Source organism: Syngnathus floridae, chromosome 8 (assembly GCF_059516105.1).
Source record: "Syngnathus floridae isolate MCC-2025c chromosome 8, RoL_Sflo_1.0, whole genome shotgun sequence".
Lineage (NCBI taxonomy): Eukaryota > Metazoa > Chordata > Actinopteri > Syngnathiformes > Syngnathidae > Syngnathus > Syngnathus floridae.
The window spans coordinates 16,320,394-16,460,491 of NC_142420.1; the positions used below are offsets into that span (position 1 = coordinate 16,320,394).

General features: G+C 46.9%; 6 protein-coding genes and 5 long non-coding RNA genes across 13 annotated transcripts; all 11 read right to left on the reverse strand.

Moving 5' to 3' along the window:
• Positions 1–11,246: 11,246 nt before the first annotated feature.
• On the reverse strand, positions 11,247–14,052 carry LOC148394708 (uncharacterized). The gene is made up of 4 exons (XR_015860076.1): positions 13,769–14,052; positions 13,531–13,644; positions 12,021–13,299; positions 11,247–11,884 (listed from the first exon to the last, which is right to left on the reverse strand). It is a non-coding gene; the product is annotated as an uncharacterized LOC148394708 (long non-coding RNA).
• Positions 14,053–27,270: 13,218 nt separating this feature from the next.
• LOC148394709 (janus kinase and microtubule-interacting protein 3-like) lies at positions 27,271–29,073 on the reverse strand. The gene is made up of 7 exons (XM_088383332.1): positions 28,906–29,073; positions 28,720–28,785; positions 28,590–28,658; positions 28,436–28,513; positions 28,146–28,379; positions 27,941–28,066; positions 27,271–27,571 (listed from the first exon to the last, which is right to left on the reverse strand). Exons 1-6 carry the CDS (start codon positions 28,936–28,938, stop codon positions 27,950–27,952), a joined length of 597 nt encoding a protein of 198 aa, XP_088239458.1. The 5' UTR covers positions 28,939–29,073; the 3' UTR covers positions 27,271–27,571; positions 27,941–27,949.
• Positions 29,074–29,196: 123 nt separating this feature from the next.
• LOC148394710 (janus kinase and microtubule-interacting protein 3-like) lies at positions 29,197–33,383 on the reverse strand. 3 transcript variants are annotated; one of them, XR_015860092.1, is made up of 7 exons: positions 32,583–33,383; positions 32,131–32,324; positions 31,893–32,006; positions 30,545–31,661; positions 30,390–30,460; positions 29,693–30,253; positions 29,197–29,472 (listed from the first exon to the last, which is right to left on the reverse strand). XR_015860092.1 is itself a non-coding variant. In XM_088383814.1 (7 exons), exons 5-7 carry the CDS (start codon positions 29,759–29,761, stop codon positions 29,198–29,200), a joined length of 258 nt encoding a protein of 85 aa, XP_088239940.1. In that variant the 5' UTR covers positions 29,762–30,253; positions 30,390–31,661; positions 31,893–32,006; positions 32,131–32,324; positions 32,583–33,383; the 3' UTR covers position 29,197. The 3 variants fall into 3 exon arrangements, 1 of the variants encoding a protein (XP_088239940.1); XR_015860093.1 differs by having other exon boundaries at positions 29,693–30,004; positions 30,149–30,253; positions 30,390–31,661; XM_088383814.1 differs by having other exon boundaries at positions 29,197–29,323; positions 29,410–29,472; positions 30,390–31,661.
• A 10,518-nt stretch (positions 33,384–43,901) lies between these two features.
• On the reverse strand, positions 43,902–47,122 carry LOC148394711 (janus kinase and microtubule-interacting protein 3-like). Its single transcript, XM_088383203.1, has 7 exons — positions 46,955–47,122; positions 46,769–46,834; positions 46,639–46,707; positions 46,485–46,562; positions 46,195–46,428; positions 45,990–46,115; positions 43,902–45,620 (listed from the first exon to the last, which is right to left on the reverse strand). The coding sequence occupies exons 1-6, from the start codon at positions 46,985–46,987 to the stop codon at positions 45,999–46,001; spliced, it is 597 nt and encodes a 198-aa protein (XP_088239329.1). The 5' UTR covers positions 46,988–47,122; the 3' UTR covers positions 43,902–45,620; positions 45,990–45,998.
• Positions 47,123–47,245: 123 nt separating this feature from the next.
• On the reverse strand, positions 47,246–51,102 carry LOC148394712 (janus kinase and microtubule-interacting protein 3-like). Its single transcript, XM_088383813.1, has 7 exons — positions 50,631–51,102; positions 50,179–50,372; positions 49,941–50,054; positions 48,438–49,709; positions 47,741–48,301; positions 47,459–47,521; positions 47,246–47,372 (listed from the first exon to the last, which is right to left on the reverse strand). The coding sequence occupies exons 5-7, from the start codon at positions 47,807–47,809 to the stop codon at positions 47,247–47,249; spliced, it is 258 nt and encodes an 85-aa protein (XP_088239939.1). The 5' UTR covers positions 47,810–48,301; positions 48,438–49,709; positions 49,941–50,054; positions 50,179–50,372; positions 50,631–51,102; the 3' UTR covers position 47,246.
• A 12,576-nt stretch (positions 51,103–63,678) lies between these two features.
• Positions 63,679–65,481, reverse strand: LOC148394713 (janus kinase and microtubule-interacting protein 3-like). The gene is made up of 7 exons (XM_088383373.1): positions 65,314–65,481; positions 65,128–65,193; positions 64,998–65,066; positions 64,844–64,921; positions 64,554–64,787; positions 64,349–64,474; positions 63,679–63,979 (listed from the first exon to the last, which is right to left on the reverse strand). Exons 1-6 carry the CDS (start codon positions 65,344–65,346, stop codon positions 64,358–64,360), a joined length of 597 nt encoding a protein of 198 aa, XP_088239499.1. The 5' UTR covers positions 65,347–65,481; the 3' UTR covers positions 63,679–63,979; positions 64,349–64,357.
• A 12,419-nt stretch (positions 65,482–77,900) lies between these two features.
• Positions 77,901–80,178, reverse strand: LOC148394714 (uncharacterized). Its single transcript, XR_015860053.1, has 4 exons — positions 80,024–80,178; positions 79,823–79,900; positions 78,088–78,258; positions 77,901–77,980 (listed from the first exon to the last, which is right to left on the reverse strand). It is a non-coding gene; the product is annotated as an uncharacterized LOC148394714 (long non-coding RNA).
• Positions 80,179–84,346: 4,168 nt separating this feature from the next.
• On the reverse strand, positions 84,347–85,177 carry LOC148394715 (uncharacterized). The gene is made up of 3 exons (XR_015859989.1): positions 85,112–85,177; positions 84,538–85,050; positions 84,347–84,458 (listed from the first exon to the last, which is right to left on the reverse strand). It is a non-coding gene; the product is annotated as an uncharacterized LOC148394715 (long non-coding RNA).
• Positions 85,178–86,005: 828 nt separating this feature from the next.
• Positions 86,006–88,811, reverse strand: LOC148394716 (uncharacterized). The gene is made up of 4 exons (XR_015860089.1): positions 88,528–88,811; positions 88,290–88,403; positions 86,780–88,058; positions 86,006–86,643 (listed from the first exon to the last, which is right to left on the reverse strand). It is a non-coding gene; the product is annotated as an uncharacterized LOC148394716 (long non-coding RNA).
• A 14,805-nt stretch (positions 88,812–103,616) lies between these two features.
• LOC148394717 (janus kinase and microtubule-interacting protein 3-like) lies at positions 103,617–105,419 on the reverse strand. The gene is made up of 7 exons (XM_088383401.1): positions 105,252–105,419; positions 105,066–105,131; positions 104,936–105,004; positions 104,782–104,859; positions 104,492–104,725; positions 104,287–104,412; positions 103,617–103,917 (listed from the first exon to the last, which is right to left on the reverse strand). Exons 1-6 carry the CDS (start codon positions 105,282–105,284, stop codon positions 104,296–104,298), a joined length of 597 nt encoding a protein of 198 aa, XP_088239527.1. The 5' UTR covers positions 105,285–105,419; the 3' UTR covers positions 103,617–103,917; positions 104,287–104,295.
• A 25,527-nt stretch (positions 105,420–130,946) lies between these two features.
• On the reverse strand, positions 130,947–133,844 carry LOC148394718 (uncharacterized). Its single transcript, XR_015860091.1, has 4 exons — positions 133,672–133,844; positions 133,220–133,413; positions 131,479–133,095; positions 130,947–131,342 (listed from the first exon to the last, which is right to left on the reverse strand). It is a non-coding gene; the product is annotated as an uncharacterized LOC148394718 (long non-coding RNA).
• Positions 133,845–140,098: the final 6,254 nt, after the last annotated feature.

Genomic DNA, 140,098 nt, shown 5'->3' on the forward strand with positions numbered 1-140,098 from the left:
GGATGGTGTTGTTCAGTGCTGCATGGTGTTGTTCAATGCGGCATGGTGTTGTTCAGTGCGGGATGGTGTTGTTCAGTGCGGCATGGTGTTGTTCAGTGCGGCATAATGTTGTTCAGTGCGGCATGGTGTTGTTCAGTGCGGCATGGTGTTGTTCAGTGCGGCATGGTGTTGTTCAGTGCGGCATGGTGTTGTTCAGTGCGGAATGGTGTTGTTCAGTGCGGCATGGTGTTGTTCAGTGCGGGATGGTGTTGTTCAATGCGGGATCGTGTTGTTCAGTGCGGGGTGGTGTTGTTCAGTGCAGGATGGTGTTGTTCAGTGCAGGATGGTGTTGTTCAATGCGGCATGGTGTTGTTCAGTGCGGGATGGTGTTGTTCAGTGCGGCATGGTGTTTTTCAGTGCGGCATAATGTTGTTCAGTGCGGCATGGTGTTGTTCAGTGCGGCATGGTGTTGTTCAGTGCGACATAATGTTGTTCAGTGCGGCATAATGTTGTTCAGTGCGGCATGGTGTTGTTCAGTGCGGCATGGTGTTGTTCAGTGCGGCATGGTGTTGTTCAGTGCGGCATGGTGTTGTTCAGTGCAGGATGGTGTTGTTCAGTGCAGGATGGTGTTCTTCAATGCGGCATGGTGTTGTTCAGTGCGGGATGGTGTTGTTCAGTGCAGGATGGTGTTGTTCAGTGCGGCATGGTGTTGTTCAGTGCGGAATGGTGTTGTTCAGTGCGGCATGGTGTTGTTCAGTGCGGCATGGTGTTGTTCAGTGCAGGATGGTGTTGTTCAATGCGGGATGGTGTTGTTCAGTGCGGAATGGTGTTGTTCAGTGCGGCATGGTGTTGTTCAGTGCGGCATGGTGTTGTTCAGTGCAGGATGGTGTTGTTCAATGCGGGATGGTGTTGTTCAGTGCGGGATGGTGTTGTTCAGTGCGGCATGGTGTTGTTCAATGCGGCATGGTGTTGTTCAGTGCGGGATGGTGTTGTTCAGTGCGGCATGGTGTTGTTCAATGCGGCATGGTGTTGTTCAATGCGGCATGGTGTTGTTCAGTGCGGCATGGTGTTGTTCAGTGCGGCATGGTGTTGTTCAGTGCAGCGTAATGTTGTTCAGTGCGGCATGGTGTTGTTCAGTGCGGAATGGTGTTGTTCAGTGCGGCATGGTGTTGTTCAGTGCGGCATAATGTTGTTCAGTGCGGCATAATGTTGTTCAGTGCGACATAATGTTGTTCAGTGCGGCATAATGTTGTTCAGTGCGGCATGGTGTTGTTCAGTGCGGCATAATGTTGTTCAGTGCGCCATAATGTTGTTCAGTGCGGCATAATGTTGTTCAGTGCGGCATGGTGTTGTTCAGTGCGGCATGGTGTTGTTCAGTGCGGCATGGTGTTGTTCAGTGCGGAATGGTGTTGTTCAGTGTGGCATGGTGTTGTTCAGTGCGGCATGGTGTTGTTCAGTGCAGGATGGTGTTGTTCAATGCGGGATCGTGTTGTTCAGTGCGGCATAATGTTGTCCAGTGCGCCATAATGTTGTTCAGTGCGGCATGGTGTTGTTCAGTGCAGCGTAATGTTGTTCAGTGCGGCATGGTGTTGTTCAGTGCGGAATGGTGTTGTTCAGTATGGCATGGTGTTGTTCAGTGCGGGATGGTGTTGTTCAGTGCGGCATGGTGTTGTTCAGTGCAGGATGGTGTTGTTCAGTGCGGGATGGTGTTGTTCATTGCGGCATGGTGTTGTTCAGTGCGGCATGGTGTTGTTCAGTGCGGCATGGTGTTGTTCAGTGCGGCATAATGTTGTTCAGTGCGCCATAATGTTGTTCAGTGCGGCATGGTGTTGTTCAGTGCGGGATGGTGTTGTTCAGTGCAGGATGGTGTTGTTCAGTGCGGCATGGTGTTGTTCAATGCGGGATCGTGTTGTTCAGTGCGGCATGGTGTTGTTCGGTGCGGCATGGTGTTGTTCAGTGCGGCATGGTGTTGTTCAGTGCGGCATGGTGTTGTTCAGTGCGGCATAATGTTGTTCAGTGCGGCATAATGTTGTTCAGTGCGGCATAATGTTGTTCAGTGCGGCATAATGTTGTTCAGTGCGGCATAATGTTGTTCAGTGCGGGATGGTGTTGTTCATTGCGGCATGGTGTTGTTCAGTGCGGCATGGTGTTGTTCAGTGCGGCATGGTGTTGTTCAGTGCGGGATGGTGTTGTTCAGTGCAGGATGGTGTTGTTCAGTGCGGCATGGTGTTGTTCAGTGCGGCATGGTGTTGTTCATTTCGGCATAATGTTGTTCAGTGCGGCATAATGTTGTTTAGTGCGGCATGGTGTTGTTCAGTGCGGGATGGTGTTGTTCAGTGCGTTATAATGTTGTTCAGTGCGGCATGGTGTTGTTCAGTGCGGCATGGTGTTTTTCAGTGCGGCATGGTGTTGTTCAGTGCGGCATAATGTTGTTCAGTGCGGCATAATGTTGTTCAGTGCGGCATGGTGTTGTTCAGTGCGGGATGGTGTTGTTCAGTGCGGGATGGTGTTGTTCAGTGCGGCATGGTGTTCAATGCGGAATGGTGTTGTTCAGTGCAGGATGGTGTTGTTCAGTGCGGCATGGTGTTGTTCAGTGCGGCATAATGTTGTTCAGTGCGGCATGGTGTTGTTCAGTGCGGCATGGTGTTGTTCAGTGCGGCATGGTGTTGTTCAGTGCGGCATAATGTTGTTCAGTGCGGCATGGTGTTGTTCAGTGCGGCATAATGTTCAGTGCGGCATAATGTTGTTCAGTGCGGCATGGTGTTCAGTGCGGGATGGTGTCTTTCAGTGCGGCATGGTGTCGTTCAGTGCGGCATGGTGTCTTTCAGTGCGGCATGGTGTCGTTCAGTGAGGCATGGTGTTGTTCAGTGCGGCATGGTGTTGTTTAGTGCGGCATGGTGTTGTTCAGTGCGGGATGGTGTTGTTCAGTGTGGCATGGTGTTCAGTGCGGCATGGTGTTGTTCAGTGCGGTATCGTGTTGTTCAGTCCGGTATCGTGTTGTTCAGTCCGGTATCGTGTTTCTCAGTGCGGTATCGTGTTGTTCAGTGCAGTATCGTTGTGTTGTTCGTATTGTGTTTAACACTTAGCCTCTAACACTTAGCCTCTAACACTTAGCCTCTAGCATCTAGAAGGTAAATAAATAGGAAGGAAGGACTCACCGGTGACGTCTTCGCCCACGTCCAAGCGTTGTACTTTGTATTTTCATCCTTCTGACAGTGGAAAACATAGCCAACAAACACCGTGGAACCTAAACGAATGAAAGAAAACTATCATTTGGCCACAACCAACATTCACAGATACAACACAATGTGACGTGCGGGGTTGAGGTTAAAGGTTGAGTGAAGGGCCCTCGTTTTAAACTACTTTTTTGAAAAGGATTGGGAACAAGTAAGACGTATTTAATTTATTTAATGGGAAGTAGTAAGAGCTATTGAATTTAATCTATGTATTATATTCTATTGTATTGTATTCTGTTGTATTCTTTTGGATTGTATTCACACTAACCCCACTAAAACTTCAGCCCACAAAAACTCGCCTCTGGCGCCTAGCCTCTGGCACTTAGCCTCTAACACTTAGCCTTTAACACTTAGCCTTTAACACTTAGCCTTTAACACTTAGCCTAGAAGGTGAATAAATAGGGTTAAAGGTTGAGTGAAGGGACCTCGTTTTAAACTACTTTTTTGAAAAGGAGTGGGAACAAGTAAGACGTATTTAATTTATTTAATGGGAAGTAGTAAGACTTATTAAATTTATTTAATCTACTTTTCTTCCCAGGCAAAATTTGATGTGCTGGAATTCCAAATTTCCAAAGTGAATGAAGGAATGAAGTCCTTTAAATTATGATTTTGTATAAATACTAGGCATTAACACAAAATCGACGGCACAAAATGGGCAGACTTTACTTGTTTGAAAAGGACTGGTTACAAGACAGACTTTTTTAATTTATTTAATGGGAAGAAGACTTATTTAGTTTAATTGATCTATTTTTGTTCCCTGGCAAAACTCGATTTGCTGCAATTCCAAATTTCCAAAGTGAATGAAGGAAAGAAGTCGTTTAAATTATGATTTTGTTTAAATACTAGGCATAGACACAAAATCTACGGCACAAAATGGGCAGACTTTACTTGTTTGAAGAGGACTGGTTACAAGACAGACTTTTCTGATTTATTTAATGGGAAGAAGACTTATTTAGTTTATTTAATCTATTTTTGTTCCCTGGCAAAATTGGATTTGCTGAAATTGTATTTTGCCAAATCTTGCCTTGAGACCTGATAGGAAGTATTAAACGCTTAGTTAAATCAATACAAGTTGGTAATAAGAGCGAGTAATGTTGGTTGAACCGATGAATGAAGGTTGAAAGCAATTTAAATTATGACTTTGTATAAATACTAGATATTAACAGAACATCTACTGCGCGAAATGGGCAGAGTTTACTTGTTTGAGAAGGAGTGGCTTATTCAAAACTAAGATTTATTTAATCTGTTTGTTCCCAGGCAAAATTGGATGTGATGCAATTCCAAATTTCACCACATGATGGTGCCCAATTTTGACTTCATAGGACATATTAAACACTTAGCTTGTTATTATGTTCAAGGTAATCAGATTTGTTTATTATTCTAATGGCCTCTTCAAAACTATTCTGGATTACTACTTTGGATCTATTCTACATTACTTGGCAACAACATACTCTGTAACAGATTAGGCAGTATAATCACATATGTTAACTTGAGAGTGCCCACACTCAATCTACTTATCGTGATGTGTTAAATCAATTACTGTTAGACATTATTTGTCTGATAATCTACCAAATCTTTGAATTGAAGAATTTGTGATTTAATTAATAGCTTGTTCAGGGTAATCAGACTTGTATATAATTCTAATGGCCTTCTTTTGAAAACTATTCTGAATTACAACTTTGGATCTTATATTACTTTGCAACAATCTACTCCGTGACAGATTAGGCAGTATAATCACATATGTTAACTTCAGTGCCCACACTGTATTTATTTATGGTTATTTGTTAAATCAAGTACTGTTAGACATGAAATAGGAAGTGTTTAACATAAATGTTATGGCTACTCACCATTGTAGCTCGCTCCTGGTCAATGATACGAGCCTCTTCTTGCAGTGGAAAACTTGCAGCCAACAAACACCGTGGAACCTAAAGGAATGAAATTAAACATTAACATTTCGCCTCGACCAATTTTCACACGTACAACGCAACGCGGCTACACTTCTGCTATTACAAACGTAAATCTCCTTAAACACAATGAGTGTTACTTACCGTGTACGCTCTAGACGGTCCAGTTGCAAGCAGAAAATAAAGATATTTCTGTTGATAATCGTCGCTGCTCAGTGGCTCACGGCCATCGCGCCAACAGATTTGAATCGGAGGTTCGGGCAATTACGTCATATCCGCGGCACATGACTGCGACGTAATACCCGCTTATCTGAAACGGCAGTTAAAAGTAGAGTTACATCAAGTTTTCTTGGAACCTAAACGAATGAAAGAAAACTATCATTTGGCCACAACCAACATTCACAGATACAACACAACGTGCGGGGTTGAGGTTAAAGATTGAGTGAAGGGCCCTCGTTTTAAACTACTGTTTTGAAAAGGAGTGGGAACAAGTAAGACGTATTTAATTTATTTAATGGGAAGTAGTAAGACTTATTAAATTTATTTAATCTACTTTTCTTCCCAGGCAAAATTTGATGTGCTGCAATTCCAAATTTCCAAAGTGAATGAAGGAATGAAGTCCTTTAAATTATGATTTGAAGTCCCAATGATTGTCACACACACAACTGGGTGCGGTGAAATTTGTCTCTGCATTTAACCCATCCCCGAAGGGAGCAGTGGGCAGCAGCGGTGCCGCGCCCGGGAATCATTTGGTGATCTAACCCCCCAATTCCAACCCTTAATGCTGAGTGCCAAGCAGGGAGGCAATGGGTCCCATTTTTATAGTCTTTGGTATGACCCGGCCAGGGTTTGAACCCACAACCTTCCAGTCTCAGGGCGGACACTCTACCACTAGGCCACTGAGCTGGTATAAATTTTGTATAAATACTAGGCATTAACACAAAATCGACGGCACAAAATGGGCAGACTTTACTTGTTTGAAAAGGACTGGTTACAAGACAGACTTTTTTAATTTATTTAATGGGAAGAAGACTTATTTAGTTTAATTGATCTATTTTTGTTCCCTGCCAAAATTCGATTTGCTGCAATTCCAAATTTCCAAAGTGAATGAAGGAAAGAAGTCGTTTAAATTATGATTTTGTTTAAATACTAGGCATAGACACAAAATCTACGGCACAAAATGGGCAGACTTTACTTGTTTGAAGAGGACTGGTTACAAGACAGACTTTTCTGATTTATTTAATGGGAAGAGGACTTATTTAGTTTATTTAATCTATTTTTGTTCCCTGGCAAAATTGGATTTGCTGAAATTGTATTTTGCCAAATCTCGATTTGAGACCTGATAGGAAGTATTAAACGCTTAGTTAAATCAATACAAGTTGGTAATAAGAGCGAGTAATGTTGGTTGAACCGATGAATGAAGGTTGAAAGCAATTTAAATTATGACTTTGTATAAATACTAGATATTAACAGAACATCTACTGCGCAAAATGGGCAGAGTTTACTTGTTTGAGAAGGAGTGGCTTATTCAAAACTAAGATTTATGTAATCTGTTTGTTCCCAGGCAAAATTGGATGTGATGCAATTCCAAATTTCACCACATGATGGTGCCCAATTTTGACTTCATAGGACATATTAAACACTTAGCTTGTTATTATGTTCAAGGTAATCAGATTTGTTTATCATTCTAATGGCCTCTTCAAAACTATTCTGGATTACTACTTTGGATCTATTCTACATTACTTGGCAACAACATACTCTGTAACAGATTAGGCAGTATAATCACATATGTTAACTTGAGAGTGCCCACACTCAATCTACTTATCGTGATGTGTTAAATCAATTACTGTTAGACATTATTTGTCTGATAATCTACCAAATCTTTGAATTGAAGAATTTGTGATTTAATTAATAGCTTGTTCAGGGTAATCAGACTTGTATATAATTCTAATGGCCTTCTTTTGAAAACTATTCTGAATTACAACTTTGGATCTTATATTACTTTGCAACAATCTACTCGGTGACAGATTAGGCAGTATAATCACATATGTTAACTTCAGTGCCCACACTGTATTTATTTATGGTTATTTGTTAAATCAAGTACTGTTAGACATGAAATAGGAAGTGTTTAACATAAATGTTATGGCTACTCACCATTGTAGCTCGCTCCTGGTCAATGATATGAGCCTCTTCTTGCAGTGGAAAACTTGCAGCCAACAAACACCGTGGAACCTAAAGGAATGAAATTAAACATTAACATTTCGCCCGGACCAACATTCACACGTACAACGCAACGCGGCTACACTTCTGCTATTACAAACGTAAATCTCCTTAAACACAACGAGTGTTACTTACCGTGTACGCTCTAGGCAAAATTGGATGTGATGCAATTCCAAATCTATCTGAAACGGCAGTTAAAAGTAGAGTTACATCAAGTTTTCTTTTTTAATCAACACAATCATTTACAACCGTTGACCAGAAAGAATCGTCGAAATTCGACGTCCCCCACAAACGCCACGCTCACTCGCTTTTCAGGGCAACAAAAGTACTTCTTTTTAAAAACGATGAGTTGTACTTACCGTGTACGCTCTGGACGGTCCAGTTGCAAGCAGAAAATAAAAATATTTCTCTTGTTAGTCGTATGTTACCATCCGCTGTGTCTTTGTCAACATCGCCGCCATTTTCCTACTTCCTGCTGCGAGCCACGCCCACGGATTTAAATTTGGGCGGAAGCTCTTTCCATTGGCGTCGTTTTCGCGTATAGCAAATCCGATTGGTTGGGAAGGGGGCACGGTTATGCAGCCGAGGGGTCCTGTGATCGGTGGGATGTAAAGTAGGCGTCGACGTCACGTCCGCGTCACGTGACCACGACGTGGCAGACGTCATATAGCAACCGCTGTTTTGTTTAGTAGACTTACAGTTGTTATGCATTGACATAATGGCGCACACACCAAATAGATTTAAATAAATTAAATAATTCTTCTGCCCACTCTCTTTTAAACAAGTTAACTCTCCCCGCGGATTTGAATTCCGGCGAAAGTTACGCCCATCGACGTCACGTATGTCACGTGACCACGACGTGGCAGATGTCATATAGCAACCGCTGTTTTGTTTAGTAGATTTACAGTTGTTATGCATTGGCATAATGGTGTGCACTCAAAATAGATTTAAATAAATTAAATATTTCTTCTGCCTACTCCCTTTTAAACAAGTTAACTCTGCCCACGTCCATTGACGTCTTGTCTGCGTCACGTGACCACGACGTAGCGACGTCATATAGTAACCGCTGTTTTGACCAGTAGACTTAGTTATTATGCGTTGACATAATGGCGCACTGGTTAGCATGGCCACCTCTTAAGCATGATGATGCGGGTTCGACGCCTGATCAATGTTAGCATGGAGTGAGCTGAAGTGCATGGCGCTGAAGATTTGAATCTTTGAAATGCGCTGAGGTCTGACATATCAGGCAGAATGGTTTGCCATCACGTTCAACAAAAAATAGAAACTTTCCCACTCTGATTAAAACGTCCTGTGTTCATCTACGTATTTTCGTTTTGCTGTGCATCTTTTCCCTGCCATTTCGAGAGCCGAATTGACACTCATAGTTTAAAGAAATGTGTTTGCCCATCCTACTTTGTGGAATTTCACCACATGCGCTTTTGACCAAAATACCAAATTGAACTCAAGTGAAGCCAACACGCACAACCCCCCCCCCCCCCCCCCCCCCCCACACACACACACACACACAAATGTTGATATGAACATAAAAGAGCCGCATGCGGTTCGGGAGTTGCGGCTTGGCCAAACCTGTACTATACAACTTTATTTGTATAAAATTTTCACAACAGCTGTCACACAAACAAAGCGGGAAAAACCGAAGACGTGCGTGTTCCGCCCACGCTGGATTTATTTGCACCTTTGAAAAGACACCGTATTGCCGCAGATGTGGCAAAGAGTACTTTTGGGCATCTGAGACGGAAGGATGTCCAAAGCATCACGTCACCTGCTCTGGTAGGCATGGTGGTGGGACGTTGAGGTCAACCGCTTTGGGGTTGGCTGAATCTTTGATCGCAGGATGCCACACACTTGAAGACAGAAGCAGAAAAGCAGAGCTAAATGCAAAATGTACTCACCGGTGACTCCAATTTTTTTCGCCCCTGAAGAAACAGCTGGACGGGTGGCCCCGGCTGGCCAGTGGGACTCTTGTTATTCTGACCCTTTTTAGTGCGCGTTTGGGGCAACAACCGTTTTTTGTGGCGCTCTCTTCTGGTTCAAAAGTGCCCTGCATGTGAATTTGCTTTTCCTGCCTTCTGATTGGATGAGCGCCGGTGTGACGCGGTGCCTCTGTCACCGTGGCGGGGGGTATACGTTGGCATCGGAGCGTCTGCCAACGTCTGAGACCGGCTGGCAGTGTATCGGAGGTGTCGAGTGCGGTGCCGCTGGAGCTCACTCACCAGCTGGTGTTGGGGCCACAGAATGAAGGCCAAGGAGAAGAATAGAAAGAGAAACAGAAACTTCTCCTCCAATTGTTTGATTTGTCTCTTCTGAGCTTCGATGAATTCTTTCAGCTCTTTGTTCCTCTAGGACGGACAAATGGAAAGTGGCATTCAAAAGCCAGTAAGCGTGCAAGTAAGTGCCGGGCTGGCTTTGGGCCCTTACCTGTTGCGCGCTGTGCAGCAGATCCATTCTCTCTTGGAGGATGCAAGCGTCGCGCTCCCTCAACTCGCACATCAGGGCTCGCTTCCATTGGTCCACGGCGCTCCTAAGCTCTTCTCTCTGATCCGCCGTCAGCATGTCATTCACGCCAGCGTGGCTGGCTTTTTCGCCGTCCGTGGCGGGGCAGTCCCGCTGCGGTAGCGCCTCGTACAACATGGCCTCCAGCTCCAGGATCCTCTGGGCCGCAATCCTCGTCCATCAGTGGTCCGGCGGGAGATTTGAGGGCGGCTTACCTTATGAGCCTGGTCCATGGAACACTTCCTGAAGTCCAACTCTTCATCCAGGTAGCCCTTCTGCTTGCAGAACATATCCTAGCACAGCTCAAGGTCAGAATTGTTGGGGCACATTGCCGGAGTTCCCCTTGGCTGATGTCGCGTGTCTGTCTACCTTCTCACTTTCAATGTCCAACATCTTCTGTTGAAGTGCTGACTTGGTCACTTTGATGTATTCTAACCACTGAGGAAAGGCTGCTGTCACATAAGCAGAATGCGAGAGCGTGCGTGGACGTGCGCGTTACCTTCTCGGCTAGGGTGAGAAGGGTCCTGGCGTGAATCACGACCACCTGCTCCTCGTTGGTGAGATTCTGCAAGAGCCCAAAGGCACAGCGTCAACAAGCTTCTTTCAGCGCAAAGCCTTCCAAAAGTCACATTTGAGCCGCCGAGTCTCGTGGAGTGCGAACATAAGGAGTTCGACATACACTTACGGCGTTATAGCCCAGGATGTCCAGCTTCTTCATCAGATCACTGATGACGATGTCCGGGGGAAAGGCGCAAGGAGCAATGTAAGGTGTTCTGGGACCTCGGGTTAAGGTTAGGGTTGCGAGGGACGCCTTACCTACGCTCACGCCCTCGGCCTCGCAGTAGATCTGCAAAGGGCTGAGGCCGTCTGGGAAACGGACTTGCAGAAACTTCAAGACGGGGGAGCGCCACTCCCTCTCCTGAAAGGCAGAGGCATGCATCCGTCCGTCCGTCCGTCCGTCCGTCACATCTCTGGCCTCAACACGCTTGTGCGAGTCTTCCCACCTCCAGCTCCAGGATGCGGAACTCAAGCAGTTCGTTTTGGTCTCGGATATCCTGGATGTGCTCTTTCAGACGCGCTTCTTCCGCCTCCATCCGCCTGACCTGAAAAGACAGTCAGACCTCATCTGCGGGGCTTCCCGACAGGTGTGACGCCAAGCGACTCCGCCCAGCGCCTTTCTTTCCGTCACCTTTTCAGCCAACTGCTGATTGCTCTGACGCAGCAGCTGCTTCTCCTCCACCCACTTGACATTCTAGAAGAGACAAACGCGTGGACAGCTTTGGAATGTTGTGTCATTTTCATCCACAAATTCTTTGGTTGACTGGAAAATGACATTTGCTTTTCTCCGCATTTTCCCAGCCACGTTCGGGGGGGGGGGGGGGGGGTTGGTCCAGTAATGCCAGACGGATGAGTGACTGAAGAATGTAGCTATTTTGTCTGAGAAAAAGGTGTGCTCATTGATGAGCTTACCTGTCCTTGTTGCTTCAGCGCTGACTCCAGATCTGCTACTCTGCTTTGATAGTGACCCATTTCTACCATCAGCTTTTCTCTGGTCTGAAAGGAGGAGGAGGGAGGCTCCTCCTCCTCCTTTCAGACCAGAGAACACCCGAGGCTGGGTGAGAACGGGGAGGCTGCGACCCGGCCGGGGGTTGCGGGAAGGGGCGCCACCTTGATCTCCTTCTCGGCGTCGTAGTCCCCTTTCGCTGGTCTGGGCTAGCAGAGCGTAGGCTCGTTGCAGCGCTTGATATTCTTGCGTCAGCTGGCGGTAGCGAAGCTCCGCCTCTTCATGCACACACCAATGCAACACAGCACTAGTACCAGAATCAGTCAGACCGGCGACAAAGCACCCGCGACGCAAAGACGAGTCCGATTCCAGGCTGAAGAGGAATGTTTGGTGCCAATACGCTGGCAGAAATGGCGGGCTACCTCTTCGGGTTCCGTGTCGGGGGTTCTGTCGGTGTGAAAAGACAAGGACGATCCGTCCGAGTCCACCAACACGTCTTCGTCGTAGCCGTAAAATGTTTCGATGACCTGCGGGCGCGGAAGCAAACATCTCTCTGAACAAACTGAAGCGACACCTCACGATGAATCGACGAGAGGAACGATAGCGAGAAAAAGGCCATTTCATCTTGCGCAACACCAAGCAGCCGCAAACAAACAGACTCACCTTGCAGGACCTCACGCTTTGTTCCTCCTCAGAGATTCTCGACGTCGGTATCGTAGCAGCAAATCTCTCTCCTGTCGACACAAATAATCCGCCTTTGAGATTCTTTGGATGCAAAGGGAACGAACGGCTCCGGCGCAGAAACAAACGCGACTCACAATGACATTTCTGACATGAGCTCCTGTCTCCAGAGCCTGAAAAACACGTCACCGGCGATGATTGGAGGGACGCTCGTCTTTTCCAAAAGTGACAACTACAGGGTGTGTCAGGGTTTTCCAGATTATCTTTATCGTATCATTGTGTTGCTTTGACTTTGACTGCGACCTGTAATAAATAATATTATTTATCCCTTATTTATCCCTATCGCTTATCGCTTATCCCTTCCTACACAAAGTCGTAAAACACCCCTTGCTATGTTTTGACTAGAGGTCAAGGGCTTCCTCTATTCAATCCACTCTTACACCCACCCTGTTTCTCTTAATTAAAATGCTCGTGCAGGAGCCGAGAGTCAGACTTCATTCGTACAACGGATGGACTCTCCACCTGCAGGTGTCCAAAAGAACTTACTTGTCTCCCGTGTGGTTCTTGCAAAATAAGTTGGAGCGAGCGCAACTCTAACAGGGTGCATTTTGCCACTAGCTGCCTACGGACAATGACGTCGCGCTCGCGGCTCATGGTTGACGGGCTGAGCAGCCGGGCAAGTCCGTCGTTTTCAGCGCACAGCGAGTGGCAAAGGCGCTGACAAAACGGGAGCTTTGAGCTGCTGAAAACGGCAAAACAAGTCTAAAGCGTGTTCAAACGCGTGCGCACAATGCTCCTGCTTGAAAGGTCGGAATTTAAGGGGCCAATTTTTTGGATGGCGGCCGCCGGCCAAGCTTTGGACGGAAAAGGTTTCCTGGCGACAGCGAGCGAGCGCGGCGCTGCCGTACGTGCACCGAGTCGCCTGCCTGAAGACCTTGGACAAGTCGTCGATGATGTGCCGCTGCTCCACAACTTGAAGGAACTCCATTTCACCGTCCTGCTGGCCGCAACCGCGGTCCAGGTCATTGAGCGAACTAGGCCTTCTCTGTGGAACACAAATGCAGTGGACTCTGTTGGCACGCCGCCGTTGTCCGCGTCGACTTACCAAGCTTGCCATCTCCTCGTTCTCCTGGGTGACAAAGCGCACTTTGTTTTCAAGGCGACACAGCACCAGCGAGAGTTCTTCATTCTTCCTGCTCAGGCGTTTGTTTTTGTACAGGAGTGGCAGAAACTGGCTTTCTGTTTCTCTCAGTCGCTTTAGCTGCAAGCATGAAGTGCGGGATGTGAAAGACGCACAACACGCGGGCCAGAACGTATCCATTCCTTTTGCATCGGTTTGAACGGAATCGTGGCTTTGGCTCCCAATAAAAGACATCTACCAGGCAACCGACTCGCCGCGCCGCTCAACTAATAAGCAAGCGCAATGGGTGCCTCGCTGGATGGCGCGCATCAAACGTAGCGCAAACCTTCAAGCGTGCCGTCAATAAATTACCAGTTCATTGCGCTCTTCAGAAAGCAGGGCGTTTCGATCCTCCAGTTTCCTGATGACTGCGCTGAGCTCAGCGATTTTCAGATGAAACCGTCGCGTGTCCCGATCCTCCTGAGACTGAAAACGCCCCGCAACACACACACACAAGCACTCGTTCAAAGTTCAAAACTGTTTTTGTGCTACCTTCCTCCAGCAACGAACTAAGTCATGCGTACTGCAAGTGTGTGATGAGGTGGCTTACGCAATGAAGAGGATTGCTAGTAGCGGCGTTGACCCCACTTCCAGGGTAGTTTAGGCCCGCCCTTTGGGAATCCCTCAGGGCAGCGATCTGCTGCTCGGCAGCCTGAGTCTGCAGCTGAAGGCGGTGGACGTGGCCGGCCCCAGGGCTTCATCCAAAACACTAACCGCTCTGTCTTTCAGCTTGATCTCATCCGTCTGGATGTACAAACGGGGAGCGCTCAGGCAGGCGGGCAAACTCATTTGCCAGAATTGTGACAAAAACAAAGAGAGCAACCGGCCAATTTTTTTCTTGAATCGACTAGAACACCTTTGCTGTGACAAAAGCGAAGCGAGCAACCGGACATTTTCTTCTTGTGAAATAGAATAGAATAGAATGCCTTAGGTGTCATTGCACTGCAGGTATACAACGAAATTGGGAACATAGCCACGCACCGCGCATCTGATCAGTCCTACCAGTCGGCGGATCTCCCTCTCGCAGTCTCTCTTGGTTCGGCTCAGCTCCTCCCGATGCTGGTGATGAGCCGATCGGAGCTCGGCCGCTCGGGACTGCCAGGCCTGCTGGGCCGCTGCCAGGGCTTCTTCCGCGCTCCTGGTGGAGGCGACACCGCTCGGTCTCCCGACACCGCCGCGTCTCCTCCACCTCCGCCAGCAAAGCGCCCCCCCTCCTCACCTGAGCAGACATTGCGCCACACCGGGCCGTTGAGACCGCAACGGAGCGCCGCGACGCTTACTGGGGACAAGCTACACAATACGGTAGCGGCCGCATCGAAGCCCGACGTGGCGTGCGGATAGTCAGACACGGATAGAGCGGATCACCTTGTCCATGGAGCCGTCCCTCAGGCTGAGGACCAAGGCATTCAGTCGCTGGATCTCTCCATCTTTGATTTTGATCACTCTCATCAGCTCCATTTCATGCTGCCGCAGTAATGTCTCCCTGGTAATGGCTAACTCTTTCTGCTTCTCCTCATGGAGTTTGCTTTTGAGTTCCGTCATGGCGGCGGTGGCACGGTGGTGCTCCGCCCGCAGGTCCTGACTTCTCTCTCTCTCCAGACAGCTGACCTGACATGACTTAGACTTAGACAAACTTTATTGTCATCTTGTCTGCACATGGTGCATACAAAACGAAATTCCGTTGCATACGTCTTACAACAAAGTAGTGATATTGCAGTTGAATAGAAGTAACATATCCTATGAAAATATATATATATACATATATACTATATATATATATATATATATATATATATTAAAAATAAGTATAAAGTGCAGCAGTGATAATTATGCAATAGTGCAAGTAGGCAAAACAGTATTCAAGAGTGTGCAGAGGAATGCTAAACCATGTATTAAACTTCTATTTAAAGGGTTTATACAAGTTCAGTAAAGTTGGTAGTGTGAGATAGTGCAAGATAGAGGTCCGTAGTGTCATAAAGTACAGTTCTGTGAATGTGTGATGCAGAGTTCAGTTTAGAGCTCAACAGTTCTAGTGTTCAACAGTCTGATGACAGCAGGGAAAAAGCTGTTGCAGAACCTGGTGGACCTGCAGCGGATGCTGCAAACCTCTTCCCAGATGGCAGCAGGGAGAACAGTCCATGGTGGGGGTGTGATGGGTCATTGATGATGTTACGGGCACGGGACATGCAGCGCTGAGATGAAATGTCCTGAATGGAGGGAAGAGGAGCCCCTATGATCCTCTCTGCTGTCCTCACCACTCTCCTCACGTTCTTCCAATCGGAGGCGGTGCAGCCTCCACACCACACAGAGAGACAGCTTGTCAGAATGCTCTCTATGGTGCTCCTGTAGAACGTCCTCATGATGGGTGGGGGCAGGTGGGCTCTCCTCATCCTCCGCAGGAAGTACAAGCGCTTCTGTGCCCTCTTGACCAGTGCCGTAGTGTTCATAGTCCAGGTGAGGTCTTCTGTGATGTGGACCCCCAGGAATTTGGTGGTGCTGACCACCTCCACAGCTGAGCTGTTGATGATCAGTGGAGCGTGGTGAGGCTGTTTTTTCCTGAAGTCGACGATGATCTCCTTCATCTTCTCCTCATTCAGGATCAGGCTGTTTTCTCTGCACCAGCCCACCAGCTGCTCCACCTCCTCTCTGTAGTCCAGGTCGTTGTTGTCTCTGATGAGCCCCACCACCGTTGTGTCGTCTGCTGACTTCACGATGTGATTGGTGGTGAACCTGAGGACGCAGTCGTGTGTCATCAGGGTGCACAGCAGGGGGCTCAGGACGCAGCCCTGAAGGGAGCCTGTGCTGAGGGTGATGACATCAGAGGTGTTCTGTCCGACCCGGACTGACTGAGGTCTGTTGGTGAGGAAGTCTAGCAGCCAGTTGCGAAGGGGGGTGTTGAAGCCCAGGTGTTCCAATTTTCCTACCAGATGCTGTGGGATGATGGTGTTAAACGCTGAGCTGAAGTCCAGGAACAGCCTCCGCACATGGGTGTTCTTCTCCTCCAGGTGAGCCAGGCTCAGGTGAAGAACGGAGGAGATGGCGTCCTGAGTGGAGCGGTTTTGCCGGTCGGCAAACTGGAACGGGTCAAATAATAGGGGGAGTCTGGAAACGAGTTGACCTTTAAGCAGCCTTTCGAAGCACTTCATCATAACCGGAGTCAGTGCAACAGGCCGGTAATCATTAAATGAGGTGATTTGAGGTTTCTTCGGCACCGGAATGATGGAGGCAGTCTTAAAGCACGCCGGCACTGTGGCTTGGCCCAGCGAGGTGTTAAAAATGTCTGTGATGACCCCAGCCAGATGACTTGCACATTCCCTGAACACACGCCCAGGAATGTTGTCGGGGCCAGGGGCCTTACAGGGGTTGACTCTCCTCAGGGTCTTCAACACATCGGCGGAGTCAAGGCAGAGTACCTCCTCTTCCTGATGGGGGACAGTTTTAACTGCTGGAGTGCCGTTTAGTGCCTCGAACCTCCCAAAGAAGTTATTTAGACCATTTAGAAAGTCAGCATCAACTACACCCACTGGGGGGGGGGAGGGTGAGTTGTAGTCTGTAATCGCCCGTATGCCTTGCCACATACTCCTGATGTTTTTGACGTCGTGGAAACGATCCTGAAATTTTCGACTGCGGTCTCGCTTCGCTATCCTGATGGCACGGTTCAAGTTGGCTCTCGCTGTCCTCAGTGTCTCCTTGTCGCCAGACTTGAAGGCAGAGTTCCGCGCTCGTAGCGTTTGACGTACCTCCTCAGTCATCCAGGGTCGTTGGTTGCCCCGGGTGATGATATTCTTAGTGGTGCTGACGTCCTCGGTGCATTTGTTGATGTAGGCTGACACAGTCATGGCACACGCATGTCTAATCTACATCGGGAAAACTGGGAGGGAGGGAGGGAGGGAGGCAGGCAGGGAGGCAGGCAGGGAGGCAGGCAGTGTCTGTCTGTTGAGGTTTTCACCTTGTTCTTCTCCTGCTGAAGTTCTAACTGGACGTCCATCAGTTTGGTTCTCAGCTCGTCATTGGCGGCCTGAAGGGCGTCCGTTCGCTCCGCCTTGGCCCGCCCTGCCGGAGCTCGTTTGGACATCTCTTACTCGAGTCTCGCCCGGTCGTCAGTCAGAGATCACAACATTTGTACCTGGAGAGCACAAACGCAGCGCTGTTTTCCACTGGCTTCGAACTCAACTTCAATCGGTACCGTAACTTACAACATCATAAACATAGAACTAGCTTGACTTATTCATTGAATAAATGCATTTGGTTCCTCAAAACTGCATCACGCAACATAGCGTGACCGAGACGGCCGTTATCCACCTGCGTGAAGTTATTTGGTGAAATGAATGAGATGTTTAAGACACCATCGTTCTGTCTCTATGTAGATGAAGGGAAATAATCGATTGCTGAAGGTCCAAAGGTGTTGTGATAAACAAATAAACATATTAGTGATTAGTGACATATTTGTGATAAACATATTAGGCAGGATAATCACATATGTTAACTTGACTGCCCACACTGTATTTATTTATGGTTATTTGTTAAATCGAGTACTGTTAGACATGAAATAGGAAGTGTTTAACATAAATGGAAGACGAAAGGGGTACTCACCATTGTAGCTCCTGCTGGTCAATGATACGAGCCTCTTCTTGCAGTGGAAAACATACAGCCAACAAACACCGTGGAACCTAAAGGAATGAAATTAAACATTAACATTTAGCCTCAACCAACATTCACAGATACAACGCAACGCAAACTACACAAACGTAAATCTTTTTAAACACAATGAGTTGTACTTACCGTGTACGCTCTAGACGGTCCACTGGCAAGCAGAAAATAAAGATATTTCTGTTGATAATCGTCGTGTTTGTATCCGGTGTCTCGCTCAAGGCCATTGCGCCCACAGATTTGAATTTTGGCGAGAGTTCAGCCTATTGACGTCATTTCCGCGGTGTAATACCCGCATATCTGAAACGGCAAAGTTAAGAGTAGAGTTAAATAAAGTTTTTAGTCAACGCAATAATTTACAACCGTTGACCAGTCGAAATAATCGTCGAAATTTGGCGTCTGTGGCTGGAAGCAGACGCCGAGTTCGACATTCCTCCCAAACGCCACACTCCCTCGCTTTTCAGGGCTAAAAAAAACCAGTTGTAATTACCTTGTACGCTCTAGACGGTCAAGTTGCAAGCTGAAAACAAAAATATTTGCCTTGTTAGTCATCGTGTTACTAACCGCTGTGTCTTGTTTGCCAGAATTGCCGCTTTCCTACTTCCTGTTGCAAGCCACGCCCACGGATTATAATTTTGCCGTGAGTTCCGCCTATTGACGTCATGTCCGCGTCACATGACTGCGACGTAATATTATCTAAAACTGTTTGTGCGGTATTGTGTTGTTCTGTGCGGTATTGTGTTATTCTGTGCGGCGTCGTGTTGTTCTGTGCGGCGTCGTGTTGTTCAGTGCGACGTCGTGTTGTTCAGTGCGGCATGGTGTTGTTCAGTGCGGCATGGTGTTGTTCAGTGCGGCATGGTGTTGTTCAGTGCGGCATAATGTTGTTCAGTGCGGCATAATGTTGTTCAGTGCGGCATGGTGTTGTTCAGTGCGGCATAATGTTGTTCAGTGCGGCATAATGTTGTTCAGTGCGGCATGGTGTTGTTCAGTGCGGCATGGTGTTGTTCAGTGCGGCATGGTGTTGTTCAATGCGGCATGGTGTTGTTCAGTGCAGGATGGTGTTGTTCAGTGCGGCATGGTGTTGTTCAGTGCGGGATGGTGTTGTTCAGTGCAGGATGGTGTTGTTCAGTGCGGCATGGTGTTGTTCAATGCGGCATGGTGTTGTTCAGTGCGGGATGGTGTTGTTCAGTGCGGCATGGTGTTGTTCAGTGCGGCATAATGTTGTTCAATGCGGCATGGTGTTGTTCAGTGCGGCATGGTGTTGTTCAGTGCGGCATGGTGTTGTTCAGTGCGGCATGGTGTTGTTCAGTGCGGCATGGTGTTGTTCAGTGCGGCATGGTGTTGTTCAGTCCGGGATGGTGTTGTTCAATGCGGGATCGTGTTGTTCAGTGCGGGGTGGTGTTGTTCAGTGCGGGATGGTGTTGTTCAGTGCGGCATGGTGTTGTTCAATGCGTCATGGTGTTGTTCAATGCAGGATCGTGTTGTTCAGTGCAGCATAATGTTGTTCAGTGCAGCATGGTGTTGTTCAGTGCGGCATGGTGTTGTTCAATGCGGCATGGTGTTGTTCAGTGCGGGATGGTGTTGTTCAATGCGGGATCGTGTTGTTCAGTGCGGCATAATGTTGTTCAGTGCAGCATGGTGTTGTTCAGTGCGGCATGGTGTTGTTCAGTGCGACATAATGTTGTTTAGTGCGGCATAATGTTGTTCAGTGCGGCATAATGTTGTTCAGTGCGGCATGGTGTTGTTCAGTGCGGCATGGTGTTGTTCAGTGCAGGATGGTGTTGTTCAGTGCGGCATGGTGTTGTTCAATGCGGCATGGTGTTGTTCAGTGCGGGATGGTGTTGTTCAGTGCAGGATGGTGTTGTTCAGTGCGGCATGGTGTTGTTCAGTGCGGAATGGTGTTCAGTGCGGCATGGTGTTGTTCAGTGCGGCATGGTGTTGTTCAGTGCAGGATGGTGTTGTTCAATGCGGGATCGTGTTGTTCAGTGCGGCATGGTGTTGTTCAGTGCGGCATGGTGTTGTTCAGTGCGGCATAATGTTGTTCAGTGCGGCATGGTGTTGTTCAGTGCGGCATGGTGTTGTTCAGTGCGGCATGGTGTTGTTCAGTGCGGCATGGTGTTGTTCAGTGCGGCATAATGTTGTCCAGTGCGCCATAATGTTGTTCAGTGCGGCATGGTGTTGTTTAGTGCGGGATGGTGTTGTTCAGTGCAGGATGGTGTTGTTCAGTGCGGCATGGTGTTGTTCAATGCGGCATGGTGTTGTTCAGTGCGGCATGGTGTTGTTCAGTGCGGCATGGTGTTGTTCAGTGCGGCATGGTGTTGTTCAGTGCGGCATGGTGTTGTTCAGTGCGGCATGGTGTTGTTCAGTGCGGCATGGTGTTGTTCAGTGCGGAATGGTGTTGTTCAGTGCGGCATGGTGTTGTTCAGTGCGGGATGGTGTTGTTCAATGCGGGATCGTGTTGTTCAGTGCGGCATGGTGTTGTTCAGTGCGGGATGGTGTTGTTCAGTGCAGGATGGTGTTGTTCAGTGCGGCATGGTGTTGTTCAATGCGGGATCGTGTTGTTCATTGCGGCATGGTGTTGTTCAGTGCGGCATGGTGTTGTTCAGTGCGGCATGGTGTTGTTCAGTGCGGCATGGTGTTGTTCAGTGCGGCATAATGTTGTTCAGTGCGGCATAATGTTGTTCAGTGCGGCATAATGTTGTTCAGTGCGGGATGGTGTTGTTCATTGCGGCATGGTGTTGTTCAGTGCGGCATGGTGTTGTTCAGTGCGGCATGGTGTTGTTCAGTGCGGCATGGTGTTGTTCAGTGCGGCATGGTGTTGTTCATTTCGGCATAATGTTGTTCAGTGCGGCATAATGTTGTTTAGTGCGGCATGGTGTTGTTCAGTGCGGGATGGTGTTGTTCAGTGCGTTATAATGTTGTTCAGTGCGGCATGGTGTTGTTCAGTGCGGCATGGTGTTGTTCAGTGCGGCATGGTGTTGTTCAGTGCGGCATAATGTTGTTCAGTGCGGCATAATGTTGTTCAATGCAGGATCGTGTTGTTCAGTGCAGCATAATGTTGTTCAGTGCAGCATCGTGTTGTTCAGTGCGGGGTGGTGTTGTTCAGTGCGGGATGGTGTTGTTCAGTGCGGCATGGTGTTGTTCAGTGCGGCATGGTGTTGTTCAGTGCGGCATGGTGTCGTTCAGTGAGGCATGGTGTTGTTCAGTGCGGCATGGTGTTGTTTAGTGCGGCATGGTGTTGTTCAGTGCGGGATGGTGTTGTTCAGTGTGGCATGGTGTTCAGTGGGGCATGGTGTTGTTCAGTGCGGTATCGTGTTGTTCAGTGCGGTATCGTGTTTCTCAGTGCGGTATCGTGTTGTTCAGTGCAGTATAGTTGTGTTGTTCGTATTGTGTTGTGTTGTTCGTAATGTGTTGTGTTGTTCGTATTGTGTTGTGTTGTTCGTATTGTGTTGTGTTGTTCGTATTGTGTTGTGTTGTTCATATTGTGTTGTTCATATTGTGTTGAGTTGTTCGTATTGTGTTGTGTTGTTCGTATTGTGTTGCCTTTAACACTTAGCCTCTAACACTTAGCCTCTAACACTTAGCCTCTAGCATCTAGAAGGTAAATAAATAGGAAGGAAGGACTCACCGGTGACGTCTTCGCCCACGTCCAAGCGTTGTACTTTGTATTTTCATCCTTCTGACAGTGGAAAACATAGCCAACAAACACCGTGGAACCTAAACGAATGAAAGAAAACTATCATTTGGCCACAACCAACATTCACAGATACAACACAATGTGACGTGCGGGGTTGAGGTTAAAGGTTGAGTGAAGGGCCCTCGTTTTAAACTACTTTTTTGAAAAGGATTGGGAACAAGTAAGACGTATTTAATTTATTTAATGGGAAGTAGTAAGAGCTATTGAATTTAATCTATGTATTATATTCTATTGTATTGTATTCTGTTGTATTCTTTTGGATTGTATTCACACTAACCCCACTAAAACTTCAGCCCACAAAAACTCGCCTCTGGCGCCTAGCCTCTGGCACTTAGCCTCTAACACTTAGCCTTTAACACTTAGCCTTTAACACTTAGCCTTTAACACTTAGCCTTTAACACTTAGCCTAGAAGGTGAATAAATAGGGTTAAAGGTTGAGTGAAGGGACCTCGTTTTAAACTACTTTTTTGAAAAGGAGTGGGAACAAGTAAGACGTATTTAATTTATTTAATGGGAAGTAGTAAGACTTATTAAATTTATTTAATCTACTTTTCTTCCCAGGCAAAATTTGATGTGCTGCAATTCCAAATTTCCAAAGTGAATGAAGGAATGAAGTCCTTTAAATTATGATTTTGTATAAATACTAGGCATTAACACAAAATCGACGGCACAAAATGGGCAGACTTTACTTGTTTGAAAAGGACTGGTTACAAGACAGACTTTTTTAATTTATTTAATGGGAAGAAGACTTATTTAGTTTAATTGATCTATTTTTGTTCCCTGGCAAAATTCGATTTGCTGCAATTCCAAATTTCCAAAGTGAATGAAGGAAAGAAGTCGTTTAAATTATGATTTTGTTTAAATACTAGGCAGACACAAAATCTACGGCACAAAATGGGCAGACTTTACTTGTTTGAAGAGGACTGGTTACAAGACAGACTTTTCTGATTTATTTAATGGGAAGAAGACTTATTTAGTTTATTTAATCTATTTTTGTTCCCTGGCAAAATTGGATTTGCTGAAATTGTATTTTGCCAAATCTTGCCTTGAGACCTGATAGGAAGTATTAAACGCTTAGTTAAATCAATACAAGTTGGTAATAAGAGCGAGTAATGTTGGTTGAACCGATGAATGAAGGTTGAAAGCAATTTAAATTATGACTTTGTATAAATACTAGATATTAACAGAACATCTACTGCGCGAAATGGGCAGAGTTTACTTGTTTGAGAAGGAGTGGCTTATTCAAAACTAAGATTTATTTAATCTGTTTGTTCCCAGGCAAAATTGGATGTGATGCAATTCCAAATTTCACCACATGATGGTGCCCAATTTTGACTTCATAGGACATATTAAACACTTAGCTTGTTATTATGTTCAAGGTAATCAGATTTGTTTATTATTCTAATGGCCTCTTCAAAACTATTCTGGATTACTACTTTGGATCTATTCTACATTACTTGGCAACAACATACTCTGTAACAGATTAGGCAGTATAATCATATATGTTAACTTGAGAGTGCCCACACTCAATCTACTTATCGTGATGTGTTAAATCAATTACTGTTAGACATTATTTGTCTGATAATCTACCAAACCTTTGAATTGAAGAATTTGTGATTTAATTAATAGCTTGTTCAGGGTAATCAGACTTGTATATAATTCTAATGGCCTTCTTTTGAAAACTATTCTGAATTACAACTTTGGATCTTATATTACTTTGCAACAATCTACTCGGTGACAGATTAGGCAGTATAATCCCATATGTTAACTTCAGTGCCCACACTGTATTTATTTATGGTTATTTGTTAAATCAAGTACTGTTAGACATGAAATAGGAAGTGTTTAACATAAATGTTATGGCTACTCACCATTGTAGCTCGCTCCTGGTCAATGATACGAGCCTCTTCTTGCAGTGGAAAACTTGCAGCCAACAAACACCGTGGAACCTAAAGGAATGAAATTAAACATTAACATTTCGCCTCGACCAATTTTCACACGTACAACGCAACGCGGCTACACTTCTGCTATTACAAACGTAAATCTCCTTAAACACAATGAGTGTTACTTACCGTGTACGCTCTAGACGGTCCAGTTGCAAGCAGAAAATAAAGATATTTCTGTTGATAATCGTCGCTGCTCAGTGGCTCACGGCCATCGCGCCAACAGATTTGAATCGGAGGTTCGGGCAATTACGTCATATCCGCGGCACATGACTGCGACGTAATACCCGCTTATCTGAAACGGCAGTTAAAAGTAGAGTTACATCAAGTTTTCTTGGAACCTAAACGAATGAAAGAAAACTATCATTTGGCCACAACCAACATTCACAGATACAACACAACGTGCGGGGTTGAGGTTAAAGATTGAGTGAAGGGCCCTCGTTTTAAACTACTGTTTTGAAAAGGAGTGGGAACAAGTAAGACGTATTTAATTTATTTAATGGGAAGTAGTAAGACTTATTAAATTTATTTAATCTACTTTTCTTCCCAGGCAAAATTTGATGTGCTGCAATTCCAAATTTCCAAAGTGAATGAAGGAATGAAGTCCTTTAAATTATGATTTGAAGTCCCAATGATTGTCACACACACAACTGGGTGCGGTGAAATTTGTCTCTGCATTTAACCCATCCCCGAAGGGAGCAGTGGGCAGCAGCGGTGCCGCGCCCGGGAATCATTTGGTGATCTAACCCCCCAATTCCAACCCTTAATGCTGAGTGCCAAGCAGGGAGGCAATGGGTCCCATTTTTATAGTCTTTGGTATGACCCGGCCAGGGTTTGAACCCACAACCTTCCAGTCTCAGGGCGGACACTCTACCACTAGGCCACTGAGCTGGTATAAATTTTGTATAAATACTAGGCATTAACACAAAATCGACGGCACAAAATGGGCAGACTTTACTTGTTTGAAAAGGACTGGTTACAAGACAGACTTTTTTAATTTATTTAATGGGAAGAAGACTTATTTAGTTTAATTGATCTATTTTTGTTCCCTGCCAAAATTCGATTTGCTGCAATTCCAAATTTCCAAAGTGAATGAAGGAAAGAAGTCGTTTAAATTATGATTTTGTTTAAATACTAGGCATAGACACAAAATCTACGGCACAAAATGGGCAGACTTTACTTGTTTGAAGAGGACTGGTTACAAGACAGACTTTTCTGATTTATTTAATGGGAAGAGGACTTATTTAGTTTATTTAATCTATTTTTGTTCCCTGGCAAAATTGGATTTGCTGAAATTGTATTTTGCCAAATCTCGATTTGAGACCTGATAGGAAGTATTAAACGCTTAGTTAAATCAATACAAGTTGGTAATAAGAGCGAGTAATGTTGGTTGAACCGATGAATGAAGGTTGAAAGCAATTTAAATTATGACTTTGTATAAATACTAGATATTAACAGAACATCTACTGCGCAAAATGGGCAGAGTTTACTTGTTTGAGAAGGAGTGGCTTATTCAAAACTAAGATTTATGTAATCTGTTTGTTCCCAGGCAAAATTGGATGTGATGCAATTCCAAATTTCACCACATGATGGTGCCCAATTTTGACTTCATAGGACATATTAAACACTTAGCTTGTTATTATGTTCAAGGTAATCAGATTTGTTTATCATTCTAATGGCCTCTTCAAAACTATTCTGGATTACTACTTTGGATCTATTCTACATTACTTGGCAACAACATACTCTGTAACAGATTAGGCAGTATAATCACATATGTTAACTTGAGAGTGCCCACACTCAATCTACTTATCGTGATGTGTTAAATCAATTACTGTTAGACATTATTTGTCTGATAATCTACCAAATCTTTGAATTGAAGAATTTGTGATTTAATTAATAGCTTGTTCAGGGTAATCAGACTTGTATATAATTCTAATGGCCTTCTTTTGAAAACTATTCTGAATTACAACTTTGGATCTTATATTACTTTGCAACAATCTACTCGGTGACAGATTAGGCAGTATAATCACATATGTTAACTTCAGTGCCCACACTGTATTTATTTATGGTTATTTGTTAAATCAAGTACTGTTAGACATGAAATAGGAAGTGTTTAACATAAATGTTATGGCTACTCACCATTGTAGCTCGCTCCTGGTCAATGATATGAGCCTCTTCTTGCAGTGGAAAACTTGCAGCCAACAAACACCGTGGAACCTAAAGGAATGAAATTAAACATTAACATTTCGCCCGGACCAACATTCACACGTACAACGCAACGCGGCTACACTTCTGCTATTACAAACGTAAATCTCCTTAAACACAACGAGTGTTACTTACCGTGTACGCTCTAGGCAAAATTGGATGTGATGCAATTCCAAATCTATCTGAAACGGCAGTTAAAAGTAGAGTTACATCAAGTTTTCTTTTTTAATCAACACAATCATTTACAACCGTTGACCAGAAAGAATCGTCGAAATTCGACGTCCCCCACAAACGCCACGCTCACTCGCTTTTCAGGGCAACAAAAGTACTTCTTTTTAAAAACGATGAGTTGTACTTACCGTGTACGCTCTGGACGGTCCAGTTGCAAGCAGAAAATAAAAATATTTCTCTTGTTAGTCGTATGTTACCATCCGCTGTGTCTTTGTCAACATCGCCGCCATTTTCCTACTTCCTGCTGCGAGCCACGCCCACGGATTTAAATTTGGGCGGAAGCTCTTTCCATTGGCGTCGTTTTCGCGTATAGCAAATCCGATTGGTTGGGAAGGGGGCACGGTTATGCAGCCGAGGGGTCCTGTGATCGGTGGGATGTAAAGTAGGCGTCGACGTCACGTCCGCGTCACGTGACCACGACGTGGCAGACGTCATATAGCAACCGCTGTTTTGTTTAGTAGACTTACAGTTGTTATGCATTGACATAATGGCGCACACACCAAATAGATTTAAATAAATTAAATAATTCTTCTGCCCACTCTCTTTTAAACAAGTTAACTCTCCCCGCGGATTTGAATTCCGGCGAAAGTTACGCCCATCGACGTCACGTATGTCACGTGACCACGACGTGGCAGATGTCATATAGCAACCGCTGTTTTGTTTAGTAGATTTACAGTTGTTATGCATTGGCATAATGGTGTGCACTCAAAATAGATTTAAATAAATTAAATATTTCTTCTGCCTACTCCCTTTTAAACAAGTTAACTCTGCCCACGTCCATTGACGTCTTGTCTGCGTCACGTGACCACGACGTAGCGACGTCATATAGTAACCGCTGTTTTGACCAGTAGACTTAGTTATTATGCGTTGACATAATGGCGCACTGGTTAGCATGGCCACCTCTTAAGCATGATGATGCGGGTTCGACGCCTGATCAATGTTAGCATGGAGTGAGCTGAAGTGCATGGCGCTGAAGATTTGAATCTTTGAAATGCGCTGAGGTCTGACATATCAGGCAGAATGGTTTGCCATCACGTTCAACAAAAAATAGAAACTTTCCCACTCTGATTAAAACGTCCTGTGTTCATCTACGTATTTTCGTTTTGCTGTGCATCTTTTCCCTGCCATTTCGAGAGCCGAATTGACACTCATAGTTTAAAGAAATGTGTTTGCCCATCCTACTTTGTGGAATTTCACCACATGCGCTTTTGACCAAAATACCAAATTGAACTCAAGTGAAGCCAACACGCACAACCCCCCCCCCCCCCCCCCCCACACACACACACACACACAAATGTTGATATGAACATAAAAGAGCCGCATGCGGTTCGGGAGTTGCGGCTTGGCCAAACCTGTACTATACAACTTTATTTGTATAAAATTTTCACAACAGCTGTCACACAAACAAAGCGGGAAAAACCGAAGACGTGCGTGTTCCGCCCACGCTGGATTTATTTGCACCTTTGAAAAGACACCGTATTGCCGCAGATGTGGCAAAGAGTACTTTTGGGCATCTGAGACGGAAGGATGTCCAAAGCATCACGTCACCTGCTCTGGTAGGCATGGTGGTGGGACGTTGAGGTCAACCGCTTTGGGGTTGGCTGAATCTTTGATCGCAGGATGCCACACACTTGAAGACAGAAGCAGAAAAGCAGAGCTAAATGCAAAATGTACTCACCGGTGACTCCAATTTTTTTCGCCCCTGAAGAAACAGCTGGACGGGTGGCCCCGGCTGGCCAGTGGGACTCTTGTTATTCTGACCCTTTTTAGTGCGCGTTTGGGGCAACAACCGTTTTTTGTGGCGCTCTCTTCTGGTTCAAAAGTGCCCTGCATGTGAATTTGCTTTTCCTGCCTTCTGATTGGATGAGCGCCGGTGTGACGCGGTGCCTCTGTCACCGTGGCGGGGGGTATACGTTGGCATCGGAGCGTCTGCCAACGTCTGAGACCGGCTGGCAGTGTATCGGAGGTGTCGAGTGCGGTGCCGCTGGAGCTCACTCACCAGCTGGTGTTAGGGCCACAGAATGAAGGCCAAGGAGAAGAATAGAAAGAGAAACAGAAACTTCTCCTCCAATTGTTTGATTTGTCTCTTCTGAGCTTCGATGAATTCTTTCAGCTCTTTGTTCCTCTAGGACGGACAAATGGAAAGTGGCATTCAAAAGCCAGTAAGCGTGCAAGTAAGTGCCGGGCTGGCTTTGGGCCCTTACCTGTTGCGCGCTGTGCAGCAGATCCATTCTCTCTTGGAGGATGCAAGCGTCGCGCTCCCTCAACTCGCACATCAGGGCTCGCTTCCATTGGTCCACGGCGCTCCTAAGCTCTTCTCTCTGATCCGCCGTCAGCACGTCATTCACGCCAGCGTGGCTGGCTTTTTCGCCGTCCGTGGCGGGGCAGTCCCGCTGCGGTAGCGCCTCGTACAACATGGCCTCCAGCTCCAGGATCCTCTGGGCCGCAATCCTCGTCCATCAGTGGTCCGGCGGGAGATTTGAGGGCGGCTTACCTTATGAGCCTGGTCCATGGAACACTTCCTGAAGTCCAACTCTTCATCCAGGTAGCCCTTCTGCTTGCAGAACATATCCTAGCACAGCTCAAGGTCAGAATTGTTGGGGCACATTGCCGGAGTTCCCCTTGGCTGATGTCGCGTGTCTGTCTACCTTCTCACTTTCAATGTCCAACATCTTCTGTTGAAGTGCTGACTTGGTCACTTTGATGTATTCTAACCACTGAGGAAAGGCTGCTGTCACATAAGCAGAATGCGAGAGCGTGCGTGGACGTGCGCGTTACCTTCTCGGCTAGGGTGAGAAGGGTCCTGGCGTGAATCACGACCACCTGCTCCTCGTTGGTGAGATTCTGCAAGAGCCCAAAGGCACAGCGTCAACAAGCTTCTTTCAGCGCAAAGCCTTCCAAAAGTCACATTTGAGCCGCCGAGTCTCGTGGAGTGCGAACATAAGGAGTTCGACATACACTTACGGCGTTATAGCCCAGGATGTCCAGCTTCTTCATCAGATCACTGATGACGATGTCCGGGGGAAAGGCGCAAGGAGCAATGTAAGGTGTTCTGGGACCTCGGGTTAAGGTTAGGGTTGCGAGGGACGCCTTACCTACGCTCACGCCCTCGGCCTCGCAGTAGATCTGCAAAGGGCTGAGGCCGTCTGGGAAACGGACTTGCAGAAACTTCAAGACGGGGGAGCGCCACTCCCTCTCCTGAAAGGCAGAGGCATGCATCCGTCCGTCCGTCCGTCCGTCCGTCACATCTCTGGCCTCAACACGCTTGTGCGAGTCTTCCCACCTCCAGCTCCAGGATGCGGAACTCAAGCAGTTCGTTTTGGTCTCGGATATCCTGGATGTGCTCTTTCAGACGCGCTTCTTCCGCCTCCATCCGCCTGACCTGAAAAGACAGTCAGACCTCATCTGCGGGGCTTCCCGACAGGTGTGACGCCAAGCGACTCCGCCCAGCGCCTTTCTTTCCGTCACCTTTTCGGCCAACTGCTGATTGCTCTGACGCAGCAGCTGCTTCTCCTCCACCCACTTGACATTCTAGAAGAGACAAACGCGTGGACAGCTTTGGAATGTTGTGTCATTTTCATCCACAAATTCTTTGGTTGACTGGAAAATGACATTTGCTTTTCTCCGCATTTTCCCAGCCACGTTCGGGGGGGGGGGGGGGGGGGGTTGGTCCAGTAATGCCAGACGGATGAGTGACTGAAGAATGTAGCTATTTTGTCTGAGAAAAAGGTGTGCTCATTGATGAGCTTACCTGTCCTTGTTGCTTCAGCGCTGACTCCAGATCTGCTACTCTGCTTTGATAGTGACCCATTTCTACCATCAGCTTTTCTCTGGTCTGAAAGGAGGAGGAGGGAGGCTCCTCCTCCTCCTTTCAGACCAGAGAACACCCGAGGCTGGGTGAGAACGGGGAGGCTGCGACCCGGCCGGGGGTTGCGGGAAGGGGCGCCACCTTGATCTCCTTCTCGGCGTCGTAGTCCCCTTTCGCTGGTCTGGGCTAGCAGAGCGTAGGCTCGTTGCAGCGCTTGATATTCTTGCGTCAGCTGGCGGTAGCGAAGCTCCGCCTCTTCATGCACACACCAATGCAACACAGCACTAGTACCAGAATCAGTCAGACCGGCGACAAAGCACCCGCGACGCAAAGACGAGTCCGATTCCAGGCTGAAGAGGAATGTTTGGTGCCAATACGCTGGCAGAAATGGCGGGCTACCTCTTCGGGTTCCGTGTCGGGGGTTCTGTCGGTGTGAAAAGACAAGGACGATCCGTCCGAGTCCACCAACACGTCTTCGTCGTAGCCGTAAAATGTTTCGATGACCTGCGGGCGCGGAAGCAAACATCTCTCTGAACAAACTGAAGCGACACCTCACGATGAATCGACGAGAGGAACGATAGCGAGAAAAAGGCCATTTCATCTTGCGCAACACCAAGCAGCCGCAAACAAACAGACTCACCTTGCAGGACCTCACGCTTTGTTCCTCCTCAGAGATTCTCGACGTCGGTATCGTAGCAGCAAATCTCTCTCCTGTCGACACAAATAATCCGCCTTTGAGATTCTTTGGATGCAAAGGGAACGAACGGCTCCGGCGCAGAAACAAACGCGACTCACAATGACATTTCTGACATGAGCTCCTGTCTCCAGAGCCTGAAAAACACGTCACCGGCGATGATTGGAGGGACGCTCGTCTTTTCCAAAAGTGACAACTACAGGGTGTGTCAGGGTTTTCCAGATTATCTTTATCGTATCATTGTGTTGCTTTGACTTTGACTGCGACCTGTAATAAATAATATTATTTATCCCTTATTTATCCCTATCGCTTATCCCTTCCTACACAAAGTCGTAAAACACCCCTTGCTATGTTTTGACTAGAGGTCAAGGGCTTCCTCTATTCAATCCACTCTTACACCCACCCTGTTTCTCTTAATTAAAATGCTCGTGCAGGAGCCGAGAGTCAGACTTCATTCGTACAACGGATGGACTCTCCACCTGCAGGTGTCCAAAAGAACTTACTTGTCTCCCGTGTGGTTCTTGCAAAATAAGTTGGAGCGAGCGCAACTCTAACAGGGTGCATTTTGCCACTAGCTGCCTACGGACAATGACGTCGCGCTCGCGGCTCATGGTTGACGGGCTGAGCAGCCGGGCAAGTCCGTCGTTTTCAGCGCACAGCGAGTGGCAAAGGCGCTGACAAAACGGGAGCTTTGAGCTGCTGAAAACGGCAAAACAAGTCTAAAGCGTGTTCAAACGCGTGCGCACAATGCTCCTGCTTGAAAGGTCGGAATTTAAGGGGCCAATTTTTTGGATGGCGGCCGCCGGCCAAGCTTTGGACGGAAAAGGTTTCCTGGCGACAGCGAGCGAGCGCGGCGCTGCCGTACGTGCACCGAGTCGCCTGCCTGAAGACCTTGGACAAGTCGTCGATGATGTGCCGCTGCTCCACAACTTGAAGGAACTCCATTTCACCGTCCTGCTGGCCGCAACCGCGGTCCAGGTCATTGAGCGAACTAGGCCTTCTCTGTGGAACACAAATGCAGTGGACTCTGTTGGCACGCCGCCGTTGTCCGCGTCGACTTACCAAGCTTGCCATCTCCTCGTTCTCCTGGGTGACAAAGCGCACTTTGTTTTCAAGGCGACACAGCACCAGCGAGAGTTCTTCATTCTTCCTGCTCAGGCGTTTGTTTTTGTACAGGAGTGGCAGAAACTGGCTTTCTGTTTCTCTCAGTCGCTTTAGCTGCAAGCATGAAGTGCGGGATGTGAAAGACGCACAACACGCGGGCCAGAACGTATCCATTCCTTTTGCATCGGTTTGAACGGAATCGTGGCTTTGGCTCCCAATAAAAGACATCTACCAGGCAACCGACTCGCCGCGCCGCTCAACTAATAAGCAAGCGCAATGGGTGCCTCGCTGGATGGCGCGCATCAAACGTAGCGCAAACCTTCAAGCGTGCCGTCAATAAATTACCAGTTCATTGCGCTCTTCAGAAAGCAGGGCGTTTCGATCCTCCAGTTTCCTGATGACTGCGCTGAGCTCAGCGATTTTCAGATGAAACCGTCGCGTGTCCCGATCCTCCTGAGACTGAAAACGCCCCGCAACACACACACACAAGCACTCGTTCAAAGTTCAAAACTGTTTTTGTGCTACCTTCCTCCAGCAACGAACTAAGTCATGCGTACTGCAAGTGTGTGATGAGGTGGCTTACGCAATGAAGAGGATTGCTAGTAGCGGCGTTGACCCCACTTCCAGGGTAGTTTAGGCCCGCCCTTTGGGAATCCCTCAGGGCAGCGATCTGCTGCTCGGCAGCCTGAGTCTGCAGCTGAAGGCGGTGGACGTGGCCGGCCCCAGGGCTTCATCCAAAACACTAACCGCTCTGTCTTTCAGCTTGATCTCATCCGTCTGGATGTACAAACGGGGAGCGCTCAGGCAGGCGGGCAAACTCATTTGCCAGAATTGTGACAAAAACAAAGAGAGCAACCGGCCAATTTTTTTCTTGAATCGACTACAACACCTTTGCTGTGACAAAAGCGAAGCGAGCAACCGGACATTTTCTTCTTGTGAAATAGAATAGAATAGAATGCCTTAGGTGTCATTGCACTGCAGGTATACAACGAAATTGGGAACATAGCCACGCACCGCGCATCTGATCAGTCCTACCAGTCGGCGGATCTCCCTCTCGCAGTCTCTCTTGGTTCGGCTCAGCTCCTCCCGATGCTGGTGATGAGCCGATCGGAGCTCGGCCGCTCGGGACTGCCAGGCCTGCTGGGCCGCTGCCAGGGCTTCTTCCGCGCTCCTGGTGGAGGCGACACCGCTCGGTCTCCCGACACCGCCGCGTCTCCTCCACCTCCGCCAGCAAAGCGCCCCCCCTCCTCACCTGAGCAGACATTGCGCCACACCGGGCCGTTGAGACCGCAACGGAGCGCCGCGACGCTTACTGGGGACAAGCTACACAATACGGTAGCGGCCGCATCGAAGCCCGACGTGGCGTGCGGATAGTCAGACACGGATAGAGCGGATCACCTTGTCCATGGAGCCGTCCCTCAGGCTGAGGACCAAGGCATTCAGTCGCTGGATCTCTCCATCTTTGATTTTGATCACTCTCATCAGCTCCATTTCATGCTGCCGCAGTAATGTCTCCCTGGTAATGGCTAACTCTTTCTGCTTCTCCTCATGGAGTTTGCTTTTGAGTTCCGTCATGGCGGCGGTGGCACGGTGGTGCTCCGCCCGCAGGTCCTGACTTCTCTCTCTCTCCAGACAGCTGACCTGACATGACTTAGACTTAGACAAACTTTATTGTCATCTTGTCTGCACATGGTGCATACAAAACGAAATTCCGTTGCATACGTCTTACAACAAAGTAGTGATATTGCAGTTGAATAGAAGTAACATATCCTATGAAAATATATATATATACATATATACTATATATATATATATATATATATATATATAAAAATAAGTATAAAGTGCAGCAGTGATAATTATGCAATAGTGCAAGTAGGCAAAACAGTATTCAAGAGTGTGCAGAGGAATGCTAAACCATGTATTAAACTTCTATTTAAAGGGTTTATACAAGTTCAGTAAAGTTGGTAGTGCGAGATAGTGCAAGATAGAGGTCCGTAGTGTCATAAAGTACAGTTCTGTGAATGTGTGATGCAGAGTTCAGTTTAGAGCTCAACAGTTCTAGTGTTCAACAGTCTGATGACAGCAGGGAAAAAGCTGTTGCAGAACCTGGTGGACCTGCAGCGGATGCTGCAAACCTCTTCCCAGAGGGCAGCAGGGAGAACAGTCCATGGTGGGGGTGTGATGGGTCATTGATGATGTTACGGGCACGGGACATGCAGCGCTGAGATGAAATGTCCTGAATGGAGGGAAGAGGAGCCCCTATGATCCTCTCTGCTGTCCTCACCACTCTCCTCACGTTCTTCCAATCGGAGGCGGTGCAGCCTCCACACCACACAGAGAGACAGCTTGTCAGAATGCTCTCTATGGTGCTCCTGTAGAACGTCCTCATGATGGGTGGGGGCAGGTGGGCTCTCCTCATCCTCCGCAGGAAGTACAAGCGCTTCTGTGCCCTCTTGACCAGTGCCGTAGTGTTCATAGTCCAGGTGAGGTCTTCTGTGATGTGGACCCCCAGGAATTTGGTGCTGCTGACCACCTCCACAGCTGAGCTGTTGATGATCAGTGGAGCGTGGTGAGGCTGTTTTCTCCTGAAGTCGACGATGATCTCCTTCATCTTCTCCTCATTCAGGATCAGGCTGTTTTCTCTGCACCAGCCCACCAGCTGCTCCACCTCCTCTCTGTAGTCCAGGTCGTTGTTGTCTCTGATGAGCCCCACCACCGTTGTGTCGTCTGCTGACTTCACGATGTGATTGGTGGTGAACCGGAGGACGCAGTCGTGTGTCATCAGGGTGAACAGCAGGGGGCTCAGGACGCAGCCCTGAGGGGAGCCTGTGCTGAGGGTGATGACATCAGAGGTGTTCTGTCCGACCCGGACTGACTGAGGTCTGTTGGTGAGGAAGTCTAGCAGCCAGTTGCGAAGGGGGGTGTTGAAGCCCAGGTGTTCCAATTTTCCTACCAGATGCTGTGGGATGATGGTGTTAAACGCTGAGCTGAAGTCCAGGAACAGCATCAGCACATGGGTGTTCTTCTCCTCCAGGTGAGCCAGGCTCAGGTGAAGAACGGAGGAGATGGCGTCCTGAGTGGAGCGGTTTTGCCGGTCGGCAAACTGGAACGGGTCAAATAATAGGGGGAGTCTGGAAACGATGTGACCTTTAAGCAGCCTTTCGAAGCACTTCATCATAACCGGAGTCAGTGCAACAGGCCGGTAATCATTAAATGAGGTGATTTGAGGTTTCTTCGGCACCGGAATGATGGAGGCAGTCTTAAAGCACGCCGGCACTGTGGCTTGGCCCAGCGAGGTGTTAAAAATGTCTGTGATGACCCCAGCCAGATGACTTGCACATTCCCTGAACACACGCCCAGGAATGTTGTCGGGGCCAGGGGCCTTACAGGGGTTGACTCTCCTCAGGGTCTTCAACACATCGGCGGAGTCAAGGCAGAGTACCTCCTCTTCCTGATGGGGGACAGTTTTAACTGCTGGAGTGCCGTTTAGTGCCTCGAACCTCCCAAAGAAGTTATTTAGACCATTTAGAAAGTCAGCATCAACTACACCCACTGGGGGGGGGGAGGGTGAGTTGTAGTCTGTAATCGCCCGTATGCCTTGCCACATACTCCTGATGTTTTTGACGTCGTGGAAACGATCCTGAAATTTTCGACTGCGGTCTCGCTTCGCTATCCTGATGGCACGGTTCAAGTTGGCTCTCGCTGTCCTCAGTGTCTCCTTGTCGCCAGACTTGAAGGCAGAGTTCCGCGCTCGTAGCGTTTGACGTACCTCCTCAGTCATCCAGGGTCGTTGGTTGCCCCGGGTGATGATATTCTTAGTGGTGCTGACGTCCTCGGTGCATTTGTTGATGTAGGCTGACACAGTCATGGCACACGCATGTCTAATCTACATCGGGAAAACTGGGAGGGAGGGAGGGAGGGAGGCAGGCAGGGAGGCAGGCAGGGAGGCAGGCAGTGTCTGTCTGTTGAGGTTTTCACCTTGTTCTTCTCCTGCTGAAGTTCTAACTGGACGTCCATCAGTTTGGTTCTCAGCTCGTCATTGGCGGCCTGAAGGGCGTCCGTTCGCTCCGCCTTGGCCCGCCCTGCCGGAGCTCGTTTGGACATCTCTTACTCGAGTCTCGCCCGGTCGTCAGTCAGAGATCACAACATTTGTACCTGGAGAGCACAAACGCAGCGCTGTTTTCCACTGGCTTCGAACTCAACTTCAATCGGTACCGTAACTTACAACATCATAAACATAGAACTAGCTTGACTTATTCATTGAATAAATGCATTTGGTTCCTCAAAACTGCATCACGCAACATAGCGTGACCGAGACGGCCGTTATCCACCTGCGTGAAGTTATTTGGTGAAATGAATGAGATGTTTAAGACACCATCGTTCTGTCTCTATGTAGATGAAGGGAAATAATCGATTGCTGAAGGTCCAAAGGTGTTGTGATAAACAAATAAACATATTAGTGATTAGTGACATATTTGTGATAAACATATTAGGCAGGATAATCACATATGTTAACTTGACTGCCCACACTGTATTTATTTATGGTTATTTGTTAAATCGAGTACTGTTAGACATGAAATAGGAAGTGTTTAACATAAATGGAAGACGAAAGGGGTACTCACCATTGTAGCTCCTGCTGGTCAATGATACGAGCCTCTTCTTGCAGTGGAAAACATACAGCCAACAAACACCGTGGAACCTAAAGGAATGAAATTAAACATTAACATTTAGCCTCAACCAACATTCACAGATACAACGCAACGCAAACTACACAAACGTAAATCTTTTTAAACACAATGAGTTGTACTTACCGTGTACGCTCTAGACGGTCCACTGGCAAGCAGAAAATAAAGATATTTCTGTTGATAATCGTCGTGTTTGTATCCGGTGTCTCGCTCAAGGCCATTGCGCCCACAGATTTGAATTTTGGCGAGAGTTCAGCCTATTGACGTCATTTCCGCGGTGTAATACCCGCATATCTGAAACGGCAAAGTTAAGAGTAGAGTTAAATAAAGTTTTTAGTCAACGCAATAATTTACAACCGTTGACCAGTCGAAATAATCGTCGAAATTTGGCGTCTGTGGCTGGAAGCAGACGCCGAGTTCGACATTCCTCCCAAACGCCACACTCCCTCGCTTTTCAGGGCTAAAAAAAACCAGTTGTAATTACCTTGTACGCTCTAGACGGTCAAGTTGCAAGCTGAAAACAAAAATATTTGCCTTGTTAGTCATCGTGTTACTAACCGCTGTGTCTTGTTTGCCAGAATTGCCGCTTTCCTACTTCCTGTTGCAAGCCACGCCCACGGATTATAATTTTGCCGTGAGTTCCGCCTATTGACGTCATGTCCGCGTCACATGACTGCGACGTAATATTATCTAAAACTGTTTGTGCGGTATTGTGTTGTTCTGTGCGGTATTGTGTTATTCTGTGCGGCGTCGTGTTGTTCTGTGCGGCGTCGTGTTGTTCAGTGCGACGTCGTGTTGTTCAGTGCGGCATGGTGTTGTTCAGTGCGGCATGGTGTTGTTCAGTGCGGCATGGTGTTGTTCAGTGCGGCATAATGTTGTTCAGTGCGGCATAATGTTGTTCAGTGCGGCATGGTGTTGTTCAGTGCGGCATAATGTTGTTCAGTGCGGCATAATGTTGTTCAGTGCGGCATGGTGTTGTTCAGTGCGGCATGGTGTTGTTCAGTGCGGCATGGTGTTGTTCAATGCGGCATGGTGTTGTTCAGTGCAGGATGGTGTTGTTCAGTGCGGCATGGTGTTGTTCAGTGCGGGATGGTGTTGTTCAGTGCAGGATGGTGTTGTTCAGTGCGGCATGGTGTTGTTCAATGCGGCATGGTGTTGTTCAGTGCGGGATGGTGTTGTTCAGTGCGGCATGGTGTTGTTCAGTGCGGCATAATGTTGTTCAATGCGGCATGGTGTTGTTCAGTGCGGCATGGTGTTGTTCAGTGCGGCATGGTGTTGTTCAGTGCGGCATCGTGTTGTTCAGTGCGGCATGGTGTTGTTCAGTGCGGCATGGTGTTGTTCAGTCCGGGATGGTGTTGTTCAATGCGGGATCGTGTTGTTCAGTGCGGGGTGGTGTTGTTCAGTGCGGGATGGTGTTGTTCAGTGCGGCATGGTGTTGTTCAATGCGTCATGGTGTTGTTCAATGCAGGATCGTGTTGTTCAGTGCAGCATAATGTTGTTCAGTGCAGCATGGTGTTGTTCAGTGCGGCATGGTGTTGTTCAATGCGGCATGGTGTTGTTCAGTGCGGGATGGTGTTGTTCAATGCGGGATCGTGTTGTTCAGTGCGGCATAATGTTGTTCAGTGCAGCATGGTGTTGTTCAGTGCGGCATGGTGTTGTTCAGTGCGACATAATGTTGTTTAGTGCGGCATAATGTTGTTCAGTGCGGCATAATGTTGTTCAGTGCGGCATGGTGTTGTTCAGTGCGGCATGGTGTTGTTCAGTGCAGGATGGTGTTGTTCAGTGCGGCATGGTGTTGTTCAATGCGGCATGGTGTTGTTCAGTGCGGGATGGTGTTGTTCAGTGCAGGATGGTGTTGTTCAGTGCGGCATGGTGTTGTTCAGTGCGGAATGGTGTTCAGTGCGGCATGGTGTTGTTCAGTGCGGCATGGTGTTGTTCAGTGCAGGATGGTGTTGTTCAATGCGGGATCGTGTTGTTCAGTGCGGCATGGTGTTGTTCAGTGCGGCATGGTGTTGTTCAGTGCGGCATAATGTTGTTCAGTGCGGCATGGTGTTGTTCAGTGCGGCATGGTGTTGTTCAGTGCGGCATGGTGTTGTTCAGTGCGGCATGGTGTTGTTCAGTGCGGCATAATGTTGTCCAGTGCGCCATAATGTTGTTCAGTGCGGCATGGTGTTGTTTAGTGCGGGATGGTGTTGTTCAGTGCAGGATGGTGTTGTTCAGTGCGGCATGGTGTTGTTCAATGCGGCATGGTGTTGTTCAGTGCGGCATGGTGTTGTTCAGTGCGGCATGGTGTTGTTCAGTGCGGCATGGTGTTGTTCAGTGCGGCATGGTGTTGTTCAGTGCGGCATGGTGTTGTTCAGTGCGGCATGGTGTTGTTCAGTGCGGAATGGTGTTGTTCAGTGCGGCATGGTGTTGTTCAGTGCGGGATGGTGTTGTTCAATGCGGGATCGTGTTGTTCAGTGCGGCATGGTGTTGTTCAGTGCGGGATGGTGTTGTTCAGTGCAGGATGGTGTTGTTCAGTGCGGCATGGTGTTGTTCAATGCGGGATCGTGTTGTTCATTGCGGCATGGTGTTGTTCAGTGCGGCATGGTGTTGTTCAGTGCGGCATGGTGTTGTTCAGTGCGGCATGGTGTTGTTCAGTGCGGCATAATGTTGTTCAGTGCGGCATAATGTTGTTCAGTGCGGCATAATGTTGTTCAGTGCGGGATGGTGTTGTTCATTGCGGCATGGTGTTGTTCAGTGCGGCATGGTGTTGTTCAGTGCGGCATGGTGTTGTTCAGTGCGGCATGGTGTTGTTCAGTGCGGCATGGTGTTGTTCATTTCGGCATAATGTTGTTCAGTGCGGCATAATGTTGTTTAGTGCGGCATGGTGTTGTTCAGTGCGGGATGGTGTTGTTCAGTGCGGCATAATGTTGTTCAGTGCGGCATAATGTTGTTCAATGCAGGATCGTGTTGTTCAGTGCAGCATAATGGTGTTCAGTGCGGCATGGTGTTGTTCAGTGCGGTATCGTGTTGTTCAGTGCGGTATCGTGTTTCTCAGTGCGGTATCGTGTTGTTCAGTGCAGTATAGTTGTGTTGTTCGTATTGTGTTGTGTTGTTCGTAATGTGTTGTGTTGTTCGTATTGTGTTGTGTTGTTCGTATTGTGTTGTGTTGTTCGTATTGTGTTGTGTTGTTCATATTGTGTTGTTCATATTGTGTTGAGTTGTTCGTATTGTGTTGTGTTGTTCGTATTGTGTTGCCTTTAACACTTAGCCTCTAACACTTAGCCTCTAACACTTAGCCTCTAGCATCTAGAAGGTAAATAAATAGGAAGGAAGGACTCACCGGTGACGTCTTCGCCCACGTCCAAGCGTTGTACTTTGTATTTTCATCCTTCTGACAGTGGAAAACATAGCCAACAAACACCGTGGAACCTAAACGAATGAAAGAAAACTATCATTTGGCCACAACCAACATTCACAGATACAACACAATGTGACGTGCGGGGTTGAGGTTAAAGGTTGAGTGAAGGGCCCTCGTTTTAAACTACTTTTTTGAAAAGGATTGGGAACAAGTAAGACGTATTTAATTTATTTAATGGGAAGTAGTAAGAGCTATTGAATTTAATCTATGTATTATATTCTATTGTATTGTATTCTGTTGTATTCTTTTGGATTGTATTCACACTAACCCCACTAAAACTTCAGCCCACAAAAACTCGCCTCTGGCGCCTAGCCTCTGGCACTTAGCCTCTAACACTTAGCCTTTAACACTTAGCCTTTAACACTTAGCCTTTAACACTTAGCCTAGAAGGTGAATAAATAGGGTTAAAGGTTGAGTGAAGGGACCTCGTTTTAAACTACTTTTTTGAAAAGGAGTGGGAACAAGTAAGACGTATTTAATTTATTTAATGGGAAGTAGTAAGACTTATTAAATTTATTTAATCTACTTTTCTTCCCAGGCAAAATTTGATGTGCTGGAATTCCAAATTTCCAAAGTGAATGAAGGAATGAAGTCCTTTAAATTATGATTTTGTATAAATACTAGGCATTAACACAAAATCGACGGCACAAAATGGGCAGACTTTACTTGTTTGAAAAGGACTGGTTACAAGACAGACTTTTTTAATTTATTTAATGGGAAGAAGACTTATTTAGTTTAATTGATCTATTTTTGTTCCCTGGCAAAACTCGATTTGCTGCAATTCCAAATTTCCAAAGTGAATGAAGGAAAGAAGTCGTTTAAATTATGATTTTGTTTAAATACTAGGCATAGACACAAAATCTACGGCACAAAATGGGCAGACTTTACTTGTTTGAAGAGGACTGGTTACAAGACAGACTTTTCTGATTTATTTAATGGGAAGAAGACTTATTTAGTTTATTTAATCTATTTTTGTTCCCTGGCAAAATTGGATTTGCTGAAATTGTATTTTGCCAAATCTTGCCTTGAGACCTGATAGGAAGTATTAAACGCTTAGTTAAATCAATACAAGTTGGTAATAAGAGCGAGTAATGTTGGTTGAACCGATGAATGAAGGTTGAAAGCAATTTAAATTATGACTTTGTATAAATACTAGATATTAACAGAACATCTACTGCGCGAAATGGGCAGAGTTTACTTGTTTGAGAAGGAGTGGCTTATTCAAAACTAAGATTTATTTAATCTGTTTGTTCCCAGGCAAAATTGGATGTGATGCAATTCCAAATTTCACCACATGATGGTGCCCAATTTTGACTTCATAGGACATATTAAACACTTAGCTTGTTATTATGTTCAAGGTAATCAGATTTGTTTATTATTCTAATGGCCTCTTCAAAACTATTCTGGATTACTACTTTGGATCTATTCTACATTACTTGGCAACAACATACTCTGTAACAGATTAGGCAGTATAATCACATATGTTAACTTGAGAGTGCCCACACTCAATCTACTTATCGTGATGTGTTAAATCAATTACTGTTAGACATTATTTGTCTGATAATCTACCAAATCTTTGAATTGAAGAATTTGTGATTTAATTAATAGCTTGTTCAGGGTAATCAGACTTGTATATAATTCTAATGGCCTTCTTTTGAAAACTATTCTGAATTACAACTTTGGATCTTATATTACTTTGCAACAATCTACTCCGTGACAGATTAGGCAGTATAATCACATATGTTAACTTCAGTGCCCACACTGTATTTATTTATGGTTATTTGTTAAATCAAGTACTGTTAGACATGAAATAGGAAGTGTTTAACATAAATGTTATGGCTACTCACCATTGTAGCTCGCTCCTGGTCAATGATACGAGCCTCTTCTTGCAGTGGAAAACTTGCAGCCAACAAACACCGTGGAACCTAAAGGAATGAAATTAAACATTAACATTTCGCCTCGACCAATTTTCACACGTACAACGCAACGCGGCTACACTTCTGCTATTACAAACGTAAATCTCCTTAAACACAATGAGTGTTACTTACCGTGTACGCTCTAGACGGTCCAGTTGCAAGCAGAAAATAAAGATATTTCTGTTGATAATCGTCGCTGCTCAGTGGCTCACGGCCATCGCGCCAACAGATTTGAATCGGAGGTTCGGGCAATTACGTCATATCCGCGGCACATGACTGCGACGTAATACCCGCTTATCTGAAACGGCAGTTAAAAGTAGAGTTACATCAAGTTTTCTTGGAACCTAAACGAATGAAAGAAAACTATCATTTGGCCACAACCAACATTCACAGATACAACACAACGTGCGGGGTTGAGGTTAAAGATTGAGTGAAGGGCCCTCGTTTTAAACTACTGTTTTGAAAAGGAGTGGGAACAAGTAAGACGTATTTAATTTATTTAATGGGAAGTAGTAAGACTTATTAAATTTATTTAATCTACTTTTCTTCCCAGGCAAAATTTGATGTGCTGCAATTCCAAATTTCCAAAGTGAATGAAGGAATGAAGTCCTTTAAATTATGATTTGAAGTCCCAATGATTGTCACACACACAACTGGGTGCGGTGAAATTTGTCTCTGCATTTAACCCATCCCCGAAGGGAGCAGTGGGCAGCAGCGGTGCCGCGCCCGGGAATCATTTGGTGATCTAACCCCCCAATTCCAACCCTTAATGCTGAGTGCCAAGCAGGGAGGCAATGGGTCCCATTTTTATAGTCTTTGGTATGACCCGGCCAGGGTTTGAACCCACAACCTTCCAGTCTCAGGGCGGACACTCTACCACTAGGCCACTGAGCTGGTATAAATTTTGTATAAATACTAGGCATTAACACAAAATCGACGGCACAAAATGGGCAGACTTTACTTGTTTGAAAAGGACTGGTTACAAGACAGACTTTTTTAATTTATTTAATGGGAAGAAGACTTATTTAGTTTAATTGATCTATTTTTGTTCCCTGCCAAAATTCGATTTGCTGCAATTCCAAATTTCCAAAGTGAATGAAGGAAAGAAGTCGTTTAAATTATGATTTTGTTTAAATACTAGGCATAGACACAAAATCTACGGCACAAAATGGGCAGACTTTACTTGTTTGAAGAGGACTGGTTACAAGACAGACTTTTCTGATTTATTTAATGGGAAGAGGACTTATTTAGTTTATTTAATCTATTTTTGTTCCCTGGCAAAATTGGATTTGCTGAAATTGTATTTTGCCAAATCTCGATTTGAGACCTGATAGGAAGTATTAAACGCTTAGTTAAATCAATACAAGTTGGTAATAAGAGCGAGTAATGTTGGTTGAACCGATGAATGAAGGTTGAAAGCAATTTAAATTATGACTTTGTATAAATACTAGATATTAACAGAACATCTACTGCGCAAAATGGGCAGAGTTTACTTGTTTGAGAAGGAGTGGCTTATTCAAAACTAAGATTTATGTAATCTGTTTGTTCCCAGGCAAAATTGGATGTGATGCAATTCCAAATTTCACCACATGATGGTGCCCAATTTTGACTTCATAGGACATATTAAACACTTAGCTTGTTATTATGTTCAAGGTAATCAGATTTGTTTATCATTCTAATGGCCTCTTCAAAACTATTCTGGATTACTACTTTGGATCTATTCTACATTACTTGGCAACAACATACTCTGTAACAGATTAGGCAGTATAATCACATATGTTAACTTGAGAGTGCCCACACTCAATCTACTTATCGTGATGTGTTAAATCAATTACTGTTAGACATTATTTGTCTGATAATCTACCAAATCTTTGAATTGAAGAATTTGTGATTTAATTAATAGCTTGTTCAGGGTAATCAGACTTGTATATAATTCTAATGGCCTTCTTTTGAAAACTATTCTGAATTACAACTTTGGATCTTATATTACTTTGCAACAATCTACTCGGTGACAGATTAGGCAGTATAATCACATATGTTAACTTCAGTGCCCACACTGTATTTATTTATGGTTATTTGTTAAATCAAGTACTGTTAGACATGAAATAGGAAGTGTTTAACATAAATGTTATGGCTACTCACCATTGTAGCTCGCTCCTGGTCAATGATATGAGCCTCTTCTTGCAGTGGAAAACTTGCAGCCAACAAACACCGTGGAACCTAAAGGAATGAAATTAAACATTAACATTTCGCCCGGACCAACATTCACACGTACAACGCAACGCGGCTACACTTCTGCTATTACAAACGTAAATCTCCTTAAACACAACGAGTGTTACTTACCGTGTACGCTCTAGGCAAAATTGGATGTGATGCAATTCCAAATCTATCTGAAACGGCAGTTAAAAGTAGAGTTACATCAAGTTTTCTTTTTTAATCAACACAATCATTTACAACCGTTGACCAGAAAGAATCGTCGAAATTCGACGTCCCCCACAAACGCCACGCTCACTCGCTTTTCAGGGCAACAAAAGTACTTCTTTTTAAAAACGATGAGTTGTACTTACCGTGTACGCTCTGGACGGTCCAGTTGCAAGCAGAAAATAAAAATATTTCTCTTGTTAGTCGTATGTTACCATCCGCTGTGTCTTTGTCAACATCGCCGCCATTTTCCTACTTCCTGCTGCGAGCCACGCCCACGGATTTAAATTTGGGCGGAAGCTCTTTCCATTGGCGTCGTTTTCGCGTATAGCAAATCCGATTGGTTGGGAAGGGGGCACGGTTATGCAGCCGAGGGGTCCTGTGATCGGTGGGATGTAAAGTAGGCGTCGACGTCACGTCCGCGTCACGTGACCACGACGTGGCAGACGTCATATAGCAACCGCTGTTTTGTTTAGTAGACTTACAGTTGTTATGCATTGACATAATGGCGCACACACCAAATAGATTTAAATAAATTAAATAATTCTTCTGCCCACTCTCTTTTAAACAAGTTAACTCTCCCCGCGGATTTGAATTCCGGCGAAAGTTACGCCCATCGACGTCACGTATGTCACGTGACCACGACGTGGCAGATGTCATATAGCAACCGCTGTTTTGTTTAGTAGATTTACAGTTGTTATGCATTGGCATAATGGTGTGCACTCAAAATAGATTTAAATAAATTAAATATTTCTTCTGCCTACTCCCTTTTAAACAAGTTAACTCTGCCCACGTCCATTGACGTCTTGTCTGCGTCACGTGACCACGACGTAGCGACGTCATATAGTAACCGCTGTTTTGACCAGTAGACTTAGTTATTATGCGTTGACATAATGGCGCACTGGTTAGCATGGCCACCTCTTAAGCATGATGATGCGGGTTCGACGCCTGATCAATGTTAGCATGGAGTGAGCTGAAGTGCATGGCGCTGAAGATTTGAATCTTTGAAATGCGCTGAGGTCTGACATATCAGGCAGAATGGTTTGCCATCACGTTCAACAAAAAATAGAAACTTTCCCACTCTGATTAAAACGTCCTGTGTTCATCTACGTATTTTCGTTTTGCTGTGCATCTTTTCCCTGCCATTTCGAGAGCCGAATTGACACTCATAGTTTAAAGAAATGTGTTTGCCCATCCTACTTTGTGGAATTTCACCACATGCGCTTTTGACCAAAATACCAAATTGAACTCAAGTGAAGCCAACACGCACAACCCCCCCCCCCCCCCCCACACACACACACACACACAAATGTTGATATGAACATAAAAGAGCCGCATGCGGTTCGGGAGTTGCGGCTTGGCCAAACCTGTACTATACAACTTTATTTGTATAAAATTTTCACAACAGCTGTCACACAAACAAAGCGGGAAAAACCGAAGACGTGCGTGTTCCGCCCACGCTGGATTTATTTGCACCTTTGAAAAGACACCGTATTGCCGCAGATGTGGCAAAGAGTACTTTTGGGCATCTGAGACGGAAGGATGTCCAAAGCATCACGTCACCTGCTCTGGTAGGCATGGTGGTGGGACGTTGAGGTCAACCGCTTTGGGGTTGGCTGAATCTTTGATCGCAGGATGCCACACACTTGAAGACAGAAGCAGAAAAGCAGAGCTAAATGCAAAATGTACTCACCGGTGACTCCAATTTTTTTCCCCCCTGAAGAAACAGCTGGACGGGTGGCCCCGGCTGGCCAGTGGGACTCTTGTTATTCTGACCCTTTTTAGTGCGCGTTTGGGGCAACAACCGTTTTTTGTGGCGCTCTCTTCTGGTTCAAAAGTGCCCTGCATGTGAATTTGCTTTTCCTGCCTTCTGATTGGATGAGCGCCGGTGTGACGCGGTGCCTCTGTCACCGTGGCGGGGGGTATACGTTGGCATCGGAGCGTCTGCCAACGTCTGAGACCGGCTGGCAGTGTATCGGAGGTGTCGAGTGCGGTGCCGCTGGAGCTCACTCACCAGCTGGTGTTAGGGCCACAGAATGAAGGCCAAGGAGAAGAATAGAAAGAGAAACAGAAACTTCTCCTCCAATTGTTTGATTTGTCTCTTCTGAGCTTCGATGAATTCTTTCAGCTCTTTGTTCCTCTAGGACGGACAAATGGAAAGTGGCATTCAAAAGCCAGTAAGCGTGCAAGTAAGTGCCGGGCTGGCTTTGGGCCCTTACCTGTTGCGCGCTGTGCAGCAGATCCATTCTCTCTTGGAGGATGCAAGCGTCGCGCTCCCTCAACTCGCACATCAGGGCTCGCTTCCATTGGTCCACGGCGCTCCTAAGCTCTTCTCTCTGATCCGCCGTCAGCACGTCATTCACGCCAGCGTGGCTGGCTTTTTCGCCGTCCGTGGCGGGGCAGTCCCGCTGCGGTAGCGCCTCGTACAACATGGCCTCCAGCTCCAGGATCCTCTGGGCCGCAATCCTCGTCCATCAGTGGTCCGGCGGGAGATTTGAGGGCGGCTTACCTTATGAGCCTGGTCCATGGAACACTTCCTGAAGTCCAACTCTTCATCCAGGTAGCCCTTCTGCTTGCAGAACATATCCTAGCACAGCTCAAGGTCAGAATTGTTGGGGCACATTGCCGGAGTTCCCCTTGGCTGATGTCGCGTGTCTGTCTACCTTCTCACTTTCAATGTCCAACATCTTCTGTTGAAGTGCTGACTTGGTCACTTTGATGTATTCTAACCACTGAGGAAAGGCTGCTGTCACATAAGCAGAATGCGAGAGCGTGCGTGGACGTGCGCGTTACCTTCTCGGCTAGGGTGAGAAGGGTCCTGGCGTGAATCACGACCACCTGCTCCTCGTTGGTGAGATTCTGCAAGAGCCCAAAGGCACAGCGTCAACAAGCTTCTTTCAGCGCAAAGCCTTCCAAAAGTCACATTTGAGCCGCCGAGTCTCGTGGAGTGCGAACATAAGGAGTTCGACATACACTTACGGCGTTATAGCCCAGGATGTCCAGCTTCTTCATCAGATCACTGATGACGATGTCCGGGGGAAAGGCGCAAGGAGCAATGTAAGGTGTTCTGGGACCTCGGGTTAAGGTTAGGGTTGCGAGGGACGCCTTACCTACGCTCACGCCCTCGGCCTCGCAGTAGATCTGCAAAGGGCTGAGGCCGTCTGGGAAACGGACTTGCAGAAACTTCAAGACGGGGGAGCGCCACTCCCTCTCCTGAAAGGCAGAGGCATGCATCCGTCCGTCCGTCCGTCCGTCCGTCACATCTCTGGCCTCAACACGCTTGTGCGAGTCTTCCCACCTCCAGCTCCAGGATGCGGAACTCAAGCAGTTCGTTTTGGTCTCGGATATCCTGGATGTGCTCTTTCAGACGCGCTTCTTCCGCCTCCATCCGCCTGACCTGAAAAGACAGTCAGACCTCATCTGCGGGGCTTCCCGACAGGTGTGACGCCAAGCGACTCCGCCCAGCGCCTTTCTTTCCGTCACCTTTTCGGCCAACTGCTGATTGCTCTGACGCAGCAGCTGCTTCTCCTCCACCCACTTGACATTCTAGAAGAGACAAACGCGTGGACAGCTTTGGAATGTTGTGTCATTTTCATCCACAAATTCTTTGGTTGACTGGAAAATGACATTTGCTTTTCTCCGCATTTTCCCAGCCACGTTCGGGGGGGGGGGGGGGGGGGTTGGTCCAGTAATGCCAGACGGATGAGTGACTGAAGAATGTAGCTATTTTGTCTGAGAAAAAGGTGTGCTCATTGATGAGCTTACCTGTCCTTGTTGCTTCAGCGCTGACTCCAGATCTGCTACTCTGCTTTGATAGTGACCCATTTCTACCATCAGCTTTTCTCTGGTCTGAAAGGAGGAGGAGGGAGGCTCCTCCTCCTCCTTTCAGACCAGAGAACACCCGAGGCTGGGTGAGAACGGGGAGGCTGCGACCCGGCCGGGGGTTGCGGGAAGGGGCGCCACCTTGATCTCCTTCTCGGCGTCGTAGTCCCCTTTCGCTGGTCTGGGCTAGCAGAGCGTAGGCTCGTTGCAGCGCTTGATATTCTTGCGTCAGCTGGCGGTAGCGAAGCTCCGCCTCTTCATGCACACACCAATGCAACACAGCACTAGTACCAGAATCAGTCAGACCGGCGACAAAGCACCCGCGACGCAAAGACGAGTCCGATTCCAGGCTGAAGAGGAATGTTTGGTGCCAATACGCTGGCAGAAATGGCGGGCTACCTCTTCGGGTTCCGTGTCGGGGGTTCTGTCGGTGTGAAAAGACAAGGACGATCCGTCCGAGTCCACCAACACGTCTTCGTCGTAGCCGTAAAATGTTTCGATGACCTGCGGGCGCGGAAGCAAACATCTCTCTGAACAAACTGAAGCGACACCTCACGATGAATCGACGAGAGGAACGATAGCGAGAAAAAGGCCATTTCATCTTGCGCAACACCAAGCAGCCGCAAACAAACAGACTCACCTTGCAGGACCTCACGCTTTGTTCCTCCTCAGAGATTCTCGACGTCGGTATCGTAGCAGCAAATCTCTCTCCTGTCGACACAAATAATCCGCCTTTGAGATTCTTTGGATGCAAAGGGAACGAACGGCTCCGGCGCAGAAACAAACGCGACTCACAATGACATTTCTGACATGAGCTCCTGTCTCCAGAGCCTGAAAAACACGTCACCGGCGATGATTGGAGGGACGCTCGTCTTTTCCAAAAGTGACAACTACAGGGTGTGTCAGGGTTTTCCAGATTATCTTTATCGTATCATTGTGTTGCTTTGACTTTGACTGCGACCTGTAATAAATAATATTATTTATCCCTTATTTATCCCTATCGCTTATCCCTTCCTACACAAAGTCGTAAAACACCCCTTGCTATGTTTTGACTAGAGGTCAAGGGCTTCCTCTATTCAATCCACTCTTACACCCACCCTGTTTCTCTTAATTAAAATGCTCGTGCAGGAGCCGAGAGTCAGACTTCATTCGTACAACGGATGGACTCTCCACCTGCAGGTGTCCAAAAGAACTTACTTGTCTCCCGTGTGGTTCTTGCAAAATAAGTTGGAGCGAGCGCAACTCTAACAGGGTGCATTTTGCCACTAGCTGCCTACGGACAATGACGTCGCGCTCGCGGCTCATGGTTGACGGGCTGAGCAGCCGGGCAAGTCCGTCGTTTTCAGCGCACAGCGAGTGGCAAAGGCGCTGACAAAACGGGAGCTTTGAGCTGCTGAAAACGGCAAAACAAGTCTAAAGCGTGTTCAAACGCGTGCGCACAATGCTCCTGCTTGAAAGGTCGGAATTTAAGGGGCCAATTTTTTGGATGGCGGCCGCCGGCCAAGCTTTGGACGGAAAAGGTTTCCTGGCGACAGCGAGCGAGCGCGGCGCTGCCGTACGTGCACCGAGTCGCCTGCCTGAAGACCTTGGACAAGTCGTCGATGATGTGCCGCTGCTCCACAACTTGAAGGAACTCCATTTCACCGTCCTGCTGGCCGCAACCGCGGTCCAGGTCATTGAGCGAACTAGGCCTTCTCTGTGGAACACAAATGCAGTGGACTCTGTTGGCACGCCGCCGTTGTCCGCGTCGACTTACCAAGCTTGCCATCTCCTCGTTCTCCTGGGTGACAAAGCGCACTTTGTTTTCAAGGCGACACAGCACCAGCGAGAGTTCTTCATTCTTCCTGCTCAGGCGTTTGTTTTTGTACAGGAGTGGCAGAAACTGGCTTTCTGTTTCTCTCAGTCGCTTTAGCTGCAAGCATGAAGTGCGGGATGTGAAAGACGCACAACACGCGGGCCAGAACGTATCCATTCCTTTTGCATCGGTTTGAACGGAATCGTGGCTTTGGCTCCCAATAAAAGACATCTACCAGGCAACCGACTCGCCGCGCCGCTCAACTAATAAGCAAGTGCAATGGGTGCCTCGCTGGATGGCGCGCATCAAACGTAGCGCAAACCTTCAAGCGTGCCGTCAATAAATTACCAGTTCATTGCGCTCTTCGGAAAGCAGGGCGTTTCGATCCTCCAGTTTCCTGATGACTGCGCTGAGCTCAGCGATTTTCAGATGAAACCGTCGCGTGTCCCGATCCTCCTGAGACTGAAAACGCCCCGCAACACACACACACAAGCACTCGTTCAAAGTTCAAAACTGTTTTTGTGCTACCTTCCTCCAGCAACGAACTAAGTCATGCGTACTGCAAGTGTGTGATGAGGTGGCTTACGCAATGAAGAGGATTGCTAGTAGCGGCGTTGACCCCACTTCCAGGGTAGTTTAGGCCCGCCCTTTGGGAATCCCTCAGGGCAGCGATCTGCTGCTCGGCAGCCTGAGTCTGCAGCTGAAGGCGGTGGACGTGGCCGGCCCCAGGGCTTCATCCAAAACACTAACCGCTCTGTCTTTCAGCTTGATCTCATCCGTCTGGATGTACAAACGGGGAGCGCTCAGGCAGGCGGGCAAACTCATTTGCCAGAATTGTGACAAAAACAAAGAGAGCAACCGGCCAATTTTTTTCTGGAATCGACTAGAACACCTTTGCTGTGACAAAAGCGAAGCGAGCAACCGGACATTTTCTTCTTGTGAAATAGAATAGAATAGAATGCCTTAGGTGTCATTGCACTGCAGGTATACAACGAAATTGGGAACATAGCCACGCACCGCGCATCTGATCAGTCCTACCAGTCGGCGGATCTCCCTCTCGCAGTCTCTCTTGGTTCGGCTCAGCTCCTCCCGATGCTGGTGATGAGCCGATCGGAGCTCGGCCGCTCGGGACTGCCAGGCCTGCTGGGCCGCTGCCAGGGCTTCTTCCGCGCTCCTGGTGGAGGCGACACCGCTCGGTCTCCCGACACCGCCGCGTCTCCTCCACCTCCGCCAGCAAAGCGCCCCCCCTCCTCACCTGAGCAGACATTGCGCCACACCGGGCCGTTGAGACCGCAACGGAGCGCCGCGACGCTTACTGGGGACAAGCTACACAATACGGTAGCGGCCGCATCGAAGCCCGACGTGGCGTGCGGATAGTCAGACACGGATAGAGCGGATCACCTTGTCCATGGAGCCGTCCCTCAGGCTGAGGACCAAGGCATTCAGTCGCTGGATCTCTCCATCTTTGATTTTGATCACTCTCATCAGCTCCATTTCATGCTGCCGCAGTAATGTCTCCCTGGTAATGGCTAACTCTTTCTGCTTCTCCTCATGGAGTTTGCTTTTGAGTTCCGTCATGGCGGCGGTGGCACGGTGGTGCTCCGCCCGCAGGTCCTGACTTCTCTCTCTCTCCAGACAGCTGACCTGACATGACTTAGACTTAGACAAACTTTATTGTCATCTTGTCTGCACATGGTGCATACAAAACGAAATTCCGTTGCATACGTCTTACAACAAAGTAGTGATATTGCAGTTGAATAGAAGTAACATATCCTATGAAAATATATATATATACATATATACTATATATATATATATATATATATATATTAAAAATAAGTATAAAGTGCAGCAGTGATAATTATGCAATAGTGCAAGTAGGCAAAACAGTATTCAAGAGTGTGCAGAGGAATGCTAAACCATGTATTAAACTTCTATTTAAAGGGTTTATACAAGTTCAGTAAAGTTGGTAGTGCGAGATAGTGCAAGATAGAGGTCCGTAGTGTCATAAAGTACAGTTCTGTGAATGTGTGATGCAGAGTTCAGTTTAGAGCTCAACAGTTCTAGTGTTCAACAGTCTGATGACAGCAGGGAAAAAGCTGTTGCAGAACCTGGTGGACCTGCAGCGGATGCTGCAAACCTCTTCCCAGAGGGCAGCAGGGAGAACAGTCCATGGTGGGGGTGTGATGGGTCATTGATGATGTTACGGGCACGGGACATGCAGCGCTGAGATGAAATGTCCTGAATGGAGGGAAGAGGAGCCCCTATGATCCTCTCTGCTGTCCTCACCACTCTCCTCACGTTCTTCCAATCGGAGGCGGTGCAGCCTCCACACCACACAGAGAGACAGCTTGTCAGAATGCTCTCTATGGTGCTCCTGTAGAACGTCCTCATGATGGGTGGGGGCAGGTGGGCTCTCCTCATCCTCCGCAGGAAGTACAAGCGCTTCTGTGCCCTCTTGACCAGTGCCGTAGTGTTCATAGTCCAGGTGAGGTCTTCTGTGATGTGGACCCCCAGGAATTTGGTGCTGCTGACCACCTCCACAGCTGAGCTGTTGATGATCAGTGGAGCGTGGTGAGGCTGTTTTCTCCTGAAGTCGACGATGATCTCCTTCATCTTCTCCTCATTCAGGATCAGGCTGTTTTCTCTGCACCAGCCCACCAGCTGCTCCACCTCCTCTCTGTAGTCCAGGTCGTTGTTGTCTCTGATGAGCCCCACCACCGTTGTGTCGTCTGCTGACTTCACGATGTGATTGGTGGTGAACCGGAGGACGCAGTCGTGTGTCATCAGGGTGAACAGCAGGGGGCTCAGGACGCAGCCCTGAGGGGAGCCTGTGCTGAGGGTGATGACATCAGAGGTGTTCTGTCCGACCCGGACTGACTGAGGTCTGTTGGTGAGGAAGTCTAGCAGCCAGTTGCGAAGGGGGGTGTTGAAGCCCAGGTGTTCCAATTTTCCTACCAGATGCTGTGGGATGATGGTGTTAAACGCTGAGCTGAAGTCCAGGAACAGCATCAGCACATGGGTGTTCTTCTCCTCCAGGTGAGCCAGGCTCAGGTGAAGAACGGAGGAGATGGCGTCCTGAGTGGAGCGGTTTTGCCGGTCGGCAAACTGGAACGGGTCAAATAATAGGGGGAGTCTGGAAACGATGTGACCTTTAAGCAGCCTTTCGAAGCACTTCATCATAACCGGAGTCAGTGCAACAGGCCGGTAATCATTAAATGAGGTGATTTGAGGTTTCTTCGGCACCGGAATGATGGAGGCAGTCTTAAAGCACGCCGGCACTGTGGCTTGGCCCAGCGAGGTGTTAAAAATGTCTGTGATGACCCCAGCCAGATGACTTGCACATTCCCTGAACACACGCCCAGGAATGTTGTCGGGGCCAGGGGCCTTACAGGGGTTGACTCTCCTCAGGGTCTTCAACACATCGGCGGAGTCAAGGCAGAGTACCTCCTCTTCCTGATGGGGGACAGTTTTAACTGCTGGAGTGCCGTTTAGTGCCTCGAACCTCCCAAAGAAGTTATTTAGACCATTTAGAAAGTCAGCATCAACTACACCCACTGGGGGGGGGGAGGGTGAGTTGTAGTCTGTAATCGCCCGTATGCCTTGCCACATACTCCTGATGTTTTTGACGTCGTGGAAACGATCCTGAAATTTTCGACTGCGGTCTCGCTTCGCTATCCTGATGGCACGGTTCAAGTTGGCTCTCGCTGTCCTCAGTGTCTCCTTGTCGCCAGACTTGAAGGCAGAGTTCCGCGCTCGTAGCGTTTGACGTACCTCCTCAGTCATCCAGGGTCGTTGGTTGCCCCGGGTGATGATATTCTTAGTGGTGCTGACGTCCTCGGTGCATTTGTTGATGTAGGCTGACACAGTCATGGCACACGCATGTCTAATCTACATCGGGAAAACTGGGAGGGAGGGAGGGAGGGAGGCAGGCAGGGAGGCAGGCAGGGAGGCAGGCAGTGTCTGTCTGTTGAGGTTTTCACCTTGTTCTTCTCCTGCTGAAGTTCTAACTGGACGTCCATCAGTTTGGTTCTCAGCTCGTCATTGGCGGCCTGAAGGGCGTCCGTTCGCTCCGCCTTGGCCCGCCCTGCCGGAGCTCGTTTGGACATCTCTTACTCGAGTCTCGCCCGGTCGTCAGTCAGAGATCACAACATTTGTACCTGGAGAGCACAAACGCAGCGCTGTTTTCCACTGGCTTCGAACTCAACTTCAATCGGTACCGTAACTTACAACATCATAAACATAGAACTAGCTTGACTTATTCATTGAATAAATGCATTTGGTTCCTCAAAACTGCATCACGCAACATAGCGTGACCGAGACGGCCGTTATCCACCTGCGTGAAGTTATTTGGTGAAATGAATGAGATGTTTAAGACACCATCGTTCTGTCTCTATGTAGATGAAGGGAAATAATCGATTGCTGAAGGTCCAAAGGTGTTGTGATAAACAAATAAACATATTAGTGATTAGTGACATATTTGTGATAAACATATTAGGCAGGATAATCACATATGTTAACTTGACTGCCCACACTGTATTTATTTATGGTTATTTGTTAAATCGAGTACTGTTAGACATGAAATAGGAAGTGTTTAACATAAATGGAAGACGAAAGGGGTACTCACCATTGTAGCTCCTGCTGGTCAATGATACGAGCCTCTTCTTGCAGTGGAAAACATACAGCCAACAAACACCGTGGAACCTAAAGGAATGAAATTAAACATTAACATTTAGCCTCAACCAACATTCACAGATACAACGCAACGCAAACTACACAAACGTAAATCTTTTTAAACACAATGAGTTGTACTTACCGTGTACGCTCTAGACGGTCCACTGGCAAGCAGAAAATAAAGATATTTCTGTTGATAATCGTCGTGTTTGTATCCGGTGTCTCGCTCAAGGCCATTGCGCCCACAGATTTGAATTTTGGCGAGAGTTCAGCCTATTGACGTCATTTCCGCGGTGTAATACCCGCATATCTGAAACGGCAAAGTTAAGAGTAGAGTTAAATAAAGTTTTTAGTCAACGCAATAATTTACAACCGTTGACCAGTCGAAATAATCGTCGAAATTTGGCGTCTGTGGCTGGAAGCAGACGCCGAGTTCGACATTCCTCCCAAACGCCACACTCCCTCGCTTTTCAGGGCTAAAAAAAACCAGTTGTAATTACCTTGTACGCTCTAGACGGTCAAGTTGCAAGCTGAAAACAAAAATATTTGCCTTGTTAGTCATCGTGTTACTAACCGCTGTGTCTTGTTTGCCAGAATTGCCGCTTTCCTACTTCCTGTTGCAAGCCACGCCCACGGATTATAATTTTGCCGTGAGTTCCGCCTATTGACGTCATGTCCGCGTCACATGACTGCGACGTAATATTATCTAAAACTGTTTGTGCGGTATTGTGTTGTTCTGTGCGGTATTGTGTTATTCTGTGCGGCGTCGTGTTGTTCTGTGCGGCGTCGTGTTGTTCAGTGCGACGTCGTGTTGTTCAGTGCGGCATGGTGTTGTTCAGTGCGGCATGGTGTTGTTCAGTGCGGCATGGTGTTGTTCAGTGCGGCATAATGTTGTTCAGTGCGGCATAATGTTGTTCAGTGCGGCATGGTGTTGTTCAGTGCGGCATAATGTTGTTCAGTGCGGCATAATGTTGTTCAGTGCGGCATGGTGTTGTTCAGTGCGGCATGGTGTTGTTCAGTGCGGCATGGTGTTGTTCAATGCGGCATGGTGTTGTTCAGTGCAGGATGGTGTTGTTCAGTGCGGCATGGTGTTGTTCAGTGCGGGATGGTGTTGTTCAGTGCAGGATGGTGTTGTTCAGTGCGGCATGGTGTTGTTCAATGCGGCATGGTGTTGTTCAGTGCGGGATGGTGTTGTTCAGTGCGGCATGGTGTTGTTCAGTGCGGCATAATGTTGTTCAATGCGGCATGGTGTTGTTCAGTGCGGCATGGTGTTGTTCAGTGCGGCATGGTGTTGTTCAGTGCGGCATGGTGTTGTTCAGTGCGGCATGGTGTTGTTCAGTGCGGCATGGTGTTGTTCAGTCCGGGATGGTGTTGTTCAATGCGGGATCGTGTTGTTCAGTGCGGGGTGGTGTTGTTCAGTGCGGGATGGTGTTGTTCAGTGCGGCATGGTGTTGTTCAATGCGTCATGGTGTTGTTCAATGCAGGATCGTGTTGTTCAGTGCAGCATAATGTTGTTCAGTGCAGCATGGTGTTGTTCAGTGCGGCATGGTGTTGTTCAATGCGGCATGGTGTTGTTCAGTGCGGGATGGTGTTGTTCAATGCGGGATCGTGTTGTTCAGTGCGGCATAATGTTGTTCAGTGCAGCATGGTGTTGTTCAGTGCGGCATGGTGTTGTTCAGTGCGACATAATGTTGTTTAGTGCGGCATAATGTTGTTCAGTGCGGCATAATGTTGTTCAGTGCGGCATGGTGTTGTTCAGTGCGGCATGGTGTTGTTCAGTGCAGGATGGTGTTGTTCAGTGCGGCATGGTGTTGTTCAATGCGGCATGGTGTTGTTCAGTGCGGGATGGTGTTGTTCAGTGCAGGATGGTGTTGTTCAGTGCGGCATGGTGTTGTTCAGTGCGGAATGGTGTTCAGTGCGGCATGGTGTTGTTCAGTGCGGCATGGTGTTGTTCAGTGCAGGATGGTGTTGTTCAATGCGGGATCGTGTTGTTCAGTGCGGCATGGTGTTGTTCAGTGCGGCATGGTGTTGTTCAGTGCGGCATAATGTTGTTCAGTGCGGCATGGTGTTGTTCAGTGCGGCATGGTGTTGTTCAGTGCGGCATGGTGTTGTTCAGTGCGGCATGGTGTTGTTCAGTGCGGCATAATGTTGTCCAGTGCGCCATAATGTTGTTCAGTGCGGCATGGTGTTGTTTAGTGCGGGATGGTGTTGTTCAGTGCAGGATGGTGTTGTTCAGTGCGGCATGGTGTTGTTCAATGCGGCATGGTGTTGTTCAGTGCGGCATGGTGTTGTTCAGTGCGGCATGGTGTTGTTCAGTGCGGCATGGTGTTGTTCAGTGCGGCATGGTGTTGTTCAGTGCGGCATGGTGTTGTTCAGTGCGGCATGGTGTTGTTCAGTGCGGAATGGTGTTGTTCAGTGCGGCATGGTGTTGTTCAGTGCGGGATGGTGTTGTTCAATGCGGGATCGTGTTGTTCAGTGCGGCATGGTGTTGTTCAGTGCGGGATGGTGTTGTTCAGTGCAGGATGGTGTTGTTCAGTGCGGCATGGTGTTGTTCAATGCGGGATCGTGTTGTTCATTGCGGCATGGTGTTGTTCAGTGCGGCATGGTGTTGTTCAGTGCGGCATGGTGTTGTTCAGTGCGGCATGGTGTTGTTCAGTGCGGCATAATGTTGTTCAGTGCGGCATAATGTTGTTCAGTGCGGCATAATGTTGTTCAGTGCGGGATGGTGTTGTTCATTGCGGCATGGTGTTGTTCAGTGCGGCATGGTGTTGTTCAGTGCGGCATGGTGTTGTTCAGTGCGGCATGGTGTTGTTCAGTGCGGCATGGTGTTGTTCATTTCGGCATAATGTTGTTCAGTGCGGCATAATGTTGTTTAGTGCGGCATGGTGTTGTTCAGTGCGGGATGGTGTTGTTCAGTGCGTTATAATGTTGTTCAGTGCGGCATGGTGTTGTTCAGTGCGGCATGGTGTTGTTCAGTGCGGCATGGTGTTGTTCAGTGCGGCATAATGTTGTTCAGTGCGGCATAATGTTGTTCAATGCAGGATCGTGTTGTTCAGTGCAGCATAATGTTGTTCAGTGCAGCATCGTGTTGTTCAGTGCGGGGTGGTGTTGTTCAGTGCGGGATGGTGTTGTTCAGTGCGGCATGGTGTTGTTCAGTGCGGCATGGTGTTGTTCAGTGCGGCATGGTGTCGTTCAGTGAGGCATGGTGTTGTTCAGTGCGGCATGGTGTTGTTTAGTGCGGCATGGTGTTGTTCAGTGCGGGATGGTGTTGTTCAGTGTGGCATGGTGTTCAGTGGGGCATGGTGTTGTTCAGTGCGGTATCGTGTTGTTCAGTGCGGTATCGTGTTTCTCAGTGCGGTATCGTGTTGTTCAGTGCAGTATAGTTGTGTTGTTCGTATTGTGTTGTGTTGTTCGTAATGTGTTGTGTTGTTCGTATTGTGTTGTGTTGTTCGTATTGTGTTGTGTTGTTCGTATTGTGTTGTGTTGTTCATATTGTGTTGTTCATATTGTGTTGAGTTGTTCGTATTGTGTTGTGTTGTTCGTATTGTGTTGCCTTTAACACTTAGCCTCTAACACTTAGCCTCTAACACTTAGCCTCTAGCATCTAGAAGGTAAATAAATAGGAAGGAAGGACTCACCGGTGACGTCTTCGCCCACGTCCAAGCGTTGTACTTTGTATTTTCATCCTTCTGACAGTGGAAAACATAGCCAACAAACACCGTGGAACCTAAACGAATGAAAGAAAACTATCATTTGGCCACAACCAACATTCACAGATACAACACAATGTGACGTGCGGGGTTGAGGTTAAAGGTTGAGTGAAGGGCCCTCGTTTTAAACTACTTTTTTGAAAAGGATTGGGAACAAGTAAGACGTATTTAATTTATTTAATGGGAAGTAGTAAGAGCTATTGAATTTAATCTATGTATTATATTCTATTGTATTGTATTCTGTTGTATTCTTTTGGATTGTATTCACACTAACCCCACTAAAACTTCAGCCCACAAAAACTCGCCTCTGGCGCCTAGCCTCTGGCACTTAGCCTCTAACACTTAGCCTTTAACACTTAGCCTTTAACACTTAGCCTTTAACACTTAGCCTTTAACACTTAGCCTAGAAGGTGAATAAATAGGGTTAAAGGTTGAGTGAAGGGACCTCGTTTTAAACTACTTTTTTGAAAAGGAGTGGGAACAAGTAAGACGTATTTAATTTATTTAATGGGAAGTAGTAAGACTTATTAAATTTATTTAATCTACTTTTCTTCCCAGGCAAAATTTGATGTGCTGCAATTCCAAATTTCCAAAGTGAATGAAGGAATGAAGTCCTTTAAATTATGATTTTGTATAAATACTAGGCATTAACACAAAATCGACGGCACAAAATGGGCAGACTTTACTTGTTTGAAAAGGACTGGTTACAAGACAGACTTTTTTAATTTATTTAATGGGAAGAAGACTTATTTAGTTTAATTGATCTATTTTTGTTCCCTGGCAAAATTCGATTTGCTGCAATTCCAAATTTCCAAAGTGAATGAAGGAAAGAAGTCGTTTAAATTATGATTTTGTTTAAATACTAGGCAGACACAAAATCTACGGCACAAAATGGGCAGACTTTACTTGTTTGAAGAGGACTGGTTACAAGACAGACTTTTCTGATTTATTTAATGGGAAGAAGACTTATTTAGTTTATTTAATCTATTTTTGTTCCCTGGCAAAATTGGATTTGCTGAAATTGTATTTTGCCAAATCTTGCCTTGAGACCTGATAGGAAGTATTAAACGCTTAGTTAAATCAATACAAGTTGGTAATAAGAGCGAGTAATGTTGGTTGAACCGATGAATGAAGGTTGAAAGCAATTTAAATTATGACTTTGTATAAATACTAGATATTAACAGAACATCTACTGCGCGAAATGGGCAGAGTTTACTTGTTTGAGAAGGAGTGGCTTATTCAAAACTAAGATTTATTTAATCTGTTTGTTCCCAGGCAAAATTGGATGTGATGCAATTCCAAATTTCACCACATGATGGTGCCCAATTTTGACTTCATAGGACATATTAAACACTTAGCTTGTTATTATGTTCAAGGTAATCAGATTTGTTTATTATTCTAATGGCCTCTTCAAAACTATTCTGGATTACTACTTTGGATCTATTCTACATTACTTGGCAACAACATACTCTGTAACAGATTAGGCAGTATAATCATATATGTTAACTTGAGAGTGCCCACACTCAATCTACTTATCGTGATGTGTTAAATCAATTACTGTTAGACATTATTTGTCTGATAATCTACCAAACCTTTGAATTGAAGAATTTGTGATTTAATTAATAGCTTGTTCAGGGTAATCAGACTTGTATATAATTCTAATGGCCTTCTTTTGAAAACTATTCTGAATTACAACTTTGGATCTTATATTACTTTGCAACAATCTACTCGGTGACAGATTAGGCAGTATAATCCCATATGTTAACTTCAGTGCCCACACTGTATTTATTTATGGTTATTTGTTAAATCAAGTACTGTTAGACATGAAATAGGAAGTGTTTAACATAAATGTTATGGCTACTCACCATTGTAGCTCGCTCCTGGTCAATGATACGAGCCTCTTCTTGCAGTGGAAAACTTGCAGCCAACAAACACCGTGGAACCTAAAGGAATGAAATTAAACATTAACATTTCGCCTCGACCAATTTTCACACGTACAACGCAACGCGGCTACACTTCTGCTATTACAAACGTAAATCTCCTTAAACACAATGAGTGTTACTTACCGTGTACGCTCTAGACGGTCCAGTTGCAAGCAGAAAATAAAGATATTTCTGTTGATAATCGTCGCTGCTCAGTGGCTCACGGCCATCGCGCCAACAGATTTGAATCGGAGGTTCGGGCAATTACGTCATATCCGCGGCACATGACTGCGACGTAATACCCGCTTATCTGAAACGGCAGTTAAAAGTAGAGTTACATCAAGTTTTCTTGGAACCTAAACGAATGAAAGAAAACTATCATTTGGCCACAACCAACATTCACAGATACAACACAACGTGCGGGGTTGAGGTTAAAGATTGAGTGAAGGGCCCTCGTTTTAAACTACTGTTTTGAAAAGGAGTGGGAACAAGTAAGACGTATTTAATTTATTTAATGGGAAGTAGTAAGACTTATTAAATTTATTTAATCTACTTTTCTTCCCAGGCAAAATTTGATGTGCTGCAATTCCAAATTTCCAAAGTGAATGAAGGAATGAAGTCCTTTAAATTATGATTTGAAGTCCCAATGATTGTCACACACACAACTGGGTGCGGTGAAATTTGTCTCTGCATTTAACCCATCCCCGAAGGGAGCAGTGGGCAGCAGCGGTGCCGCGCCCGGGAATCATTTGGTGATCTAACCCCCCAATTCCAACCCTTAATGCTGAGTGCCAAGCAGGGAGGCAATGGGTCCCATTTTTATAGTCTTTGGTATGACCCGGCCAGGGTTTGAACCCACAACCTTCCAGTCTCAGGGCGGACACTCTACCACTAGGCCACTGAGCTGGTATAAATTTTGTATAAATACTAGGCATTAACACAAAATCGACGGCACAAAATGGGCAGACTTTACTTGTTTGAAAAGGACTGGTTACAAGACAGACTTTTTTAATTTATTTAATGGGAAGAAGACTTATTTAGTTTAATTGATCTATTTTTGTTCCCTGCCAAAATTCGATTTGCTGCAATTCCAAATTTCCAAAGTGAATGAAGGAAAGAAGTCGTTTAAATTATGATTTTGTTTAAATACTAGGCATAGACACAAAATCTACGGCACAAAATGGGCAGACTTTACTTGTTTGAAGAGGACTGGTTACAAGACAGACTTTTCTGATTTATTTAATGGGAAGAGGACTTATTTAGTTTATTTAATCTATTTTTGTTCCCTGGCAAAATTGGATTTGCTGAAATTGTATTTTGCCAAATCTCGATTTGAGACCTGATAGGAAGTATTAAACGCTTAGTTAAATCAATACAAGTTGGTAATAAGAGCGAGTAATGTTGGTTGAACCGATGAATGAAGGTTGAAAGCAATTTAAATTATGACTTTGTATAAATACTAGATATTAACAGAACATCTACTGCGCAAAATGGGCAGAGTTTACTTGTTTGAGAAGGAGTGGCTTATTCAAAACTAAGATTTATGTAATCTGTTTGTTCCCAGGCAAAATTGGATGTGATGCAATTCCAAATTTCACCACATGATGGTGCCCAATTTTGACTTCATAGGACATATTAAACACTTAGCTTGTTATTATGTTCAAGGTAATCAGATTTGTTTATCATTCTAATGGCCTCTTCAAAACTATTCTGGATTACTACTTTGGATCTATTCTACATTACTTGGCAACAACATACTCTGTAACAGATTAGGCAGTATAATCACATATGTTAACTTGAGAGTGCCCACACTCAATCTACTTATCGTGATGTGTTAAATCAATTACTGTTAGACATTATTTGTCTGATAATCTACCAAATCTTTGAATTGAAGAATTTGTGATTTAATTAATAGCTTGTTCAGGGTAATCAGACTTGTATATAATTCTAATGGCCTTCTTTTGAAAACTATTCTGAATTACAACTTTGGATCTTATATTACTTTGCAACAATCTACTCGGTGACAGATTAGGCAGTATAATCACATATGTTAACTTCAGTGCCCACACTGTATTTATTTATGGTTATTTGTTAAATCAAGTACTGTTAGACATGAAATAGGAAGTGTTTAACATAAATGTTATGGCTACTCACCATTGTAGCTCGCTCCTGGTCAATGATATGAGCCTCTTCTTGCAGTGGAAAACTTGCAGCCAACAAACACCGTGGAACCTAAAGGAATGAAATTAAACATTAACATTTCGCCCGGACCAACATTCACACGTACAACGCAACGCGGCTACACTTCTGCTATTACAAACGTAAATCTCCTTAAACACAACGAGTGTTACTTACCGTGTACGCTCTAGGCAAAATTGGATGTGATGCAATTCCAAATCTATCTGAAACGGCAGTTAAAAGTAGAGTTACATCAAGTTTTCTTTTTTAATCAACACAATCATTTACAACCGTTGACCAGAAAGAATCGTCGAAATTCGACGTCCCCCACAAACGCCACGCTCACTCGCTTTTCAGGGCAACAAAAGTACTTCTTTTTAAAAACGATGAGTTGTACTTACCGTGTACGCTCTGGACGGTCCAGTTGCAAGCAGAAAATAAAAATATTTCTCTTGTTAGTCGTATGTTACCATCCGCTGTGTCTTTGTCAACATCGCCGCCATTTTCCTACTTCCTGCTGCGAGCCACGCCCACGGATTTAAATTTGGGCGGAAGCTCTTTCCATTGGCGTCGTTTTCGCGTATAGCAAATCCGATTGGTTGGGAAGGGGGCACGGTTATGCAGCCGAGGGGTCCTGTGATCGGTGGGATGTAAAGTAGGCGTCGACGTCACGTCCGCGTCACGTGACCACGACGTGGCAGACGTCATATAGCAACCGCTGTTTTGTTTAGTAGACTTACAGTTGTTATGCATTGACATAATGGCGCACACACCAAATAGATTTAAATAAATTAAATAATTCTTCTGCCCACTCTCTTTTAAACAAGTTAACTCTCCCCGCGGATTTGAATTCCGGCGAAAGTTACGCCCATCGACGTCACGTATGTCACGTGACCACGACGTGGCAGATGTCATATAGCAACCGCTGTTTTGTTTAGTAGATTTACAGTTGTTATGCATTGGCATAATGGTGTGCACTCAAAATAGATTTAAATAAATTAAATATTTCTTCTGCCTACTCCCTTTTAAACAAGTTAACTCTGCCCACGTCCATTGACGTCTTGTCTGCGTCACGTGACCACGACGTAGCGACGTCATATAGTAACCGCTGTTTTGACCAGTAGACTTAGTTATTATGCGTTGACATAATGGCGCACTGGTTAGCATGGCCACCTCTTAAGCATGATGATGCGGGTTCGACGCCTGATCAATGTTAGCATGGAGTGAGCTGAAGTGCATGGCGCTGAAGATTTGAATCTTTGAAATGCGCTGAGGTCTGACATATCAGGCAGAATGGTTTGCCATCACGTTCAACAAAAAATAGAAACTTTCCCACTCTGATTAAAACGTCCTGTGTTCATCTACGTATTTTCGTTTTGCTGTGCATCTTTTCCCTGCCATTTCGAGAGCCGAATTGACACTCATAGTTTAAAGAAATGTGTTTGCCCATCCTACTTTGTGGAATTTCACCACATGCGCTTTTGACCAAAATACCAAATTGAACTCAAGTGAAGCCAACACGCACAACCCCCCCCCCCCCCCCCCCCACACACACACACACACACAAATGTTGATATGAACATAAAAGAGCCGCATGCGGTTCGGGAGTTGCGGCTTGGCCAAACCTGTACTATACAACTTTATTTGTATAAAATTTTCACAACAGCTGTCACACAAACAAAGCGGGAAAAACCGAAGACGTGCGTGTTCCGCCCACGCTGGATTTATTTGCACCTTTGAAAAGACACCGTATTGCCGCAGATGTGGCAAAGAGTACTTTTGGGCATCTGAGACGGAAGGATGTCCAAAGCATCACGTCACCTGCTCTGGTAGGCATGGTGGTGGGACGTTGAGGTCAACCGCTTTGGGGTTGGCTGAATCTTTGATCGCAGGATGCCACACACTTGAAGACAGAAGCAGAAAAGCAGAGCTAAATGCAAAATGTACTCACCGGTGACTCCAATTTTTTTCGCCCCTGAAGAAACAGCTGGACGGGTGGCCCCGGCTGGCCAGTGGGACTCTTGTTATTCTGACCCTTTTTAGTGCGCGTTTGGGGCAACAACCGTTTTTTGTGGCGCTCTCTTCTGGTTCAAAAGTGCCCTGCATGTGAATTTGCTTTTCCTGCCTTCTGATTGGATGAGCGCCGGTGTGACGCGGTGCCTCTGTCACCGTGGCGGGGGGTATACGTTGGCATCGGAGCGTCTGCCAACGTCTGAGACCGGCTGGCAGTGTATCGGAGGTGTCGAGTGCGGTGCCGCTGGAGCTCACTCACCAGCTGGTGTTAGGGCCACAGAATGAAGGCCAAGGAGAAGAATAGAAAGAGAAACAGAAACTTCTCCTCCAATTGTTTGATTTGTCTCTTCTGAGCTTCGATGAATTCTTTCAGCTCTTTGTTCCTCTAGGACGGACAAATGGAAAGTGGCATTCAAAAGCCAGTAAGCGTGCAAGTAAGTGCCGGGCTGGCTTTGGGCCCTTACCTGTTGCGCGCTGTGCAGCAGATCCATTCTCTCTTGGAGGATGCAAGCGTCGCGCTCCCTCAACTCGCACATCAGGGCTCGCTTCCATTGGTCCACGGCGCTCCTAAGCTCTTCTCTCTGATCCGCCGTCAGCACGTCATTCACGCCAGCGTGGCTGGCTTTTTCGCCGTCCGTGGCGGGGCAGTCCCGCTGCGGTAGCGCCTCGTACAACATGGCCTCCAGCTCCAGGATCCTCTGGGCCGCAATCCTCGTCCATCAGTGGTCCGGCGGGAGATTTGAGGGCGGCTTACCTTATGAGCCTGGTCCATGGAACACTTCCTGAAGTCCAACTCTTCATCCAGGTAGCCCTTCTGCTTGCAGAACATATCCTAGCACAGCTCAAGGTCAGAATTGTTGGGGCACATTGCCGGAGTTCCCCTTGGCTGATGTCGCGTGTCTGTCTACCTTCTCACTTTCAATGTCCAACATCTTCTGTTGAAGTGCTGACTTGGTCACTTTGATGTATTCTAACCACTGAGGAAAGGCTGCTGTCACATAAGCAGAATGCGAGAGCGTGCGTGGACGTGCGCGTTACCTTCTCGGCTAGGGTGAGAAGGGTCCTGGCGTGAATCACGACCACCTGCTCCTCGTTGGTGAGATTCTGCAAGAGCCCAAAGGCACAGCGTCAACAAGCTTCTTTCAGCGCAAAGCCTTCCAAAAGTCACATTTGAGCCGCCGAGTCTCGTGGAGTGCGAACATAAGGAGTTCGACATACACTTACGGCGTTATAGCCCAGGATGTCCAGCTTCTTCATCAGATCACTGATGACGATGTCCGGGGGAAAGGCGCAAGGAGCAATGTAAGGTGTTCTGGGACCTCGGGTTAAGGTTAGGGTTGCGAGGGACGCCTTACCTACGCTCACGCCCTCGGCCTCGCAGTAGATCTGCAAAGGGCTGAGGCCGTCTGGGAAACGGACTTGCAGAAACTTCAAGACGGGGGAGCGCCACTCCCTCTCCTGAAAGGCAGAGGCATGCATCCGTCCGTCCGTCCGTCCGTCCGTCACATCTCTGGCCTCAACACGCTTGTGCGAGTCTTCCCACCTCCAGCTCCAGGATGCGGAACTCAAGCAGTTCGTTTTGGTCTCGGATATCCTGGATGTGCTCTTTCAGACGCGCTTCTTCCGCCTCCATCCGCCTGACCTGAAAAGACAGTCAGACCTCATCTGCGGGGCTTCCCGACAGGTGTGACGCCAAGCGACTCCGCCCAGCGCCTTTCTTTCCGTCACCTTTTCGGCCAACTGCTGATTGCTCTGACGCAGCAGCTGCTTCTCCTCCACCCACTTGACATTCTAGAAGAGACAAACGCGTGGACAGCTTTGGAATGTTGTGTCATTTTCATCCACAAATTCTTTGGTTGACTGGAAAATGACATTTGCTTTTCTCCGCATTTTCCCAGCCACGTTCGGGGGGGGGGGGGGGGGGGGTTGGTCCAGTAATGCCAGACGGATGAGTGACTGAAGAATGTAGCTATTTTGTCTGAGAAAAAGGTGTGCTCATTGATGAGCTTACCTGTCCTTGTTGCTTCAGCGCTGACTCCAGATCTGCTACTCTGCTTTGATAGTGACCCATTTCTACCATCAGCTTTTCTCTGGTCTGAAAGGAGGAGGAGGGAGGCTCCTCCTCCTCCTTTCAGACCAGAGAACACCCGAGGCTGGGTGAGAACGGGGAGGCTGCGACCCGGCCGGGGGTTGCGGGAAGGGGCGCCACCTTGATCTCCTTCTCGGCGTCGTAGTCCCCTTTCGCTGGTCTGGGCTAGCAGAGCGTAGGCTCGTTGCAGCGCTTGATATTCTTGCGTCAGCTGGCGGTAGCGAAGCTCCGCCTCTTCATGCACACACCAATGCAACACAGCACTAGTACCAGAATCAGTCAGACCGGCGACAAAGCACCCGCGACGCAAAGACGAGTCCGATTCCAGGCTGAAGAGGAATGTTTGGTGCCAATACGCTGGCAGAAATGGCGGGCTACCTCTTCGGGTTCCGTGTCGGGGGTTCTGTCGGTGTGAAAAGACAAGGACGATCCGTCCGAGTCCACCAACACGTCTTCGTCGTAGCCGTAAAATGTTTCGATGACCTGCGGGCGCGGAAGCAAACATCTCTCTGAACAAACTGAAGCGACACCTCACGATGAATCGACGAGAGGAACGATAGCGAGAAAAAGGCCATTTCATCTTGCGCAACACCAAGCAGCCGCAAACAAACAGACTCACCTTGCAGGACCTCACGCTTTGTTCCTCCTCAGAGATTCTCGACGTCGGTATCGTAGCAGCAAATCTCTCTCCTGTCGACACAAATAATCCGCCTTTGAGATTCTTTGGATGCAAAGGGAACGAACGGCTCCGGCGCAGAAACAAACGCGACTCACAATGACATTTCTGACATGAGCTCCTGTCTCCAGAGCCTGAAAAACACGTCACCGGCGATGATTGGAGGGACGCTCGTCTTTTCCAAAAGTGACAACTACAGGGTGTGTCAGGGTTTTCCAGATTATCTTTATCGTATCATTGTGTTGCTTTGACTTTGACTGCGACCTGTAATAAATAATATTATTTATCCCTTATTTATCCCTATCGCTTATCCCTTCCTACACAAAGTCGTAAAACACCCCTTGCTATGTTTTGACTAGAGGTCAAGGGCTTCCTCTATTCAATCCACTCTTACACCCACCCTGTTTCTCTTAATTAAAATGCTCGTGCAGGAGCCGAGAGTCAGACTTCATTCGTACAACGGATGGACTCTCCACCTGCAGGTGTCCAAAAGAACTTACTTGTCTCCCGTGTGGTTCTTGCAAAATAAGTTGGAGCGAGCGCAACTCTAACAGGGTGCATTTTGCCACTAGCTGCCTACGGACAATGACGTCGCGCTCGCGGCTCATGGTTGACGGGCTGAGCAGCCGGGCAAGTCCGTCGTTTTCAGCGCACAGCGAGTGGCAAAGGCGCTGACAAAACGGGAGCTTTGAGCTGCTGAAAACGGCAAAACAAGTCTAAAGCGTGTTCAAACGCGTGCGCACAATGCTCCTGCTTGAAAGGTCGGAATTTAAGGGGCCAATTTTTTGGATGGCGGCCGCCGGCCAAGCTTTGGACGGAAAAGGTTTCCTGGCGACAGCGAGCGAGCGCGGCGCTGCCGTACGTGCACCGAGTCGCCTGCCTGAAGACCTTGGACAAGTCGTCGATGATGTGCCGCTGCTCCACAACTTGAAGGAACTCCATTTCACCGTCCTGCTGGCCGCAACCGCGGTCCAGGTCATTGAGCGAACTAGGCCTTCTCTGTGGAACACAAATGCAGTGGACTCTGTTGGCACGCCGCCGTTGTCCGCGTCGACTTACCAAGCTTGCCATCTCCTCGTTCTCCTGGGTGACAAAGCGCACTTTGTTTTCAAGGCGACACAGCACCAGCGAGAGTTCTTCATTCTTCCTGCTCAGGCGTTTGTTTTTGTACAGGAGTGGCAGAAACTGGCTTTCTGTTTCTCTCAGTCGCTTTAGCTGCAAGCATGAAGTGCGGGATGTGAAAGACGCACAACACGCGGGCCAGAACGTATCCATTCCTTTTGCATCGGTTTGAACGGAATCGTGGCTTTGGCTCCCAATAAAAGACATCTACCAGGCAACCGACTCGCCGCGCCGCTCAACTAATAAGCAAGCGCAATGGGTGCCTCGCTGGATGGCGCGCATCAAACGTAGCGCAAACCTTCAAGCGTGCCGTCAATAAATTACCAGTTCATTGCGCTCTTCAGAAAGCAGGGCGTTTCGATCCTCCAGTTTCCTGATGACTGCGCTGAGCTCAGCGATTTTCAGATGAAACCGTCGCGTGTCCCGATCCTCCTGAGACTGAAAACGCCCCGCAACACACACACACAAGCACTCGTTCAAAGTTCAAAACTGTTTTTGTGCTACCTTCCTCCAGCAACGAACTAAGTCATGCGTACTGCAAGTGTGTGATGAGGTGGCTTACGCAATGAAGAGGATTGCTAGTAGCGGCGTTGACCCCACTTCCAGGGTAGTTTAGGCCCGCCCTTTGGGAATCCCTCAGGGCAGCGATCTGCTGCTCGGCAGCCTGAGTCTGCAGCTGAAGGCGGTGGACGTGGCCGGCCCCAGGGCTTCATCCAAAACACTAACCGCTCTGTCTTTCAGCTTGATCTCATCCGTCTGGATGTACAAACGGGGAGCGCTCAGGCAGGCGGGCAAACTCATTTGCCAGAATTGTGACAAAAACAAAGAGAGCAACCGGCCAATTTTTTTCTTGAATCGACTACAACACCTTTGCTGTGACAAAAGCGAAGCGAGCAACCGGACATTTTCTTCTTGTGAAATAGAATAGAATAGAATGCCTTAGGTGTCATTGCACTGCAGGTATACAACGAAATTGGGAACATAGCCACGCACCGCGCATCTGATCAGTCCTACCAGTCGGCGGATCTCCCTCTCGCAGTCTCTCTTGGTTCGGCTCAGCTCCTCCCGATGCTGGTGATGAGCCGATCGGAGCTCGGCCGCTCGGGACTGCCAGGCCTGCTGGGCCGCTGCCAGGGCTTCTTCCGCGCTCCTGGTGGAGGCGACACCGCTCGGTCTCCCGACACCGCCGCGTCTCCTCCACCTCCGCCAGCAAAGCGCCCCCCCTCCTCACCTGAGCAGACATTGCGCCACACCGGGCCGTTGAGACCGCAACGGAGCGCCGCGACGCTTACTGGGGACAAGCTACACAATACGGTAGCGGCCGCATCGAAGCCCGACGTGGCGTGCGGATAGTCAGACACGGATAGAGCGGATCACCTTGTCCATGGAGCCGTCCCTCAGGCTGAGGACCAAGGCATTCAGTCGCTGGATCTCTCCATCTTTGATTTTGATCACTCTCATCAGCTCCATTTCATGCTGCCGCAGTAATGTCTCCCTGGTAATGGCTAACTCTTTCTGCTTCTCCTCATGGAGTTTGCTTTTGAGTTCCGTCATGGCGGCGGTGGCACGGTGGTGCTCCGCCCGCAGGTCCTGACTTCTCTCTCTCTCCAGACAGCTGACCTGACATGACTTAGACTTAGACAAACTTTATTGTCATCTTGTCTGCACATGGTGCATACAAAACGAAATTCCGTTGCATACGTCTTACAACAAAGTAGTGATATTGCAGTTGAATAGAAGTAACATATCCTATGAAAATATATATATATACATATATACTATATATATATATATATATATATATTAAAAATAAGTATAAAGTGCAGCAGTGATAATTATGCAATAGTGCAAGTAGGCAAAACAGTATTCAAGAGTGTGCAGAGGAATGCTAAACCATGTATTAAACTTCTATTTAAAGGGTTTATACAAGTTCAGTAAAGTTGGTAGTGCGAGATAGTGCAAGATAGAGGTCCGTAGTGTCATAAAGTACAGTTCTGTGAATGTGTGATGCAGAGTTCAGTTTAGAGCTCAACAGTTCTAGTGTTCAACAGTCTGATGACAGCAGGGAAAAAGCTGTTGCAGAACCTGGTGGACCTGCAGCGGATGCTGCAAACCTCTTCCCAGAGGGCAGCAGGGAGAACAGTCCATGGTGGGGGTGTGATGGGTCATTGATGATGTTACGGGCACGGGACATGCAGCGCTGAGATGAAATGTCCTGAATGGAGGGAAGAGGAGCCCCTATGATCCTCTCTGCTGTCCTCACCACTCTCCTCACGTTCTTCCAATCGGAGGCGGTGCAGCCTCCACACCACACAGAGAGACAGCTTGTCAGAATGCTCTCTATGGTGCTCCTGTAGAACGTCCTCATGATGGGTGGGGGCAGGTGGGCTCTCCTCATCCTCCGCAGGAAGTACAAGCGCTTCTGTGCCCTCTTGACCAGTGCCGTAGTGTTCATAGTCCAGGTGAGGTCTTCTGTGATGTGGACCCCCAGGAATTTGGTGCTGCTGACCACCTCCACAGCTGAGCTGTTGATGATCAGTGGAGCGTGGTGAGGCTGTTTTCTCCTGAAGTCGACGATGATCTCCTTCATCTTCTCCTCATTCAGGATCAGGCTGTTTTCTCTGCACCAGCCCACCAGCTGCTCCACCTCCTCTCTGTAGTCCAGGTCGTTGTTGTCTCTGATGAGCCCCACCACCGTTGTGTCGTCTGCTGACTTCACGATGTGATTGGTGGTGAACCGGAGGACGCAGTCGTGTGTCATCAGGGTGAACAGCAGGGGGCTCAGGACGCAGCCCTGAGGGGAGCCTGTGCTGAGGGTGATGACATCAGAGGTGTTCTGTCCGACCCGGACTGACTGAGGTCTGTTGGTGAGGAAGTCTAGCAGCCAGTTGCGAAGGGGGGTGTTGAAGCCCAGGTGTTCCAATTTTCCTACCAGATGCTGTGGGATGATGGTGTTAAACGCTGAGCTGAAGTCCAGGAACAGCATCAGCACATGGGTGTTCTTCTCCTCCAGGTGAGCCAGGCTCAGGTGAAGAACGGAGGAGATGGCGTCCTGAGTGGAGCGGTTTTGCCGGTCGGCAAACTGGAACGGGTCAAATAATAGGGGGAGTCTGGAAACGATGTGACCTTTAAGCAGCCTTTCGAAGCACTTCATCATAACCGGAGTCAGTGCAACAGGCCGGTAATCATTAAATGAGGTGATTTGAGGTTTCTTCGGCACCGGAATGATGGAGGCAGTCTTAAAGCACGCCGGCACTGTGGCTTGGCCCAGCGAGGTGTTAAAAATGTCTGTGATGACCCCAGCCAGATGACTTGCACATTCCCTGAACACACGCCCAGGAATGTTGTCGGGGCCAGGGGCCTTACAGGGGTTGACTCTCCTCAGGGTCTTCAACACATCGGCGGAGTCAAGGCAGAGTACCTCCTCTTCCTGATGGGGGACAGTTTTAACTGCTGGAGTGCCGTTTAGTGCCTCGAACCTCCCAAAGAAGTTATTTAGACCATTTAGAAAGTCAGCATCAACTACACCCACTGGGGGGGGGGAGGGTGAGTTGTAGTCTGTAATCGCCCGTATGCCTTGCCACATACTCCTGATGTTTTTGACGTCGTGGAAACGATCCTGAAATTTTCGACTGCGGTCTCGCTTCGCTATCCTGATGGCACGGTTCAAGTTGGCTCTCGCTGTCCTCAGTGTCTCCTTGTCGCCAGACTTGAAGGCAGAGTTCCGCGCTCGTAGCGTTTGACGTACCTCCTCAGTCATCCAGGGTCGTTGGTTGCCCCGGGTGATGATATTCTTAGTGGTGCTGACGTCCTCGGTGCATTTGTTGATGTAGGCTGACACAGTCATGGCACACGCATGTCTAATCTACATCGGGAAAACTGGGAGGGAGGGAGGGAGGGAGGCAGGCAGGGAGGCAGGCAGGGAGGCAGGCAGTGTCTGTCTGTTGAGGTTTTCACCTTGTTCTTCTCCTGCTGAAGTTCTAACTGGACGTCCATCAGTTTGGTTCTCAGCTCGTCATTGGCGGCCTGAAGGGCGTCCGTTCGCTCCGCCTTGGCCCGCCCTGCCGGAGCTCGTTTGGACATCTCTTACTCGAGTCTCGCCCGGTCGTCAGTCAGAGATCACAACATTTGTACCTGGAGAGCACAAACGCAGCGCTGTTTTCCACTGGCTTCGAACTCAACTTCAATCGGTACCGTAACTTACAACATCATAAACATAGAACTAGCTTGACTTATTCATTGAATAAATGCATTTGGTTCCTCAAAACTGCATCACGCAACATAGCGTGACCGAGACGGCCGTTATCCACCTGCGTGAAGTTATTTGGTGAAATGAATGAGATGTTTAAGACACCATCGTTCTGTCTCTATGTAGATGAAGGGAAATAATCGATTGCTGAAGGTCCAAAGGTGTTGTGATAAACAAATAAACATATTAGTGATTAGTGACATATTTGTGATAAACATATTAGGCAGGATAATCACATATGTTAACTTGACTGCCCACACTGTATTTATTTATGGTTATTTGTTAAATCGAGTACTGTTAGACATGAAATAGGAAGTGTTTAACATAAATGGAAGACGAAAGGGGTACTCACCATTGTAGCTCCTGCTGGTCAATGATACGAGCCTCTTCTTGCAGTGGAAAACATACAGCCAACAAACACCGTGGAACCTAAAGGAATGAAATTAAACATTAACATTTAGCCTCAACCAACATTCACAGATACAACGCAACGCAAACTACACAAACGTAAATCTTTTTAAACACAATGAGTTGTACTTACCGTGTACGCTCTAGACGGTCCACTGGCAAGCAGAAAATAAAGATATTTCTGTTGATAATCGTCGTGTTTGTATCCGGTGTCTCGCTCAAGGCCATTGCGCCCACAGATTTGAATTTTGGCGAGAGTTCAGCCTATTGACGTCATTTCCGCGGTGTAATACCCGCATATCTGAAACGGCAAAGTTAAGAGTAGAGTTAAATAAAGTTTTTAGTCAACGCAATAATTTACAACCGTTGACCAGTCGAAATAATCGTCGAAATTTGGCGTCTGTGGCTGGAAGCAGACGCCGAGTTCGACATTCCTCCCAAACGCCACACTCCCTCGCTTTTCAGGGCTAAAAAAAACCAGTTGTAATTACCTTGTACGCTCTAGACGGTCAAGTTGCAAGCTGAAAACAAAAATATTTGCCTTGTTAGTCATCGTGTTACTAACCGCTGTGTCTTGTTTGCCAGAATTGCCGCTTTCCTACTTCCTGTTGCAAGCCACGCCCACGGATTATAATTTTGCCGTGAGTTCCGCCTATTGACGTCATGTCCGCGTCACATGACTGCGACGTAATATTATCTAAAACTGTTTGTGCGGTATTGTGTTGTTCTGTGCGGTATTGTGTTATTCTGTGCGGCGTCGTGTTGTTCTGTGCGGCGTCGTGTTGTTCAGTGCGACGTCGTGTTGTTCAGTGCGGCATGGTGTTGTTCAGTGCGGCATGGTGTTGTTCAGTGCGGCATGGTGTTGTTCAGTGCGGCATAATGTTGTTCAGTGCGGCATAATGTTGTTCAGTGCGGCATGGTGTTGTTCAGTGCGGCATAATGTTGTTCAGTGCGGCATAATGTTGTTCAGTGCGGCATGGTGTTGTTCAGTGCGGCATGGTGTTGTTCAGTGCGGCATGGTGTTGTTCAATGCGGCATGGTGTTGTTCAGTGCAGGATGGTGTTGTTCAGTGCGGCATGGTGTTGTTCAGTGCGGGATGGTGTTGTTCAGTGCAGGATGGTGTTGTTCAGTGCGGCATGGTGTTGTTCAATGCGGCATGGTGTTGTTCAGTGCGGGATGGTGTTGTTCAGTGCGGCATGGTGTTGTTCAGTGCGGCATAATGTTGTTCAATGCGGCATGGTGTTGTTCAGTGCGGCATGGTGTTGTTCAGTGCGGCATGGTGTTGTTCAGTGCGGCATCGTGTTGTTCAGTGCGGCATGGTGTTGTTCAGTGCGGCATGGTGTTGTTCAGTCCGGGATGGTGTTGTTCAATGCGGGATCGTGTTGTTCAGTGCGGGGTGGTGTTGTTCAGTGCGGGATGGTGTTGTTCAGTGCGGCATGGTGTTGTTCAATGCGTCATGGTGTTGTTCAATGCAGGATCGTGTTGTTCAGTGCAGCATAATGTTGTTCAGTGCAGCATGGTGTTGTTCAGTGCGGCATGGTGTTGTTCAATGCGGCATGGTGTTGTTCAGTGCGGGATGGTGTTGTTCAATGCGGGATCGTGTTGTTCAGTGCGGCATAATGTTGTTCAGTGCAGCATGGTGTTGTTCAGTGCGGCATGGTGTTGTTCAGTGCGACATAATGTTGTTTAGTGCGGCATAATGTTGTTCAGTGCGGCATAATGTTGTTCAGTGCGGCATGGTGTTGTTCAGTGCGGCATGGTGTTGTTCAGTGCAGGATGGTGTTGTTCAGTGCGGCATGGTGTTGTTCAATGCGGCATGGTGTTGTTCAGTGCGGGATGGTGTTGTTCAGTGCAGGATGGTGTTGTTCAGTGCGGCATGGTGTTGTTCAGTGCGGAATGGTGTTCAGTGCGGCATGGTGTTGTTCAGTGCGGCATGGTGTTGTTCAGTGCAGGATGGTGTTGTTCAATGCGGGATCGTGTTGTTCAGTGCGGCATGGTGTTGTTCAGTGCGGCATGGTGTTGTTCAGTGCGGCATAATGTTGTTCAGTGCGGCATGGTGTTGTTCAGTGCGGCATGGTGTTGTTCAGTGCGGCATGGTGTTGTTCAGTGCGGCATGGTGTTGTTCAGTGCGGCATAATGTTGTCCAGTGCGCCATAATGTTGTTCAGTGCGGCATGGTGTTGTTTAGTGCGGGATGGTGTTGTTCAGTGCAGGATGGTGTTGTTCAGTGCGGCATGGTGTTGTTCAATGCGGCATGGTGTTGTTCAGTGCGGCATGGTGTTGTTCAGTGCGGCATGGTGTTGTTCAGTGCGGCATGGTGTTGTTCAGTGCGGCATGGTGTTGTTCAGTGCGGCATGGTGTTGTTCAGTGCGGCATGGTGTTGTTCAGTGCGGAATGGTGTTGTTCAGTGCGGCATGGTGTTGTTCAGTGCGGGATGGTGTTGTTCAATGCGGGATCGTGTTGTTCAGTGCGGCATGGTGTTGTTCAGTGCGGGATGGTGTTGTTCAGTGCAGGATGGTGTTGTTCAGTGCGGCATGGTGTTGTTCAATGCGGGATCGTGTTGTTCATTGCGGCATGGTGTTGTTCAGTGCGGCATGGTGTTGTTCAGTGCGGCATGGTGTTGTTCAGTGCGGCATGGTGTTGTTCAGTGCGGCATAATGTTGTTCAGTGCGGCATAATGTTGTTCAGTGCGGCATAATGTTGTTCAGTGCGGGATGGTGTTGTTCATTGCGGCATGGTGTTGTTCAGTGCGGCATGGTGTTGTTCAGTGCGGCATGGTGTTGTTCAGTGCGGCATGGTGTTGTTCAGTGCGGCATGGTGTTGTTCATTTCGGCATAATGTTGTTCAGTGCGGCATAATGTTGTTTAGTGCGGCATGGTGTTGTTCAGTGCGGGATGGTGTTGTTCAGTGCGGCATAATGTTGTTCAGTGCGGCATAATGTTGTTCAATGCAGGATCGTGTTGTTCAGTGCAGCATAATGGTGTTCAGTGCGGCATGGTGTTGTTCAGTGCGGTATCGTGTTGTTCAGTGCGGTATCGTGTTTCTCAGTGCGGTATCGTGTTGTTCAGTGCAGTATAGTTGTGTTGTTCGTATTGTGTTGTGTTGTTCGTAATGTGTTGTGTTGTTCGTATTGTGTTGTGTTGTTCGTATTGTGTTGTGTTGTTCGTATTGTGTTGTGTTGTTCATATTGTGTTGTTCATATTGTGTTGAGTTGTTCGTATTGTGTTGTGTTGTTCGTATTGTGTTGCCTTTAACACTTAGCCTCTAACACTTAGCCTCTAACACTTAGCCTCTAGCATCTAGAAGGTAAATAAATAGGAAGGAAGGACTCACCGGTGACGTCTTCGCCCACGTCCAAGCGTTGTACTTTGTATTTTCATCCTTCTGACAGTGGAAAACATAGCCAACAAACACCGTGGAACCTAAACGAATGAAAGAAAACTATCATTTGGCCACAACCAACATTCACAGATACAACACAATGTGACGTGCGGGGTTGAGGTTAAAGGTTGAGTGAAGGGCCCTCGTTTTAAACTACTTTTTTGAAAAGGATTGGGAACAAGTAAGACGTATTTAATTTATTTAATGGGAAGTAGTAAGAGCTATTGAATTTAATCTATGTATTATATTCTATTGTATTGTATTCTGTTGTATTCTTTTGGATTGTATTCACACTAACCCCACTAAAACTTCAGCCCACAAAAACTCGCCTCTGGCGCCTAGCCTCTGGCACTTAGCCTCTAACACTTAGCCTTTAACACTTAGCCTTTAACACTTAGCCTTTAACACTTAGCCTTTAACACTTAGCCTAGAAGGTGAATAAATAGGGTTAAAGGTTGAGTGAAGGGACCTCGTTTTAAACTACTTTTTTGAAAAGGAGTGGGAACAAGTAAGACGTATTTAATTTATTTAATGGGAAGTAGTAAGACTTATTAAATTTATTTAATCTACTTTTCTTCCCAGGCAAAATTTGATGTGCTGCAATTCCAAATTTCCAAAGTGAATGAAGGAATGAAGTCCTTTAAATTATGATTTTGTATAAATACTAGGCATTAACACAAAATCGACGGCACAAAATGGGCAGACTTTACTTGTTTGAAAAGGACTGGTTACAAGACAGACTTTTTTAATTTATTTAATGGGAAGAAGACTTATTTAGTTTAATTGATCTATTTTTGTTCCCTGGCAAAATTCGATTTGCTGCAATTCCAAATTTCCAAAGTGAATGAAGGAAAGAAGTCGTTTAAATTATGATTTTGTTTAAATACTAGGCAGACACAAAATCTACGGCACAAAATGGGCAGACTTTACTTGTTTGAAGAGGACTGGTTACAAGACAGACTTTTCTGATTTATTTAATGGGAAGAAGACTTATTTAGTTTATTTAATCTATTTTTGTTCCCTGGCAAAATTGGATTTGCTGAAATTGTATTTTGCCAAATCTTGCCTTGAGACCTGATAGGAAGTATTAAACGCTTAGTTAAATCAATACAAGTTGGTAATAAGAGCGAGTAATGTTGGTTGAACCGATGAATGAAGGTTGAAAGCAATTTAAATTATGACTTTGTATAAATACTAGATATTAACAGAACATCTACTGCGCGAAATGGGCAGAGTTTACTTGTTTGAGAAGGAGTGGCTTATTCAAAACTAAGATTTATTTAATCTGTTTGTTCCCAGGCAAAATTGGATGTGATGCAATTCCAAATTTCACCACATGATGGTGCCCAATTTTGACTTCATAGGACATATTAAACACTTAGCTTGTTATTATGTTCAAGGTAATCAGATTTGTTTATTATTCTAATGGCCTCTTCAAAACTATTCTGGATTACTACTTTGGATCTATTCTACATTACTTGGCAACAACATACTCTGTAACAGATTAGGCAGTATAATCATATATGTTAACTTGAGAGTGCCCACACTCAATCTACTTATCGTGATGTGTTAAATCAATTACTGTTAGACATTATTTGTCTGATAATCTACCAAACCTTTGAATTGAAGAATTTGTGATTTAATTAATAGCTTGTTCAGGGTAATCAGACTTGTATATAATTCTAATGGCCTTCTTTTGAAAACTATTCTGAATTACAACTTTGGATCTTATATTACTTTGCAACAATCTACTCGGTGACAGATTAGGCAGTATAATCACATATGTTAACTTCAGTGCCCACACTGTATTTATTTATGGTTATTTGTTAAATCAAGTACTGTTAGACATGAAATAGGAAGTGTTTAACATAAATGTTATGGCTACTCACCATTGTAGCTCGCTCCTGGTCAATGATACGAGCCTCTTCTTGCAGTGGAAAACTTGCAGCCAACAAACACCGTGGAACCTAAAGGAATGAAATTAAACATTAACATTTCGCCTCGACCAATTTTCACACGTACACTTCTGCTATTACAAACGTAAATCTCCTTAAACACAATGAGTGTTACTTACCGTGTACGCTCTAGACGGTCCAGTTGCAAGCAGAAAATAAAGATATTTCCGTTGATAATCGTCGCTGCTCAGTGGCTCACGGCCATCGCGCCAACAGATTTGAATTTTGGCGGAGGTTCGGGCAATTACGTCATATCCGCGGCACATGACTGCGACGTAATACCCGCTTATCTGAAACGGCAGTTAAAAGTAGAGTTACATCAAGTTTTCTTGGAACCTAAACGAATGAAAGAAAACTATCATTTGGCCACAACCAACATTCACAGATACAACACAACGTGCGGGGTTGAGGTTAAAGATTGAGTGAAGGGCCCTCGTTTTAAACTACTGTTTTGAAAAGGAGTGGGAACAAGTAAGACGTATTTAATTTATTTAATGGGAAGTAGTAAGACTTATTAAATTTATTTAATCTACTTTTCTTCCCAGGCAAAATTTGATGTGCTGCAATTCCAAATTTCCAAAGTGAATGAAGGAATGAAGTCCTTTAAATTATGATTTTGTATAAATACTAGGCATTAACACAAAATCGACGGCACAAAATGGGCAGACTTTACTTGTTTGAAAAGGACTGGTTACAAGACAGACTTTTTTAATTTATTTAATGGGAAGAAGACTTATTTAGTTTAATTGATCTATTTTTGTTCCCTGGCAAAATTCGATTTGCTGCAATTCCAAATTTCCAAAGTGAATGAAGGAAAGAAGTCGTTTAAATTATGATTTTGTTTAAATACTAGGCATAGACACAAAATCTACGGCACAAAATGGGCAGACTTTACTTGTTTGAAGAGGACTGGTTACAAGACAGACTTTTCTGATTTATTTAATGGGAAGAAGACTTATTTAGTTTATTTAATCTATTTTTGTTCCCTGGCAAAATTGGATTTGCTGAAATTGTATTTTGCCAAATCTTGCCTTGAGACCTGATAGGAAGTATTAAACGCTTAGTTAAATCAATACAAGTTGGTAATAAGAGCGAGTAATGTTGGTTGAACCGATGAATGAAGGTTGAAAGCAATTTAAATTATGACTTTGTATAAATACTAGATATTAACAGAACATCTACTGCGCGAAATGGGCAGAGTTTACTTGTTTGAGAAGGAGTGGCTTATTCAAAACTAAGATTTATTTAATCTGTTTGTTCCCAGGCAAAATTGGATGTGATGCAATTCCAAATTTCACCACATGATGGTGCCCAATTTTGACTTCATAGGACATATTAAACACTTAGCTTGTTATTATGTTCAAGGTAATCAGATTTGTTTATTATTCTAATGGCCTCTTCAAAACTATTCTGGATTACTACTTTGGATCTATTCTACATTACTTGGCAACAACATACTCTGTAACAGATTAGGCAGTATAATCACATATGTTAACTTGAGAGTGCCCACACTCAATCTACTTATCGTGATGTGTTAAATCAATTACTGTTAGACATTATTTGTCTGATAATCTACCAAATCTTTGAATTGAAGAATTTGTGATTTAATTAATAGCTTGTTCAGGGTAATCAGACTTGTATATAATTCTAATGGCCTTCTTTTGAAAACTATTCTGAATTACAACTTTGGATCTTATATTACTTTGCAACAATCTACTCCGTGACAGATTAGGCAGTATAATCACATATGTTAACTTCAGTGCCCACACTGTATTTATTTATGGTTATTTGTTAAATCAAGTACTGTTAGACATGAAATAGGAAGTGTTTAACATAAATGTTATGGCTACTCACCATTGTAGCTCGCTCCTGGTCAATGATACGAGCCTCTTCTTGCAGTAGAAAACTTGCAGCCAACAAACACCGTGGAACCTAAAGGAATGAAATTAAACATTAACATTTCGCCTCGACCAATTTTCACACGTACAACGCAACGCGGCTACACTTCTGCTATTACAAACGTAAATCTCCTTAAACACAATGAGTGTTACTTACCGTGTACGCTCTAGACGGTCCAGTTGCAAGCAGAAAATAAAGATATTTCTGTTGATAATCGTCGCTGCTCAGTGGCTCACGGCCATCGCGCCAACAGATTTGAATCGGAGGTTCGGGCAATTACGTCATATCCGCGGCACATGACTGCGACGTAATACCCGCTTATCTGAAACGGCAGTTAAAAGTAGAGTTACATCAAGTTTTCTTGGAACCTAAACGAATGAAAGAAAACTATCATTTGGCCACAACCAACATTCACAGATACAACACAACGTGCGGGGTTGAGGTTAAAGATTGAGTGAAGGGCCCTCGTTTTAAACTACTGTTTTGAAAAGGAGTGGGAACAAGTAAGACGTATTTAATTTATTTAATGGGAAGTAGTAAGACTTATTAAATTTATTTAATCTACTTTTCTTCCCAGGCAAAATTTGATGTGCTGCAATTCCAAATTTCCAAAGTGAATGAAGGAATGAAGTCCTTTAAATTATGATTTGAAGTCCCAATGATTGTCACACACACAACTGGGTGCGGTGAAATTTGTCTCTGCATTTAACCCATCCCCGAAGGGAGCAGTGGGCAGCAGCGGTGCCGCGCCCGGGAATCATTTGGTGATCTAACCCCCCAATTCCAACCCTTAATGCTGAGTGCCAAGCAGGGAGGCAATGGGTCCCATTTTTATAGTCTTTGGTATGACCCGGCCAGGGTTTGAACCCACAACCTTCCAGTCTCAGGGCGGACACTCTACCACTAGGCCACTGAGCTGGTATAAATTTTGTATAAATACTAGGCATTAACACAAAATCGACGGCACAAAATGGGCAGACTTTACTTGTTTGAAAAGGACTGGTTACAAGACAGACTTTTTTAATTTATTTAATGGGAAGAAGACTTATTTAGTTTAATTGATCTATTTTTGTTCCCTGCCAAAATTCGATTTGCTGCAATTCCAAATTTCCAAAGTGAATGAAGGAAAGAAGTCGTTTAAATTATGATTTTGTTTAAATACTAGGCATAGACACAAAATCTACGGCACAAAATGGGCAGACTTTACTTGTTTGAAGAGGACTGGTTACAAGACAGACTTTTCTGATTTATTTAATGGGAAGAGGACTTATTTAGTTTATTTAATCTATTTTTGTTCCCTGGCAAAATTGGATTTGCTGAAATTGTATTTTGCCAAATCTCGATTTGAGACCTGATAGGAAGTATTAAACGCTTAGTTAAATCAATACAAGTTGGTAATAAGAGCGAGTAATGTTGGTTGAACCGATGAATGAAGGTTGAAAGCAATTTAAATTATGACTTTGTATAAATACTAGATATTAACAGAACATCTACTGCGCAAAATGGGCAGAGTTTACTTGTTTGAGAAGGAGTGGCTTATTCAAAACTAAGATTTATGTAATCTGTTTGTTCCCAGGCAAAATTGGATGTGATGCAATTCCAAATTTCACCACATGATGGTGCCCAATTTTGACTTCATAGGACATATTAAACACTTAGCTTGTTATTATGTTCAAGGTAATCAGATTTGTTTATCATTCTAATGGCCTCTTCAAAACTATTCTGGATTACTACTTTGGATCTATTCTACATTACTTGGCAACAACATACTCTGTAACAGATTAGGCAGTATAATCACATATGTTAACTTGAGAGTGCCCACACTCAATCTACTTATCGTGATGTGTTAAATCAATTACTGTTAGACATTATTTGTCTGATAATCTACCAAATCTTTGAATTGAAGAATTTGTGATTTAATTAATAGCTTGTTCAGGGTAATCAGACTTGTATATAATTCTAATGGCCTTCTTTTGAAAACTATTCTGAATTACAACTTTGGATCTTATATTACTTTGCAACAATCTACTCGGTGACAGATTAGGCAGTATAATCACATATGTTAACTTCAGTGCCCACACTGTATTTATTTATGGTTATTTGTTAAATCAAGTACTGTTAGACATGAAATAGGAAGTGTTTAACATAAATGTTATGGCTACTCACCATTGTAGCTCGCTCCTGGTCAATGATATGAGCCTCTTCTTGCAGTGGAAAACTTGCAGCCAACAAACACCGTGGAACCTAAAGGAATGAAATTAAACATTAACATTTCGCCCGGACCAACATTCACACGTACAACGCAACGCGGCTACACTTCTGCTATTACAAACGTAAATCTCCTTAAACACAACGAGTGTTACTTACCGTGTACGCTCTAGGCAAAATTGGATGTGATGCAATTCCAAATCTATCTGAAACGGCAGTTAAAAGTAGAGTTACATCAAGTTTTCTTTTTTAATCAACACAATCATTTACAACCGTTGACCAGAAAGAATCGTCGAAATTCGACGTCCCCCACAAACGCCACGCTCACTCGCTTTTCAGGGCAACAAAAGTACTTCTTTTTAAAAACGATGAGTTGTACTTACCGTGTACGCTCTGGACGGTCCAGTTGCAAGCAGAAAATAAAAATATTTCTCTTGTTAGTCGTATGTTACCATCCGCTGTGTCTTTGTCAACATCGCCGCCATTTTCCTACTTCCTGCTGCGAGCCACGCCCACGGATTTAAATTTGGGCGGAAGCTCTTTCCATTGGCGTCGTTTTCGCGTATAGCAAATCCGATTGGTTGGGAAGGGGGCACGGTTATGCAGCCGAGGGGTCCTGTGATCGGTGGGATGTAAAGTAGGCGTCGACGTCACGTCCGCGTCACGTGACCACGACGTGGCAGACGTCATATAGCAACCGCTGTTTTGTTTAGTAGACTTACAGTTGTTATGCATTGACATAATGGCGCACACACCAAATAGATTTAAATAAATTAAATAATTCTTCTGCCCACTCTCTTTTAAACAAGTTAACTCTCCCCGCGGATTTGAATTCCGGCGAAAGTTACGCCCATCGACGTCACGTATGTCACGTGACCACGACGTGGCAGATGTCATATAGCAACCGCTGTTTTGTTTAGTAGATTTACAGTTGTTATGCATTGGCATAATGGTGTGCACTCAAAATAGATTTAAATAAATTAAATATTTCTTCTGCCTACTCCCTTTTAAACAAGTTAACTCTGCCCACGTCCATTGACGTCTTGTCTGCGTCACGTGACCACGACGTAGCGACGTCATATAGTAACCGCTGTTTTGACCAGTAGACTTAGTTATTATGCGTTGACATAATGGCGCACTGGTTAGCATGGCCACCTCTTAAGCATGATGATGCGGGTTCGACGCCTGATCAATGTTAGCATGGAGTGAGCTGAAGTGCATGGCGCTGAAGATTTGAATCTTTGAAATGCGCTGAGGTCTGACATATCAGGCAGAATGGTTTGCCATCACGTTCAACAAAAAATAGAAACTTTCCCACTCTGATTAAAACGTCCTGTGTTCATCTACGTATTTTCGTTTTGCTGTGCATCTTTTCCCTGCCATTTCGAGAGCCGAATTGACACTCATAGTTTAAAGAAATGTGTTTGCCCATCCTACTTTGTGGAATTTCACCACATGCGCTTTTGACCAAAATACCAAATTGAACTCAAGTGAAGCCAACACGCACAACCCCCCCCCCCCCCCCCCCCCCCCCACACACACACACACACAAATGTTGATATGAACATAAAAGAGCCGCATGCGGTTCGGGAGTTGCGGCTTGGCCAAACCTGTACTATACAACTTTATTTGTATAAAATTTTCACAACAGCTGTCACACAAACAAAGCGGGAAAAACCGAAGACGTGCGTGTTCCGCCCACGCTGGATTTATTTGCACCTTTGAAAAGACACCGTATTGCCGCAGATGTGGCAAAGAGTACTTTTGGGCATCTGAGACGGAAGGATGTCCAAAGCATCACGTCACCTGCTCTGGTAGGCATGGTGGTGGGACGTTGAGGTCAACCGCTTTGGGGTTGGCTGAATCTTTGATCGCAGGATGCCACACACTTGAAGACAGAAGCAGAAAAGCAGAGCTAAATGCAAAATGTACTCACCGGTGACTCCAATTTTTTTCGCCCCTGAAGAAACAGCTGGACGGGTGGCCCCGGCTGGCCAGTGGGACTCTTGTTATTCTGACCCTTTTTAGTGCGCGTTTGGGGCAACAACCGTTTTTTGTGGCGCTCTCTTCTGGTTCAAAAGTGCCCTGCATGTGAATTTGCTTTTCCTGCCTTCTGATTGGATGAGCGCCGGTGTGACGCGGTGCCTCTGTCACCGTGGCGGGGGGTATACGTTGGCATCGGAGCGTCTGCCAACGTCTGAGACCGGCTGGCAGTGTATCGGAGGTGTCGAGTGCGGTGCCGCTGGAGCTCACTCACCAGCTGGTGTTGGGGCCACAGAATGAAGGCCAAGGAGAAGAATAGAAAGAGAAACAGAAACTTCTCCTCCAATTGTTTGATTTGTCTCTTCTGAGCTTCGATGAATTCTTTCAGCTCTTTGTTCCTCTAGGACGGACAAATGGAAAGTGGCATTCAAAAGCCAGTAAGCGTGCAAGTAAGTGCCGGGCTGGCTTTGGGCCCTTACCTGTTGCGCGCTGTGCAGCAGATCCATTCTCTCTTGGAGGATGCAAGCGTCGCGCTCCCTCAACTCGCACATCAGGGCTCGCTTCCATTGGTCCACGGCGCTCCTAAGCTCTTCTCTCTGATCCGCCGTCAGCATGTCATTCACGCCAGCGTGGCTGGCTTTTTCGCCGTCCGTGGCGGGGCAGTCCCGCTGCGGTAGCGCCTCGTACAACATGGCCTCCAGCTCCAGGATCCTCTGGGCCGCAATCCTCGTCCATCAGTGGTCCGGCGGGAGATTTGAGGGCGGCTTACCTTATGAGCCTGGTCCATGGAACACTTCCTGAAGTCCAACTCTTCATCCAGGTAGCCCTTCTGCTTGCAGAACATATCCTAGCACAGCTCAAGGTCAGAATTGTTGGGGCACATTGCCGGAGTTCCCCTTGGCTGATGTCGCGTGTCTGTCTACCTTCTCACTTTCAATGTCCAACATCTTCTGTTGAAGTGCTGACTTGGTCACTTTGATGTATTCTAACCACTGAGGAAAGGCTGCTGTCACATAAGCAGAATGCGAGAGCGTGCGTGGACGTGCGCGTTACCTTCTCGGCTAGGGTGAGAAGGGTCCTGGCGTGAATCACGACCACCTGCTCCTCGTTGGTGAGATTCTGCAAGAGCCCAAAGGCACAGCGTCAACAAGCTTCTTTCAGCGCAAAGCCTTCCAAAAGTCACATTTGAGCCGCCGAGTCTCGTGGAGTGCGAACATAAGGAGTTCGACATACACTTACGGCGTTATAGCCCAGGATGTCCAGCTTCTTCATCAGATCACTGATGACGATGTCCGGGGGAAAGGCGCAAGGAGCAATGTAAGGTGTTCTGGGACCTCGGGTTAAGGTTAGGGTTGCGAGGGACGCCTTACCTACGCTCACGCCCTCGGCCTCGCAGTAGATCTGCAAAGGGCTGAGGCCGTCTGGGAAACGGACTTGCAGAAACTTCAAGACGGGGGAGCGCCACTCCCTCTCCTGAAAGGCAGAGGCATGCATCCGTCCGTCCGTCCGTCCGTCCGTCACATCTCTGGCCTCAACACGCTTGTGCGAGTCTTCCCACCTCCAGCTCCAGGATGCGGAACTCAAGCAGTTCGTTTTGGTCTCGGATATCCTGGATGTGCTCTTTCAGACGCGCTTCTTCCGCCTCCATCCGCCTGACCTGAAAAGACAGTCAGACCTCATCTGCGGGGCTTCCCGACAGGTGTGACGCCAAGCGACTCCGCCCAGCGCCTTTCTTTCCGTCACCTTTTCGGCCAACTGCTGATTGCTCTGACGCAGCAGCTGCTTCTCCTCCACCCACTTGACATTCTAGAAGAGACAAACGCGTGGACAGCTTTGGAATGTTGTGTCATTTTCATCCACAAATTCTTTGGTTGACTGGAAAATGACATTTGCTTTTCTCCGCATTTTCCCAGCCACGTTCGGGGGGGGGGGGGGGGGGTTGGTCCAGTAATGCCAGACGGATGAGTGACTGAAGAATGTAGCTATTTTGTCTGAGAAAAAGGTGTGCTCATTGATGAGCTTACCTGTCCTTGTTGCTTCAGCGCTGACTCCAGATCTGCTACTCTGCTTTGATAGTGACCCATTTCTACCATCAGCTTTTCTCTGGTCTGAAAGGAGGAGGAGGGAGGCTCCTCCTCCTCCTTTCAGACCAGAGAACACCCGAGGCTGGGTGAGAACGGGGAGGCTGCGACCCGGCCGGGGGTTGCGGGAAGGGGCGCCACCTTGATCTCCTTCTCGGCGTCGTAGTCCCCTTTCGCTGGTCTGGGCTAGCAGAGCGTAGGCTCGTTGCAGCGCTTGATATTCTTGCGTCAGCTGGCGGTAGCGAAGCTCCGCCTCTTCATGCACACACCAATGCAACACAGCACTAGTACCAGAATCAGTCAGACCGGCGACAAAGCACCCGCGACGCAAAGACGAGTCCGATTCCAGGCTGAAGAGGAATGTTTGGTGCCAATACGCTGGCAGAAATGGCGGGCTACCTCTTCGGGTTCCGTGTCGGGGGTTCTGTCGGTGTGAAAAGACAAGGACGATCCGTCCGAGTCCACCAACACGTCTTCGTCGTAGCCGTAAAATGTTTCGATGACCTGCGGGCGCGGAAGCAAACATCTCTCTGAACAAACTGAAGCGACACCTCACGATGAATCGACGAGAGGAACGATAGCGAGAAAAAGGCCATTTCATCTTGCGCAACACCAAGCAGCCGCAAACAAACAGACTCACCTTGCAGGACCTCACGCTTTGTTCCTCCTCAGAGATTCTCGACGTCGGTATCGTAGCAGCAAATCTCTCTCCTGTCGACACAAATAATCCGCCTTTGAGATTCTTTGGATGCAAAGGGAACGAACGGCTCCGGCGCAGAAACAAACGCGACTCACAATGACATTTCTGACATGAGCTCCTGTCTCCAGAGCCTGAAAAACACGTCACCGGCGATGATTGGAGGGACGCTCGTCTTTTCCAAAAGTGACAACTACAGGGTGTGTCAGGGTTTTCCAGATTATCTTTATCGTATCATTGTGTTGCTTTGACTTTGACTGCGACCTGTAATAAATAATATTATTTATCCCTTATTTATCCCTATCGCTTATCGCTTATCCCTTCCTACACAAAGTCGTAAAACACCCCTTGCTATGTTTTGACTAGAGGTCAAGGGCTTCCTCTATTCAATCCACTCTTACACCCACCCTGTTTCTCTTAATTAAAATGCTCGTGCAGGAGCCGAGAGTCAGACTTCATTCGTACAACGGATGGACTCTCCACCTGCAGGTGTCCAAAAGAACTTACTTGTCTCCCGTGTGGTTCTTGCAAAATAAGTTGGAGCGAGCGCAACTCTAACAGGGTGCATTTTGCCACTAGCTGCCTACGGACAATGACGTCGCGCTCGCGGCTCATGGTTGACGGGCTGAGCAGCCGGGCAAGTCCGTCGTTTTCAGCGCACAGCGAGTGGCAAAGGCGCTGACAAAACGGGAGCTTTGAGCTGCTGAAAACGGCAAAACAAGTCTAAAGCGTGTTCAAACGCGTGCGCACAATGCTCCTGCTTGAAAGGTCGGAATTTAAGGGGCCAATTTTTTGGATGGCGGCCGCCGGCCAAGCTTTGGACGGAAAAGGTTTCCTGGCGACAGCGAGCGAGCGCGGCGCTGCCGTACGTGCACCGAGTCGCCTGCCTGAAGACCTTGGACAAGTCGTCGATGATGTGCCGCTGCTCCACAACTTGAAGGAACTCCATTTCACCGTCCTGCTGGCCGCAACCGCGGTCCAGGTCATTGAGCGAACTAGGCCTTCTCTGTGGAACACAAATGCAGTGGACTCTGTTGGCACGCCGCCGTTGTCCGCGTCGACTTACCAAGCTTGCCATCTCCTCGTTCTCCTGGGTGACAAAGCGCACTTTGTTTTCAAGGCGACACAGCACCAGCGAGAGTTCTTCATTCTTCCTGCTCAGGCGTTTGTTTTTGTACAGGAGTGGCAGAAACTGGCTTTCTGTTTCTCTCAGTCGCTTTAGCTGCAAGCATGAAGTGCGGGATGTGAAAGACGCACAACACGCGGGCCAGAACGTATCCATTCCTTTTGCATCGGTTTGAACGGAATCGTGGCTTTGGCTCCCAATAAAAGACATCTACCAGGCAACCGACTCGCCGCGCCGCTCAACTAATAAGCAAGCGCAATGGGTGCCTCGCTGGATGGCGCGCATCAAACGTAGCGCAAACCTTCAAGCGTGCCGTCAATAAATTACCAGTTCATTGCGCTCTTCAGAAAGCAGGGCGTTTCGATCCTCCAGTTTCCTGATGACTGCGCTGAGCTCAGCGATTTTCAGATGAAACCGTCGCGTGTCCCGATCCTCCTGAGACTGAAAACGCCCCGCAACACACACACACAAGCACTCGTTCAAAGTTCAAAACTGTTTTTGTGCTACCTTCCTCCAGCAACGAACTAAGTCATGCGTACTGCAAGTGTGTGATGAGGTGGCTTACGCAATGAAGAGGATTGCTAGTAGCGGCGTTGACCCCACTTCCAGGGTAGTTTAGGCCCGCCCTTTGGGAATCCCTCAGGGCAGCGATCTGCTGCTCGGCAGCCTGAGTCTGCAGCTGAAGGCGGTGGACGTGGCCGGCCCCAGGGCTTCATCCAAAACACTAACCGCTCTGTCTTTCAGCTTGATCTCATCCGTCTGGATGTACAAACGGGGAGCGCTCAGGCAGGCGGGCAAACTCATTTGCCAGAATTGTGACAAAAACAAAGAGAGCAACCGGCCAATTTTTTTCTTGAATCGACTAGAACACCTTTGCTGTGACAAAAGCGAAGCGAGCAACCGGACATTTTCTTCTTGTGAAATAGAATAGAATAGAATGCCTTAGGTGTCATTGCACTGCAGGTATACAACGAAATTGGGAACATAGCCACGCACCGCGCATCTGATCAGTCCTACCAGTCGGCGGATCTCCCTCTCGCAGTCTCTCTTGGTTCGGCTCAGCTCCTCCCGATGCTGGTGATGAGCCGATCGGAGCTCGGCCGCTCGGGACTGCCAGGCCTGCTGGGCCGCTGCCAGGGCTTCTTCCGCGCTCCTGGTGGAGGCGACACCGCTCGGTCTCCCGACACCGCCGCGTCTCCTCCACCTCCGCCAGCAAAGCGCCCCCCCTCCTCACCTGAGCAGACATTGCGCCACACCGGGCCGTTGAGACCGCAACGGAGCGCCGCGACGCTTACTGGGGACAAGCTACACAATACGGTAGCGGCCGCATCGAAGCCCGACGTGGCGTGCGGATAGTCAGACACGGATAGAGCGGATCACCTTGTCCATGGAGCCGTCCCTCAGGCTGAGGACCAAGGCATTCAGTCGCTGGATCTCTCCATCTTTGATTTTGATCACTCTCATCAGCTCCATTTCATGCTGCCGCAGTAATGTCTCCCTGGTAATGGCTAACTCTTTCTGCTTCTCCTCATGGAGTTTGCTTTTGAGTTCCGTCATGGCGGCGGTGGCACGGTGGTGCTCCGCCCGCAGGTCCTGACTTCTCTCTCTCTCCAGACAGCTGACCTGACATGACTTAGACTTAGACAAACTTTATTGTCATCTTGTCTGCACATGGTGCATACAAAACGAAATTCCGTTGCATACGTCTTACAACAAAGTAGTGATATTGCAGTTGAATAGAAGTAACATATCCTATGAAAATATATATATATACATATATACTATATATATATATATATATATATATATATTAAAAATAAGTATAAAGTGCAGCAGTGATAATTATGCAATAGTGCAAGTAGGCAAAACAGTATTCAAGAGTGTGCAGAGGAATGCTAAACCATGTATTAAACTTCTATTTAAAGGGTTTATACAAGTTCAGTAAAGTTGGTAGTGTGAGATAGTGCAAGATAGAGGTCCGTAGTGTCATAAAGTACAGTTCTGTGAATGTGTGATGCAGAGTTCAGTTTAGAGCTCAACAGTTCTAGTGTTCAACAGTCTGATGACAGCAGGGAAAAAGCTGTTGCAGAACCTGGTGGACCTGCAGCGGATGCTGCAAACCTCTTCCCAGATGGCAGCAGGGAGAACAGTCCATGGTGGGGGTGTGATGGGTCATTGATGATGTTACGGGCACGGGACATGCAGCGCTGAGATGAAATGTCCTGAATGGAGGGAAGAGGAGCCCCTATGATCCTCTCTGCTGTCCTCACCACTCTCCTCACGTTCTTCCAATCGGAGGCGGTGCAGCCTCCACACCACACAGAGAGACAGCTTGTCAGAATGCTCTCTATGGTGCTCCTGTAGAACGTCCTCATGATGGGTGGGGGCAGGTGGGCTCTCCTCATCCTCCGCAGGAAGTACAAGCGCTTCTGTGCCCTCTTGACCAGTGCCGTAGTGTTCATAGTCCAGGTGAGGTCTTCTGTGATGTGGACCCCCAGGAATTTGGTGGTGCTGACCACCTCCACAGCTGAGCTGTTGATGATCAGTGGAGCGTGGTGAGGCTGTTTTTTCCTGAAGTCGACGATGATCTCCTTCATCTTCTCCTCATTCAGGATCAGGCTGTTTTCTCTGCACCAGCCCACCAGCTGCTCCACCTCCTCTCTGTAGTCCAGGTCGTTGTTGTCTCTGATGAGCCCCACCACCGTTGTGTCGTCTGCTGACTTCACGATGTGATTGGTGGTGAACCTGAGGACGCAGTCGTGTGTCATCAGGGTGCACAGCAGGGGGCTCAGGACGCAGCCCTGAAGGGAGCCTGTGCTGAGGGTGATGACATCAGAGGTGTTCTGTCCGACCCGGACTGACTGAGGTCTGTTGGTGAGGAAGTCTAGCAGCCAGTTGCGAAGGGGGGTGTTGAAGCCCAGGTGTTCCAATTTTCCTACCAGATGCTGTGGGATGATGGTGTTAAACGCTGAGCTGAAGTCCAGGAACAGCCTCCGCACATGGGTGTTCTTCTCCTCCAGGTGAGCCAGGCTCAGGTGAAGAACGGAGGAGATGGCGTCCTGAGTGGAGCGGTTTTGCCGGTCGGCAAACTGGAACGGGTCAAATAATAGGGGGAGTCTGGAAACGAGTTGACCTTTAAGCAGCCTTTCGAAGCACTTCATCATAACCGGAGTCAGTGCAACAGGCCGGTAATCATTAAATGAGGTGATTTGAGGTTTCTTCGGCACCGGAATGATGGAGGCAGTCTTAAAGCACGCCGGCACTGTGGCTTGGCCCAGCGAGGTGTTAAAAATGTCTGTGATGACCCCAGCCAGATGACTTGCACATTCCCTGAACACACGCCCAGGAATGTTGTCGGGGCCAGGGGCCTTACAGGGGTTGACTCTCCTCAGGGTCTTCAACACATCGGCGGAGTCAAGGCAGAGTACCTCCTCTTCCTGATGGGGGACAGTTTTAACTGCTGGAGTGCCGTTTAGTGCCTCGAACCTCCCAAAGAAGTTATTTAGACCATTTAGAAAGTCAGCATCAACTACACCCACCGGGGGGGGGGAGGGTGAGTTGTAGTCTGTAATCGCCCGTATGCCTTGCCACATACTCCTGATGTTTTTGACGTCGTGGAAACGATCCTGAAATTTTCGACTGCGGTCTCGCTTCGCTATCCTGATGGCACGGTTCAAGTTGGCTCTCGCTGTCCTCAGTGTCTCCTTGTCGCCAGACTTGAAGGCAGAGTTCCGCGCTCGTAGCGTTTGACGTACCTCCTCAGTCATCCAGGGTCGTTGGTTGCCCCGGGTGATGATATTCTTAGTGGTGCTGACGTCCTCGGTGCATTTGTTGATGTAGGCTGACACAGTCATGGCACACGCATGTCTAATCTACATCGGGAAAACTGGGAGGGAGGGAGGCAGGCAGGGAGGCAGGCAGGGAGGCAGGCAGGGAGGCAGGCAGTGTCTGTCTGTTGAGGTTTTCACCTTGTTCTTCTCCTGCTGAAGTTCTAACTGGACGTCCATCAGTTTGGTTCTCAGCTCGTCATTGGCGGCCTGAAGGGCGTCCGTTCGCTCCGCCTTGGCCCGCCCTGCCGGAGCTCGTTTGGACATCTCTTACTCGAGTCTCGCCCGGTCGTCAGTCAGAGATCACAACATTTGTACCTGGAGAGCACAAACGCAGCGCTGTTTTCCACTGGCTTCGAACTCAACTTCAATCGCTACCGTAACTTACAACATCATAAACATAGAACTAGCTTGACTTATTCATTGAATAAATGCATTTGGTTCTTCAAAACTGCATCACGCAACATAGCGTGACCGAGACGGCCGTTATCCACCTGCGTGAAGTTATTTGGTGAAATGAATGAGATGTTTAAGACACCATCGTTCTGTCTCTATGTAGATGAAGGGAAATAATCGATTGCTGAAGGTCCAAAGGTGTTGTGATAAACAAATAAACATATTAGTGATTAGTGACATATTTGTGATAAACATATTAGGCAGGATAATCACATATGTTAACGTGACTGCCCACACTGTATTTATTTATGGTTATTTGTTAAATCGAGTACTGTTAGACATGAAATAGGAAGTGTTTAACATAAATGGAAGACGAAAGGGGTACTCACCATTGTAGCTCCTGCTGGTCAATGATACGAGCCTCTTCTTGCAGTGGAAAACATACAGCCAACAAACACCGTGGAACCTAAAGGAATGAAATTAAACATTAACATTTAGCCTCAACCAACATTCACAGATACAACGCAACGCAAACTACACAAACGTAAATCTTTTTAAACACAATGAGTTGTACTTACCGTGTACGCTCTAGACGGTCCACTTGCAAGCAGAAAATAAAGATATTTCTGTTGATAATCGTCGTGTTTGTATCCGGTGTCTCGCTCAAGGCCATTGCGCCCACAGATTTGAATTTTGGCGAGAGTTCAGCCTATTGACGTCATTTCCGCGGTGTAATACCCGCATATCTGAAACGGCAAAGTTAAGAGTAGAGTTAAATAAAGTTTTTAGTCAACGCAATAATTTACAACCGTTGACCAGTCGAAATAATCGTCGAAATTTGGCGTCTGTGGCTGGAAGCAGACGCCGAGTTCGACATTCCTCCCAAACGCCACACTCCCTCGCTTTTCAGGGCTAAAAAAAAACAGTTGTAATTACCTTGTACGCTCTAGACGGTCAAGTTGCAAGCTGAAAACAAAAATATTTGCCTTGTTAGTCATCGTGTTACTAACCGCTGTGTCTTGTTTGCCAGAACTGCCGCTTTCCTACTTCCTGTTGCAAGCCACGCCCACGGATTATAATTTTGCCGTGAGTTCCGCCTATTGACGTCATGTCCGCGTCACATGACTGCGACGTAATATTATCTAAAACTGTTTGTGCGGTATTGTGTTGTTCTGTGCGGTATTGTGTTATTCTGTGCGGCGTCGTGTTGTTCTGTGCGGCGTCGTGTTGTTCAGTGCGACGTCGTGTTGTTCAGTGCGGCATGGTGTTGTTCAGTGCGGCATGGTGTTGTTCAGTGCGGCATGGTGTTGTTCAGTGCGGCATAATGTTGTTCAGTGCGGCATAATGTTGTTCAGTGCGGCATGGTGTTGTTCAGTGCGGCATGGTGTTGTTCAGTGCGGCATGGTGTTGTTCAGTGCGGCATAATGTTGTTCAGTGCGCCATAATGTTGTTCAGTGCGGCATGGTGTTGTTCAGTGCGGGATGGTGTTGTTCAGTGCAGGATGGTGTTGTTCAGTGCGGCATGGTGTTGTTCAATGCGGCATGGTGTTGTTCAGTGCGGGATGGTGTTGTTCAGTGCGGCATGGTGTTGTTCAGTGCGGCATAATGTTGTTCAGTGCGGCATGGTGTTGTTCAGTGCGGCATGGTGTTGTTCAGTGCGGCATGGTGTTGTTCAGTGCGGCATGGTGTTGTTCAGTGCGGAATGGTGTTGTTCAGTGCGGCATGGTGTTGTTCAGTCCGGGATGGTGTTGTTCAATGCGGGATCGTGTTGTTCAGTGCGGGGTGGTGTTGTTCAGTGCGGGATGGTGTTGTTCAGTGCGGCATGGTGTTGTTCAATGCGGCATGGTGTTGTTCAGTGCGGGATGGTGTTGTTCATTGCGGCATGGTGTTGTTCAGTGCGGCATGGTGTTGTTCAGTGCGGCATGGTGTTGTTCAGTGCGGCATGGTGTTGTTCAGTGCGGCATAATGTTGTTCAGTGCGGGATGGTGTTGTTCAGTGTGGAAAGGTGTTGTTCAGTGCAGGATGGTGTTGTTCAGTGCGGCATGGTGTTGTTCAATGCAGGATCGTGTTGTTCAGTGCAGCATAATGTTGTTCAGTGCAGCATGGTGTTGTTCAGTGCGGCATGGTGTTGTTCAATGCGGCATGGTGTTGTTCACTGCGGGATGGTGTTGTTCAATGCGGGATCGTGTTGTTCAGTGCGGCATAATGTTGTTCAGTGCAGCATGGTGTTGTTCAGTGCGGCATGGTGTTGTTCAGTGCGACATAATGTTGTTTAGTGCGGCATAATGTTGTTCAGTGCGGCATAATGTTGTTCAGTGCGGCATGGTGTTGTTCAGTGCGGCATGGTGTTGTTCAGTGCGGCATGGTGTTGTTCAGTGCAGGATGGTGTTGTTCAGTGCGGCATGGTGTTGTTCAATGCGGCATGGTGTTCAGTGCGGGATGGTGTTGTTCAGTGCAGGATGGTGTTGTTCAGTGCGGCATGGTGTTGTTCAGTGCGGAATGGTGTTGTTCAGTGCGGCATGGTGTTGTTCAGTGCGGCATGGTGTTGTTCAGTGCAGGATGGTGTTGTTCAATGCGGGATCGTGTTGTTCAGTGCGGCATGGTGTTGTTCAGTGCGGCATGGTGTTGTTCAGTGCGGCATAATGTTGTTCAGTGCGGCATGGTGTTGTTCAGTGCGGCATGGTGTTGTTCAGTGCGGCATGGTGTTGTTCAGTGCGGCATGGTGTTGTTCAGTGCGGCATAATGTTGTCCAGTGCGCCATAATGTTGTTCAGTGCGGCATGGTGTTGTTTAGTGCGGGATGGTGTTGTTCAGTGCAGGATGGTGTTGTTCAGTGCTGCATGGTGTTGTTCAATGCGGCATGGTGTTGTTCAGTGCGGGATGGTGTTGTTCAGTGCGGCATGGTGTTGTTCAGTGCGGCATAATGTTGTTCAGTGCGGCATGGTGTTGTTCAGTGTGGCATGGTGTTGTTCAGTGCGGCATGGTGTTGTTCAGTGCGGCATGGTGTTGTTCAGTGCGGAATGGTGTTGTTCAGTGCGGCATGGTGTTGTTCAGTGCGGGATGGTGTTGTTCAATGCGGGATCGTGTTGTTCAGTGCGGGGTGGTGTTGTTCAGTGCAGGATGGTGTTGTTCAGTGCAGGATGGTGTTGTTCAATGCGGCATGGTGTTGTTCAGTGCGGGATGGTGTTGTTCAGTGCGGCATGGTGTTTTTCAGTGCGGCATAATGTTGTTCAGTGCGGCATGGTGTTGTTCAGTGCGGCATGGTGTTGTTCAGTGCGACATAATGTTGTTCAGTGCGGCATAATGTTGTTCAGTGCGGCATGGTGTTGTTCAGTGCGGCATGGTGTTGTTCAGTGCGGCATGGTGTTGTTCAGTGCGGCATGGTGTTGTTCAGTGCAGGATGGTGTTGTTCAGTGCAGGATGGTGTTCTTCAATGCGGCATGGTGTTGTTCAGTGCGGGATGGTGTTGTTCAGTGCAGGATGGTGTTGTTCAGTGCGGCATGGTGTTGTTCAGTGCGGAATGGTGTTGTTCAGTGCGGCATGGTGTTGTTCAGTGCGGCATGGTGTTGTTCAGTGCAGGATGGTGTTGTTCAATGCGGGATGGTGTTGTTCAGTGCGCAATGGTGTTGTTCAGTGCGGCATGGTGTTGTTCAGTGCGGCATGGTGTTGTTCAGTGCAGGATGGTGTTGTTCAATGCGGGATGGTGTTGTTCAGTGCGGGATGGTGTTGTTCAGTGCGGCATGGTGTTGTTCAATGCGGCATGGTGTTGTTCAGTGCAGGATGGTGTTGTTCAGTGCGGCATGGTGTTGTTCAATGCGGCATGGTGTTGTTCAATGCGGCATGGTGTTGTTCAGTGCGGCATGGTGTTGTTCAGTGCGGCATGGTGTTGTTCAGTGCAGCGTAATGTTGTTCAGTGCGGCATGGTGTTGTTCAGTGCGGAATGGTGTTGTTCAGTGCGGCATGGTGTTGTTCAGTGCGGCATAATGTTGTTCAGTGCGGCATAATGTTGTTCAGTGCGACATAATGTTGTTCAGTGCGGCATAATGTTGTTCAGTGCGGCATGATGTTGTTCAGTGCGGCATAATGTTGTTCAGTGCGCCATAATGTTGTTCAGTGCGGCATAATGTTGTTCAGTGCGGCATGGTGTTGTTCAGTGCGGCATGGTGTTGTTCAGTGCGGCATGGTGTTGTTCAGTGCGGAATGGTGTTGTTCAGTGTGGCATGGTGTTGTTCAGTGCGGCATGGTGTTGTTCAGTGCAGGATGGTGTTGTTCAATGCGGGATCGTGTTGTTCAGTGCGGCATAATGTTGTCCAGTGCGCCATAATGTTGTTCAGTGCGGCATGGTGTTGTTCAGTGCAGCGTAATGTTGTTCAGTGCGGCATGGTGTTGTTCAGTGCGGAATGGTGTTGTTCAGTATGGCATGGTGTTGTTCAGTGCGGGATGGTGTTGTTCAGTGCGGCATGGTGTTGTTCAGTGCAGGATGGTGTTGTTCAGTGCGGGATGGTGTTGTTCATTGCGGCATGGTGTTGTTCAGTGCGGCATGGTGTTGTTCAGTGCGGCATGGTGTTGTTCAGTGCGGCATAATGTTGTTCAGTGCGCCATAATGTTGTTCAGTGCGGCATGGTGTTGTTCAGTGCGGGATGGTGTTGTTCAGTGCAGGATGGTGTTGTTCAGTGCGGCATGGTGTTGTTCAATGCGGGATCGTGTTGTTCAGTGCGGCATGGTGTTGTTCGGTGCGGCATGGTGTTGTTCAGTGCGGCATGGTGTTGTTCAGTGCGGCATGGTGTTGTTCAGTGCGGCATAATGTTGTTCAGTGCGGCATAATGTTGTTCAGTGCGGCATAATGTTGTTCAGTGCGGCATAATGTTGTTCAGTGCGGCATAATGTTGTTCAGTGCGGGATGGTGTTGTTCATTGCGGCATGGTGTTGTTCAGTGCGGCATGGTGTTGTTCAGTGCGGCATGGTGTTGTTCAGTGCGGGATGGTGTTGTTCAGTGCAGGATGGTGTTGTTCAGTGCGGCATGGTGTTGTTCAGTGCGGCATGGTGTTGTTCATTTCGGCATAATGTTGTTCAGTGCGGCATAATGTTGTTTAGTGCGGCATGGTGTTGTTCAGTGCGGGATGGTGTTGTTCAGTGCGTTATAATGTTGTTCAGTGCGGCATGGTGTTGTTCAGTGCGGCATGGTGTTGTTCAGTGCGGCATGGTGTTGTTCAGTGCGGCATAATGTTGTTCAGTGCGGCATAATGTTGTTCAGTGCGGCATGGTGTTGTTCAGTGCGGGATGGTGTTGTTCAGTGCGGGATGGTGTTGTTCAGTGCGGCATGGTGTTCAATGCGGAATGGTGTTGTTCAGTGCAGGATGGTGTTGTTCAGTGCGGCATGGTGTTGTTCAGTGCGGCATAATGTTGTTCAGTGCGGCATGGTGTTGTTCAGTGCGGCATGGTGTTGTTCAGTGCGGCATGGTGTTGTTCAGTGCGGCATAATGTTGTTCAGTGCGGCATGGTGTTGTTCAGTGCGGCATAATGTTCAGTGCGGCATAATGTTGTTCAGTGCGGCATGGTGTTCAGTGCGGGATGGTGTCTTTCAGTGCGGCATGGTGTCGTTCAGTGCGGCATGGTGTCTTTCAGTGCGGCATGGTGTCGTTCAGTGAGGCATGGTGTTGTTCAGTGCGGCATGGTGTTGTTTAGTGCGGCATGGTGTTGTTCAGTGCGGGATGGTGTTGTTCAGTGTGGCATGGTGTTCAGTGCGGCATGGTGTTGTTCAGTGCGGTATCGTGTTGTTCAGTCCGGTATCGTGTTGTTCAGTCCGGTATCGTGTTTCTCAGTGCGGTATCGTGTTGTTCAGTGCAGTATCGTTGTGTTGTTCGTATTGTGTTTAACACTTAGCCTCTAACACTTAGCCTCTAACACTTAGCCTCTAGCATCTAGAAGGTAAATAAATAGGAAGGAAGGACTCACCGGTGACGTCTTCGCCCACGTCCAAGCGTTGTACTTTGTATTTTCATCCTTCTGACAGTGGAAAACATAGCCAACAAACACCGTGGAACCTAAACGAATGAAAGAAAACTATCATTTGGCCACAACCAACATTCACAGATACAACACAATGTGACGTGCGGGGTTGAGGTTAAAGGTTGAGTGAAGGGCCCTCGTTTTAAACTACTTTTTTGAAAAGGATTGGGAACAAGTAAGACGTATTTAATTTATTTAATGGGAAGTAGTAAGAGCTATTGAATTTAATCTATGTATTATATTCTATTGTATTGTATTCTGTTGTATTCTTTTGGATTGTATTCACACTAACCCCACTAAAACTTCAGCCCACAAAAACTCGCCTCTGGCGCCTAGCCTCTGGCACTTAGCCTCTAACACTTAGCCTTTAACACTTAGCCTTTAACACTTAGCCTTTAACACTTAGCCTAGAAGGTGAATAAATAGGGTTAAAGGTTGAGTGAAGGGACCTCGTTTTAAACTACTTTTTTGAAAAGGAGTGGGAACAAGTAAGACGTATTTAATTTATTTAATGGGAAGTAGTAAGACTTATTAAATTTATTTAATCTACTTTTCTTCCCAGGCAAAATTTGATGTGCTGCAATTCCAAATTTCCAAAGTGAATGAAGGAATGAAGTCCTTTAAATTATGATTTTGTATAAATACTAGGCATTAACACAAAATCGACGGCACAAAATGGGCAGACTTTACTTGTTTGAAAAGGACTGGTTACAAGACAGACTTTTTTAATTTATTTAATGGGAAGAAGACTTATTTAGTTTAATTGATCTATTTTTGTTCCCTGGCAAAATTCGATTTGCTGCAATTCCAAATTTCCAAAGTGAATGAAGGAAAGAAGTCGTTTAAATTATGATTTTGTTTAAATACTAGGCATAGACACAAAATCTACGGCACAAAATGGGCAGACTTTACTTGTTTGAAGAGGACTGGTTACAAGACAGACTTTTCTGATTTATTTAATGGGAAGAAGACTTATTTAGTTTATTTAATCTATTTTTGTTCCCTGGCAAAATTGGATTTGCTGAAATTGTATTTTGCCAAATCTTGCCTTGAGACCTGATAGGAAGTATTAAACGCTTAGTTAAATCAATACAAGTTGGTAATAAGAGCGAGTAATGTTGGTTGAACCGATGAATGAAGGTTGAAAGCAATTTAAATTATGACTTTGTATAAATACTAGATATTAACAGAACATCTACTGCGCGAAATGGGCAGAGTTTACTTGTTTGAGAAGGAGTGGCTTATTCAAAACTAAGATTTATTTAATCTGTTTGTTCCCAGGCAAAATTGGATGTGATGCAATTCCAAATTTCACCACATGATGGTGCCCAATTTTGACTTCATAGGACATATTAAACACTTAGCTTGTTATTATGTTCAAGGTAATCAGATTTGTTTATTATTCTAATGGCCTCTTCAAAACTATTCTGGATTACTACTTTGGATCTATTCTACATTACTTGGCAACAACATACTCTGTAACAGATTAGGCAGTATAATCACATATGTTAACTTGAGAGTGCCCACACTCAATCTACTTATCGTGATGTGTTAAATCAATTACTGTTAGACATTATTTGTCTGATAATCTACCAAATCTTTGAATTGAAGAATTTGTGATTTAATTAATAGCTTGTTCAGGGTAATCAGACTTGTATATAATTCTAATGGCCTTCTTTTGAAAACTATTCTGAATTACAACTTTGGATCTTATATTACTTTGCAACAATCTACTCCGTGACAGATTAGGCAGTATAATCACATATGTTAACTTCAGTGCCCACACTGTATTTATTTATGGTTATTTGTTAAATCAAGTACTGTTAGACATGAAATAGGAAGTGTTTAACATAAATGTTATGGCTACTCACCATTGTAGCTCGCTCCTGGTCAATGATACGAGCCTCTTCTTGCAGTGGAAAACTTGCAGCCAACAAACACCGTGGAACCTAAAGGAATGAAATTAAACATTAACATTTCGCCTCGACCAATTTTCACACGTACAACGCAACGCGGCTACACTTCTGCTATTACAAACGTAAATCTCCTTAAACACAATGAGTGTTACTTACCGTGTACGCTCTAGACGGTCCAGTTGCAAGCAGAAAATAAAGATATTTCTGTTGATAATCGTCGCTGCTCAGTGGCTCACGGCCATCGCGCCAACAGATTTGAATCGGAGGTTCGGGCAATTACGTCATATCCGCGGCACATGACTGCGACGTAATACCCGCTTATCTGAAACGGCAGTTAAAAGTAGAGTTACATCAAGTTTTCTTGGAACCTAAACGAATGAAAGAAAACTATCATTTGGCCACAACCAACATTCACAGAGACAACACAACGTGCGGGGTTGAGGTTAAAGATTGAGTGAAGGGCCCTCGTTTTAAACTACTGTTTTGAAAAGGAGTGGGAACAAGTAAGACGTATTTAATTTATTTAATGGGAAGTAGTAAGACTTATTAAATTTATTTAATCTACTTTTCTTCCCAGGCAAAATTTGATGTGCTGCAATTCCAAATTTCCAAAGTGAATGAAGGAATGAAGTCCTTTAAATTATGATTTTGTATAAATACTAGGCATTAACACAAAATCGACGGCACAAAATGGGCAGACTTTACTTGTTTGAAAAGGACTGGTTACAAGACAGACTTTTTTAATTTATTTAATGGGAAGAAGACTTATTTAGTTTAATTGATCTATTTTTGTTCCCTGGCAAAATTCGATTTGCTGCAATTCCAAATTTCCAAAGTGAATGAAGGAAAGAAGTCGTTTAAATTATGATTTTGTTTAAATACTAGGCATAGACACAAAATCTACGGCACAAAATGGGCAGACTTTACTTGTTTGAAGAGGACTGGTTACAAGACAGACTTTTCTGATTTATTTAATGGGAAGAGGACTTATTTAGTTTATTTAATCTATTTTTGTTCCCTGGCAAAATTGGATTTGCTGAAATTGTATTTTGCCAAATCTCGATTTGAGACCTGATAGGAAGTATTAAACGCTTAGTTAAATCAATACAAGTTGGTAATAAGAGCGAGTAATGTTGGTTGAACCGATGAATGAAGGTTGAAAGCAATTTAAATTATGACTTTGTATAAATACTAGATATTAACAGAACATCTACTGCGCAAAATGGGCAGAGTTTACTTGTTTGAGAAGGAGTGGCTTATTCAAAACTAAGATTTATGTAATCTGTTTGTTCCCAGGCAAAATTGGATGTGATGCAATTCCAAATTTCACCACATGATGGTGCCCAATTTTGACTTCATAGGACATATTAAACACTTAGCTTGTTATTATGTTCAAGGTAATCAGATTTGTTTATCATTCTAATGGCCTCTTCAAAACTATTCTGGATTACTACTTTGGATCTATTCTACATTACTTGGCAACAACATACTCTGTAACAGATTAGGCAGTATAATCACATATGTTAACTTGAGAGTGCCCACACTCAATCTACTTATCGTGATGTGTTAAATCAATTACTGTTAGACATTATTTGTCTGATAATCTACCAAATCTTTGAATTGAAGAATTTGTGATTTAATTAATAGCTTGTTCAGGGTAATCAGACTTGTATATAATTCTAATGGCCTTCTTTTGAAAACTATTCTGAATTACAACTTTGGATCTTATATTACTTTGCAACAATCTACTCGGTGACAGATTAGGCAGTATAATCACATATGTTAACTTCAGTGCCCACACTGTATTTATTTATGGTTATTTGTTAAATCAAGTACTGTTAGACATGAAATAGGAAGTGTTTAACATAAATGTTATGGCTACTCACCATTGTAGCTCGCTCCTGGTCAATGATATGAGCCTCTTCTTGCAGTGGAAAACTTGCAGCCAACAAACACCGTGGAACCTAAAGGAATGAAATTAAACATTAACATTTCGCCCGGACCAACATTCACACGTACAACGCAACGCGGCTACACTTCTGCTATTACAAACGTAAATCTCCTTAAACACAACGAGTGTTACTTACCGTGTACGCTCTAGGCAAAATTGGATGTGATGCAATTCCAAATCTATCTGAAACGGCAGTTAAAAGTAGAGTTACATCAAGTTTTCTTTTTTAATCAACACAATCATTTACAACCGTTGACCAGAAAGAATCGTCGAAATTCGACGTCCCCCACAAACGCCACGCTCACTCGCTTTTCAGGGCAACAAAAGTACTTCTTTTTAAAAACGATGAGTTGTACTTACCGTGTACGCTCTGGACGGTCCAGTTGCAAGCAGAAAATAAAAATATTTCTCTTGTTAGTCGTATGTTACCATCCGCTGTGTCTTTGTCAACATCGCCGCCATTTTCCTACTTCCTGCTGCGAGCCACGCCCACGGATTTAAATTTGGGCGGAAGCTCTTTCCATTGGCGTCGTTTTCGCGTATAGCAAATCCGATTGGTTGGGAAGGGGGCACGGTTATGCAGCCGAGGGGTCCTGTGATCGGTGGGATGTAAAGTAGGCGTCGACGTCACGTCCGCGTCACGTGACCACGACGTGGCAGACGTCATATAGCAACCGCTGTTTTGTTTAGTAGACTTACAGTTGTTATGCATTGACATAATGGCGCACACACCAAATAGATTTAAATAAATTAAATAATTCTTCTGCCCACTCTCTTTTAAACAAGTTAACTCTCCCCGCGGATTTGAATTCCGGCGAAAGTTACGCCCATCGACGTCACGTATGTCACGTGACCACGACGTGGCAGATGTCATATAGCAACCGCTGTTTTGTTTAGTAGATTTACAGTTGTTATGCATTGGCATAATGGTGTGCACTCAAAATAGATTTAAATAAATTAAATATTTCTTCTGCCTACTCCCTTTTAAACAAGTTAACTCTGCCCACGTCCATTGACGTCTTGTCTGCGTCACGTGACCACGACGTAGCGACGTCATATAGTAACCGCTGTTTTGACCAGTAGACTTAGTTATTATGCGTTGACATAATGGCGCACTGGTTAGCATGGCCACCTCTTAAGCATGATGATGCGGGTTCGACGCCTGATCAATGTTAGCATGGAGTGAGCTGAAGTGCATGGCGCTGAAGATTTGAATCTTTGAAATGCGCTGAGGTCTGACATATCAGGCAGAATGGTTTGCCATCACGTTCAACAAAAAATAGAAACTTTCCCACTCTGATTAAAACGTCCTGTGTTCATCTACGTATTTTCGTTTTGCTGTGCATCTTTTCCCTGCCATTTCGAGAGCCGAATTGACACTCATAGTTTAAAGAAATGTGTTTGCCCATCCTACTTTGTGGAATTTCACCACATGCGCTTTTGACCAAAATACCAAATTGAACTCAAGTGAAGCCAACACGCACAACCCCCCCCCCCCCCCCCCCCACACACACACACACAAATGTTGATATGAACATAAAAGAGCCGCATGCGGTTCGGGAGTTGCGGCTTGGCCAAACCTGTACTATACAACTTTATTTGTATAAAATTTTCACAACAGCTGTCACACAAACAAAGCGGGAAAAACCGAAGACGTGCGTGTTCCGCCCACGCTGGATTTATTTGCACCTTTGAAAAGACACCGTATTGCCGCAGATGTGGCAAAGAGTACTTTTGGGCATCTGAGACGGAAGGATGTCCAAAGCATCACGTCACCTGCTCTGGTAGGCATGGTGGTGGGACGTTGAGGTCAACCGCTTTGGGGTTGGCTGAATCTTTGATCGCAGGATGCCACACACTTGAAGACAGAAGCAGAAAAGCAGAGCTAAATGCAAAATGTACTCACCGGTGACTCCAATTTTTTTCCCCCCTGAAGAAACAGCTGGACGGGTGGCCCCGGCTGGCCAGTGGGACTCTTGTTATTCTGACCCTTTTTAGTGCGCGTTTGGGGCAACAACCGTTTTTTGTGGCGCTCTCTTCTGGTTCAAAAGTGCCCTGCATGTGAATTTGCTTTTCCTGCCTTCTGATTGGATGAGCGCCGGTGTGACGCGGTGCCTCTGTCACCGTGGCGGGGGGTATACGTTGGCATCGGAGCGTCTGCCAACGTCTGAGACCGGCTGGCAGTGTATCGGAGGTGTCGAGTGCGGTGCCGCTGGAGCTCACTCACCAGCTGGTGTTAGGGCCACAGAATGAAGGCCAAGGAGAAGAATAGAAAGAGAAACAGAAACTTCTCCTCCAATTGTTTGATTTGTCTCTTCTGAGCTTCGATGAATTCTTTCAGCTCTTTGTTCCTCTAGGACGGACAAATGGAAAGTGGCATTCAAAAGCCAGTAAGCGTGCAAGTAAGTGCCGGGCTGGCTTTGGGCCCTTACCTGTTGCGCGCTGTGCAGCAGATCCATTCTCTCTTGGAGGATGCAAGCGTCGCGCTCCCTCAACTCGCACATCAGGGCTCGCTTCCATTGGTCCACGGCGCTCCTAAGCTCTTCTCTCTGATCCGCCGTCAGCACGTCATTCACGCCAGCGTGGCTGGCTTTTTCGCCGTCCGTGGCGGGGCAGTCCCGCTGCGGTAGCGCCTCGTACAACATGGCCTCCAGCTCCAGGATCCTCTGGGCCGCAATCCTCGTCCATCAGTGGTCCGGCGGGAGATTTGAGGGCGGCTTACCTTATGAGCCTGGTCCATGGAACACTTCCTGAAGTCCAACTCTTCATCCAGGTAGCCCTTCTGCTTGCAGAACATATCCTAGCACAGCTCAAGGTCAGAATTGTTGGGGCACATTGCCGGAGTTCCCCTTGGCTGATGTCGCGTGTCTGTCTACCTTCTCACTTTCAATGTCCAACATCTTCTGTTGAAGTGCTGACTTGGTCACTTTGATGTATTCTAACCACTGAGGAAAGGCTGCTGTCACATAAGCAGAATGCGAGAGCGTGCGTGGACGTGCGCGTTACCTTCTCGGCTAGGGTGAGAAGGGTCCTGGCGTGAATCACGACCACCTGCTCCTCGTTGGTGAGATTCTGCAAGAGCCCAAAGGCACAGCGTCAACAAGCTTCTTTCAGCGCAAAGCCTTCCAAAAGTCACATTTGAGCCGCCGAGTCTCGTGGAGTGCGAACATAAGGAGTTCGACATACACTTACGGCGTTATAGCCCAGGATGTCCAGCTTCTTCATCAGATCACTGATGACGATGTCCGGGGGAAAGGCGCAAGGAGCAATGTAAGGTGTTCTGGGACCTCGGGTTAAGGTTAGGGTTGCGAGGGACGCCTTACCTACGCTCACGCCCTCGGCCTCGCAGTAGATCTGCAAAGGGCTGAGGCCGTCTGGGAAACGGACTTGCAGAAACTTCAAGACGGGGGAGCGCCACTCCCTCTCCTGAAAGGCAGAGGCATGCATCCGTCCGTCCGTCCGTCCGTCCGTCACATCTCTGGCCTCAACACGCTTGTGCGAGTCTTCCCACCTCCAGCTCCAGGATGCGGAACTCAAGCAGTTCGTTTTGGTCTCGGATATCCTGGATGTGCTCTTTCAGACGCGCTTCTTCCGCCTCCATCCGCCTGACCTGAAAAGACAGTCAGACCTCATCTGCGGGGCTTCCCGACAGGTGTGACGCCAAGCGACTCCGCCCAGCGCCTTTCTTTCCGTCACCTTTTCGGCCAACTGCTGATTGCTCTGACGCAGCAGCTGCTTCTCCTCCACCCACTTGACATTCTAGAAGAGACAAACGCGTGGACAGCTTTGGAATGTTGTGTCATTTTCATCCACAAATTCTTTGGTTGACTGGAAAATGACATTTGCTTTTCTCCGCATTTTCCCAGCCACGTTGGGGGGTTGGTCCAGTAATGCCAGACGGATGAGTGACTGAAGAATGTAGCTATTTTGTCTGAGAAAAAGGTGTGCTCATTGATGAGCTTACCTGTCCTTGTTGCTTCAGCGCTGACTCCAGATCTGCTACTCTGCTTTGATAGTGACCCATTTCTACCATCAGCTTTTCTCTGGTCTGAAAGGAGGAGGAGGGAGGCTCCTCCTCCTCCTTTCAGACCAGAGAACACCCGAGGCTGGGTGAGAACGGGGAGGCTGCGACCCGGCCGGGGGTTGCGGGAAGGGGCGCCACCTTGATCTCCTTCTCGGCGTCGTAGTCCCCTTTCGCTGGTCTGGGCTAGCAGAGCGTAGGCTCGTTGCAGCGCTTGATATTCTTGCGTCAGCTGGCGGTAGCGAAGCTCCGCCTCTTCATGCACACACCAATGCAACACAGCACTAGTACCAGAATCAGTCAGACCGGCGACAAAGCACCCGCGACGCAAAGACGAGTCCGATTCCAGGCTGAAGAGGAATGTTTGGTGCCAATACGCTGGCAGAAATGGCGGGCTACCTCTTCGGGTTCCGTGTCGGGGGTTCTGTCGGTGTGAAAAGACAAGGACGATCCGTCCGAGTCCACCAACACGTCTTCGTCGTAGCCGTAAAATGTTTCGATGACCTGCGGGCGCGGAAGCAAACATCTCTCTGAACAAACTGAAGCGACACCTCACGATGAATCGACGAGAGGAACGATAGCGAGAAAAAGGCCATTTCATCTTGCGCAACACCAAGCAGCCGCAAACAAACAGACTCACCTTGCAGGACCTCACGCTTTGTTCCTCCTCAGAGATTCTCGACGTCGGTATCGTAGCAGCAAATCTCTCTCCTGTCGACACAAATAATCCGCCTTTGAGATTCTTTGGATGCAAAGGGAACGAACGGCTCCGGCGCAGAAACAAACGCGACTCACAATGACATTTCTGACATGAGCTCCTGTCTCCAGAGCCTGAAAAACACGTCACCGGCGATGATTGGAGGGACGCTCGTCTTTTCCAAAAGTGACAACTACAGGGTGTGTCAGGGTTTTCCAGATTATCTTTATCGTATCATTGTGTTGCTTTGACTTTGACTGCGACCTGTAATAAATAATATTATTTATCCCTTATTTATCCCTATCGCTTATCCCTTCCTACACAAAGTCGTAAAACACCCCTTGCTATGTTTTGACTAGAGGTCAAGGGCTTCCTCTATTCAATCCACTCTTACACCCACCCTGTTTCTCTTAATTAAAATGCTCGTGCAGGAGCCGAGAGTCAGACTTCATTCGTACAACGGATGGACTCTCCACCTGCAGGTGTCCAAAAGAACTTACTTGTCTCCCGTGTGGTTCTTGCAAAATAAGTTGGAGCGAGCGCAACTCTAACAGGGTGCATTTTGCCACTAGCTGCCTACGGACAATGACGTCGCGCTCGCGGCTCATGGTTGACGGGCTGAGCAGCCGGGCAAGTCCGTCGTTTTCAGCGCACAGCGAGTGGCAAAGGCGCTGACAAAACGGGAGCTTTGAGCTGCTGAAAACGGCAAAACAAGTCTAAAGCGTGTTCAAACGCGTGCGCACAATGCTCCTGCTTGAAAGGTCGGAATTTAAGGGGCCAATTTTTTGGATGGCGGCCGCCGGCCAAGCTTTGGACGGAAAAGGTTTCCTGGCGACAGCGAGCGAGCGCGGCGCTGCCGTACGTGCACCGAGTCGCCTGCCTGAAGACCTTGGACAAGTCGTCGATGATGTGCCGCTGCTCCACAACTTGAAGGAACTCCATTTCACCGTCCTGCTGGCCGCAACCGCGGTCCAGGTCATTGAGCGAACTAGGCCTTCTCTGTGGAACACAAATGCAGTGGACTCTGTTGGCACGCCGCCGTTGTCCGCGTCGACTTACCAAGCTTGCCATCTCCTCGTTCTCCTGGGTGACAAAGCGCACTTTGTTTTCAAGGCGACACAGCACCAGCGAGAGTTCTTCATTCTTCCTGCTCAGGCGTTTGTTTTTGTACAGGAGTGGCAGAAACTGGCTTTCTGTTTCTCTCAGTCGCTTTAGCTGCAAGCATGAAGTGCGGGATGTGAAAGACGCACAACACGCGGGCCAGAACGTATCCATTCCTTTTGCATCGGTTTGAACGGAATCGTGGCTTTGGCTCCCAATAAAAGACATCTACCAGGCAACCGACTCGCCGCGCCGCTCAACTAATAAGCAAGCGCAATGGGTGCCTCGCTGGATGGCGCGCATCAAACGTAGCGCAAACCTTCAAGCGTGCCGTCAATAAATTACCAGTTCATTGCGCTCTTCAGAAAGCAGGGCGTTTCGATCCTCCAGTTTCCTGATGACTGCGCTGAGCTCAGCGATTTTCAGATGAAACCGTCGCGTGTCCCGATCCTCCTGAGACTGAAAACGCCCCGCAACACACACACACAAGCACTCGTTCAAAGTTCAAAACTGTTTTTGTGCTACCTTCCTCCAGCAACGAACTAAGTCATGCGTACTGCAAGTGTGTGATGAGGTGGCTTACGCAATGAAGAGGATTGCTAGTAGCGGCGTTGACCCCACTTCCAGGGTAGTTTAGGCCCGCCCTTTGGGAATCCCTCAGGGCAGCGATCTGCTGCTCGGCAGCCTGAGTCTGCAGCTGAAGGCGGTGGACGTGGCCGGCCCCAGGGCTTCATCCAAAACACTAACCGCTCTGTCTTTCAGCTTGATCTCATCCGTCTGGATGTACAAACGGGGAGCGCTCAGGCAGGCGGGCAAACTCATTTGCCAGAATTGTGACAAAAACAAAGAGAGCAACCGGCCAATTTTTTTCTTGAATCGACTACAACACCTTTGCTGTGACAAAAGCGAAGCGAGCAACCGGACATTTTCTTCTTGTGAAATAGAATAGAATAGAATGCCTTAGGTGTCATTGCACTGCAGGTATACAACGAAATTGGGAACATAGCCACGCACCGCGCATCTGATCAGTCCTACCAGTCGGCGGATCTCCCTCTCGCAGTCTCTCTTGGTTCGGCTCAGCTCCTCCCGATGCTGGTGATGAGCCGATCGGAGCTCGGCCGCTCGGGACTGCCAGGCCTGCTGGGCCGCTGCCAGGGCTTCTTCCGCGCTCCTGGTGGAGGCGACACCGCTCGGTCTCCCGACACCGCCGCGTCTCCTCCACCTCCGCCAGCAAAGCGCCCCCCCTCCTCACCTGAGCAGACATTGCGCCACACCGGGCCGTTGAGACCGCAACGGAGCGCCGCGACGCTTACTGGGGACAAGCTACACAATACGGTAGCGGCCGCATCGAAGCCCGACGTGGCGTGCGGATAGTCAGACACGGATAGAGCGGATCACCTTGTCCATGGAGCCGTCCCTCAGGCTGAGGACCAAGGCATTCAGTCGCTGGATCTCTCCATCTTTGATTTTGATCACTCTCATCAGCTCCATTTCATGCTGCCGCAGTAATGTCTCCCTGGTAATGGCTAACTCTTTCTGCTTCTCCTCATGGAGTTTGCTTTTGAGTTCCGTCATGGCGGCGGTGGCACGGTGGTGCTCCGCCCGCAGGTCCTGACTTCTCTCTCTCTCCAGACAGCTGACCTGACATGACTTAGACTTAGACAAACTTTATTGTCATCTTGTCTGCACATGGTGCATACAAAACGAAATTCCGTTGCATACGTCTTACAACAAAGTAGTGATATTGCAGTTGAATAGAAGTAACATATCCTATGAAAATATATATATATACATATATACTATATATATATATATATATATATATTAAAAATAAGTATAAAGTGCAGCAGTGATAATTATGCAATAGTGCAAGTAGGCAAAACAGTATTCAAGAGTGTGCAGAGGAATGCTAAACCATGTATTAAACTTCTATTTAAAGGGTTTATACAAGTTCAGTAAAGTTGGTAGTGCGAGATAGTGCAAGATAGAGGTCCGTAGTGTCATAAAGTACAGTTCTGTGAATGTGTGATGCAGAGTTCAGTTTAGAGCTCAACAGTTCTAGTGTTCAACAGTCTGATGACAGCAGGGAAAAAGCTGTTGCAGAACCTGGTGGACCTGCAGCGGATGCTGCAAACCTCTTCCCAGAGGGCAGCAGGGAGAACAGTCCATGGTGGGGGTGTGATGGGTCATTGATGATGTTACGGGCACGGGACATGCAGCGCTGAGATGAAATGTCCTGAATGGAGGGAAGAGGAGCCCCTATGATCCTCTCTGCTGTCCTCACCACTCTCCTCACGTTCTTCCAATCGGAGGCGGTGCAGCCTCCACACCACACAGAGAGACAGCTTGTCAGAATGCTCTCTATGGTGCTCCTGTAGAACGTCCTCATGATGGGTGGGGGCAGGTGGGCTCTCCTCATCCTCCGCAGGAAGTACAAGCGCTTCTGTGCCCTCTTGACCAGTGCCGTAGTGTTCATAGTCCAGGTGAGGTCTTCTGTGATGTGGACCCCCAGGAATTTGGTGGTGCTGACCACCTCCACAGCTGAGCTGTTGATGATCAGTGGAGCGTGGTGAGGCTGTTTTTTCCTGAAGTCGACGATGATCTCCTTCATCTTCTCCTCATTCAGGATCAGGCTGTTTTCTCTGCACCAGCCCACCAGCTGCTCCACCTCCTCTCTGTAGTCCAGGTCGTTGTTGTCTCTGATGAGCCCCACCACCGTTGTGTCGTCTGCTGACTTCACGATGTGATTGGTGGTGAACCTGAGGACGCAGTCGTGTGTCATCAGGGTGCACAGCAGGGGGCTCAGGACGCAGCCCTGAAGGGAGCCTGTGCTGAGGGTGATGACATCAGAGGTGTTCTGTCCGACCCGGACTGACTGAGGTCTGTTGGTGAGGAAGTCTAGCAGCCAGTTGCGAAGGGGGGTGTTGAAGCCCAGGTGTTCCAATTTTCCTACCAGATGCTGTGGGATGATGGTGTTAAACGCTGAGCTGAAGTCCAGGAACAGCCTCCGCACATGGGTGTTCTTCTCCTCCAGGTGAGCCAGGCTCAGGTGAAGAACGGAGGAGATGGCGTCCTGAGTGGAGCGGTTTTGCCGGTCGGCAAACTGGAACGGGTCAAATAATAGGGGGAGTCTGGAAACGAGTTGACCTTTAAGCAGCCTTTCGAAGCACTTCATCATAACCGGAGTCAGTGCAACAGGCCGGTAATCATTAAATGAGGTGATTTGAGGTTTCTTCGGCACCGGAATGATGGAGGCAGTCTTAAAGCACGCCGGCACTGTGGCTTGGCCCAGCGAGGTGTTAAAAATGTCTGTGATGACCCCAGCCAGATGACTTGCACATTCCCTGAACACACGCCCAGGAATGTTGTCGGGGCCAGGGGCCTTACAGGGGTTGACTCTCCTCAGGGTCTTCAACACATCGGCGGAGTCAAGGCAGAGTACCTCCTCTTCCTGATGGGGGACAGTTTTAACTGCTGGAGTGCCGTTTAGTGCCTCGAACCTCCCAAAGAAGTTATTTAGACCATTTAGAAAGTCAGCATCAACTACACCCACCGGGGGGGGGGGAGGGTGAGTTGTAGTCTGTAATCGCCCGTATGCCTTGCCACATACTCCTGATGTTTTTGACGTCGTGGAAACGATCCTGAAATTTTCGACTGCGGTCTCGCTTCGCTATCCTGATGGCACGGTTCAAGTTGGCTCTCGCTGTCCTCAGTGTCTCCTTGTCGCCAGACTTGAAGGCAGAGTTCCGCGCTCGTAGCGTTTGAAGTACCTCCTCAGTCATCCAGGGTCGTTGGTTGCCCCGGGTGATGATATTCTTAGTGGTGCTGACGTCCTCGGTGCATTTGTTGATGTAGGCTGACACAGTCATGGCACACGCATGTCTAATCTACATCGGGAAAACTGGGAGGGAGGGAGGCAGGCAGGGAGGCAGGCAGGGAGGCAGGCAGGGAGGCAGGCAGTGTCTGTCTGTTGAGGTTTTCACCTTGTTCTTCTCCTGCTGAAGTTCTAACTGGACGTCCATCAGTTTGGTTCTCAGCTCGTCATTGGCGGCCTGAAGGGCGTCCGTTCGCTCCGCCTTGGCCCGCCCTGCCGGAGCTCGTTTGGACATCTCTTACTCGAGTCTCGCCCGGTCGTCAGTCAGAGATCACAACATTTGTACCTGGAGAGCACAAACGCAGCGCTGTTTTCCACTGGCTTCGAACTCAACTTCAATCGCTACCGTAACTTACAACATCATAAACATAGAACTAGCTTGACTTATTCATTGAATAAATGCATTTGGTTCTTCAAAACTGCATCACGCAACATAGCGTGACCGAGACGGCCGTTATCCACCTGCGTGAAGTTATTTGGTGAAATGAATGAGATGTTTAAGACACCATCGTTCTGTCTCTATGTAGATGAAGGTAAATAATCGATTGCTGAAGGTCCAAAGGTGTTGTGATAAACAAATAAACATATTAGTGATTAGTGACATATTTGTGATAAACATATTAGGCAGGATAATCACATATGTTAACGTGACTGCCCACACTGTATTTATTTATGGTTATTTGTTAAATCGAGTACTGTTAGACATGAAATAGGAAGTGTTTAACATAAATGGAAGACGAAAGGGGTACTCACCATTGTAGCTCCTGCTGGTCAATGATACGAGCCTCTTCTTGCAGTGGAAAACATACAGCCAACAAACACCGTGGAACCTAAAGGAATGAAATTAAACATTAACATTTAGCCTCAACCAACATTCACAGATACAACGCAACGCAAACTACACAAACGTAAATCTTTTTAAACACAATGAGTTGTACTTACCGTGTACGCTCTAGACGGTCCACTTGCAAGCAGAAAATAAAGATATTTCTGTTGATAATCGTCGTGTTTGTATCCGGTGTCTCGCTCAAGGCCATTGCGCCCACAGATTTGAATTTTGGCGAGAGTTCAGCCTATTGACGTCATTTCCGCGGTGTAATACCCGCATATCTGAAACGGCAAAGTTAAGAGTAGAGTTAAATAAAGTTTTTAGTCAACGCAATAATTTACAACCGTTGACCAGTCGAAATAATCGTCGAAATTTGGCGTCTGTGGCTGGAAGCAGACGCCGAGTTCGACATTCCTCCCAAACGCCACACTCCCTCGCTTTTCAGGGCTAAAAAAAAACAGTTGTAATTACCTTGTACGCTCTAGACGGTCAAGTTGCAAGCTGAAAACAAAAATATTTGCCTTGTTAGTCATCGTGTTACTAACCGCTGTGTCTTGTTTGCCAGAACTGCCGCTTTCCTACTTCCTGTTGCAAGCCACGCCCACGGATTATAATTTTGCCGTGAGTTCCGCCTATTGACGTCATGTCCGCGTCACATGACTGCGACGTAATATTATCTAAAACTGTTTGTGCGGTATTGTGTTGTTCTGTGCGGTATTGTGTTATTCTGTGCGGCGTCGTGTTGTTCTGTGCGGCGTCGTGTTGTTCAGTGCGACGTCGTGTTGTTCAGTGCGGCATGGTGTTGTTCAGTGCGGCATGGTGTTGTTCAGTGCGGCATGGTGTTGTTCAGTGCGGCATAATGTTGTTCAGTGCGGCATAATGTTGTTCAGTGCGGCATGGTGTTGTTCAGTGCGGCATGGTGTTGTTCAGTGCGGCATGGTGTTGTTCAGTGCGGCATAATGTTGTTCAGTGCGCCATAATGTTGTTCAGTGCGGCATGGTGTTGTTCAGTGCGGGATGGTGTTGTTCAGTGCAGGATGGTGTTGTTCAGTGCGGCATGGTGTTGTTCAATGCGGCATGGTGTTGTTCAGTGCGGGATGGTGTTGTTCAGTGCGGCATGGTGTTGTTCAGTGCGGCATAATGTTGTTCAGTGCGGCATGGTGTTGTTCAGTGCGGCATGGTGTTGTTCAGTGCGGCATGGTGTTGTTCAGTGCGGCATGGTGTTGTTCAGTGCGGAATGGTGTTGTTCAGTGCGGCATGGTGTTGTTCAGTTTGGGATGGTGTTGTTCAATGCGGGATCGTGTTGTTCAGTGCGGGGTGGTGTTGTTCAGTGCGGCATGGTGTTGTTCAATGCGGCATGGTGTTGTTCAGTGCGGCATGGTGTTGTTCAGTGCGGGATGGTGTTGTTCATTGCGGCATGGTGTTGTTCAGTGCGGCATGGTGTTGTTCAGTGCGGCATGGTGTTGTTCAGTGCGGCATGGTGTTGTTCAGTGCGGCATAATGTTGTTCAGTGCGGCATGGTGTTGTTCAGTGTGGAAAGGTGTTGTTCAGTGCAGGATGGTGTTGTTCAGTGCGGCATGGTGTTGTTCAATGCAGGATCGTGTTGTTCAGTGCAGCATAATGTTGTTCAGTGCAGCATGGTGTTGTTCAGTGCGGCATGGTGTTGTTCAATGCGGCATGGTGTTGTTCACTGCGGGATGGTGTTGTTCAATGCGGGATCGTGTTGTTCAGTGCGGCATAATGTTGTTCAGTGCAGCATGGTGTTGTTCAGTGCGGCATGGTGTTGTTCAGTGCGACATAATGTTGTTTAGTGCGGCATAATGTTGTTCAGTGCGGCATAATGTTGTTCAGTGCGGCATGGTGTTGTTCAGTGCGGCATGGTGTTGTTCAGTGCGGCATGGTGTTGTTCAGTGCAGGATGGTGTTGTTCAGTGCGGCATGGTGTTGTTCAATGCGGCATGGTGTTGTTCAGTGCGGGATGGTGTTGTTCAGTGCAGGATGGTGTTGTTCAGTGCGGCATGGTGTTGTTCAGTGCGGAATGCTGTTGTTCAGTGCGGCATGGTGTTGTTCAGTGCGGCATGGTGTTGTTCAGTGCAGGATGGTGTTGTTCGATGCGGGATCGTGTTGTTCAGTGCGGCATGGTGTTGTTCAGTGCGGCATGGTGTTGTTCAGTGCGGCATAATGTTGTTCAGTGCGGCATGGTGTTGTTCAGTGCGGCATGGTGTTGTTCAGTGCGGCATGGTGTTGTTCAGTGCGGCATGGTGTTGTTCAGTGCGGCATAATGTTGTCCAGTGCGCCATAATGTTGTTCAGTGCGGCATGGTGTTGTTTAGTGCGGGATGGTGTTGTTCAGTGCAGGATGGTGTTGTTCAGTGCGGCATGGTGTTGTTCAATGCGGCATGGTGTTGTTCAGTGCGGGATGGTGTTGTTCAGTGCGGCATGGTGTTGTTCAGTGCGGCATAATGTTGTTCAGTGCGGCATGGTGTTGTTCAGTGCGGCATGGTGTTGTTCAGTGCGGCATGGTGTTGTTCAGTGCGGAATGGTGTTGTTCAGTGCGGCATGGTGTTGTTCAGTGCGGGATGGTGTTGTTCAATGCGGGATCATGTTGTTCAGTGCGGGGTGGTGTTGTTCAGTGCAGGATGGTGTTGTTCAGTGCAGGATGGTGTTGTTCAGTGCGGCATGGTGTTGTTCAATGCAGGATCGTGTTGTTCAGTGCAGCATAATGTTGTTCAGTGCAGCATGGTGTTGTTCAGTGCGGCATGGTGTTGTTCAATGCGGCATGGTGTTGTTCAGTGCGGGATGGTGTTGTTCAGTGCGGCATGGTGTTTTTCAGTGCGGCATAATGTTGTTCAGTGCGGCATGGTGTTGTTCAGTGCGGCATGGTGTTGTTCAGTGCAGGATGGTGTTCTTCAGTGCGGCATGGTGTTGTTCAATGCAGGATCGTGTTGTTCAGTGCAGCATAATGTTGTTCAGTGCAGCATGGTGTTGTTCAGTGCGGCATGGTGTTGTTCAATGCGGCATGGTGTTGTTCACTGCGGGATGGTGTTGTTCAGTGCAGCATGGTGTTGTTCAGTGCGGCATGGTGTTGTTCAGTGCGACATAATGTTGTTTAGTGCGGCATAATGTTGTTCAGTGCGGCATAATGTTGTTCAGTGCGGCATGGTGTTGTTCAGTGCGGCATGGTGTTGTTCAGTGCGGCATGGTGTTGTTCAGTGCGGCATGGTGTTGTTCAGTGCGGCATGGTGTTGTTCAGTGCAGGATGGTGTTGTTCAGTGCGGCATGGTGTTGTTTAATGCGGCATGGTGTTGTTCAGTGCGGGATGGTGTTGTTCAGTGCAGGATGGTGTTGTTCAGTGCGGCATGGTGTTGTTCAGTGCGGAATGGTGTTGTTCAGTGCGGCATGGTGTTGTTCAGTGCGGCATGGTGTTGTTCAGTGCAGGATGGTGTTGTTCAATGCGGGATCGTGTTGTTCAGTGCGGCATGGTGTTGTTCAGTGCGGCATGGTGTTGTTCAGTGCGGCATAATGTTGTTCAGTGCGGCATGGTGTTGTTCAGTGCGGCATGGTGTTGTTCAGTGCGGCATGGTGTTGTTCAGTGCGGCATGGTGTTGTTCAGTGCGGCATAATGTTGTCCAGTGCGCCATAATGTTGTTCAGTGCGGCATGGTGTTGTTTAGTGCGGGATGGTGTTGTTCAGTGCAGGATGGTGTTGTTCAGTGCGGCATGGTGTTGTTCAATGCGGCATGGTGTTGTTCAGTGCGGGATGGTGTTGTTCAGTGCGGCATGGTGTTGTTCAGTGCGGCATAATGTTGTTCAGTGCGGCATGGTGTTGTTCAGTGCGGCATGGTGTTGTTCAGTGCGGCATGGTGTTGTTCAGTGCGGCATGGTGTTGTTCAGTGCGGAATGGTGTTGTTCAGTGCGGCATGGTGTTGTTCAGTGCGGGATGGTGTTGTTCAATGCGGGATCGTGTTGTTCAGTGCGGGGTGGTGTTGTTCAGTGCAGGATGGTGTTGTTCAGTGCAGGATGGTGTTGTTCAGTGCGGCATGGTGTTGTTCAATGCAGGATCGTGTTGTTCAGTGCAGCATAATGTTGTTCAGTGCAGCATGGTGTTGTTCAGTGCGGCATGGTGTTGGTCAATGCGGCATGGTGTTGTTCAGTGCGGGATGGTGTTGTTCAGTGCGGCATGGTGTTTTTCAGTGCGGCATAATGTTGTTCAGTGCGGCATGGTGTTGTTCAGTGCGGCATGGTGTTGTTCAGTGCGACATAATGTTGTTCAGTGCGGCATAATGTTGTTCAGTGCGGCATGGTGTTGTTCAGTGCGGCATGGTGTTGTTCAGTGCGGCATGGTGTTGTTCAGTGCGGCATGGTGTTGTTCAGTGCAGGATGGTGTTGTTCAGTGCAGGATGGTGTTGTTCAATGCGGCATGGTGTTGTTCAGTGCGGGATGGTGTTGTTCAGTGCAGGATGGTGTTGTTCAGTGCGGCATGGTGTTGTTCAGTGCGGAATGGTGTTGTTCAGTGCGGCATGGTGTTGTTCAGTGCGGCATGGTGTTGTTCAGTGCAGGATGGTGTTGTTCAATGCGGGATGGTGTTGTTCAGTGCGGGATGGTGTTGTTCAGTGCAGGATGGTGTTGTTCAGTGCGGCATGGTGTTGTTCAATGCGGCATGGTGTTGTTCAGTGCAGGATGGTGTTGTTCAGTGCGGCATGGTGTTGTTCAATGCGGCATGGTGTTGTTCAATGCGGCATGGTGTTGTTCAGTGCGGCATGGTGTTGTTCAGTGCGGCATGGTGTTGTTCAGTGCAGCGTAATGTTGTTCAGTGCGGCATGGTGTTGTTCAGTGCGGAATGGTGTTGTTCAGTGCGGCATGGTGTTGTTCAGTGCGGGATGGTGTTGTTCAGTGCGGCATGGTGTTGCTCAGTGCGGCATGGTGTTGTTCAGTGCGGGATGGTGTTGTTCATTGCGGCATGGTGTTGTTCAGTGCGGCATGGTGTTGTTCAGTGCGGCATGGTGTTGTTCAGTGCGGCATAATGTTGTTCAGTGCGCCATAATGTTGTTCAGTGCGGCATGGTGTTGTTCAGTGCGGGATGGTGTTGTTCAGTGCAGGATGGTGTTGTTCAGTGCGGCATGGTGTTGTTCAATGCGGGATCGTGTTGTTCAGTGCGGCATGGTGTTGTTCAGTGCGGCATGGTGTTGTTCAGTGCGGCATGGTGTTGTTCAGTGCGGCATGGTGTTGTTCAGTGCGGCATAATGTTGTTCAGTGCGGCATAATGTTGTTCAGTGCGGCATAATGTTGTTCAGTGCGGCATAATGTTGTTCAGTGCGGGATGGTGTTGTTCATTGCGGCATGGTGTTGTTCAGTGCGGCATGGTGTTGTTCAGTGCGGCATGGTGTTGTTCAGTGCGGGATGGTGTTGTTCAGTGCAGGATGGTGTTGTTCAGTGCGGCATGGTGTTGTTCAGTGCGGCATGGTGTTGTTCATTTCGGCATAATGTTGTTCAGTGCGGCATAATGTTTAGTGCGGCATGGTGTTGTTCAGTGCGGGATGGTGTTGTTCAGTGCGTTATAATGTTGTTCAGTGCGGCATGGTGTTGTTCAGTGCGGCATGGTGTTGTTCAGTGCGGCATGGTGTTGTTCAGTGCGGCATAATGTTGTTCAGTGCGGCATAATGTTGTTCAGTGCGGCATGGTGTTGTTCAGTGCGGGATGGTGTTGTTCAGTGCGGGATGGTGTTGTTCAGTGCGGCATGGTGTTCAATGCGGAATGGTGTTGTTCAGTGCAGGATGGTGTTGTTCAGTGCGGCATGGTGTTGTTCAGTGCGGCATAATGTTGTTCAGTGCGGCATGGTGTTGTTCAGTGCGGCATGGTGTTGTTCAGTGCGGCATGGTGTTGTTCAGTGCGGCATAATGTTGTTCAGTGCGGCATGGTGTTTTTCAGTGCGGCATGGTGTTGTTCAGTGCGGCATAATGTTCAGTGCGGCATAATGTTGTTCAGTGCGGCATGGTGTTGTTCAGTGCGGGATGGTGTTGTTCAGTGCAGGATGGTGTTGTTCAGTGCGGCATGGTGTTCAGTGCGGGATGGTGTCTTTCAGTGCGGCATGGTGTCGTTCAGTGCGGCATGGTGTCTTTCAGTGCGGCATGGTGTCGTTCAGTGAGGCATGGTGTTGTTCAGTGCGGCATGGTGTTGTTTAGTGCGGCATGGTGTTGTTCAGTGTGGGATGGTGTTGTTCAGTGTGGCATGGTGTTCAGTGCGGCATGGTGTTGTTCAGTGCGGTATCGTGTTGTTCAGTGCGGTATCGTGTTTCTCAGTGCGGTATCGTGTTGTTCAGTGCAGTATCGTTGTGTTGTTCGTATTGTGTTTAACACTTAGCCTCTAACACTTAGCCTCTAACACTTAGCCTCTAGCATCTAGAAGGTAAATAAATAGGAAGGAAGGACTCACCGGTGACGTCTTCGCCCACGTCCAAGCGTTGTACTTTGTATTTTCATCCTTCTGACAGTGGAAAACATAGCCAACAAACACCGTGGAACCTAAACGAATGAAAGAAAACTATCATTTGGCCACAACCAACATTCACAGATACAACACAATGTGACGTGCGGGGTTGAGGTTAAAGGTTGAGTGAAGGGCCCTCGTTTTAAACTACTTTTTTGAAAAGGATTGGGAACAAGTAAGACGTATTTAATTTATTTAATGGGAAGTAGTAAGAGCTATTGAATTTAATCTATGTATTATATTCTATTGTATTGTATTCTGTTGTATTTTTTTGGATTGTATTCACACTAACCCCACTAAAACTTCAGCCCACAAAAACTCGCCTCTGGCGCCTAGCCTCTGGCACTTAGCCTCTAACACTTAGCCTTTAACACTTAGCCTTTAACACTTAGCCTTTAACACTTAGCCTAGAAGGTGAATAAATAGGGTTAAAGGTTGAGTGAAGGGACCTCGTTTTAAACTACTTTTTTGTAAAGGAGTGGGAACAAGTAAGACGTATTTAATTTATTTAATGGGAAGTAGTAAGACTTATTAAATTTATTTAATCTACTTTTCTTCCCAGGCAAAATTTGATGTGCTGCAATTCCAAATTTCCAAAGTGAATGAAGGAATGAAGTCCTTTAAATTATGATTTTGTATAAATACTAGGCATTAACACAAAATCGACGGCACAAAATGGGCAGACTTTACTTGTTTGAAAAGGACTGGTTACAAGACAGACTTTTTTAATTTATTTAATGGGAAGAAGACTTATTTAGTTTAATTGATCTATTTTTGTTCCCTGGCAAAATTCGATTTGCTGCAATTCCAAATTTCCAAAGTGAATGAAGGAAAGAAGTCGTTTAAATTATGATTTTGTTTAAATACTAGGCATAGACACAAAATCTACGGCACAAAATGGGCAGACTTTACTTGTTTGAAGAGGACTGGTTACAAGACAGACTTTTCTGATTTATTTAATGGGAAGAAGACTTATTTAGTTTATTTAATCTATTTTTGTTCCCTGGCAAAATTGGATTTGCTGAAATTGTATTTTGCCAAATCTTGCCTTGAGACCTGATAGGAAGTATTAAACGCTTAGTTAAATCAATACAAGTTGGTAATAAGAGCGAGTAATGTTGGTTGAACCGATGAATGAAGGTTGAAAGCAATTTAAATTATGACTTTGTATAAATACTAGATATTAACAGAACATCTACTGCGCAAAATGGGCAGAGTTTACTTGTTTGAGAAGGAGTGGCTTATTCAAAACTAAGGTTTATTTAATCTGTTTGTTCCCAGGCAAAATTGGATGTGATGCAATTCCAAATTTCACCACATGATGGTGCCCAATTTTGACTTCATAGGACATATTAAACACTTAGCTTGTTATTATGTTCAAGGTAATCAGATTTGTTTATTATTCTAATGGCCTCTTCAAAACTATTCTGGATTACTACTTTGGATCTATTCTACATTACTTGGCAACAACATACTCTGTAACAGATTAGGCAGTATAATCATATCTGTTAACTTGAGAGTGCCCACACTCAATCTACTTATCGTGATGTGTGAAATCAATTACTGTTAGACATTATTTGTCTGATAATCTACCAAATCTTTGAATTGAAGAATTTGTGATTTAATTAATAGCTTGTTGTTATGTTAAGGGTAATCAGACTTGTATATAATTCTAATGGCCTTCTTTTGAAAACTATTCTGAATTACAACTTTGGATCTTATATTACTTTGCAACAATCTACTCCGTGACAGATTAGGCAGTATAATCACATATGTTAACTTCAGTGCCCACACTGTATTTATTTATGGTTATTTGTTAAATCAAGTACTGTTAGACATGAAATAGGAAGTGTTTAACATAAATGTTATGGCTACTCACCATTGTAGCTCGCTCCTGGTCAATGATACGAGCCTCTTCTTGCAGTGGAAAACTTGCAGCCAACAAACACCGTGGAACCTAAAGGAATGAAATTAAACATTAACATTTCGCCTCGACCAATTTTCACACGTACAACGCAACGCGGCTACACTTCTGCTATTACAAATGTAAATCTCCTTAAACACAATGAGTGTTACTTACCGTGTACGCTCTAGACGGTCCAGTTGCAAGCAGAAAATAAAGATATTTCTGTTGATAATCGTCGCTGCTCAGTGGCTCACGGCCATCGCGCCAACAGATTTGAATTTTGGCGGAGGTTCGGGCAATTACGTCATATCCACGGCACATGACTGCGACGTAATACCCGCTTATCTGAAACGGCAGTTAAAAGTAGAGTTACATCAAGTTTTCTTGGAACCTAAACGAATGAAAGAAAACTATCATTTGGCCACAACCAACATTCACAGATACAACACAACGTGCGGGGTTGGGGTTAAAGATTGAGTGAAGGGCCCTCGTTTTAAACTACTGTTTTGAAAAGGAGTGGGAACAAGTAAGACGTATTTAATTTATTTAATGGGAAGTAGTAAGACTTATTAAATTTATTTAATCTACTTTTCTTCCCAGGCAAAATTTGATGTGCTGCAATTCCAAATTTCCAAAGTGAATGAAGGAATGAAGTCCTTTAAATTATGATTTTGTATAAATACTAGGCATTAACACAAAATCGACGGCACAAAATGGGCAGACTTTACTTGTTTGAAAAGGACTGGTTACAAGACAGACTTTTTTAATTTATTTAATGGGAAGAAGACTTATTTAGTTTAATTGATCTATTTTTGTTCCCTGCCAAAATTCGATTTGCTGCAATTCCAAATTTCCAAAGTGAATGAAGGAAAGAAGTCGTTTAAATTATGATTTTGTTTAAATACTAGGCATAGACACAAAATCTACGGCACAAAATGGGCAGACTTTACTTGTTTGAAGAGGACTGGTTACAAGACAGACTTTTCTGATTTATTTAATGGGAAGAGGACTTATTTAGTTTATTTAATCTATTTTTGTTCCCTGGCAAAATTGGATTTGCTGAAATTGTATTTTGCCAAATCTCGATTTGAGACCTGATAGGAAGTATTAAACGCTTAGTTAAATCAATACAAGTTGGTAATAAGAGCGAGTAATGTTGGTTGAACCGATGAATGAAGGTTGAAAGCAATTTAAATTATGACTTTGTATAAATACTAGATATTAACAGAACATCTACTGCGCAAAATGGGCAGAGTTTACTTGTTTGAGAAGGAGTGGCTTATTCAAAACTAAGATTTATGTAATCTGTTTGTTCCCAGGCAAAATTGGATGTGATGCAATTCCAAATTTCACCACATGATGGTGCCCAATTTTGACTTCATAGGACATATTAAACACTTAGCTTGTTATTATGTTCAAGGTAATCAGATTTGTTTATCATTCTAATGGCCTCTTCAAAACTATTCTGGATTACTACTTTGGATCTATTCTACATTACTTGGCAACAACATACTCTGTAACAGATTAGGCAGTATAATCACATATGTTAACTTGAGAGTGCCCACACTCAATCTACTTATCGTGATGTGTTAAATCAATTACTGTTAGACATTATTTGTCTGATAATCTACCAAATCTTTGAATTGAAGAATTTGTGATTTAATTAATAGCTTGTTCAGGGTAATCAGACTTGTATATAATTCTAATGGCCTTCTTTTGAAAACTATTCTGAATTACAACTTTGGATCTTATATTACTTTGCAACAATCTACTCGGTGACAGATTAGGCAGTATAATCACATATGTTAACTTCAGTGCCCACACTGTATTTATTTATGGTTATTTGTTAAATCAAGTACTGTTAGACATGAAATAGGAAGTGTTTAACATAAATGTTATGGCTACTCACCATTGTAGCTCGCTCCTGGTCAATGATACGAGCCTCTTCTTGCAGTGGAAAACTTGCAGCCAACAAACACCGTGGAACCTAAAGGAATGAAATTAAACATTAACATTTCGCCTCGACCAATTTTCACACGTACAACGCAACGCGGCTACACTTCTGCTATTACAAACGTAAATCTCCTTAAACACAATGAGTGTTACTTACCGTGTACGCTCTAGACGGTCCAGTTGCAAGCAGAAAATAAAGATATTTCTGTTGATAATCGTCGCTGCTCAGTGGCTCACGGCCATCGCGCCAACAGATTTGAATTTTGGCGGAGGTTCGGGCAATTACGTCATATCCACGGCACATGACTGCGACGTAATACCCGCTTATCTGAAACGGCAGTTAAAAGTAGAGTTACATCAAGTTTTCTTGGAACCTAAACGAATGAAAGAAAACTATCATTTGGCCACAACCAACATTCACAGATACAACACAACGTGCGGGGTTGGGGTTAAAGATTGAGTGAAGGGCCCTCGTTTTAAACTACTGTTTTGAAAAGGAGTGGGAACAAGTAAGACGTATTTAATTTATTTAATGGGAAGTAGTAAGACTTATTAAATTTATTTAATCTACTTTTCTTCCCAGGCAAAATTTGATGTGCTGCAATTCCAAATTTCCAAAGTGAATGAAGGAATGAAGTCCTTTAAATTATGATTTTGTATAAATACTAGGCATTAACACAAAATCGACGGCACAAAATGGGCAGACTTTACTTGTTTGAAAAGGACTGGTTACAAGACAGACTTTTTTAATTTATTTAATGGGAAGAAGACTTATTTAGTTTAATTGATCTATTTTTGTTCCCTGCCAAAATTCGATTTGCTGCAATTCCAAATTTCCAAAGTGAATGAAGGAAAGAAGTCGTTTAAATTATGATTTTGTTTAAATACTAGGCATAGACACAAAATCTACGGCACAAAATGGGCAGACTTTACTTGTTTGAAGAGGACTGGTTACAAGACAGACTTTTCTGATTTATTTAATGGGAAGAGGACTTATTTAGTTTATTTAATCTATTTTTGTTCCCTGGCAAAATTGGATTTGCTGAAATTGTATTTTGCCAAATCTCGATTTGAGACCTGATAGGAAGTATTAAACGCTTAGTTAAATCAATACAAGTTGGTAATAAGAGCGAGTAATGTTGGTTGAACCGATGAATGAAGGTTGAAAGCAATTTAAATTATGACTTTGTATAAATACTAGATATTAACAGAACATCTACTGCGCAAAATGGGCAGAGTTTACTTGTTTGAGAAGGAGTGGCTTATTCAAAACTAAGATTTATGTAATCTGTTTGTTCCCAGGCAAAATTGGATGTGATGCAATTCCAAATTTCACCACATGATGGTGCCCAATTTTGACTTCATAGGACATATTAAACACTTAGCTTGTTATTATGTTCAAGGTAATCAGATTTGTTTATCATTCTAATGGCCTCTTCAAAACTATTCTGGATTACTACTTTGGATCTATTCTACATTACTTGGCAACAACATACTCTGTAACAGATTAGGCAGTATAATCACATATGTTAACTTGAGAGTGCCCACACTCAATCTACTTATCGTGATGTGTTAAATCAATTACTGTTAGACATTATTTGTCTGATAATCTACCAAATCTTTGAATTGAAGAATTTGTGATTTAATTAATAGCTTGTTCAGGGTAATCAGACTTGTATATAATTCTAATGGCCTTCTTTTGAAAACTATTCTGAATTACAACTTTGGATCTTATATTACTTTGCAACAATCTACTCCGTGACAGATTAGGCAGTATAATCACATATGTTAACTTCAGTGCCCACACTGTATTTATTTATGGTTATTTGTTAAATCAAGTACTGTTAGACATGAAATAGGAAGTGTTTAACATAAATGTTATGGCTACTCACCATTGTAGCTCGCTCCTGGTCAATGATACGAGCCTCTTCTTGCAGTGGAAAACTTGCAGCCAACAAACACCGTGGAACCTAAAGGAATGAAATTAAACATTAACATTTCGCCTCGACCAATTTTCACACGTACAACGCAACGCGGCTACACTTCTGCTATTACAAACGTAAATCTCCTTAAACACAATGAGTGTTACTTACCGTGTACGCTCTAGACGGTCCAGTTGCAAGCAGAAAATAAAGATATTTCTGTTGATAATCGTCGCTGCTCAGTGGCTCACGGCCATCGCGCCAACAGATTTGAATTTTGGCGGAGGTTCGGGCAATTACGTCATATCCGCGGCATTTGACTGCGACGTAATACCCGCTTATCTGAAACGGCAGTTAAAAGTAGAGTTACATCAAGTTTTCTTGGAACCTAAATGAATGAAAGAAAACTATCATTTGGCCACAACCAACATTCACAGATACAACACAACGTGCGGGGTTGAGGTTAAAGATTGAGTGAAGGGCCCTCGTTTTAAACTACTGTTTTGAAAAGGAGTGGGAACAAGTAAGACGTATTTAATTTATTTAATGGGAAGTAGTAAGACTTATTAAATTTATTTAATCTACTTTTCTTCCCAGGCAAAATTTGATGTGCTGCAATTCCAAATTTCCAAAGTGAATGAAGGAATGAAGTCCTTTAAATTATGATTTTGTATAAATACTAGGCATTAACACAAAATTGACGGCACAAAATGGGCAGACTTTACTTGTTTGAAAAGGACTGGTTACAAGACAGACTTTTTTAATTTATTTAATGGGAAGAAGACTTATTTAGTTTAATTGATCTATTTTTGTTCCCTGCCAAAATTCGATTTGCTGCAATTCCAAATTTCCAAAGTGAATGAAGGAAAGAAGTCGTTTAAATTATGATTTTGTTTAAATACTAGGCATAGACACAAAATCTACGGCACAAAATGGGCAGACTTTACTTGTTTGAAGAGGACTGGTTACAAGACAGACTTTTCTGATTTATTTAATGGGAAGAGGACTTATTTAGTTTATTTAATCTATTTTTGTTCCCTGGCAAAATTGGATTTGCTGAAATTGTATTTTGCCAAATCTCGATTTGAGACCTGATAGGAAGTATTAAACGCTTAGTTAAATCAATACAAGTTGGTAATAAGAGCGAGTAATGTTGGTTGAACCGATGAATGAAGGTTGAAAGCAATTTAAATTATGACTTTGTATAAATACTAGATATTAACAGAACATCTACTGCGCAAAATGGGCAGAGTTTACTTGTTTGAGAAGGAGTGGCTTATTCAAAACTAAGATTTATGTAATCTGTTTGTTCCCAGGCAAAATTGGATGTGATGCAATTCCAAATTTCACCACATGATGGTGCCCAATTTTGACTTCATAGGACATATTAAACACTTAGCTTGTTATTATGTTCAAGGTAATCAGATTTGTTTATCATTCTAATGGCCTCTTCAAAACTATTCTGGATTACTACTTTGGATCTATTCTACATTACTTGGCAACAACATACTCTGTAACAGATTAGGCAGTATAATCACATATGTTAACTTGAGAGTGCCCACACTCAATCTACTTATCGTGATGTGTTAAATCAATTACTGTTAGACATTATTTGTCTGATAATCTACCAAATCTTTGAATTGAAGAATTTGTGATTTAATTAATAGCTTGTTCAGGGTAATCAGACTTGTATATAATTCTAATGGCCTTCTTTTGAAAACTATTCTGAATTACAACTTTGGATCTTATATTACTTTGCAACAATCTACTCGGTGACAGATTAGGCAGTATAATCACATATGTTAACTTTAGTGCCCACACTGTATTTATTTATGGTTATTTGTTAAATCAAGTACTGTTAGACATGAAATAGGAAGTGTTTAACATAAATGTTATGGCTACTCACCATTGTAGCTCGCTCCTGGTCAATGATATGAGCCTCTTCTTGCAGTGGAAAACTTGCAGCCAACAAACACCGTGGAACCTAAAGGAATGAAATTAAACATTAACATTTCGCCCGGACCAACATTCACACGTACAACGCAACGCGGCTACACTTCTGCTATTACAAACGTAAATCTCCTTAAACACAACGAGTGTTACTTACCGTGTACGCTCTAGGCAAAATTGGATGTGATGCAATTCCAAATCTATCTGAAACGGCAGTTAAAAGTAGAGTTACATCAAGTTTTCTTTTTTAATCAACACAATCATTTACAACCGTTGACCAGAAAGAATCGTCGAAATTCGACGTCCCCCACAAACGCCACGCTCACTCGCTTTTCAGGGCAACAAAAGTACTTCTTTTTAAAAACGATGAGTTGTACTTACCGTGTACGCTCTGGACGGTCCAGTTGCAAGCAGAAAATAAAAATATTTCTCTTGTTAGTCGTATGTTACCATCCGCTGTGTCTTTGTCAACATCGCCGCCATTTTCCTACTTCCTGCTGCGAGCCACGCCCACGGATTTAAATTTGGGCGGAAGCTCTTTCCATTGGCGTCGTTTTCGCGTATAGCAAATCCGATTGGTTGGGAAGGGGGCACGGTTATGCAGCCGAGGGGTCCTGTGATCGGTGGGATGTAAAGTAGGCGTCGACGTCACGTCCGCGTCACGTGACCACGACGTGGCAGACGTCATATAGCAACCGCTGTTTTGTTTAGTAGACTTACAGTTGTTATGCATTGACATAATGGCGCACACACCAAATAGATTTAAATAAATTAAATAATTCTTCTGCCCACTCTCTTTTAAACAAGTTAACTCTCCCCGCGGATTTGAATTCCGGCGAAAGTTACGCCCATCGACGTCACGTATGTCACGTGACCACGACGTGGCAGATGTCATATAGCAACCGCTGTTTTGTTTAGTAGATTTACAGTTGTTATGCATTGGCATAATGGTGTGCACTCAAAATAGATTTAAATAAATTAAATATTTCTTCTGCCTACTCCCTTTTAAACAAGTTAACTCTGCCCACGTCCATTGACGGCTTGTCTGCGTCACGTGACCACGACGTAGCGACGTCATATAGTAACCGCTGTTTTGACCAGTAGACTTAGTTATTATGCGTTGACATAATGGCGCACTGGTTAGCATGGCCACCTCTTAAGCATGATGATGCGGGTTCGACGCCTGATCAATGTTAGCATGGAGTGGGCTGAAGTGCATGGCGCTGAAGATTTGAATCTTTGAAATGCGCTGAGGTCTGACATATCAGGCAGAATGGTTTGCCATCACGTTCAACAAAAAATAGAAACTTTCCCACTCTGATTAAAACGTCCTGTGTTCATCTACGTATTTTCGTTTTGCTGTGCATCTTTTCCCTGCCATTTCGAGAGCCCAATTGACACTCATAGTTTAAAGAAATGTGTTTGCCCATCCTACTTTGTGGAATTTCACCACATGCGCTTTTGACCAAAATACCAAATTGAACTCAAGTGAAGCCAACACGCACAACCCCCCCCCCCCCCACACACACACACACACACACAAATGTTGATATGAACATAAAAGAGCCGCATGCGGTTCGGGAGTTGCGGCTTGGCCAAACCTGTACTATACAACTTTATTTGTATAAAATTTTCACAACAGCTGTCACACAAACAAAGCGGGAAAAACCGAAGACGTGCGTGTTCCGCCCACGCTGGATTTATTTGCACCTTTGAAAAGACACCGTATTGCCGCAGATGTGGCAAAGAGTACTTTTGGGCATCTGAGACGGAAGGATGTCCAAAGCATCACGTCACCTGCTCTGGTAGGCATGGTGGTGGGACGTTGAGGTCAACCGCTTTGGGGTTGGCTGACTCTTTGATCGCAGGATGCCACACACTTGAAGACAGAAGCAGAAAAGCAGAGCTAAATGCAAAATGTACTCACCGGTGACTCCAATTTTTTTCCCCCCTGAAGAAACAGCTGGACGGGTGGCCCCGGCTGGCCAGTGGGACTCTTGTTATTCTGACCCTTTTTAGTGCGCGTTTGGGGCAACAACCGTTTTTTGTGGCGCTCTCTTCTGGTTCAAAAGTGCCCTGCATGTGAATTTGCTTTTCCTGCCTTCTGATTGGATGAGCGCCGGTGTGACGCGGTGCCTCTGTCACCGTGGCGGGGGGTATACGTTGGCATCGGAGCGTCTGCCAACGTCTGAGACCGGCTGGCAGTGTATCGGAGGTGTCGAGTGCGGTGCCGCTGGAGCTCACTCACCAGCTGGTGTTAGGGCCACAGAATGAAGGCCAAGGAGAAGAATAGAAAGAGAAACAGAAACTTCTCCTCCAATTGTTTGATTTGTCTCTTCTGAGCTTCGATGAATTCTTTCAGCTCTTTGTTCCTCTAGGACGGACAAATGGAAAGTGGCATTCAAAAGCCAGTAAGCGTGCAAGTAAGTGCCGGGCTGGCTTTGGGCCCTTACCTGTTGCGCGCTGTGCAGCAGATCCATTCTCTCTTGGAGGATGCAAGCGTCGCGCTCCCTCAACTCGCACATCAGGGCTCGCTTCCATTGGTCCACGGCGCTCCTAAGCTCTTCTCTCTGATCCGCCGTCAGCACGTCATTCACGCCAGCGTGGCTGGCTTTTTCGCCGTCCGTGGCGGGGCAGTCCCGCTGCGGTAGCGCCTCGTACAACATGGCCTCCAGCTCCAGGATCCTCTGGGCCGCAATCCTCGTCCATCAGTGGTCCGGCGGGAGATTTGAGGGCGGCTTACCTTATGAGCCTGGTCCATGGAACACTTCCTGAAGTCCAACTCTTCATCCAGGTAGCCCTTCTGCTTGCAGAACATATCCTAGCACAGCTCAAGGTCAGAATTGTTGGGGCACATTGCCGGAGTTCCCCTTGGCTGATGTCGCGTGTCTGTCTACCTTCTCACTTTCAATGTCCAACATCTTCTGTTGAAGTGCTGACTTGGTCACTTTGATGTATTCTAACCACTGAGGAAAGGCTGCTGTCACATAAGCAGAATGCGAGAGCGTGCGTGGACGTGCGCGTTACCTTCTCGGCTAGGGTGAGAAGGGTCCTGGCGTGAATCACGACCACCTGCTCCTCGTTGGTGAGATTCTGCAAGAGCCCAAAGGCACAGCGTCAACAAGCTTCTTTCAGCGCAAAGCCTTCCAAAAGTCACATTTGAGCCGCCGAGTCTCGTGGAGTGCGAACATAAGGAGTTCGACATACACTTACGGCGTTATAGCCCAGGATGTCCAGCTTCTTCATCAGATCACTGATGACGATGTCCGGGGGAAAGGCGCAAGGAGCAATGTAAGGTGTTCTGGGACCTCGGGTTAAGGTTAGGGTTGCGAGGGACGCCTTACGTACGCTCACGCCCTCGGCCTCGCAGTAGATCTGCAAAGGGCTGAGGCCGTCTGGGAAACGGACTTGCAGAAACTTCAAGACGGGGGAGCGCCACTCCCTCTCCTGAAAGGCAGAGGCATGCATCCGTCCGTCCGTCCGTCCGTCCGTCACATCTCTGGCCTCAACACGCTTGTGCGAGTCTTCCCACCTCCAGCTCCAGGATGCGGAACTCAAGCAGTTCGTTTTGGTCTCGGATATCCTGGATGTGCTCTTTCAGACGCGCTTCTTCCGCCTCCATCCGCCTGACCTGAAAAGACAGTCAGACCTCATCTGCGGGGCTTCCCGACAGGTGTGACGCCAAGCGACTCCGCCCAGCGCCTTTCTTTCCGTCACCTTTTCGGCCAACTGCTGATTGCTCTGACGCAGCAGCTGCTTCTCCTCCACCCACTTGACATTCTAGAAGAGACAAACGCGTGGACAGCTTTGGAATGTTGTGTCATTTTCATCCACAAATTCTTTGGTTGACTGGAAAATGACATTTGCTTTTCTCCGCATTTTCCCAGCCACGTTCGGGGGGGTTGGTCCAGTAATGCCAGACGGATGAGTGACTGAAGAATGTAGCCATTTTGTCTGAGAAAAAGGTGTGCTCATTAATGAGCTTACCTGTCCTTGTTGCTTCAGCGCTGACTCCAGATCTGCTACTCTGCTTTGATAGTGACCCATTTCTACCATCAGCTTTTCTCTGGTCTGAAAGGAGGAGGAGGGAGGCTCCTCCTCCTCCTTTCAGACCAGAGAACACCCGAGGCTGGGTGAGAACGGGGAGGCTGCGACCCGGCCGGGGGTTGCGGGAAGGGGCGCCACCTTGATCTCCTTCTCGGCGTCGTAGTCCCCTTTCGCTGGTCTGGGCTAGCAGAGCGTAGGCTCGTTGCAGCGCTTGATATTCTTGCGTCAGCTGGCGGTAGCGAAGCTCCGCCTCTTCATGCACACACCAATGCAACACAGCACTAGTACCAGAATCAGTCAGACCGGCGACAAAGCACCCGCGACGCAAAGACGAGTCCGATTCCAGGCTGAAGAGGAATGTTTGGTGCCAATACGCTGGCAGAAATGGCGGGCTACCTCTTCGGGTTCCGTGTCGGGGGTTCTGTCGGTGTGAAAAGACAAGGACGATCCGTCCGAGTCCACCAACACGTCTTCGTCGTAGCCGTAAAATGTTTCGATGACCTGCGGGCGCGGAAGCAAACATCTCTCTGAACAAACTGAAGCGACACCTCACGATGAATCGACGAGAGGAACGATAGCGAGAAAAAGGCCATTTCATCTTGCGCAACACCAAGCAGCCGCAAACAAACAGACTCACCTTGCAGGACCTCACGCTTTGTTCCTCCTCAGAGATTCTCGACGTCGGTATCGTAGCAGCAAATCTCTCTCCTGTCGACACAAATAATCCGCCTTTGAGATTCTTTGGATGCAAAGGGAACGAACGGCTCCGGCGCAGAAACAAACGCGACTCACAATGACATTTCTGACATGAGCTCCTGTCTCCAGAGCCTGAAAAACACGTCACCGGCGATGATTGGAGGGACGCTCGTCTTTTCCAAAAGTGACAACTACAGGGTGTGTCAGGGTTTTCCAGATTATCTTTATCGTATCATTGTGTTGCTTTGACTTTGACTGCGACCTGTAATAAATAATATTATTTATCCCTTATTTATCCCTATCGCTTATCCCTTCCTACACAAAGTCGTAAAACACCCCTTGCTATGTTTTGACTAGAGGTCAAGGGCTTCCTCTATTCAATCCACTCTTACACCCACCCTGTTTCTCTTAATTAAAATGCTCGTGCAGGAGCCGAGAGTCAGACTTCATTCGTACAACGGATGGACTCTCCACCTGCAGGTGTCCAAAAGAACTTACTTGTCTCCCGTGTGGTTCTTGCAAAATAAGTTGGAGCGAGCGCAACTCTAACAGGGTGCATTTTGCCACTAGCTGCCTACGGACAATGACGTCGCGCTCGCGGCTCATGGTTGACGGGCTGAGCAGCCGGGCAAGTCCGTCGTTTTCAGCGCACAGCGAGTGGCAAAGGCGCTGACAAAACGGGAGCTTTGAGCTGCTGAAAACGGCAAAACAAGTCTAAAGCGTGTTCAAACGCGTGCGCACAATGCTCCTGCTTGAAAGGTCGGAATTTAAGGGGCCAATTTTTTGGATGGCGGCCGCCGGCCAAGCTTTGGACGGAAAAGGTTTCCTGGCGACAGCGAGCGAGCGCGGCGCTGCCGTACGTGCACCGAGTCGCCTGCCTGAAGACCTTGGACAAGTCGTCGATGATGTGCCGCTGCTCCACAACTTGAAGGAACTCCATTTCACCGTCCTGCTGGCCGCAACCGCGGTCCAGGTCATTGAGCGAACTAGGCCTTCTCTGTGGAACACAAATGCAGTGGACTCTGTTGGCACGCCGCCGTTGTCCGCGTCGACTTACCAAGCTTGCCATCTCCTCGTTCTCCTGGGTGACAAAGCGCACTTTGTTTTCAAGGCGACACAGCACCAGCGAGAGTTCTTCATTCTTCCTGCTCAGGCGTTTGTTTTTGTACAGGAGTGGCAGAAACTGGCTTTCTGTTTCTCTCAGTCGCTTTAGCTGCAAGCATGAAGTGCGGGATGTGAAAGACGCACAACACGCGGGCCAGAACGTATCCATTCCTTTTGCATCGGTTTGAACGGAATCGTGGCTTTGGCTCCCAATAAAAGACATCTACCAGGCAACCGACTCGCCGCGCCGCTCAACTAATAAGCAAGCGCAATGGGTGCCTCGCTGGATGGCGCGCATCAAACGTAGCGCAAACCTTCAAGCGTGCCGTCAATAAATTACCAGTTCATTGCGCTCTTCAGAAAGCAGGGCGTTTCGATCCTCCAGTTTCCTGATGACTGCGCTGAGCTCAGCGATTTTCAGATGAAACCGTCGCGTGTCCCGATCCTCCTGAGACTGAAAACGCCCCGCAACACACACACACAAGCACTCGTTCAAAGTTCAAAACAGTTTTTGTGCTACCTTCCTCCAGCAACGAACTAAGTCATGCGTACTGCAAGTGTGTGATGAGGTGGCTTACGCAATGAAGAGGATTGCTAGTAGCGGCGTTGACCCCACTTCCAGGGTAGTTTAGGCCCGCCCTTTGGGAATCCCTCAGGGCAGCGATCTGCTGCTCGGCAGCCTGAGTCTGCAGCTGAAGGCGGTGGACGTGGCCGGCCCCAGGGCTTCATCCAAAACACTAACCGCTCTGTCTTTCAGCTTGATCTCATCCGTCTGGATGTACAAACGGGGAGCGCTCAGGCAGGCGGGCAAACTCATTTGCCAGAATTGTGACAAAAACAAAGAGAGCAACCGGCCAATTTTTTTCTTGAATCGACTAGAACACCTTTGCTGTGACAAAAGCGAAGCGAGCAACCGGACATTTTCTTCTTGTGAAATAGAATAGAATAGAATGCCTTAGGTGTCATTGCACTGCAGGTATACAACGAAATTGGGAACATAGCCACGCACCGCGCATCTGATCAGTCCTACCAGTCGGCGGATCTCCCTCTCGCAGTCTCTCTTGGTTCGGCTCAGCTCCTCCCGATGCTGGTGATGAGCCGATCGGAGCTCGGCCGCTCGGGACTGCCAGGCCTGCTGGGCCGCTGCCAGGGCTTCTTCCGCGCTCCTGGTGGAGGCGACACCGCTCGGTCTCCCGACACCGCCGCGTCTCCTCCACCTCCGCCAGCAAAGCGCCCCCCCTCCTCACCTGAGCAGACATTGCGCCACACCGGGCCGTTGAGACCGCAACGGAGCGCCGCGACGCTTACTGGGGACAAGCTACACAATACGGTAGCGGCCGCATCGAAGCCCGACGTGGCGTGCGGATAGTCAGACACGGATAGAGCGGATCACCTTGTCCATGGAGCCGTCCCTCAGGCTGAGGACCAAGGCATTCAGTCGCTGGATCTCTCCATCTTTGATTTTGATCACTCTCATCAGCTCCATTTCATGCTGCCGCAGTAATGTCTCCCTGGTAATGGCTAACTCTTTCTGCTTCTCCTCATGGAGTTTGCTTTTGAGTTCCGTCATGGCGGCGGTGGCACGGTGGTGCTCCGCCCGCAGGTCCTGACTTCTCTCTCTCTCCAGACAGCTGACCTGACATGACTTAGACTTAGACAAACTTTATTGTCATCTTGTCTGCACATGGTGCATACAAAACGAAATTCCGTTGCATACGTCTTACAACAAAGTAGTGATATTGCAGTTGAATAGAAGTAACATATCCTATGAAAATATATATATATACATATATACTATATATATATATATATATATATATTAAAAATAAGTATAAAGTGCAGCAGTGATAATTATGCAATAGTGCAAGTAGGCAAAACAGTATTCAAGAGTGTGCAGAGGAATGCTAAACCATGTATTAAACTTCTATTTAAAGGGTTTATACAAGTTCAGTAAAGTTGGTAGTGCGAGATAGTGCAAGATAGAGGTCCGTAGTGTCATAAAGTACAGTTCTGTGAATGTGTGATGCAGAGTTCAGTTTAGAGCTCAACAGTTCTAGTGTTCAACAGTCTGATGACAGCAGGGAAAAAGCTGTTGCAGAACCTGGTGGACCTGCAGCGGATGCTGCAAACCTCTTCCCAGAGGGCAGCAGGGAGAACAGTCCATGGTGGGGGTGTGATGGGTCATTGATGATGTTACGGGCACGGGACATGCAGCGCTGAGATGAAATGTCCTGAATGGAGGGAAGAGGAGCCCCTATGATCCTCTCTGCTGTCCTCACCACTCTCCTCACGTTCTTCCAATCGGAGGCGGTGCAGCCTCCACACCACACAGAGAGACAGCTTGTCAGAATGCTCTCTATGGTGCTCCTGTAGAACGTCCTCATGATGGGTGGGGGCAGGTGGGCTCTCCTCATCCTCCGCAGGAAGTACAAGCGCTTCTGTGCCCTCTTGACCAGTGCCGTAGTGTTCATAGTCCAGGTGAGGTCTTCTGTGATGTGGACCCCCAGGAATTTGGTGGTGCTGACCACCTCCACAGCTGAGCTGTTGATGATCAGTGGAGCGTGGTGAGGCTGTTTTTTCCTGAAGTCGACGATGATCTCCTTCATCTTCTCCTCATTCAGGATCAGGCTGTTTTCTCTGCACCAGCCCACCAGCTGCTCCACCTCCTCTCTGTAGTCCAGGTCGTTGTTGTCTCTGATGAGCCCCACCACCGTTGTGTCGTCTGCTGACTTCACGATGTGATTGGTGGTGAACCTGAGGACGCAGTCGTGTGTCATCAGGGTGCACAGCAGGGGGCTCAGGACGCAGCCCTGAAGGGAGCCTGTGCTGAGGGTGATGACATCAGAGGTGTTCTGTCCGACCCGGACTGACTGAGGTCTGTTGGTGAGGAAGTCTAGCAGCCAGTTGCGAAGGGGGGTGTTGAAGCCCAGGTGTTCCAATTTTCCTACCAGATGCTGTGGGATGATGGTGTTAAACGCTGAGCTGAAGTCCAGGAACAGCCTCCGCACATGGGTGTTCTTCTCCTCCAGGTGAGCCAGGCTCAGGTGAAGAACGGAGGAGATGGCGTCCTGAGTGGAGCGGTTTTGCCGGTCGGCAAACTGGAACGGGTCAAATAATAGGGGGAGTCTGGAAACGATGTGACCTTTAAGCAGCCTTTCGAAGCACTTCATCATAACCGGAGTCAGTGCAACAGGCCGGTAATCATTAAATGAGGTGATTTGAGGTTCCTTCGGCACCGGAATGATGGAGGCAGTCTTAAAGCACGCCGGCACTGTGGCTTGGCCCAGCGAGGTGTTAAAAATGTCTGTGATGACCCCAGCCAGATGACTTGCACATTCCCTGAACACACGCCCAGGAATGTTGTCGGGGCCAGGGGCCTTACAGGGGTTGACTCTCCTCAGGGTCTTCAACACATCGGCGGAGTCAAGGCAGAGTACCTCCTCTTCCTGATGGGGGACAGTTTTAACTGCTGGAGTGCCGTTTAGTGCCTCGAACCTCCCAAAGAAGTTATTTAGACCATTTAGAAAGTCAGCATCAACTACACCCACCGGGGGGGGGGGGAGGGTGAGTTGTAGTCTGTAATCGCCCGTATGCCTTGCCACATACTCCTGATGTTTTTGACGTCGTGGAAACGATCCTGAAATTTTCGACTGCGGTCTCGCTTCGCTATCCTGATGGCACGGTTCAAGTTGGCTCTCGCTGTCCTCAGTGTCTCCTTGTCGCCAGACTTGAAGGCAGAGTTCCGCGCTCGTAGCGTTTGAAGTACCTCCTCAGTCATCCAGGGTCGTTGGTTGCCCCGGGTGATGATATTCTTAGTGGTGCTGACGTCCTCGGTGCATTTGTTGATGTAGGCTGACACAGTCATGGCACACGCATGTCTAATCTACATCGGGAAAACTGGGAGGGAGGGAGGCAGGCAGGGAGGCAGGCAGGGAGGCAGGCAGGGAGGCAGGCAGTGTCTGTCTGTTGAGGTTTTCACCTTGTTCTTCTCCTGCTGAAGTTCTAACTGGACGTCCATCAGTTTGGTTCTCAGCTCGTCATTGGCGGCCTGAAGGGCGTCCGTTCGCTCCGCCTTGGCCCGCCCTGCCGGAGCTCGTTTGGACATCTCTTACTCGAGTCTCGCCCGGTCGTCAGTCAGAGATCACAACATTTGTCGCTACCGTAACTTACAACATCATAAACATAGAACTAGCTTGACTTATTCATTGAATAAATGCATTTGGTTCTTCAAAACTGCATCACGCAACATAGCGTGACCGAGACGGCCGTTATCCACCTGCGTGAAGTTATTTGGTGAAATGAATGAGATGTTTAAGACACCATCGTTCTGTCTCTATGTAGATGAAGGTAAATAATCGATTGCTGAAGGTCCAAAGGTGTTGTGATAAACAAATAAACATATTAGTGATTAGTGACATATTTGTGATAAACATATTAGGCAGGATAATCACATATGTTAACGTGACTGCCCACACTGTATTTATTTATGGTTATTTGTTAAATCGAGTACTGTTAGACATGAAATAGGAAGTGTTTAACATAAATGGAAGACGAAAGGGGTACTCACCATTGTAGCTCCTGCTGGTCAATGATACGAGCCTCTTCTTGCAGTGGAAAACATACAGCCAACAAACACCGTGGAACCTAAAGGAATGAAATTAAACATTAACATTTAGCCTCAACCAACATTCACAGATACAACGCAACGCAAACTACACAAACGTAAATCTTTTTAAACACAATGAGTTGTACTTACCGTGTACGCTCTAGACGGTCCACTTGCAAGCAGAAAATAAAGATATTTCTGTTGATAATCGTCGTGTTTGTATCCGGTGTCTCGCTCAAGGCCATTGCGCCCACAGATTTGAATTTTGGCGAGAGTTCAGCCTATTGACGTCATTTCCGCGGTGTAATACCCGCATATCTGAAACGGCAAAGTTAAGAGTAGAGTTAAATAAAGTTTTTAGTCAACGCAATAATTTACAACCGTTGACCAGTCGAAATAATCGTCGAAATTTGGCGTCTGTGGCTGGAAGCAGACGCCGAGTTCGACATTCCTCCCAAACGCCACACTCCCTCGCTTTTCAGGGCTAAAAAAAAACAGTTGTAATTACCTTGTACGCTCTAGACGGTCAAGTTGCAAGCTGAAAACAAAAATATTTGCCTTGTTAGTCATCGTGTTACTAACCGCTGTGTCTTGTTTGCCAGAACTGCCGCTTTCCTACTTCCTGTTGCAAGCCACGCCCACGGATTATAATTTTGCCGTGAGTTCCGCCTATTGACGTCATGTCCGCGTCACATGACTGCGACGTAATATTATCTAAAACTGTTTGTGCGGTATTGTGTTGTTCTGTGCGGTATTGTGTTATTCTGTGCGGCGTCGTGTTGTTCTGTGCGGCGTCGTGTTGTTCAGTGCGACGTCGTGTTGTTCAGTGCGGCATGGTGTTGTTCAGTGCGGCATGGTGTTGTTCAGTGCGGCATGGTGTTGTTCAGTGCGGCATAATGTTGTTCAGTGCGGCATAATGTTGTTCAGTGCGGCATGGTGTTGTTCAGTGCGGCATGGTGTTGTTCAGTGCGGCATGGTGTTGTTCAGTGCGGCATAATGTTGTTCAGTGCGCCATAATGTTGTTCAGTGCGGCATGGTGTTGTTCAGTGCGGGATGGTGTTGTTCAGTGCAGGATGGTGTTGTTCAGTGCGGCATGGTGTTGTTCAATGCGGCATGGTGTTGTTCAGTGCGGGATGGTGTTGTTCAGTGCGGCATGGTGTTGTTCAGTGCGGCATAATGTTGTTCAGTGCGGCATGGTGTTGTTCAGTGCGGCATGGTGTTGTTCAGTGCGGCATGGTGTTGTTCAGTGCGGCATGGTGTTGTTCAGTGCGGAATGGTGTTGTTCAGTGCGGCATGGTGTTGTTCAGTTTGGGATGGTGTTGTTCAATGCGGGATCGTGTTGTTCAGTGCGGGGTGGTGTTGTTCAGTGCGGCATGGTGTTGTTCAATGCGGCATGGTGTTGTTCAGTGCGGCATGGTGTTGTTCAGTGCGGGATGGTGTTGTTCATTGCGGCATGGTGTTGTTCAGTGCGGCATGGTGTTGTTCAGTGCGGCATGGTGTTGTTCAGTGCGGCATGGTGTTGTTCAGTGCGGCATAATGTTGTTCAGTGCGGCATGGTGTTGTTCAGTGTGGAAAGGTGTTGTTCAGTGCAGGATGGTGTTGTTCAGTGCGGCATGGTGTTGTTCAATGCAGGATCGTGTTGTTCAGTGCAGCATAATGTTGTTCAGTGCAGCATGGTGTTGTTCAGTGCGGCATGGTGTTGTTCAATGCGGCATGGTGTTGTTCACTGCGGGATGGTGTTGTTCAATGCGGGATCGTGTTGTTCAGTGCGGCATAATGTTGTTCAGTGCAGCATGGTGTTGTTCAGTGCGGCATGGTGTTGTTCAGTGCGACATAATGTTGTTTAGTGCGGCATAATGTTGTTCAGTGCGGCATAATGTTGTTCAGTGCGGCATGGTGTTGTTCAGTGCGGCATGGTGTTGTTCAGTGCGGCATGGTGTTGTTCAGTGCAGGATGGTGTTGTTCAGTGCGGCATGGTGTTGTTCAATGCGGCATGGTGTTGTTCAGTGCGGGATGGTGTTGTTCAGTGCAGGATGGTGTTGTTCAGTGCGGCATGGTGTTGTTCAGTGCGGAATGCTGTTGTTCAGTGCGGCATGGTGTTGTTCAGTGCGGCATGGTGTTGTTCAGTGCAGGATGGTGTTGTTCGATGCGGGATCGTGTTGTTCAGTGCGGCATGGTGTTGTTCAGTGCGGCATGGTGTTGTTCAGTGCGGCATAATGTTGTTCAGTGCGGCATGGTGTTGTTCAGTGCGGCATGGTGTTGTTCAGTGCGGCATGGTGTTGTTCAGTGCGGCATGGTGTTGTTCAGTGCGGCATAATGTTGTCCAGTGCGCCATAATGTTGTTCAGTGCGGCATGGTGTTGTTTAGTGCGGGATGGTGTTGTTCAGTGCAGGATGGTGTTGTTCAGTGCGGCATGGTGTTGTTCAATGCGGCATGGTGTTGTTCAGTGCGGGATGGTGTTGTTCAGTGCGGCATGGTGTTGTTCAGTGCGGCATAATGTTGTTCAGTGCGGCATGGTGTTGTTCAGTGCGGCATGGTGTTGTTCAGTGCGGCATGGTGTTGTTCAGTGCGGAATGGTGTTGTTCAGTGCGGCATGGTGTTGTTCAGTGCGGGATGGTGTTGTTCAATGCGGGATCATGTTGTTCAGTGCGGGGTGGTGTTGTTCAGTGCAGGATGGTGTTGTTCAGTGCAGGATGGTGTTGTTCAGTGCGGCATGGTGTTGTTCAATGCAGGATCGTGTTGTTCAGTGCAGCATAATGTTGTTCAGTGCAGCATGGTGTTGTTCAGTGCGGCATGGTGTTGTTCAATGCGGCATGGTGTTGTTCAGTGCGGGATGGTGTTGTTCAGTGCG

Coding starts and splice junctions, on each gene's coding strand:
- LOC148394709 (XM_088383332.1), bottom strand. CDS start 28,938: ATGAAGAAGCTGGACATCCTGGGCTATAACGCC. Junction 28,659..28,719: donor TTCTCACCCTAGCCGAGAAG/GTAACGCGCACG, acceptor GCCTTTCCTCAG/TGGTTAGAATACATCAAAGT. Junction 28,380..28,435: donor CCATGGACCAGGCTCATAAG/GTAAGCCGCCCT, acceptor ATTGCGGCCCAG/AGGATCCTGGAGCTGGAGGC.
- LOC148394710 (XM_088383814.1), bottom strand. CDS start 29,761: ATGGTAGAAATGGGTCACTATCAAAGCAGAGTAGCAGATCTGGAGTCA. Junction 29,473..29,692: donor CGCTGAAGCAACAAGGACAG/GTAAGCTCATCA, acceptor TGTCTCTTCTAG/AATGTCAAGTGGGTGGAGGA. Junction 29,324..29,409: donor ATCAGCAGTTGGCCGAAAAG/GTGACGGAAAGA, acceptor CTGTCTTTTCAG/GTCAGGCGGATGGAGGCGGA.
- LOC148394711 (XM_088383203.1), bottom strand. CDS start 46,987: ATGAAGAAGCTGGACATCCTGGGCTATAACGCC. Junction 46,429..46,484: donor CCATGGACCAGGCTCATAAG/GTAAGCCGCCCT, acceptor ATTGCGGCCCAG/AGGATCCTGGAGCTGGAGGC. Junction 46,116..46,194: donor TGCTGCACAGCGCGCAACAG/GTAAGGGCCCAA, acceptor TGTCCGTCCTAG/AGGAACAAAGAGCTGAAAGA.
- LOC148394712 (XM_088383813.1), bottom strand. CDS start 47,809: ATGGTAGAAATGGGTCACTATCAAAGCAGAGTAGCAGATCTGGAGTCA. Junction 47,522..47,740: donor CGCTGAAGCAACAAGGACAG/GTAAGCTCATCA, acceptor TGTCTCTTCTAG/AATGTCAAGTGGGTGGAGGA. Junction 47,373..47,458: donor ATCAGCAGTTGGCCGAAAAG/GTGACGGAAAGA, acceptor CTGTCTTTTCAG/GTCAGGCGGATGGAGGCGGA.
- LOC148394713 (XM_088383373.1), bottom strand. CDS start 65,346: ATGAAGAAGCTGGACATCCTGGGCTATAACGCC. Junction 64,922..64,997: donor TGGACATTGAAAGTGAGAAG/GTAGACAGACAC, acceptor GAGCTGTGCTAG/GATATGTTCTGCAAGCAGAA. Junction 64,475..64,553: donor TGCTGCACAGCGCGCAACAG/GTAAGGGCCCAA, acceptor TGTCCGTCCTAG/AGGAACAAAGAGCTGAAAGA.
- LOC148394717 (XM_088383401.1), bottom strand. CDS start 105,284: ATGAAGAAGCTGGACATCCTGGGCTATAACGCC. Junction 105,132..105,251: donor ACATCCTGGGCTATAACGCC/GTAAGTGTATGT, acceptor GGGCTCTTGCAG/AATCTCACCAACGAGGAGCA. Junction 105,005..105,065: donor TTCTCACCCTAGCCGAGAAG/GTAACGCGCACG, acceptor GCCTTTCCTCAG/TGGTTAGAATACATCAAAGT.